A 144,179-nucleotide genomic window follows, 5' to 3' on the forward strand; every position below is an offset into this window, starting at 1 on the left:
GAACCGCAAGACCGCTACGGTCGCAGGTTCGAATCCTGCCTCGGGCATGGATGTTTGTGATGTCCTTAGGTTAGTTAGGTTTAACTAGTTCTAAGTTCTAGGGGACTAATGACCTCAGCAGTTGAGTCCCATAGTGCTCAGAGCCATTTGAACCATAACCTTCTCACCCCGCGCGACCGCTCCGGTCGCAGGTTCGAATCCTGCCTCGGGCATGGATATGTGTGATGTCCCTAGGTTAGTTAGGTTTAAGTAGATCTAAGTTCTAGGGGACTGATGCCCTCAGAAGTTAAGTCCCATATTGCTCAGAGCCATTTGAAGCATTTAAGCTTCTCATCGACATGTTTGGACTTTTTATAACGTCCATGAGAATTCTTACTGTAGGTCGCCGTTACCTCTGCGCATTCTGAACGGACCCTACAGCCCTCCAGATCTTAATAGTGCCGGTCGTGGGGAGTTTTCCATCGGAATATTTCTTTTGGAACACTTCTTTACATTCCTTGAGGAAGCCTGTCATTATGTAACACACAACAACATCAATTCGCTATTCTAATGCAAACTGCCTCATTTCTGTAACAACTCAACAATACACACGTCTCAGAACAACTGACGCACGAACACACAGCTGCACTCAACTTTCTGCCAAAAGGTAACGTAGCCATCTTTCGGGACAGTGTTGCCACTTCACAAACAGTTCCACTAGAGATGACTAACCGGTACGTGGGGGTATCGGTATTATATGGGACAGCCTGTACTATGGGAACGTGATTGATAGTTGTATGGCGACGGTCAAATGCCAATAAAGAGGAAAAAGTATTCCATTCTATTAAACCACTGAATGGATTTCTTGTAAAAAAAACAGAACGTTTCGTATCTCTCATCGGAGCTTCTATGTTGGTTACTACTGACTGAAATAAAATTTTGTTTCCGCGTTAGTTCGCATAGAGGAGTGACGTCATATGTTTTGAAAACTCGAACGCAACTAGCCGTTGTCTGTTGCTGACGTCCACTATTGCTATCATCCCAACGGTGGAATGCTGCTACACGTCTCAGACGTGCAGATGTGAATACTAAGAGATTCGGTAACGCTTTTCGTAGGTTATGAGATTAAGCAGTGCATATAAGAAAAATCCGGATTCTTAATGTTGTAACTTTCTCCAATCTTCCTGTAAGACGTCGTATGTTTTATGAATTTTATTACAAACTGTGGCGTGGGCAGAAGAGTTGTCGTCAAGAAGAGAGTCTAAATATTTCATTCAAATATGCTCATTGCTTTTGAGCTTACTGTGTAACTGATTCAATCACAGGAAATTAGTAAGCGAGCTGGATGGAAACGCCAGCCAGTGACAGCAACTGTGCAAATTTGGAGAGATGTGGCTGCGTATGTTGGCACTGGCATTCTGTATTTGATGTACGAGGCAGGCACACTGAACGGTTCGCGCGGCTCCTGCTGCCGTAGTATGGGCAAACGGTGAAGTCTGCGGTCAGAGGGACCTCTGTGTTATTTGGAGAGTTGACGCACGGTAATATTACGCGGTACGATTGGTTGAAACTGAAGTGTAGAGCTTTCTGGGGTTAGCTCTAGTACTGTCTCGTTTCAAAAGAAAGAAGAAAATGGCGACTAGGAAATGTTAGATCAAGGAGACAGAAAGAATTTGAGTCAGGCGTATTATTGTAAAAGCTTCTTTCCATTCCCTTGGAACGAACAGTTGCATAGTATACTTTAATTTACATATTTAACAAGAAGAGTCCTCGACTGTGAAATATTTCTCTGTTTGAACCTGGTTCGACGACCTCAGTCCATGCCTTTTTTCATTAGAAATTTTTTTCTCATTATGTCCGGTGTCTGATGTGGGTTTCTTTTGACAAGAATGCCATATTTTCCTGTGTTAGTCTGCTCTTTATGTCCTCCTTGCTTCGTCCACAATGAGTTACTTTGCCTCTAAAAATTTCTTAACTTTGCCTACTTCGTAGTCAACAACTATGTTATGTTTATCGCTAATATCCATATTCCTTTTGTCTTTCTTCGGTGTACTGTTAGTCGATATTCTGCACTCGTTAGTCTGTTCATTCTGTTCAACAATCTTCATTGATATCATTTCACTCTTATAATTCCATTTCTGAACCTTCCGTTTATCTCCGTCATTGGTTCTTCGATGTGTAGAGTGTACAGGGGGGGGGGGGGGGGGGTGAAAGTCTGCATCCCTGCCTTACACCTTTTCTGATCCGAGCACTGCAACTACGCTAACGTGCATATTTTGTGATGAAATTGGCGCCTCCGACGTCCGCTTTGGCATCCCACAGGAACGAGACCTCTGCATCTGGTTTATAAGATGTCGTTGGTGCTTAGAAATAACGTTAAGTAAATAAACACAAACAAATCCATGCATGCATGGATGATCTATTACAACTGACAGACTACAATACCTGTTTTAACAATCTCCGAAACTGCCCCAGGGCACTTGTCTTCAAATGGCTCTGAGCACTATGGGACTTAACTGCTGTGGTCATCGCTCCCCTAGAACTTAGAACTACTTAAACCTAACTGACCTAAGGACATCACACACATCCATGCCCGAGGCAGGATTCGAACCTGCGACCGTAGCGGTCGCGCAGTTTCAGACTGTAGCGCCTAGAACAGCTCGGCCACCCCGGCCGGGCACTTTTCTTCCCCTCTGTCCTTAACTACTGCCCATTATGAACATTAATATACTTTTTTGTAGATCAGACCATTCGAATGAGTATTCGCACCAAGACGTAGGTCTGTGGGAAACATCAGAGACCCACATCCCGTGAAGTCTCGATAGCAGCTAAGTGACAGTAGAATATTATGTGATGGTCACAATGGAAATGTGGACGATGAGAGGCCCCATTTGTATTAGGAAAATAGCACCACGTCACAAAGGCAATCAGCACAGTGCAAACCAGCATCGAATCGGAAAACATGAATCACGTGTACCCAACCGGCACTTTTCTTACGTGACATGTTGCAAGTCGTGGATAAAGGCACTCAGGTGGATGCATTATTTCTTGATTTCCGAAAAGCTTTTGACAGTACTGCTTCTATACTTATGATCAAAGGTACGATCTTATGGCGTATCAAAGGAGATTTGTATCTGGACTGAGGATTTATTGGTAGAGAGAGGGCAGCACATTATCTTGGACGAAGAGGCATCAAGAGTAGGAGTAGTAGAAATAACTTTGCGTGTACTACAGGGAAATGTGTTAAGTGACTTGCTGCCATTATTATACACTGCTGGCCACCGTAAATGCAACACCAAGAAAGACAAGAGGTAGCACAACAAGATTTATTTTGTGAATAACATGTTGACCAAGTATCAAATGATTACGTTTACAGACGTCTGTCACATGTGGTTCCTGCCAGAATCAGTAGCCAGAGTAGCCGCCATTGTTGGAGATCACCGCTGCCACACGTCTCGGCATTGAGTCAAAGAGACGTTGGATGTGTTCCTGGGGTACAGCAGCCCAAGCAGCTTCCACACGTTGCCAAAGATCATCTGGCGTGGCAGCTGGGGATGTAATCTGGGTCACTCGTTGAGCAACCATGGACCACATGTTTTCTATCGGCGAAAGATCCGGAGAGCGAGCCGGCCAGGGAAGCAATTCAATCTGGTTATTGACGAAGAACCTTTGGACAACGCGTGCCACGTGTGGTCGCGCATTATCCTGTTGAAATATGGCTGTGGCCGAGCCCTGAATGTAAGGAAGGGCAACTGGCTCCAGCACCTCGGATATGTAGCGCCGGCTATTTAAAGTACCGGCAATGCATACTAGAGGCGTGCGAGAGTAATATCCAATGCCGCCCCATACCATAATACCCGGTGCAAGACCAGTGTGGCGGTGCATAATGCAGCTGTCCAGCATCCTCTCTCCACGGTGTCACCACACTCGAATCCGACCATCGTGGTGCTGCAGACAGAAGCGTGCCTCATCAGTAAAGACAACGTCATTCCATTCTGCCGTCCACATCCGTCTGTCATCACACCATTGGCGACGGAGACGTCTGTGGTTCTGCTTCAATGGTAGACGAAGCAATGGACGTCTTGCGGACAGACCACTCTGCTGTAAACGGCGTCGAATGGTACGCGCAGACACTGGATGATGCGTTACAGACGCATTGTGCTGTGCTATGGTTCGGGATGTCACTGAGCGATCCGTCACTGTCATGCGCACAATTTGCCTATCAGCACGTGCAGTGGTGCACCGAGGTGAATACGATCGACCACGTCGGTCCGTCGTGCCCTCCTGCATCCAACGGTCACATATCCGCATTACAGTTGTTTGGTTTCGTCCAACACGACTAGTGATTTCTCTGTATGATAATCCACAATCTCGGTAAGCCACTATCCTTCCTCTGTCGAACTCGGATACTTGATCAAAAGATGTTCGCTGTTCTCTACGAGGCATAACTGATCGTCTTGTGAAACAACCACAAGGTAAACACACGTGCCGAACGTACACTCGTCGAAATCGCCAAGCCTTAAATGGCGCTATGAGGTGGCGCCACAGGCGCGCGTGATGTGCGTCTGCGCTGAAATTCTAATCAGTTGCATATCTCATCGCTGCAAACCCATGGTGTAAATTTCACTTGATTCGGATGCTTCCTTCAGGGTGTTGCATTTACGGTGACCAGCAGTGTATATTAATGAGTTTCACACATGACATAGGTAACTACACTGAAGTGCCAAAGAAACTGGTTTAGGCATGCGTATTCAAATACAGAGATACAGTATGTAAACAGACATAATAGTGCGCTGCGGTCGGCAACGCCGATGTAAGACAGAAAGCGTCTGGCGCAGTTGTTGATCGGTTACTGCTGCTACAATGGCAGGTTATCAAGATTTAGTTGAGTTTGAACGTGGTGTTATAGACGGCGCACGAGCGATGGTACACATCTCCGAAGTAGCGATGAAGTGGGGATTTTCTCGTACGACCATTTCACGTGTGTACCGTGAATATCAGGAATCCGGTAAAACATCAAATCTTCGACAAAGCTGCAACCGGAAAAATATCCTGCAAGAACGGAACAAAAGACGACTGAAGAGACAATGTGAGAAATGTGAACCCTTCCGCAGATTGCTGCAGGTTTCAATGCTGGGCCATCAACAAATGTCACCGTGAGAACCATTAAACGAATCATTATCGACAAGACCTTTCAAAAAATGGTTCAAATGGCTCTAAACACTATGGGACTTAACATCTGAGGTCATCAGTCCCATACACTTAGAAGTTCTTAACCCTAACTACCCTAAGGACATCATACACATCCATGCCCGAGGCAGGATTCGAACCTGCGACTGCAGCAGCAGCACGGTTCCAGGCTGAAGCGCCTAGAACCGCTCTGTCACAGCGGCCGGCTTTAAGGCCTTTCGGAGCCGAGGGCCCACTGGTGTACCCTTGATGACTGGACGGCACAAAGCTTTACGCCTTGCCTGGGCTCGTCAACACCGACATTGGACTGGTGATGACTGGAAACATTTTGCCTCGTCGGACAAGCCTCGTTTTAAATTGTATCGAGAGGTTGGAAGTTTACGGATATGGAGACAACCTCATGAATCTATAGACCATGCATGTCAACAGGGGCTGTTGAAGCTGGTGGAGGCTCTGTAATGGTGTGGGGAGTGGGCAGTTGGAATGATATAGGTCTACATACGACTCTGACTGGTGACACGTACGTAAGGATCTTGTGTGATCACCTGCATCCACTCAAGTCCATTGTGCATTCCGCCGGCTTGGGCAATTCCATCAGGACAATAAGACACCCCACACGTCCAGAATTGCTACAGAGGGGCTCCAGGAACACTCTTCTGAGTGTACACTCTTCCGCTGGCCACCAAACTCCCCAGACATCAACATTATTGATCATATCTCGGATGCCTTGCAACGTACTGTTGTGGTCAGAAGAGATCTGCACCCACTTGTCATGGACAACCCTGCAGGATTCATGGTGTCAATACCCTCCAGCAGTACTTCAGACATTAGTAAAGTCCACGCTCTTTCGTGTTGCGGCACTTCTGCATGCTCGCGCGAACCCTACACGATGTTAGACAGGTGTATCAGTTTCTTTGGCTTTTCGGTTTATAATGAAGTACTGTTTGAAAACAAGTTGCAAAAACATTCAGTCGGATCCTGATAAGATTTAAAAGTGGTACAGCCGGCCGCTGTGGCCGGGAGGTTCTAGGCGCTTCAGACCGGAACCGCGCTGCTGCTACAGTCGCAGGTTCGAATCCTGCCTTAGGCATGGATGTGTGTGATGTCATTAGGTTGCTTAGGTTTAAGTAGTTCTAAGTATAGGGGACTGATGACCTCAGATGTTAAGTCCCATAGTGCTCAGAGTCATTTGAACCATTTTTTGAAAAGTGGTACAAAGATTAGCAACTTGCTTTAAATGATGAGAAATGTGATACTGTGCAGTTCTGAAAAGCATTTAGCAGGGATATGAACCTCACATAATGACAGTGGCCAGTAAAGAGGGTCGCGAACTTCGGGTCACTGATAGGATAATAGGAACGTTCTATCAGTCTAGAAAGGACATTATGTTGTGCACGACTTCGTAAATAATGGTAAGGAGAGGTGGGCTACAGAGTGGTGAGGCAACTGTCGTCGTAAGAAAAGTCGACAGAAGCAGAAATGGTTAGCGAGCAAGTTAATGTAGCAAACAGAAGATTTTTGTCTGCCAGACCCCGGACAACAGCTGTCGCTGTTTGATGGAAACTTGCAATTCCGTTCCCAACTTCGGGACCTCCTTTGGGTGGTATCGATACGTGACACTACAGATTCCTTACAAGACGCTCTTACGACCAATCCTATAATACTGCTCAGATGTGTGGGACTCGTACCAAATAGAAGGTAACAGTGGATATTAAATGTATACAGAGAAGAGCAGCACGAATTATCATAAATTTGTCTGGTTTACGGGTGTTACGGAGACGCTGAGGAGAAGGGACTGGACTGGCAAGCACTAGCTTTAAATGGCGACTCTAGCTATGTAGTACAACCCCCGACTCATCGCTGTCGCACAGGTCGTGAGGACAATATTAAACTAATTTCATTCTTCCCGCTCCCTACATGAATGGAACAGGAAGAAATACTGCTCTCTGGTATTCTCTGTCACGCACTTCACAGTAGTTTTCAGAGTTCAAAAATGGTTCAAATGGCTCTGAGCACTATGGGACTCAACTGCTGTGGTCATAAGTCCCCTAGAACGTAGAACTACTTAAACCTAACTAACCTAAGGACATCACACACATCCATGCCCGAGGCAGGATTCGAACCTGCGACCGTAGCAGTCGCACGGTTCCGGACTGCGCGCCTAGAACCGCGAGACCACCGCGGCCGGCAGTTTTCAGAGTAGCGATGTAGATGTATATGTAGAACTATACAGCATCACACTAATAAAGGTCGTCTGCAACAGTGACAGAAGGTTGACGTTTTATAAAGTACAGCGCTAGCTCACAAACACGAAGACTTTAATGGAAAAAAAAAATTTGGAAAAATTGTTTCTAATGACACTGTTTACTTATTTCCATCCTTTCACCCACATATTTTCTTGAATAAGGATTATCTAGATATCTTTGAAAGCTTCGAAATCGAGTGCGACAATGTCTAAAAGAAAAAAAAAAGAATAGATTTCAAGAGTTTGAGCAAGGGTGTGAGCAAGTGAGCTCTGCCAATAATACTGATTAACGCCTCAGTGCCCCCCGATACTGAGTTCAAAGCGCTGCTTACCATTCTATCGGGAGTATTTGTTACTTTTTCGTGTCCAGGACATGGAATTATTGCAATACCGGCACAGTATTAACAACACACAGAGATCAATTAGATGCAATGTATGAATTGTAAAATGTAAACTTTCATAGCCGGAAATGTCACAATTAATAAAATGTTCCGGGCTATCATGCCGTGGTCGAATGGATTTCACATTAATACCCGACGTTTCGCTCCCATCTGTGGAGGTCATTTTCAAGGGGATCGTAGCTTTGTTGAATGTCCGATTCGCACCTGCTAGGGCGTGATCAACAAAGCTACGATCCCCCTTGAAAATGTCCTCCGCAGATCGGGGCGAAACGTCGGGTTTGAAGGTGAAATCCATTGAACCACGGCATAATAGCCATGAACATTTTATTAAGTACGAATTACAGAGAAAATTCAACAAAATACAGACAGAAAACTACAGAGATTAACGTGTACAACAATAATTTATTAAATACAGACAGGAACACAAAAAAACAAACAGCTTGATAATTCACTTGATGTTCTGAGGAGGGCCCAGTATTCGGGAGCTTTGAGTGCTGTTTCGTTAGCTGCAGCAACATCACTTGTAGCCCATGTACCCGGCAGGTCCCTGTGGACTAACACGAATTGTTTGTGCTGTAGCTCACCGTATCATCACTGCAGAGGTGCCCCATTTTCTGAGGTTGACTTTGCATCGGGACACACCAGTTTTCAGTCTGTAAGCGCCTTCCATGTCACATAATCCTGGAGATCATCCGTCTCTGACGTTTATTTGAAGTGCCTCTGGCAAAGAGTTCCGCTAGGCTAGTTCCGGTAGATGAATGAGTTGCTGTACTTGTCTTTCTCGTTCTGAGCCTTGGTCTCTAAAGCTCGTATTCAAATAAGGGATGTCCGGGATCAGTGTCCTGTTCGCTCTTCTCCACTTGTGAAGCTGTATTCCGCTGTATCCGTTATTTTCTATAGTAACCGACAGCAGTTGGCCGCGAACAGTCACAATGCGTCCAGTTTCGTTCAAAGCTGGATAAACGTGTCTAACAGAATTTCCTCAGACGGGTGTAGAGGAGCATAGTGGCAAGGCAATCAGTACATATACAATGAGGTTACAAAAGTCATGGATACATCCTGATGTCGTGTAGGACCTGCTTATGGAAGACATAGTGTAACAACTGGATGTTGCATGGACTAAACATGTCTTTGGAAGTCCCCTGCAGAAACATTGACCATGCTGCCTCTATACGCCATGTCACGGATTGCGCGGCCCCTCCCGCCGGAGGTTCGAGTCCTCCCTCGGGCATGGGAAGTATTGCCGGTGCAGGATTTTGCGCACGAACCGACCTCTCTATTACGTCCGATAAATGTTCGATGGGATTCATGTTAGGCGATACGGGTGACCAAATCATTCGCTCGAACTCTGCAAAACGTTCTTCAAACCAATTTCGAATAATTGTGGCTCTGTGACATGACGCGTTGTCATCCATAAAAATTCCTTCTTCAGGCCAAACGCAAACAACTGTGAGCCGGTAACATGACGTTGTTGTTTGGAAATATGAAGTCCATGAATGGCTGCAACTAGTCTCCAGGTAGCCGAATATAGTCATTTCCAGTCAATGATCGGGTCAGTTGGACCAGAGGACCCACTCCAGTCAGTTTAAACACAGCCCACACCATATGGAGCCGCCACCACCACCTTGCAAACTGCTCTGCTCACAACTTTGATCCGTGGCTTCGTAGGGTCTGCGCCACATTCGAACCTTGATTGATTGATTTTAACAGGAGAGCTAAAACAGCTTGGGTTTAACCCGCCGCTATCCACACCGAAACTAGGTTTATTGTGCGGTATCGCTCCCTGTATATCTAGTAAAGCCAACCAGTGCCCTTAAATATTGCAAGGAGTCCCACTAACAGTTTTTTGTTAGACACAATTTCTTCAGGTCTAGTTGAGCCGAAGATTCTGAATCTTTTACTCTGCAGTGCCATGCATTCGAAGATTAGGTGTGATGCAGTTTCTTCACCCTCATCACAGATCCTACATTTAGGGTCGTCTTCTATTATACCCATTGTGTGTAGTTCCCATGGCAAGTCATCAGTCCAGTCATGAGTTTGATCACTTTCCTGTTAAACCCCAGGATTACAGAGCATCTTTTAAAATATGGCTTGGGCATCATTACCTTACCATGTTTTTGTTTATGGACCTTGGTCCAATATCCTACGTGCTGTTTCCTAAGCCAGTTCCGTAGTTCTAATTTGATCATAGCCTTGGTGATTGTCAAGACAGGTTCCGGTCCAACAAATGGAGTTGTTGCCCCCATCCTAGCCAATCTATCGGCTTGTTCATTGCCACAGATCCCTGAGTGGCCAGACATTCGAACCTTACCATTAGCTCCTGAACTGAAGTCGGGACTGAACTGACAAGTTCACGGTTTTCCAGTCGTCTAGGGTCCAGCCGATACGGCCACGAGCCCATGAGAGGCGCTGCACGCGATGTCGTACTGTTAACAAAGGCACTCACGTCGATCGTTTGTTGCCACAGGTCATTAGCGCCAAATTTGGCTGCACTGTCCTAACGAACACGTTCGTCGTACTTCCCACATTGATTGCTGCGGTTATTTTACTTACAAGGGGAGGCCGCCAATTGTGAAATTCAGATTCGATTCATACTGCGCATAATAAAAGCTCATGGCCAGAGGTTCACATGGTTCACATGGCTCTGAGCACTATGGGACTCAACTGCTGTGGTCATCAGTCCCCTAGAACTTATAACTACTTAAACCTAACTAACCTAAGGACATCACACACATCCATGCCCGAGGCAGGATTCGAACCTGCGACCGTAGCAGTCGCACAGTTCCGGACTGCGCGCCTAGAACCGCGAGACCACCGCGGCCGGCCATGGCCAGAGGTGTAATGTGGCAAAGCACCAAGATGCACTTCTCAGCCGTTGTCGAGAAAGTCGACAGTTAAAAGAAACCGTTGCGGTGAAATACTCTCTACGATAATTAGTATTCAACAGCGTCGTGGCGCAGCGGTAAGCGCTCGGGTTCGTAATCCGAAGGTCGACAGTCTGCTTTAGGCAGTGGCGCGGCACGGACCTGCTGTCCCGGCCGCGGGCGCGCGTGAACGAGGAAGTGTTTACACCGCCGGTACTCGCGCGTGTTGTTGTCTGACTCGATCGCCATGGCACACAATTTTCGAAAGACTACGCTCCAATTTACGTTCGACAACGAATATGCCAGACCCAAAGCTTTCGAAATAGAGCGTTTTTTGAGGGACGAAGTTCGTTTACCTGCTGCAGACATAATTGGAATACACCTGTCCATTGTAAGCAGTACAATGTACGTAAAGATGACCGATCTGCGTGTGAAAGAACTCTCTCCGCTGCTCAAAGAGGATTTAAATTTCGACACTCTGATGGCCATATCAGCGATGTAACAGTAGCTCCTTCAGGATTGGGTGTGAGGGTCGTTCGGATCTTTGAATTGCCGTTTGAGGTGCCAGAATCGATGGTTACTGAATCGCTGCGACCACATGGAACGGTACTTAGTCATACGCCTGAACGCTGGGCTAGTTTTAATACCTATCCTGTGCTAAACGGCGTGCGACAGGTGCGGATCGTCCTTACTAAACATATCCCGTCTTATTTATACATTGGCGGATGTCGGGCTATTGTGATCTACGATGGCCAGCCACGCACCTGTTCTGGCTGTGGTGGAGAAGGACATATCCGCTCGGAGTGCATACAACGCCGCGTCGTGCAACTGCCACATGGAGACGCGTCACAGCGAGAAGTTCCCACGCAACTGCCGATGACGTACGTGTCGGTGGCCCGCCGGGAAGTCTTGCCAAGTTCGGAGCGTGACAAGGACGTGTTTATGCAAGAGCAGACCGAGTTACGGGAGCATGGAGGTGACTCGGAGAATGTCCCTACACCCATGTCACGACAGTTGAGGGAGGAACCTTCCGAAAACTCACATGTAGCACGCGACGTGGAAGTGGAGGTCCAGACGGTGGCGCCGGCAACGGACCAACGAACGACCGACGAACACAGTGAGGCAGCAGAGGGCAGGGCACGCAAACAGCGATCGCCGAAGCGTCGCAAAAAGCGTCGCCATAGTTCGGGTGACACGTCCCCCTCTAGCCTAGGGGACACGGAAGGTATCCTAGCGGAAGAACTGTCTGACACAGAACACGTGCCTTTAGAGGACGCTGACAGGATTCCGTCCGATGGTGACCGGATGTCCTGCCCTTCAGATGGTCCCTCTTCATTGACACCGACTGACCCAGCGCTGCCGACGAAGGAGTCAGGGACACCAATGTCCCGGCAGCCACGTCGAAATACATCAGAGGACGTTTCTCGGATGGATGACCACTGCGACTGGGCGGAACCTGTCGAAGACCTACAGGAATTGCCACCCCCAAATGATGTCCACTCACCTACAGGATGCACACCACGGAACGACAACGAAGGAGGGCAGCCCGTTGGCGGGCACCCCTCTGAGCACGAATAGTGGACTAAAGCCCTTGGAGTTCTCAATGACATGACACGAGCATGACAACGACAACGAACCAAGCATATAAGGTGGGCACAGTGAACATTAACACCGCACGTTCGCTTGCAAAGATGCAACTTCTCCGGGACATGATTTACGCCACAGACGTTGATATTCTGCTGATGCAGGAAACCTTCAATGCTGCTTTTCCCGACGTGCATGGATACACCACTTATCTAGCGCCGACTCCAGATGGAGGACGTGGTATAGCGATACTAGTCCGGGAAGGGATTCCGATGTGTGACCTCGATTACCTTCCTTCGGCTCGGGGTTTGGCTATGACCGTGAACGGCATTCGTATCGTCAACATCTATGCACCCTCCGGATCTGACAATCGACAGGCGCGTGCACGATTCTACTCGGAGGAGATTGCCCCCCTATTCCATGGGAGGTATGACCACATCTTGGTAGGGGGGGATTTTAACTGTGTACTCACACCGAAGGATCAAACTCCTAATTTCAGCTCCTGCCACGCATTGAACACGATCTGCCGGGACATGGCCCTTATGGACACGTGGGAAAAGATCCATGGGCAGCGAGAGGGCTACACGTATTTTACTAGCCACTCGGCGAGCAGGCTGGATCGGATTTATGTTTCTGACGGATTAAGAGATCACGTGTTGGCTGCTGAACGTTGGCCCACAGCTTTTACGGATCACCTTGCGTATTTATGCACGTTAACCCTCCCACGGCAGCGGGTCTGGCGGAGTCGTAGTTCCTGGAAACTTAATTCCTCCTTATTGGTGGATCTCGAATGTCGCCAGCGGATCGAAGAAACATGGCAGACTTGCATTCGCCGTCTGCCGCTGCACCGTACGGTTCTTTCGTGGTGGCTGCAGTGTGCAAAACCAGCGATACGAAGAGCTCTCATAACGTATGGCAAGGAAAAAGCGAAATGGCTCCGAGATACACTTGACTATTACTACATGGTGCTCCGCGACCTGTCCTCCAGGGCCCCATCGCCCGAACGTCAAGCGGAAGTCCATCGCATTCAGGCCTGCATTTTATCGATCACGAGACGTCGACTGGAGGGACTTTCGATCCGTGCTCGGTGCTTGGACAACGTCGATGGAGAACGTATTGGCATGCATCATGTGTCCAAGGGACATGCGCGTAATCGCCGATCCCTAATCACAGTGCTCCATGATGACGATGGTCGGCCCTTGACGTCACAACAGGCCATTGCTGCTGAGTTTCTGGAGCATTACCGCCTCCTTTTCACTGGGACGCCGACGGACAATCGGACAGAAGAAGAAATTTTGCGACAGATGCAAACGGAGCTGGATGGTCCGGATGCAGAGGCGCTATTGGAACCCCTAACGGAAGATGACATCCGGGGCGCACTCGCGAAGGGTGCGGTGCATAAATCCCCTGGGCCAGATGGGTTGACACTCGAATTTTACCGCGCATTTGCGGATTTAATGATGTCCCAGTTGGTATTGATGTATAACGAGTTATTGAGCCCTGACACGGACGTTCCGTCGCAGTTTATGGCGGGACTGCTTATACCAATACCGAAATCGACAGCGAGTGACAGCGCCCATCAATTTAGACCGCTCACGATGCTCAATACTGACTATAAGATCTTTGCGCGAATGTTGGCGGCAAGGCTCAAGATTGTAATATCCAAGACCATACCACCAGACCAGGCTTGTCTAGGGGTTCGGAGCAACATACATTCTATCCTCGGCGAATACCGTGACGTAATTTCCCTGACGGAAGCTTGTCGCATGCGAGCGGCGTTCGTATCGGTGGATTTTGATCGTGCCTTTGACAGGATCAACCATGATTTCCTTGACTCGACCATGAGACGCATGGCGATACCACAGGATTTTATTACCGTCCTCATGCGCCTCCTTCGCGGCGCTTCTTCGACGGTGAGAGTCAATGGCAGGGAGGTTGGAACGATTCCTGTTCGCAGCTCAGTTAGGCAAGGATGTCCCTTGTCGATGATACTGTTTACAATAGCGCTCGAACCATTGATGCAGACTCTTAGACGGACTCTAACAGGCGTCCGACTCCGTGCGAGCTCCTTCACGTGTCGTGCATATGCCGACGACTTGATGATACTCGTCCGGTCGGAGAACGAAGTCAGTCAGGTGGTTACCCTTCTTACTACGTACGGGGTAGCTGCGGGAAGCAGGGTCAACACGAATAAAACCAAAATCATGCACATCGGTCGAGGGCTGGACGCTCTGCGAAGTCCGTTTACGACGGTGGACATCTTGCGATGTTTAGGTGTCTTGTTCACCCGATCGCTACGGCAATCAGCGGCGGCGAGCTATCGACGTCTCCTCCAGAACGTCCGACTGCACATACGCAACAATTCACTCCGAACGCATGACCTGCTCCAAAGGGTGGACTACACTAATGTTCACCTGGCCTCGCGACTGCCGCACTTGGCACAGGTACTGCCAATGCCACATGGTATCGCTGACAGATTAATGGCGGCCTTTGGATACTATGTCAGCCAAGGAATGTTGTTTAAGATCAAATACGAGACTTTAACTCTCCCACACCATTCTGGAGGACTTAACCTCACGGATGCGCGGAACAAGGCTCTAGCTCTATACCTGCGAGCGACGCTACGAACTTGGAACGAGCGGCAACACGCCATCACGTCGGCCATCCTGGATGTGCTTCTTCCAACGTCCTTTGAACCACCGGTAGCAGTAGGCCCTCGTTTTCTCACGTCGCGCGATTTTTTGTTGATTTTAGTTATGTTCAGTTACAGATACCTTCTACCAGAATCCCCACTACCCGTGAGATATATCGATACTTGCGGCGTCATCATGGCAGCAATGTTGTCGAACTTAAATACCCAACACGAAACTGGCGACAGATTTGGCGAGCTGTCCACACACCACTCCTCACCACAGCAGCGCGATCGTCATGGTATACATTAATCAACCGAAAGACGGTCAACCGCCAACGATTGTACGACATTCGCATGGTGGATTCCCCGCTCTGCCTTAGATGTGGCATGCAGGACACCGACGAACACACTCTGCAGTGCGGTGAGGCAAAGGATGTTTGGCGGCTGACGCAACGCATCATGGCCCTCCTCCGACACACCGACGAATCAACGATCACGACGGACGCTTTATTTTTCCATGACCCTATCTTTTTCCCCTCACAAAAAACATCGGCAATCCGATGGATTGGAGGACACGCATCGCACTACGTGCTCTCGCGGACCTTGATATCGGTCATGGACTATTGGCATTATCTACTAGAACAACACGAAATCATCAGGCGCCACTCTAAATATAAAACGCATTTTGCGAACTTTCTAGGCAGCATGTTTCATAACCCCCCGAAGCGGTGGGGAGTCCCAGGTTTACGTTGTTTCGAGGGATAGGATTTACTCCCAGTGAAGTGACGAGGATGTCACTTCGGCCCTATATTTATTTCCCTTCTTTTTTATATATGATTTTTCTTTTGGGACATTAAAATTAAATGAATAAATAAAATATTATTGTTACTAAAAAGAAATACAATATCAATGTTTCCTTCCTGCTGCCTCTCCCTTATCCTGTCAGGAGACGGGGACACCGTGGCCAGGCCTCCAAGTACACGACCCCTGCCCACCCTGCCCCCTGAAAAAAAAAAAAAAAAAAAAAAAAAAAAAAAAAAAAAAAAAAAAAAGAGAGAGAGAAGTCGCCGGATCGAATCTCGCGCCATGCAACTTTTTTTATTATTTGTTTTTTTGTAATTCAAATATATATATATATATATATATATATATATATATATATATATATATATATAATTCCCGGCAATCAGTTGCAACAATTATGCATATAATAAGTTGTTGAAAGTCGTTTGTCGTGGAAAAATAAAACTTGAAATAAAACACAATTTCACAAATAATATTCAAGTGGATACAATTTGTTGAAAAGTTCGGTATACACTCGCACATAATTAACGATTAGTGAGCAGAAGTAGCTGGAGTATCGCACGAACCAGAGTGATAGTTATCATAGAAACATGGAAAGCAGAAAACAGTACGACATCGAGCACATCTGATAAACGATGCGTTTTTACAAGAACAACTGTTTTTTAAATTATCTGTTGGGAAACACACCTGACTGACATTCTGAAAAATTGTTCTATCGTTCGTCAGGTTTGATGCATACCACGCGTATCGTATCATACCGGCAAAAATCGGAGAAGACAATTGGTGGTGGACGATGGATTGGATTTACTTCAAGTATATATATATATGAATTACAAAAAAACACATAATAAAAAATGTTGCACGGTGGGAGATTCGATCCGGCGCCCTTCGGATTACGAACTCGAGCGCTTACCGCTGCGCCGCAACGGTTTCTTTTAACTGTCGATTTTCTCGACAACGGCTGAGAAGTGCATCTTGGTGCTTTGCCACATTACACCTCTGGCCATGAGCTTTTATGATGCACAGTATGAATCGAATCTGAATTTCACAATTGGCGGCCTCCCCTTGTTAGTGTTGCTTGTCTGTTAGCACTGACAACTCTACGCAAACGCCGCTGCTCTCAAGTCTTTCAGTGAAAGCCGTTGGCCACTATGTTGTCCGTCGTGAGAGATAATGCCTGAAATGTGGTATCCTAGGCACAATTCCGTAACAATTTCTGAAATGCGTCTAGCTTCAACTACTATTCCGCATTCGAAGTCTGCTTTCGTCGTGCGGCCATGGTTACGTCGGAAACCTTTTCACGTGAATTAGCTGAGTAGAAATGGCAGCTCTTTCAATGCACTGCCTTTCTATACCTTGAGTACGCGGTACTACTACTACGTGCATATCGCTACTCCAAGACTTTTGTTTACTCAATGTGTGGTAGATGCACTGTGCAATTTGTTTGTAACGTGTGCATTCGTTACCTCTCACCATGGACAGCGTGTACTGGCTATGCAAATGCGTCAGCGAATGAAGCGGATGGAAGCCGCTCTGTGTATTCGCACTGAGGTGGTCCGTGGGCGAGAAGTGACTTCGGGGCCCGGCCAGATATCGAGACCGCAGCCGTGTCGCCGGCAGTGAAAGTGAGTGGGGCGGTCGATACGGCGGAGGCGGCGGCGGCGTCGTGTCCGGCCGGGGCGGCGTCCCTCCACCCCCACCCCGTACTCCGCCCCGCAGCCGCCGCTCTAATTGGGAGGCGGCCGACGGGAACGGCCTGCGGCGGTCACTCCGCCCCCGCATGCGGCCCCCAGCTGCCGCCTGCACTGCCCGTTACCTCAGCCAACCAACACTCTCTTACACACCTGCTAGGAGGATACGAAAGTGTCACATCTGCGAGCGATACGCAGGGTGTAGGCTGTAAGTAGGTTGTTTAGGTTTTTATGTTGGTAACACCATGTAGCGCTCTATATGAAAATCACTGACTTGTGCTGTGTGCAGTCTGTGGCTGGTTTGCATTGTTGCAATAGTTGCTATTGTAGCGTTGGGCAGTTGGCTGTTCACAGCGCGTAGCGTTGCGCAGTTGGAGGGACGTGTGTCCATCAGAGACAGTAAATTTGTAAGACTGGATGTCATGAACTGATTATATATATATATGACTTTTGAACACTATTAAGGTAAATACATTGTTTGTTCTTTATCAAAATCTTTCATTTGCTAACTGTGCCTATCAGTAGTTAGTCCCTTCAGTAGTTAGAATCTTTTATTTAGCTGGCAGTAGTGGCTCTCGCTGTATTGCAGTTAGATCGAGTAACGAAGATTTTTGTGAGGTAAGTGATTCATGAAAGGTATAGATTATTGTTAGTCAGGGCCATTCTTTTGTAGGGATTTTTCAAAGTCAGATTGCATTGCGCTAAAAATATTGTGTGTCATCTTAAGCACAGTCATTTATACACTCCTGGAAATGGAAAAAAGAACACATTGACACCGGTGTGTCAGACCCACCATACTTGCTCCGGACACTGCGAGAGGGCTGTACAAGCAATGATCACACGCACGGCACAGCGGACACACCAGGAACCGCGGTGTTGGCCGTCGAATGGCGCTAGCTGCGCAGTATTTGTGCACCGCCGCCGTCAGTGTCAGCCAGTTTGCCGTGGCATACGGAGCTCCATCGCAGTCTTTAACACTGGTAGCATGCCGCGACAGCGTGGACGTGAACCGTATGTGCAGTTGACGGACTTTGAGCGAGGGCGTATAGTGGGCATGCGGGAGGCCGGGTGGACGTACCGCCGAATTGCTCAACACGTGGGGCGTGAGGTCTCCACAGTACATCGATGTTGTCGCCAGTGGTCGGCGGAAGGTGCACGTGCCCGTCGACCTGGGACCGGACCGCAGCGACGCACGGATGCACGCCAAGACCGTAGGATCCTACGCAGTGCCGTAGGGGACCGCACCGCCACTTCCCATCAAATTATGGACACTGTTGCTCCTGGGGTATCGGCGAGGACCATTCGCAACCGTCTCCATGAAGCTGGGCTACGGTCCCGCACACCGTTAGGCCGTCTTCCGCTCACGCCCCAACATCGTGCAGCCCGCCTCCAGTGGTGTCGCGACAGGCGTGAATGGAGGGACGAATGGAGACGTGTCGTCTTCAGCGATGAGAGTCGCTTCTGCCTTGGTGCCAATGATGGTCGTATGCGTGTTTGGCGCCGTGCAGGTGAGCGCCACAATCAGGACTGCATACGACCGAGGCACACAGGGCCAACACTCGGCATCATGGTGTGGGGAGCGATCTCCTACACTGGCCGTACACCACTGGTGATCGTCGAGGGGACACTGAATAGTGCACGGTACATCCAAACCGTCATCGAACCCGTCGTTCTACCATTCCTAGACCGGCAAGGGAACTTGCTGTTCGTCTCACGCGGTCTGCACGTCCAGCACGAACGCTGGTCCAACTGAGGCGGCAGGTGGAAATGGCATGGCAAGCCGTTCCACAGGACTACATCCAGCATCTCTACGATCGTCTCCATGGGAGAATAGCAGCCTGCATTGCTGCGAAAGGTGGATATACACTGTACTAGTGCCGACATTGTGCATGCTCTGTTGCCTGTGTCTATGTGCCTGTGGTTCTGTCAGTGTGATCATGTGATGTATCTGACCCCAGGAATGTGTCAATAAAGTTTCCCCTTCCTGGGACAATGAATTCATGGTGTTCTTATTTCAATTTCCAGGAGTGTAATTTTTCTAAGGGGGCGTTTCAAGGCTAACGATTCAATTCACGGGAATGTTCAAGCAGTCTTCGGTCAAGCTGACAGCAGGGGCGTCAACGTACAGAATGCAAGAGGATCCATTGCTAAACGCACAGCAGAGAGCGGATAGGTGTAAGGAATTCACTGAGGTTCTCTACGAAGGGAAGGAATTTTCAGACGACGTGATAGGTAAGAAGACATTGGGAGATCAATTATTAGTCAGAGTTCAACACTTTTGATGAAAATAAAGGTGAAAAGTGTAGATGACAGCTGGCCGGCCGAAGTGGCCGCGCGGTTCTGGCGCTGCAGTCTGGAACCGCGAGACCGCTACGGTCGCAGGTTCGAATCCTGCCTCGGGCATGGATGTGTGTGATGTCCTTAGGTTAGTTAGGTTTAACTAGTTCTAAGTTCTAGGGGACTAATGACCTCAGCAGTTGAGTCCCATAGTGCTCAGAGCCATTTGAACCATTTTTTTGTAGATGACAGCCGATCGAAGTTTCTAAAAATGTTGACAAGGTATCAACCAGTAGCTCTTCAAGTCTGATTTCTAGAATCTGTGAGAATGGACACATACCATCGGCCTCGGAAGAACAGCATCCAAGAATTCTTGAGAATATCATACATACACTGATGGCAAATAGGTCGCAGCACCAAGAAGGAGCTGTCCGCAATAAACGACAGTTTGTAGTCTTGTTTCTACATCTGAAAGATCATGTCTGTTCAAAATTCGCACTGGTCACGTAAGAGTGGCGCTGCTGTGGCGCTAGTAACGCCACTGTCAGGATGCAAATCAGGTTTGTTTTAAATACACGTTGTAACGACCGTGAGCGGGTGAGTTGATGTTAGTCAAGAATGCCTTTAAGGCGGCAAAGACACCATTACCAGCACCTGACAGTTTGAACAAGTTCGTTTAAGGGGCTCCGGAAAGGCTCAAAATCATGAAAAGTTCAATTTTTACTTTTTTGCGTTTTCTGAATCTGCAGACTATTACCTTTTAATAGATATACAATTTATTCAATTCCGAAGACTACAACTATTTTTAAATTTTTTTTGAAATGTGTTCTACATGGGCGTGACCCACTGTGGCGCTGTTAAACTGCTGTCAAATGGTGTTATTATTAACGTCCGTGTTCATCAGGTACATTTTAGTGATGTGAGATAAAGTATGTGTTGTGGCTAACCTGTGATGGTTCAATATATATCGCTGGTGTGATTGTCGATTGTTTCATGTTTATTTACTCTGTCGTTATCTCGAAAATATTCGTAATTAATTCTGTTTCTTGAGTCTCTGTTTTGTTGAAGTATAATAATGAGTAAAAGTAAAGTTATTAGAAATCCTCTGAAGGCTTTTAAGAAAAGGAGAAATGTTGGAAAGCCAAAGGTATGTGTTATTACTGTAAACAATAAAGACGATGAAAATCCCCAACATAGCTTGTGTCCCAAAGAAGAAGACAGTTGGTGTAAATATAACAAACGATTGCTAACTGGTGAAGTGTACACTCATAAGCATAGTCTGCCTCATGTAATAATAGAGGTGATAAAACCTATTTTCAGAGACTTAGCAGCACCTGAACTGTTGAAAAAGTGTATTCACGGAAAAACTCAAAACCCCAATGAAAGTGTAAATAGTGTTATATGGTCGAGAATCCCTAAGACTGTATTTGTTGGAATAGAAACACTTCACTTTGGTGTATATGATGCTGTTGCGACTTTCAATGATGGCAACATTGTAAGGTGCAAGGTATTTAGAAATATGGGAATGAAGGTAGGTTCTAACATGGTACGAGCGATGCTTGCTTTAGACAAGGAACGCCTTCGGGTTGCAGACAGGGCTGGAAAGAGTCTAGAAATACAAGCAAGAGTAAACAGGAGGAGGAACAAGAGGAAGCTGGAGGAGGAGTTTGCAGAGGATGAAGGTAATCCATCCTATGGACCTGAAATGCACTAAAAAGTTAATCCAATCTTTGTCGCTCGATTCCCAAAACTTTTATTTTCTCATACTAATTACATGTTTTCTAAGGATCTTCCAAACATATTTGTTTCAAACTTTCAGTAAATGTTACACAGTACCTTCTGCATAATTTAACACAGCCTTTTTCCAAAAAAAAAACTGTATATTTTTGAATATATAAATAAAAAATTGCAAAAAATGTTGTGAATTTTCGTTACAATTGAAAAAAAAATCATCTTTAATAACTGAACTAAAATTTTGTAAAATCCCTGTGTTAAGTTGTAGCCCATATTCCAATAAATAATCTGTAAAAAGTTCAACTTCCTACCTCAAATACTTTGTGAGGAAAGATGTAATTTATAAGCGTTATTTTAACATTGCAAGTATAGGGCGGTCCGGAGCCCCTTAATAGGACTTTAAGAAGCTTTATGTTCCGTCTGCGAAATTGCAGAAAGGCTCGGTAGCAATGTAGCCACAGCACATTATTGCCGGCAGCGGTGGACACGAGAATGTACGGTCGAAAGAAGACCGGGCTCAGAACGATCACATGGCATTACCGAGAGGGAAGACCATCGTGTTCTGCGTATGGCCCTGGTGTATCGTACTTCACCTGCAACAGTAAAAGCAATCTGAGCAGCAGTTGGCACCACAGTGAGACAACGAACTCCTACGAATCGGTCACTTTAAGGACAGCTCCGACCAGACGCAATGTAGAGTGCATTCCACTGATCCCAAACCACCGCCTTTTGCTCTCAAGCGAGAGCTCACTGGAGGGCAGCGTGGAGATCTGTTGTGTTATCTCATGGAAGCTGGTTCTGCCTCGGTGCCAGTGATGGCTGTGTGTTGGTTACAAGGAGGCCAGTTGAGGGCCTCCAATCAGCTTGTCTGTGTGCAGCACATACTGGACCTGCACCTTGAGTAATGGTCTGGAGGGCGATTTTGCGTGACAGCAGAAGCGATCACACGCGTCTTGCCTGTAAAACTGCACGTCAGTTTGGTGATTCCGCGTGTCTGCCATTCATGAACATCATTATAGAGGGTATTTTCCAACAGGATAACGCTTGCCCACATACTGCTATTATAACTAAACATGGGCTACAGAGTGTCGACATGTTGCCTCGGCCTTTACGATCACCAGATCTGTCTCCAATCGAACAAATGTGGGACATCATCGACGACAGCTCCAGCGTCATCCACAAACAGCTTTAACGGTCCCTGAATTGGCCGACCGAGTGCAATAGGCATGGAACTCGATCCCACAAACGGACATCAGGCACCTGTACAACCCAATACATGCACGTTTGTATGCTTTTATTCAACATTTTGCAGGTTACATCGGTTATTAATGTACCATTTTCAATGGCTTATCTCGAGCTTAGATTAACCTATGATTTTACAATGTTAATCGCGTAAGTATGTAACATAGAACAAACGTACTATCGTAATTTCATTGCTCTACATTAATTACTTTTTGATGTTGCGACTTTTTACGTCAGTTTCTACACGGTAGATCAAACTCACGTAGACACACTTTAAAACTGGCTATGCAAACCAGACGCTGTGAGATCACAGTGGGTGTGGAATGAATGTATAGTACAACGGTTGAGCAACAAATGGCAGTAGTGTTACGACGAACTGGTGTCGGTGTACAAACTGAGGCCATGGCATAAGCCCGACTGACTTTCGAGCAGTGAAAGAGCATTCTCAAATGGTACTGGAAGTTCGAGTATATCAGTGAAGTGCAACGACATTGGACGCAGGAATATGGAACTGAACCACCAACACGTGTGAGCATCTCTGGCCTTCGCGTTAAGTTCGAAGCTGCTGCGACAATTATGTATATGCATAAGGGAAGTTTGGGACGATGACGAGTCCTCTGCTCAGGTGTTGGATGCATTCACATGTTCACCACAGAAATCAACACGACAATGTGCACGTGAAGCAGGCGTGAGTGGGGAAGGCGTAAGTCGTATTTTGCGCAGAGTAAAATGTAAAGTTTACATTCCGCAATTGTTACACTCATTGAATGAAAGCGACCAAGACAGAAGAAGTCAGTTTAGTGAAAGGTTCCTCGCCCAGGTTGAATGTGATGCTAATTTTGTTTCCATGTGGTGCAGTATGATGCTGCATTGTTTTAAACTACATGGCACGGTAAACAGGCATAGCTATGTATACTGGGCCCCCAGAAATTCTTATATTCTCATATATTTACATAGAGCGAGCGGTCAATGCTCCGGGGCTTTGATGTCCGGTGCACGTTACCATCAAAGAGACTGATATGAACTTTCTTTTTCGAAGGTACGATTACTGTCACGAACTACCTGCAGATGCTGGACTCATTAATTTTACCATCCACTCGTGCTTCGTTTTGTGAGGACGTTTTTCTTCCAAAAACACTGTGCTCCACCCCATTTGCATAAGGATGTGAGCGCCTATTTGAACACCAAAGCATCAGGTCACTGGACTGGACGAATGGGTCCCAGTGAGTATGCAGCACGTTTCCGTGATTTGACCCCCACATGATTTTTTACTTGTGGGATACAAGGTAGTGAGAAGGTAGTGTATAGCATGAAGCCATGCGCATTAGCAGATCTGCGCACAAAACTGAAAGATGTGACCTGGAATGTACGGCAACGCGCTCAGAAGTACAGGTAGTAATGCTGTGGAACGAGTTATTTTACATTCACAACGAAAAATAATTTGGACATACGGTTACGTTCTGAACATTTCTAAGTTTTTTTTTATTTTTGTTTTTATTATTGTTTACTATTTTGCATTACTGTTCTAATAAAATAGCGCTATCCTTTAGAACTATTCTTTATGTTTGGGGGTGTATTTAGGGCATAAATAATTATTCTAAACTGGTATGGATATTCTAGTGCTAATTTGACACTTGAAATTTTCCCGGAGTAAAGAATATGCCTTGAGGTTTCGGCATTGGAGCCAGGTGACGTCGATTTGTTGCCACGATATTTCGGTCAACAACCATTCATCCATCTTCAGGTGAGTGTCTGGCTAAACGCTCAGCTGAAAATGACTGAAACAGAAGAGATTTCTGGCGTTCCCCAAGGTACTGTTATAGGCTCTTTGCTGTTCCTTATGTGTATAAACGATTTGGGAGACAATATTAGCAGCCGTCTTAGGTTTTTTGCAGTTGACGCTGTCGTTTATCGACTGATAAACTCATCAGAAGATCAAAACAAACCGCAAAACGATTTAGAAAAGATATCTGAATGGTGCGAAAATTCCCAGTTGACCCTAAATAACGAAAAGTGTGAAGTCATTCACATGAGTGCTAAAAGGAATTCCTTAAATTTCGGTTACGTGATAAAACAGTAAAATATAAAGGCCGTAAACTCAACCAAATACCTAGGAATTACAATTACGAACAACTTAAATTGGAAGGAACACATGGAAAATGTTGGGGGGAAGGTTAACCAAAGACTGTGTTTTATTTGCAGGACACTTAGAAATTGTAACAGATCTATTAAGGAGACTGCCTACACTACGCTTGTCCGTCCTCTTTTAGAATACTGATGCGCGGTGTGGGATCCTTACCAAATAGGACTGACGGAGTACATCTAAAAAGTTCAAGGAAGGGCAGCACGTTTTGTATTCGCGAAATATGGGAGACAGTGTCACTCAAATGATACAGGATTTGGGTTGGACTTCATTAAAAGAAAGGCGTTTTTCGTTGCAACGGAATCTTCCCACGAAATTCTAGTCACCAACTTTCTTCTCCGAATGGGAAAACATTTTTTTGACACCAACCTACATAGGGAGAAACGATTACCACTATAAAATAAGGGAAATCAGAGCTCGTAAGGAAAGATATAGGTATTCGTTCTTACCGTGCGCTATACGAGATTGGAATAATAGAGAATTGTGAATGTGCTTCGATGAACCCTCTGCCAGGCACTTAAATGTGATTTGAAGAGCATTCATGTAGATGTAGATGTAGATGTAGAATGGTTTGTCAGCCGAAATATCGTGGCAAAGGGCGCAGCTCACAAAGTAATAAATTATAGAACTGGAGTTGTCAAAATGCTCTAGTAAATTTAAAAAAAAACTAGTTCTTTCTGTGATCGTCATTCTCCTCCGGTAACTTCCGTGATCTAGTCATACAAACGTTACATCCTGTACTTTCGTCGCCTAGCACATGTACTGCCACCGGACTTTCAGCACGCTACTTCTGATATTTGACTGTCCAATTCAATTTCTTTACCGTTTCACTTCCACCTTACGCTTCTCATTCTCTACAGATTCGATTTAGCAGCGGCTCTGAACTCGATTCGTCGAACACATTTTTGCCATCAGACCTCTCAGCCCGACGTTTCGAGGCGCTTTTGCGCCATGCGTCTTCTGTTCCGTGACCCAGTATTGGTGTAATCCCATCACCGCCAGCGGTGCCAGTTGAAGCTGATCCCTTCGGGAACACCTGCCGTGGTCGCCGAATCGTCGCCTTGTGTCTGAGGCAGCAGATATCGTCCAAAGTGGCCTTCCGAGCGGGTGAACCGCAACGTCGTCTTTAGGACTGAGGATATAGGACGGGGCGCAGAACCCTACTGGGGAGCGAAAGACAAGAGAGAGAGAGAGAGAGAGAGAGAGAGAGAGAGCTGCGGCAGTTCCAGCAGAGCCATTCGGCTGGAGAAACCGTGAAGACGGCCCAGCACCTCATAAAACACGAGCCGTATCTGCCTCGTCGCCTCGGGACAGAATATTCCGAGCAAATACGGCTCCTTGTCGCCGGAGAAACGGGGAGAGCCGAAACGGCCTAAGGCGTTCTTCCCGCTGAAACGTATTCGAATTGTGTTGGTTATGTTGAATGAGAGATTTTCAGTAACCTTTAACATTAATTTTCAAGTTCGATTTCAACCATCGACAGGAATAGATGATATTACTATGTTTATCTGTAGATTATGTAATTGTTGTTGTCGTCTTCAGTCCGAAGACTGTGCGAGCCTCTTTATCTCCGAATAACTATTTCAAACTACATGCTTGTGAATTTACTTACTGTATTCATTTCTTGGTCTCACTGTATAAGTTTACTCCCCACACATCCTTCCAATACTAGACTGCGGATCCATTGATGTCTCAGAATGTGTCCTATAACCGATACCTTCTTTTCGTCAAGTTGTGCCACAAATTTCTTCTCTCCCCAGTTCTATTCAGCATCTCTTCATTAGTTACGTGATCGACCCATCCACATTTCGAAAGCTTCTATTCTCTTCTTGTCTACACTAATTATCGTCCATTTTTCACTTCCACATATGGCTACACTCCAGACAAAGACCTCTTCAGAAATGCGTTTCCTGCTTTTGCCAGTCTACGTTTTATATCCTCTCTATTTCTGCCATCATCAGTTATTCTGCTGCCCAAATAGCAAAACTCGTCTACTTCTTAAAGAGTCTTTTTTCCTAATCTGTTTTCCTTAGCGAAATCTGACTTAATTCGATTACATTCCATTATCCTTGTTTAACTTTAGTTGATGTTCATCTTGCATCCTTCTTTCAAGACGCTGTCCATTCCGTTGAACTGCTCTTCCAAGGCTTTTTTTTTGTCTGACAGAATTACAATGTCATCGGAAAACCTCGAAGTTTTTACTTCTTCTCCTTGAACTTTAACTCCTATACCAAATTTTTCTTTGGTTATCTTTACTGCTTGTTCAATGTGCGGATGTAATTAGACATTTATGTTTTGTTTCTACCTGCTTCATAACTGTTCAGTCGTTGATGTAGACATCAAATCTAGTGTAACTACTCATTACCAGAGTCTCGGTTTTTGTTAGACTCGCTCTGTCATATTTCTGAGGTAAACGTCGTATCATGAACACGAAATCGTATTCATTTTGTGCTAGAATGGTGTGATCATCAACAAAACTTAACGGTAACACCTGTACGCCACTATCAATGGTTCCTGTTGCACCACAGCTGTTCTTCCATCTTCGGAGAGACATTTCTACCTATAAACTGAACAAAATAGATGAAAGTGGACTGGGTAGTACAGAAGTAAAATACAGAATGCAACAAAGCAGGAAAGTAATTAGGCGCATTAATTCTCTTTGGTGGAACGAGAAGGTTTCTTACAACAAGAAAAGAGTGACTCGGCTGATGCTATGGATCATAACTATGGATTTTAAAAGATGAGCTCAGAAGGAAACTAATAGCTGTGGAAGTGGATTATTTACAAAGCAACTACCAAGAAAGAAACTAACCTTTTTTTTAAAATCTTATGGGACTTAACTGCTAAGGTCATCCGTCCCTAAGCTTACACACTACTTAACCTAAATTATGCTAAGGACAAACACACACACACATGCCCGAGAGAGGACTCGTACCTCCGCCGGGACCACCCGCACAAAACTAATCATCACGTAAGACTTAGAATGAGAGGAAATGAAAGACTGATGGACGGAATTTACTCAAAATCGTTCTAGTGGTATGTGAATATTGTTGAGAATGCCAGGACATCTGTGACTAAAAGAAATTTTCTGTTGGAAACCACCTGACAACGTAAATACGGCAGACATCAACCACATCGCGGTTTGCACAAGGAGGATGCCCTAAATAGAGTTGGTAGAACGTAACAGGAATGCAGCAAAATGTTGTTATGAATTAATATTTGTATTAATTATCCCTGCAATCATATTAATTATTAGATAGCTAAAAATGTTGTTTAAACAGTAAGTTACGTTGTACAACACGTAGAGGAAGGTTACCTAGGACGTGGAACGTTGTACGATGAGACACAAATAGTTGCTACAGCGCCTCGCTATTAGGAACGTGCGTTCAGTTAATCAATGGAAATTACACTAGCATACAGTATCATAAACAGAGATGTGACATTAAAAGAAGAAAGTCGTTCCCTCTAAAAGTAGAATGTATTGACAGTGGCACTCGACAGCGATTCACCTCTATGACACGGTACTTGATTTGCGCAAGGGGACAGCATCGACGATTTGCAGCGCACGAGCTGTTGTCCTTCCCTGGCGCATAGAAGGAGCGCGCTCCAAAAATCTCAACGATGACTCGAAATCCACCTCAGTCTGTCTACATCGTGGTGTAACCAATGGCATCTTAAGATTAACCGCTTCAAACTATAATGCCGCGGTGTGTGGTAAGGTGTCGAAGTTGAGTGACTGTAGGAAGATACAGGGTGATAATTATTGAACTATATGAAATAAAATCGTCATAACTTCTGAACGGTTTGCGTTAGGACGTTCAAACTGCATGGCTGGCTGGGGGAGGGGGGGGGGTAATGATAGGAATTAGTATGTGCACTTATGGTTTGGTTTAGGGACGAAGCCCACTTTCATTTGGATGGGTTCGTCAATAAGCATAATTGGCGAATTCGGGAGACTGTGAACCGGCATTTTGCTATTGGGTGAATGTCTAGTGTTCAATGTCCAGTCACGGAATAACCGCTGTGATATTGCTTGATGGCACGATGACTACCGAACCATGTTGAAAGATGATTTAATCCCACGGCACGTGGTCAGAGGAGCTGCGATCTATCGTGGCAACGATGATTTCCGGACACATGTTCATGGGACATTCTTTCCTCATTTCCAGTCGGGAATCCGCCCCTGAAGACTGTCGGTTTTATTAATGTTTACCCTGTTGTTGGGTAGGCTAAACTGTGCAGTTTTGGAGAATCTAAAATAAAGAAACATTTTCAATCCAGATAACAACAGCCATTCACAATATTGGGATATAGTAAGAAAGGTGTATTATCTTACTGAACTTATACAAGGGCATACTGAAAAGTAATTCCTGTTAATTTTTTATGGGGTAACTTAACGCTTCGTTATTAAAACAAACGTTATTAACGTTATACATCTTTATTCAATATCTCCACGTGTTTGCAGCCTCTTGCCGTTAGGGGCTCCGAATTTTAACGTGTAACATGGCGGTGTGTAACATAACTATATCGGTGCATGAGAAGCAGCGTGCTGTAATCAGGTTTCGAATTGCAGGAATTCGTCTGCTTCAGCATGACAATGCCAGACCACGCGCCAGCGCTGCGACATTGGAATCAATTCGCCACCTTCGGTTCACTGTCATCGATCTTCGTCCATACAGTCCCGACTTGGTCCCATCCGATTTTCGTCTGTTTCCAAAAGTTAAAGAAGGCTTTAGTGGGCTTCTCTTTGATAGCGATGGAGCGCTATAAACACAGGTATCCTTGTGACTCCGTCAACAAAGTCAAACATTGTATAGTGCTGGAATCAACAAACTGGTCTGCTACTGGGAGATAAACGTTCGTCATCAGGGTGACTATGCAGAGAAATAAATATGTAGACATGAAGAATAAAGATGTACAATGTTAACAAAGTTGTTTTTGTTTAGAAAGCTTATAAAAAATTCGAAGGAATTACTTTTCAGCACACCTTCGTAGCTCCGATGCAGGGTGTTAGATAACCTACGCGTTGCGAGAAGTCAAAGGAAAAATAGAAGATTAACTACTCCAGCAAGAAACACATCCTGTATTATAATCATTGGAGCTCTTTACTTGTCTTCAATCCTCCTTACTCTCACTGAAGTGACTGATTTGGGAGAAAGTTGTTCCAGTAGAACGCAACACACACGGTTCTAAGTTCACTTACGGAAAATGCCTTCCGCATGATGTTACTGTCAAGTAACACACCTCGATGAAACTTGGAGCTTACGAAGAAATAAGTGCTACAGTATAGTTCAGAATGTAACTTGAAACTATGTCTTTAATTACTTGTATCATTTACACCCTGACCTACAGAATTTTCCCTGACAAAGACAACTCAAACTTCCCCTATTCATTTATTAACCACGTTACACAAGCATAACTGAATCTGACTGCTCTACTGTGAGAACATGACTTCCAATAATTAATACAAAAGAATGGCCCTGAATTGCAAGATATCCTAACAATAATAAACAAAAAATACGAAATTAAAGAAATATGAAACTACCTCCAACTCTATTAATTGTCTAAACCCATTTCAATCACGAAACCCATTTTTTTATAAGTCACTTACCTCACAGAAAATCTTCGTAACACGAATTACAGCAATTACAGCAAGCAGCAACTACAGCCAGCTAAATAAAAAGACTCTAACTACTATTGATTCTAACTACTAGGAGGCATATGGTTAGCAAAAGAAAGATTTTGTTGAAGAGCAAGCAATCTATTCAGAAAATTTTACCTTATTCTTGTGACGTCGAGTTCCAAAAATTATATAGTTGTCAATAAATCCACAACCCAAACATTACCAACAACATCCACCCTCATTTTACATTTCCTTGCGTCTCACTTTAGATTGCGTGTCCTGTCAACACAGCGTTCAAAAATGGTTCAAATAGCTCTAAGCACTATGGGAGTTAACATCTGTGGTCATCAGTCCCCTAGACTTAGAACTACGTAAACCTAACTAACCTAAGGACATCACACATATCCATGCCCGAGGCAGGATTCGAACCTGCGACCGTAACAGCTTCGTGGTTCCGGACTGAAGCGCGTAGAACGGCTCGGCCACAGCGGCCGGCGCCAACACAGTGTCTCCACTAAGAAAAAAATGTCGATACACTTCTTTATCCTCTCGCCAACTGCTAGTCCGTCCAACCACAGACACTCTTGTCGAGAGCGCAGAGCGCTTTCAGAGATATTAACACAGTCTATAGCGCTGCCAACATACAAACAGGCTACTTACAAACTGTAAGAAATATGCACAGAGACGAAAAAGAATAACACTTCTACTGAAAGAGAATAATTACATCGAAGACACCCCTTAGACATTACAAATGATGGGACTCGGTTTTTTCATAGAGTGTGTGATCGCCACAGTCGATGGCACTCATGCTGGTAAGAAGTTCCACTGCTCCACCAGCGTGATTCTGACAACTGCTGGGCGGTCATTGGTGCACGTGGACGTGCTACAATACGTCTCCCGACCCCAAACAACACGTACTCTACAATGATCCTGGCTACGTTACGAGTTCTCACCGCTCGCCATATGATGGTACGTAATGCACTCACAAAAGTCGTCGAATGCGATCGTTTTGGTGGTCCAGGTTTATGGTGTGGGAAGGCATAATGTTGCATGGCGGTGCTGAGCTCTAAATGTTTGAAAGCAAACGTTAATGTGACACTGTTCTTTTTGCCCATGTGCCTCTTTTCAGGAGTGCATTCGGCCCTGACTTCATTGACAATGTGCGAGCGAACAGGTGGAGGTGCTCTGGAAACGAGTCAATATTTAGCTAATGGACTGGACTGCACGTTCCCCGACTTGAACCCCATCGAGCAGGTGTTGGATGGGTTGTGAAGACACATACTGCAGCACGTCCACACGCACCCATGACTATCCGGCAGTTGACAGTCAAGCCGGTGGAAGAATAAAACACACTACGGCAAGAACTCCTTTCCAACGTTGTGACCAGCATGGGAACACATTTCCGAGTATCACTGCCGACGGTGGTGATCACACACGTAATTGGGAGCAATGCCCCGCCGTTTACAATGTTCAGGGGTCTGTCTTAAATCTTCTGTTCGTTTCATTGGGTGTTTCTTTCAGCTGCAGTCTGTATCATACTATGGCAGTTATTCCTATGTAAACTCCAAGTTTCACCGAGCTATGTTACTCGGCAGTTCCTTCTAGGGATCGGTCGTTCGCGAACTAACGGGTCCAAAGGAACCGTTCACCAAAATGAACGGAAGAAGCGAGGAACGAACTCTAAGGAACGATCTTCCATAGTTCACTTCTGTCTCGTCTTCTACTGATAGTTCCCTGGAACGGTCGGTCTCGTTTCCGCAACGGCACTTCGGCCGGTATCGTTCCAGCCAAAGTCCCTTTCCCCTCTGTCTCGGTCTACTTCGGCCGGACTTGGTCCTCCGCGTGGCCACCCGTCGCAGTTCCACTGCCGACTGCGCCCATGCGCACGCCCATTCTAAATCTGTTTCAAATATTTCTTGAACTCTGGACTTCTGGTTCTTTTCGTATTCTATTCAGCGTCTACGACCGGTAGTAAAAATGTATTTTATAACTACGCAAATTACGTAGTTCCGATCGGTTGCGAAATGGAAACCAGTGGGAAAGTCCGGTAAAGCTTTGCACAGATGTGTTGGGCAGTGTCTCTAGTGCGCCCATCGATCTGGTCGCGTCGCTCTTTTTAGTTTTGAGTGAACAGTGAGCACGTAAAGATGCGTAGGGAATAGCGTCTCCCGCCAAGTATAAGGGCCTGGTTAGAGATTTCGCCTGTGTCATGCAGCCCACATAACACAACTGTCGAGCAGTTCCTTCATCATGCCAATTCTCGGCCGCACACCGCAGGGGCAATGACGCTCCTGCAGCGTTTCCGATGAGAAGTGTTTAATCACCCACAATACAGTCCGTAACTGGCTCCCCCTGAGTCTCATCTCCGTTCACAAGAACCGCTGGCTATGAAGACACAGACAACGAGCTGCAGACCACTGCAGATAACTGGCCGAAAGCACAGGCGGCTGCTTTCTATGACGTGGACATTGGAAAGTTGATACAACACTAGGACAAAACTCGAAGTTGGAGCGGCGACTATGTAGGGAATTAGGTGGAAGGTGTATGTACCTAACTGTTGCAAATAAAACGTTTCTGATTTTCACTGTGGTTTCCATTTCACGACCGATTGGGACTTACTTTCTGGACAACCCTCGTACATACATCTTTTCAGGTAACAAAAGGGCGTATCAGCTTACTTCATTATTTCGATAAACAACAGAAGATACACTCATAAAAAGCCAAGTTTCTTGTTATTACAGATGCAAAGGAAGTCGTCACGGCACACACAGTGGCCATTTACGGTCTTTCTTGATGCAGGATAAAGCAGCATGTTCGTTGTTATGGAAGGCAGACTGACTTACTACAGAATGAAGCACGCGCTCCATAATAGACTGTCTGGTCTCATATTCTGTAAAGAGAAAATGATAACTTCTACAATATTATTTCAGTGGTACAGGGTGCCGCACGAAAAATGGGGCCGAGTACGAGACTGCTCATTGTCGCCCACCAATAGTCATCTATTGTTTCGAAGTTGTTGTTTGCATTAGCTTATTTGTTATTTATTTACTGCCTGATTATTACACGTTTATCTATTCTGCGAGTAGCGGTCAACAAATCGTGCGTAACTGCCGAGCTGTCTGTAATCGGGGCCGGTTTTTCGTGTGCCTCCTTACGTTATTTCACTGCGATCAGCCACTATCGCTATAGTTGGCTAAACGAGAGGTTCTGCAGAATCACGGAAATTACTTCTACAAGTGTGTGAGAATTCTTTAATGAATAAAAACTCTGTGCTCCAGGGGGAAGGCAAGTGTCCCCTCTTGACGCCTTCCATCCTTCAGTCACCTATGCTACTAATTTTCAGTTTTTCGTAAGAACCGTATACCACGCACAAATGAACGGTGAACGAGTAAAAATGAACGGTTCCCTAAAAAGAGCGATCACCAGTGAACTAGTTCTCAAGGATGAACGAGTTTGCCCATGTCTAGTTCCTTCGCTCTAAGTTTTGTACTCGCGTCATGTGAAAATCATTAAATACAAAGAATAAATTGTTCGAAGAACTTTCGAGAGCAAAATTATTTTCAAGTATTATTTATTTTTGTTGTGAACTTTGTGATTAACGCTAAATTACTGCAACAATCATAGCTAACCTCGTATTCAGTTGTGTACTTTATTTATTCTTTTCTTCGCTGAAACGCTTGCCGCCAACAGTATTCTTTAAATATTTGTTTGCGGCTTTTTTAACAAGGAACACAAAACTTAACTGTTAAAACATGAGTGATCTTTTCCATAATTGGTCTCATCTGTATACCAGAGTCAAACGTGAAAACCAGATGGCGTCATTAAATATACAGGAGTATAGGAATATGTTTTCCAACAACAATGAACTACAGTAAGAGACGAATCATGAAGTATTAAACACGTGGGCTCGCCGTCTCAGCATAGTATCTACTGTGTATACGACACGGCTGTCGTATGAACTAAAAGGAGTTGAGCAGAAACACTGAAGAATTTTAGCGTGTTGGAAGATGTGCGAAAATTGAAACAACTCGTAAATTCCTATGTCGACCGTGTCACTAGAAACCACTACGAAAGTAAGAAGTTGGAACTGCAGCGCCGAATACTGCTATTAATACAGCGAAACTGCCTCGTCCATGCTGAAGCAAGCACACTTTAAATAAGTTATACGCTTGCAACTAACGTCGATATGTGGTTTCATGTCTTTCTGATACAATTTTAGCTACCGAACATATTACCATGCAACAGAAAAAAGTATAATAATGTGACTACATCTATATATTTTTAAAGATCAATGGAAAAGTTAGGAAGAACTATTATTTTCTACAAGAAATCGTGAAAAATGACTTAGTCTGTTGTTCACAACGCAGGTGCAAGTGTAAGAAAGGCGAGGATGAGAACGGGCCAAATCCGCTTTAATGAACCGGCCTCGCACTGACTACGTCTGACAACGAGACAAAAGACGCCTTAAGGAGTCACCTGGCACGCGGGCAGTCTTTTGTTTCTCGGCCGTTGCAGCCCGTCGCTGTTTGCGAGGAAGGCGGCGGCTGTTGCTTTGTGATACATGCTACCCAAGCTTGCTACCGCATGCTGTCACTCGCAACAACTACAGTGAAATACGTGCACAAAAGTGTCCGATAAAATGATAGGGAAAGCTTTCAGAGTTTTGTAGATTAATAAAAGAATATAAATATCATTCGGAGGTTACTTTAATAGTGGTTCGAAAAACCTGTGGGTATCACTAAACGAACATGGTACTGGTATGTATATTACGAGTACTAAAGGACAGAACACAGTACAAACATTTTATTTTCAGTATTTCACATCAGTATTAACCGAATTTAAACGTGTAAAGAGCTGTCATAATCTCCTCGTCAAGAAGTATAATCACATGTTAACATTTGATGGTTCAAATGGTTCAAATGGCTCTGAGCACTATGGGACTTAACTTCTGCGGTCATCAGTCCCCTAGAACTTAGAACTACTTAAACCTAACTAACCTAAGGACATCACACACATCCATGCCCGAGGCAGGATTCGAACCTGCGACCGTAGCAGTCCCACGGTTCCGGACTGCGCGCCTAGAACCGCGAGACCACCGCGGCCGGCTTAACATTTGAACGCAGTGAGACAACTATTACAGTTAGAAACAACGTGTTTGAATTAGGCAGGTTATCTGATGGCGCACAAACACACGACTTCATTCTTCTAGTATTTGTGAATGAGAACACTTGGCTGCTTGCAACAAACTTTACTCACAATTTCGAAACTTTACGAAGCTTTATAACGTTGAAATTTCCCAAAAAATAGTGAAAGGAAAAAAAAAGTTTATCGCTTATTACTGTTTCACTGTTCACGCAACAAAACTTCAGCATCAGACACGACTTTTTAATTTATTATTTCTTTATTATTAACTTTAATCGCAACACGGTTTACAGACGGTATCCGCATGTGTGACTGAATGTGCCTACAAAATTACATCATTTTGCGACACATAGTTCGACAGGTATGACGTCATTCATATTTAATTGCATCAAAAAGTAGCTTCTACTTATAATTGCGCCCTGTAAAACTTCAACATCGGGCATGACGTTGTAATTTATTACTTGAATATTCGCTTCACACTTAGCAGACAGTATCTACATATATCACTGAACGTAGTTGCAAAATTATATCATCGTAAAGCACGTAGCTTAGGGGATACGATGTCATCAACATTGAGTTGTGTGCGAAACTTGCTCCAACTAACAGTGGAGCGCGAAGTACCCAGACTATATACATCCACTGTTTCATAGTGTGCGAACTTAACGACTTTCAACGTTTAAGCATAATTTCAAACGTTTTCTAAAATTTTTCTGGCATACAAGCGTAAGTTAAATGTGTAAAATTTTGCTTATTTTTTTAAACTAATAAGACTTTTGAAGCTGATTTATACATGGTAGTTTGATTCCTTAAAAAATCGCGGGCCTACTGGGCATTTAAAATAAATATTTATGAACTACAATTTTGTAAACCTTTCTTTTAGCACAGTATTAAAATTTTTGAGAAAAGAGCATTATTTTAATGTTTCTTTTCCGAAAATTGCCTCATTGTCAGTGTAAATGTGTATATAAATTTACTTCTATTTATAAGAAAGAAACCTAAAATGTCCCATATAAGCAATTAAGTGATTCAAGTGTCTAAAATATTACATTATTTGTATGTATATTGGATGATGGGACAATAGTTCCAATTTAAATGTGCTAAAAACGTTAAGTGCTCGTAAAATGGATGCTGTAAACCTGTGTCACTTGACATAAACATTGTCAGTCATAGAGTTAATTGAGAGAGCATAACTTGTATGAGGTTTGTACTTATTATTTTTCTGTCCGTCAGCTAACGTTGAGATGTATACTATAATTTCTGTATTCAAAATTTATCAGTGATTTTACTTTGATAGGCAACATGAAAATAAAAACCACCGCGAATTGAAGATACAAGAGTACTGCTCACATTTAGGAACTAGAGCCGCTTGGTCATGAGAATGGTGAAATATTTTTGAGACCATTTGTTACTAATCAATACCCACAAAATATTCGGATTTTATTCAAACTGATACTGAACTGACATGTCTGTGCGGAGAACTAAACTGTGAGTTCGTTCTGTGGGGAGCACACTATTTTTATGGCGAAAGAGAGGAGCGGGGTGGCGTGATACCCTGTCACTCTCGGTAGATATGCCCATGCAGTGAGAGTGGTTTTCCTCTGCTCACCGCCAACTCCAGCACCTACTTATTCAACTAACATACAAGAAGACTATTCCATTTCCCCTTCTATCATCAAGCCCAAACTGCAATTTCTCATTCCCTGAGGTTGTGGATTTAACTGCCCGAAAAAAGTAAAGAGTTCAGAAGAGGACGAGGAAACGAAATGAATCTTCACGTGTTGACAGAGTACGTGATTTGTTTCAGTGATTACAATATCGAGTCAAATTTATATACGTAGAACTCGGCATTGTGAGCCTAGTCACCAGTGTGATGTTTCACCATATCTGGTCTGCATGCATGCACTGATTTCTTGGGAGGCTGTCAAAAAGCCCTAGTTTCCTCTCCTGGGTCACGCCGGCCCACAGCTGTAGCAACTGGTCCCTTGTATCCTGGATACTGGGCACTGGGGACAGAGTTTACGTTCAGACTGGTCACACACACATTCTACCGGAGACACATGTGAAGATCTTGCTGGCCAGGGGAATGCTTCGACATCACGCAGACAGTTCATATACCCAAATCGCATGTGTGATGGGGGAGCATTGTCCTATTGAAAAATCGCACACTGATGATGTACCGCTGTCATCAGAGCTGCCTCAGTCACTACCAGCTGCAATATGAAGTCATACCTGATAGCAGCCCACACCATGTCATCAGGAATAACACCGCTCTGCTTGTAGAAAGAATGGAAGAGTACGACCCCTCCCCAGCTCCCCCGCATATTTGCCGACTATAGTCATCTGGGGTAGTTCAGAATCACGATTTATCGCTAAACACATTGCGCTGCCATTCACCAGCAGGACATGCTTTCTTGTCACGGTACTAGTCCACACGCAGCCGCTTCTCCCTTGCAGGGAGTCTATTACTTGTGAAGTGGTTAAGATGTGCTTGTTGCACAATATGCGGATCCTCCTTTCTGATGATCAGACGTCTTCGACCACAAATTTGGCGACGAGTATGGCTGCCCTCACTGTCCTACGCAATCCAACGTAGGGGAACTGTCACACCGAATGACCCATATATCTGGATCCTGCAGGATTCGACAACCTGCCCAAATGAAGAGGCCCCTTTCCAAATCTGTCAGGTGTTCATAAAGCTGTCCTCTCTCGCGAATACGTGGCACCCCGGCATCTACGTCTATATACACACTCCGCAAACCATCTTAAGGTGCATGGCGGAGGGTACCTTGTACCACAACTAGTCATTTCCTTTCCTATTCCACTACCAAATGGTGAGAGGGAAAAAACGACAGTCTAAAAGCCTCTGTATGAGCCCAAATTTTTCAGATTTTAACTTCGTGGCCTTTACGCGAAATGTACATTGGCGGGAGTAGAATCGTTCTGCAGTCTGCCTCAAATATCGGTTCTCTAAATTTGTGCAATAGTGGCTTGCGAAAAGAGCATCGTCTTTCCACCAGGGATTCCAGTTTCAGTTCATGAAGCATCGCCGTAATACACTGAAGAGCCAACGAAACTGGTACATCTACCTAATATCGTGTAGGGTCCCAGCGTGCACGCAGAAGTGCTGCAACAGGATATGGCGTGAACTCGACTGATGTCTGAAGTAGTGCTTGGGGGGAACCGACTCCACGAATCCTCCAGGCCTGTCCATAAATCCGTCAAGTTACGACGGGGTGCAAATCTCTTCTGAACAGTACGTTGCAAGGCATCCCAAATTTGCTAGATAATCGTCATGTCTGGGGAGTTTGGCTGCTGCGAAAGTGCTTAAACTCAGAAGAGTGTTCCTGGGGCCACTCTGTAGCAATTCTGGACGTGTGGGGTGTCGCACTGTCCTGCAGCAAATGGCAAAGTCCATCGGAATGCACAATGGACATGAATGGAAACAGATAATCAGATAGCATGCTTACGTACGTGTCACACGTCAGAGTCGTATCTAGACGTATCAGGGGTCTCATATCATTCCAAATCCACACTCCCCACACCATTACAGAGCCTCCACCAGCTTGATCAGTTCCGTGCTGACATGCAGAATCCATGTATTCATGAGGTGTCTTCATACACATACACGCCCATCCGCTCTATACAATTTGAAACAAGACTCGTCCGACGGGGCAACATGTTTCCAGGCACCAACAGTCAAATGTCGGTGCTGACGGGCCCAGGCGGGGCGCAAAGCTTTGTGTCGCGCCGTCATCGTGTGTATACGAGTGGGCCTTCGTCTCTGAAAGCCCATATCGATGAAGTTTCGTTGAATGGTTCGCACGCTGACGCTGGCTGACGGTCCAGCATTGAAATCTGCAGCAATTTGCGGAAGAGTTGCCCTTCTATCGCGCTGAACGATTCTCTTCAGTCGTCGTCTGTCTCATTGTTGCAGGATCTTTCTCCGGCCGCAACGATATCAGAGATCTGATGTTTTACCGGATTCCCGATATTCACGGAACACTCGTGAAATGGTCCTACTAAAAATCCCCACTTCATCGCTACCTCGGAGATGCTATGCCCCATCGCTCGCGCCAAGTATAACGTCACGTTCAAACTCACAGAAGTCTTGATAACCTGCCATTGTAGCAGCAGTGACCGATCTAAAAAGTGCTCCAGACAATTGTTGTCTTATATAGGCGTTGCTGACCGCAACGCCGTATTCTGCCTGTAAGCATATCTCTGTATTTGAATATGCATACCAATACCAGTTTCTTTGGCGCTTCAATCTACTTGCGTGCTGATCGAGCCTACCGGTAACAAGTCAAGCTGCACAGTTCTGAATAGCTTCGATTTTCTTTAAACCGACATGCTGCAGATCCAAACACTTAAAGAGTACCCTAGAATGGGTCGCAATGTCGTTCTGTACAGCGTTTCCTTTATGGAAGAGCTACACTTTCCCAAAATTCTCCCAATAGAACGAGGTCGAGCATTCGCCTTTCTCTGTACCAATCTGACATGCTCATTCCATTTCGTATCGTTTTGCAACGCTTGCCTAGAAATTTAATCGAAGTGACTTGTCAAGCTGCACCCTGCTAACGCTTCATTCGAACGTTGCAGTTCTTTCCCACTCATCCGCAATAACATTTTTCTACATTTACAAGTTGCCGCTAATCACACTAACTAGAAATTTTGTCTAATTCATCTTGTACATTCCTACAGTCACTCAACGGTGACACCTTCCCGTACAGCACAGCGTCATTAGTAAACAGCCGTAAATTGCTGATCATTCTGTCAGGTAGGTCATTTATGTATACAGTGGGTGAAGGCGATTCTACCACACTTCCGAGGGGCACCCCTGACGATACCTTTGTCTCTGAAGCACACTGGCCGTCGTGGATGCTTGGATTCTGTTACTTAAAAAACTTTCGAATTATTCATATATCTGGGAACCGAAACTGTATGCTAGGTCCTTTGTCTGCAATAGAGCTCCGTGTCAAATGCATTCCGGAAATTTAGGAATATGGAATCTGCCTGTTGCTCTCCATCCGGGGTTGGTAGGATATCATGATGATAAAAGGGCAGACTGAGTTTGCAACGAGCGACACGTTCTGAACCCGTGCATATTTATGGACTGAACCTTCTCTGTCTCAAAGAAGTTTATTACATTCGAGCTCAGAATGTGTTCAAGAATTATAGAGCAGGCCGATGTTAAGGATATTGTTCTGTAATTTTGGGGTTTTATCCTTCTTATATACAGGGGTAACCAGCGCTTTTTCCACTTGCTTGGGACTATTCACAGGTGGTTTCGCGATCAATGCAAGCTAAGTAAGCCAATGGCACAGAGTACTTTCTGTAGAACCGAACTGGGATTCCATGTGGACCTTGCAACCTATACCTTTTCAGCTCTTTCAGTTGCTTCTCTGCGCTACGGATGCGAATTTCTATGTCCTCCAGGCGGTAGTCTGTACGACAGTCAAACGACGGTATGTTTGTGCGATCCTTGTGCGTGAATGATTTCTTAAACGTGAAATTTAAATCTTCAACTTTGCTTTCGCGTCTTCTATTGCAACCCCAGATTGGTTGACGAGTGACTCAACGGAGGGGTTCGACCCGTGATTTTACGTATGACCAGAATACTCTCTGATTCTCGGCAAGAGCTTTCGCTAAGGTACGACGGTGGAGTTGTTGTTCGCGCGTTGATCGTCAATATTCTTCCATATCCTTCCCAGTGATCACACGGCATCTGACACTGCCCACGCCTCTCATCTACCCTACAAGACTTTGTAACAACACTAAACACCACTAATGCCCTCTGGTGCATAGTCTGTCACAGAGAATCGCAGTTCTAATAATTTAGATATCTACCAGTTGAATGTATGTGTACGGCCATGTCTTCTGGGCGCTTTAACTTTTTTTGTCAGGCAGTGTACATTACTAAATTACAAAAACAGTCAGTTGGTCCCAGTTGAAAATTGCCTACTAACAGCGGCGCCAAGAAGTTGCTTTTCGTATTTCCGTATAATTATTGACCGAATTTGACAATTTAAAATGCTGTCATAATTTGCTCCCAAGAGGTACTGTAAAGTAATATTACAAACTAAGTAGGCCTGTAGGGCTTGAGACAATTCATCGAAACTGTATTAATCTACTTTTTCAGAATAAGTGTACTTAGCAACTTCCAACAAACTTTGCACATAATTTCCAACCTTTTCAAAGCTTTTCCTCGCTGACTGAAAGTATAAAATTTTATCACTTGCTAAATTTTATCTGTTCATGAAGTAAAATTTCAGCATCAAGTCTGACTTCTTTCGTACTAGCTCTATTTGCACAACATTTTACACACAGGATCTATATATACCAATGCATACCAGCATAACATGACACATAATTTAGGGGATCACGACATAAACCGTGAGATTCGTGGAAAACTGACTTTCCTAAAAACTGAATTTTTTATACGTGGCAGTTCAAAACTTCAAGGAATCGATGGTGGAGAAAGGGCGAGACGTTAATGGCTGTTGTATAAATGAGAATTGTAATAGAAATGTAACAGTAATCACATATCAACACAGATCTGTCCAAGTTATACAACGTGTACGCGGCAGTTCAAAACTTCAAGGAATCGGTGGTGTAGAAAGGGCGAGACGTTACTGGTTATTGTATAAATGAGAATTGTAATAGAAATGTAACAGTAATCACATATCAACACCGATCTGTCCAAGTTGTACAACGTGCATCAGTAAGTCTACCTTTGCAAGTTTGTGACAGCAACGATGTTACAAACATGTTCATTTCAAAGAGGATGCTGCCCATAATTTATAATATGACCTCTGCCATAGAATGAAACGCATGCAGTTCGCATGCCCTGAGAAAACGAATACGTGCCATGACTCATGGAAACTAGTCGTCAATAAAGTGCTGTCTCTAAAAGCAGCCTGTGGTGGTAAATAATTTCTTCACACCTTCTGTCTGATACACGTATCATGAAGTTTGTGAGAGTTTTTTGTTTTCATTGAAAATATTGTCATGCTGCTTCCTTTATTTCCAGCTTAGGTCAGGGGTTTCCAAGCGTTTCCTCTGACGAAGCACTTTGACAATAGTGGCACTTTTGACTTTATTATTAAGGTTAATAAAATTTTAAAAATGAAAAAAATATTTGCATTTAATTGATTACTTCAATTTTAAATCAAAACTAATAACATAGAAACCATAATAAAATTGTAAAAAAAATTAGTTTCATCAGAATGTCGAAAAAAGTCATGTTATTAATAGTTTTCCACGTAGCACTTCCCAAGGAACATTAGTGTTCCGCGGAAAACAGGTGGGGATACCCTGCCTTAGATTAATAATAAACGGCAGTTGCAGTAAGGACACATAGTCAACACGAATTACACGTTGTGGTTCCCGGACGCACACAACAAAATATTTTCACTAACATGCTGCTAAATAACAGCACTTGCAAAGTCGGTAGGGCAGACTTAAAACTTTCTTGCTCAGGCTGTCAAAAATAACTATAACTATGATGAACAAGACGAATATCACAGAGTTGTAGGATGGACTGTTGTGTTCAACGGTGGCTTCAGATGAGTGCTGGAGGTTGCTGACGCGTCGGAGCATCGATCGTTTCTTTTTCCTTTCAGTTACATTAATGTCAGCATCTGAGAGGCAGTAGCCACGTCTTCCGAAGTTTGTTTTGTCCTCGGTCCCGCAGAAACAGCGTCATTTGAAATGACGTTCGAGCGAAATCGACAATAGTGTTCCCCGCGCGACAGTCAGGCGCTATTCAACTGTCTGGCCCAGCTCTAGCAAAGACCTTGCGACTGGAAGAGATATCGCCCTCGTAGCTGACGTATCCACGTGGCAGCGTCTCATCCCTTCGCCGCGTCTCGCCCCACTTCCCCCTCCCTCCACCCAACCGTTCGCTCTAAAGATACGCCACAGAATAATGAGGTCGCCGTAACGCCACTGGGGGCGAAATTCCGCAGAGGGAAACAGTCGCTCTAGCTAAGAATAATGCCAGAATGCCCGCTCCCTCTCCTTTTTCTCTGCGACACAAAACCAGGCACGCTGCCTCTACAACGAAAGATTATTTTCCACGACGCCATCTGGCTACACCACGATGAGAACAAAAAAATCACATTACTAATCCTTAATGTCACAGGTGCTGTCTCACAACCAGTTAGCGTTTTTAGTTGCTCTGCCGCTTATGCGTGGCGATGGGGAAAGAGCTTGCAACGTTGTCTCGTAGTTCTTCGTGGATTCTGCCGTGGTTTCCTTTGTCAGTGGCCACTTAAATGTGATATGGACTATCACTGTTATTGCTTGTTTCGTGCTAGAGGTCTGTAAGATCGCACTTAGGACTTTGTGTTACGCAGTCAGCAGCCAGGTCTTAGGTCTGCTCTTTGTGTTACAGACCCTGGCTTTGAGGATACTGTTTTAAAACGGTTTGAGAACTGTTTAGGAACTGATTTGTATTAGATAGTGACAAATAAATTGAAAGTGAACATAATTCAGAATCGGAACGGTGTGACAATGAAGACAAGTTTGTTTTACCATCAGTGGATTTCCTGAATGAAACAATTGATCAAAGTGATGAAGACAGGAGTGTAGAGACTGAATCTTTAGCTAAAGTTTCTGCTAGAAATATATTTGGTCGAATCAAATATCGCTTGTCATCGAAGCCTCTTTTCAAGCGGATACATGTTCGGGAGCATAACATCATTCGTTTGGCCGGCCGCTGTGGCCGAGCGGTTCTAGGCGCTTCAGTCCGGAACCACGCTGCTGCTACTACCGCAGGTTCGAATTCTGCCTCGGGCATGGATGTGTGTGATGTCCTTAAGTTAGTAAGGTTTAAATAGTTCTAAGTCTAGGGGAATGATGGCTTCAGATAAAGTCCCATAGTGCTTAGAGCCACTTGAACTTGAATTTATTCGTTTGGCAACAGTGCAACCACCTGCTCAAGTAGGTAATAATCCCGACCCTCCTAGTATTAAGATTTTGCTTATGATTGACGATATTTTGATTATCATATTGGAATGGACTGATGTAAAAATAAAGAAAGGGCAAAAAATGATGAAGATGTTTGGTGTGAAGCTGATTTATGTGAACTAAAAGCATTTTAGGTATACTATTTTATTCAGCAATTTTCAAATCAGCGAGAACATTACTAATCATTTTACGCCACAGATGGTGCAGGATGTTATGATTTACATGCGTTATACCCAAAAATCGGTTTGACATACGTCCAACATACTAGAGATTCGATGACCCTGTAATATATTTTGAAACGATTCTCTAGCTCAAGTTTCAGAAATTTCTACAAAATTTTTTGACAACTGTCAGATGTTGTATAGCATTGGACAATGTGCATGTATCGATGAAATGCTGGTATCGTTCCGTGGTAAGTGTAGATTCGAAATGTACATTCTTAACAAACAACATAAGTAAGGCTTAAAAGTCATGTGCCTTGCTGATTCTTGCATTGGTTATCTGTTTAATGCATATGTTTACGCAAGAAGGGATTCAGCTGGACAAAATCTAAGTTCAGTAGACAAACAGCTGCAAAAACCTACTCTGGTAGCGATTAGACTAACTAAACCTGTTGAACAGACCAACCGCAGTTAATACTGCAGACAATTGGTTTAGCTCAATCTAGGTAGCAACATGTCTCAAATCAAGAGGACTAACAAACATGGGAACGCTGAACAAATATAACAGAGAAATACTAACAGAATTCTTATCTGTAAGAAGTAAGCAAGTTTATTCTGCTATGTATGAATTTATGCGTGCTCTAAGACTAGTTGTGATTCTATTTTTGTCAGTACCCCATGATGAATGTAAAGGTGGAGATGCAGGTAAACTAGAAATAATTTCTTGCTATGATCACTCTAAGATTGGTGTTGATACCCTAGTTGAGAAGTGTGGCAAGTTTTCAATTGTGCGATATATCCAACGATGGCCAATGGCAGTGCTTTTCCTAATGTTGAACATAACGTGGGTGAATGCGTTTGTCCTTTACAACTCCTACAAACAGTATTGAAGTCAGCAGCTTTAATTTTTTGAACAACCTCACAAAATCGTTGGTGACATCACAGATGGAGAAGCGAGTCAACAATTCTCACATATCCCACGAGCTTCGTGCATCCATACGCCATGTTTTGATGTAGTGGAACGAATAGCAGAAGTCGCTGCAGAACGCTTGGAAACATTCAAAACATGATCCAAGTATGACCCAAAAAAGAAGATGAAGACGCATTATGTTTGCCATTGTTGAAAGATGCCAATCTGTCTTGAATACTCTACAAATATTTGCAAGGAGTGCAAAGATTACTTCTGAGAAGGAAACTAGAAATCTAAAAAGTACTAGAGTAATTTTTATTGTTTGAATGTTTTATGGAAGTTTCTTATGATTTTACTATTATATGTATAATAAACAATAAAAATACAGCATACAATAAAATTTAGAGTTTTTATAGCATTAACATTATCTTATAATGTTACGTTCATTTTGTACCGTTTTCCGTTTAAATGTGTGTTTTTGGTAAAAAACTTTAAAATTTATATGATAATATTTCTGTGTGATGGGAATGTATCATTTTGCATAAAAACTGAACTGCTTCACTGAAATTGGTGAATGAAATTTATAGCAATTTAAAAATAGTGGTCTGTCAAACCGCACCTAGGACAGTGTGACAAAAAATCACCTGGGAAGCTAAGGGTTAACAAAACATTATTAATAAAAATGTTGTTCTTTATTGAACAGAATATTAAAGATAAAAGGTTCAACTTAGGTGCAGATGTCGTTTGCAGGGACTAAGGGTAAGAGATACTGCAAGTGGAGAAATGCAGTACCCTGTTATTCGATTAAAATAACTTTGGGCATTTGACAATTCGACCCAGTGGAGGGCACATGACACACATGCCCAGGGAATACCAATGACTAACCTATTTATTCTCCCAGGCCAACGAAAGGTTGGCAGGTATTGTGCTGACAATTTAACAGAACAGTCCCAAAGAATCGATGGCAATCGGCGTGTGAACATCTTTCGCAAAAGCACAGGCCGTGGGTTTGGGCTGACATCCCTGCGAGAGCGGGGGATGGGTCGAGTACCCTCACACTACCCCTTTCTCTATGAAAGTCTACAAGTCTTTCCTAGTGTGAAATTGCTGACACAAGGAAACAAAAGTACAAGCATAAAAATAGGTAGAACGAATGCATGTACGCATCCGCGTTCTCGTGTTTTCCTAAGAGTATTGTACTGAGAATTGGATAGCGCAAGAAAGGAAGGAAAGTCATTCTTTCATGGAAATACCAAGCAGGACAACCGATGGATAATCAAGATAAGATTCCCTAGTTACGTTTGCAGTGAAGCGCCAAAGAAATTTGTATAGGCATGCGTATTCAAATATAGACACATGTAAACAGGCAGAATACGGCGCTACGGTCGGCAATGCCTATATAAGATAAGAAGTGTCTGGGGCAGTTCTTCGATCTGTTACTGCTACTACAGTGGCAAGTTTGAACGTGGTGTTACAGTCGGCGCACGAGCGATGGAACACAGCATCTCCGAAGTAGCGATGAAGTGGAAGATTTTCCGGTACGCCCATTTCATGAGTGCACCATGAATATCAGGAATCCGGTAAAACATCAAATCTCTGACATCGCCGCGGCCGGAAAAAAGTCCAGAAAGAACGGGGCCAAAGACGACTGAAGAGAATCGTTCAAGGTGACAGAAGTGCAACCCTTCTGCAGATTGCTGCAGATTTCAATGCTTGGCCATCAACAAGTGTCAGCGTACGAACCATTCAACGAAACATGATCGATATGGGCGTTCGGAGCCAAAGGTCCACCCTTGTACCTTTGCTCGACACAAGGCGTTACGCTTCGCCTGGGCCCATCGACACCGACGTTGGATTGTTGATGACTGGAAACACGTTTCCTGATCGGACGAGTCTCGTTTCAAATTGTATCGAGCAGATGCACGTGTACGGGTATGGAGGAAATCTCATGAATCCATGGACCCTACATGTCAGCAGGGAACTGTTCAAGCTGGTGGAGGCTCTGTAATGGTGTGGGGAATGTGCCGTTGGAGTGGTATATGACCCCTGATACGTCTACGTACGACTCTGACGGGTGAGACGTACGTAAGCATTCTGTCTGATACCCTGCATCCATTCATGTCCATTGTGCATTCCGACGGACTTGGGCAGTTCCACAGGACAATGCGACTCTCACAGATCCAGAATTGCTACAGAGTGGCTCCAGGAATACTCTTCTGAGTTTAAGCACTTTCGCGGCAGCCAAACTACCCAGACATGAATATTATCAAGCATATCTGGGATCCCATGCAAGGTGCTATTCAGAAGAGATCTGCACCCCATCGTAATTTTACGGATTTATGGACAGTCCTGCAGGATTCATGGAGTCAGTTCCCTCCAGCATTACGTCAGACATTAGTCGAATCCTTGCCAAGTCATGTTGTGGTACTTCTGCGTGCTCGCGGGAGCCCTGCTCACGGGTGCCCTACACGATATTAGGCAGGTGTATCAGTTTCTTTGGCTCGTCATTGTATAATCTACACAAGGAGTGCCGCAAGTTAAAGAAAGTCCTTTTTTAGCCTCAAACAATCATTTAAAGTGGTGTGTCGTCTGTTCGAAACTGTCTGTGCGACTATTGGTTTCCGACGCGAACACTTTTTGTTTCGGAGGTTCAAGATCAAGAGGAGTCAGAGGCCGGGAGATGATTGACTCTCCGTGAGTAACATTTCGTTCGACATCGTGTGGGTTGACGAGACGTGAGTTAATGCGCGTCACACGTTGACAAAATAAAGGACAGCCGAAGGCGACGAAATCACCGACATGCAAGAGAAGGGCTGGATCCGCTCGTGGATTCACTCTAAACAGTTTCCTACTGTTTAGTTCCGGAAAGGAAGGTGACTATCATGAGGAAACGAACGACATATTCTTCACAGAATGGTTTCCCTCCTCACTGCTGCAAAATATTTTCCAGAATTCAATGACAGAAATGGACAATGCGCCATACCAGTTCTTTTCGTCAGCCAAAGCTCTGTCAGTGAAGTGGAGAAAAGCCGATAGTTTTTTCGGGTATGGAAGAGAAAAATGGACCTCGGATGAATATGGCGGAATTAGAGTTGAACTTGTAAAGGTGTAGAACTCAAAAAGTCCGAGCTAACAGGTCGACAAACTTGCTACGTCGGAAGACCACAGCATAACCGGACTTCCTCTATACCATGCTCGCTCCAGTCTTATGTAGCTTATACAGAGTGGACAAATTAAATCAGGCCCCGAAAATGTTTCATGCATTTTAAGACAGTGAATCGAAAATAATGCCATACGACCTGGATGCAGATTACGTAAGATGGGTTGCCTATTTTGAGACGCATAAAATATTTTCCGGGTGAGATTTATCCTGGCCACGCTGTATAAAATCTTACGTGACAGAAAACAATAAAAAGATCAGTTACGATGGGGTGAAAAGCTATTGCGAACGTTACTCCGCACAGTTGGTGTTCAGTTGTAGAACACACCAATAACTTAGTCGAAGGAACTGGATTCTCGGAGGAACAAATAGAAGAGATGGTGGTTTCTGTCAGCTCCAGCATCGGTTCATGCTCTGAGGAAGTAGTTAATTCTTTGCGGTCCGCACGTTTCGTACAAATTTATTCATTTGGCGCCGGTAACGCTAGTTCGGATTACTTGGCTTTCCGCCGGCCGCTTGTCACCTTTCCGTTGATGACAAGCTTCAGACACATTGACTTTGCGCGCTTTAATTTTTCCGGAACTCCTCTATTTTGCCATATCGTCCCACAGACTCGGATTTTCTTTTCAAGTAACTTCTCTGCAAGTTCTACACTGTTATAATAATTTTCCATGCAGAGGTGATGCCACTTTCCATAAGAAGGTGTCAATAGTTCCATCATTGTTTTTGCTAAAGGCTGTCCAGCGCCGGAATACATCTTGAATGAGGAAATGTATCCTGAACACTAATCACACAGCATCCGAATGAGTATGCCATATTTGGTAATTTTCGACGGATTGTAAAATTTACAATTTAACTGGCCGCGCCACGATTTCATTCTTTCATCAACTGAGATGTTTTGACTTAGATTAAACGTTTCTTTCAACTTTTTGGAAAAATAATCTATTACGAATTTCACTTTCAAAAGCCTGGCGGCATTATCCGGTTTATTGCTGTTGTCGGAAAAATGTAAAAATGATAATATTTGTCTGAATCGGTTGCGGGACATCGTTTTGCGAAATCTATCAACGGATTCGTTGACCAGTAATCATTGATCCTTGCTTTTTTTACAGTTCCCATAAGGATAGCAAGCCGAAATCATTTTCTAAGTTCGGATCCTGTAACGTCGACCAATTTGGCATATTTTTGTATCCAGTTTCCTTCTATTGCGATTTTGACTGCAATACTTGTTGGTTTCGTTGCTAATATATTCAAATAGATCGTTCCCAGTATATAATTCTACGATATCCACGACGCTCTATGTATATGTGGGAAATATGTGTGGACCCGGAGATTCTTCAAATTAATTATTGGTCCTCAGTAATTCATAGTCTGTCTTCTTCGTCTGATTCATCCGAATCAGATGGCAACTGTAGCGTTCGCCGAATTTTTCTTGGACGTATTTCACTATCTTCCGATGATTCTGCTTCACTTTCATTTTTTTGATATCCAATGTATTCTTCACAATCCCATTCGTCCGGAACATCAGACAAGACGTCCTCGCGTTCATCGTAAATAATCATATCGTCTCTTTCGTCTGCCATGATGAAACTGCACAAGTACTTACAAAAACAAAAAACTTGTTGACTTGTGTAACTTACTTTTATCTAAGCAAAACACCGACAGAATGAAAAAGATACTAAAGTGCTGTCACCGGCCGCTATGCACACGACACCACTGTGGTGTCGCCGGCCGTTGACGCTATTTAGCGGACGACACCACTGTCGTGTCGCCGGCCGTTGACGCTATTTAGCGGATGACACCACTGTGGTGTCGCCGGCCGTTGACGCTATTTAGCCGGACGACACCACTGTGGCGTCGCCGGCCGTTGACGCTATTTAGCGGACGACACCACTGCGGTGTCGCCGGCCGTTGACGCTATTTAGCCGGACGACACCACTGTGGCGTCGCCGGCCGTTGACGCTATTTAGCCGGACGACACCACTGTGGGGTCGCTGGCCGTTGACGCTATTTAGCGGACGACACCACTGTGGTGTCGCCGGCCGTTGACGCTATTTAGCGGATGACACCACTGTGGCGTCGCCGGCCGTTGACGCTATTTAGCGGACGACACCACTGTGGCGTCGCCGGCTGTTGACGCTATTTAGCGGACGACACCACTGTGGCGTCGCCGGCTGTTGACGCTATTTAGCAGACGATACCACTGTGGTGTCGCCGGCCGTTGACGCTATTTAGCGGATGACACCACTGCGGTGTCGCCGGCCGTTGACGCTATTTAGCAGACGACACCACTGCGGTGTCGCCGGCCGTTGACGCTATTTAGCCGGACGACACCACTGTGGCGTCGCCGGCCGTTGACGCTATTTAGCCGGACGACACCACTGTGGGGTCGCTGGCCGTTGACGCTATTTAGCGGACAACACCACTGTGGTGTCGCCGGCCGTTGACACTATTTAGCCGGACGACACCACTGTGGCGTCGCCGGCCGTTGACGCTATTTAGCGGACGACACCACTGCGGTGTCGCCGGCTGTTGACGCTATTTAGCGGACGACACCACTGCGGTGTCGCCGGCTGTTGACGCTATTTAGCGGACGACACCACTGCTGTGTCGCCGGCCGTTGACGCTATTTAGCGGACGACACCACTGCGGTGTCGCCGGCTGTTGACGCTATTTAGCGGACGACACCACTGCTGTGTCGCCGGCCGTTGACGCTATTTAGCGGACGACACCACTGCGGTGTCGCCGGCTGTTGACGCTATTTAGTGGACGACACCACTGCGGTGTCGCCGGCTGTTGACGCTATTTAGCGGACGACACCACTGTGGCGTCGCCGGCTGTTGACGCTATTTAGCGGACGACACCACTGTGGCGTCGCCGGCTGTTGACGCTATTTAGCGGACGACACCACTGCGGTGTCGCCGACTGTTGACGCTATTTAGCGGACGACACCACTGTGGCGTCGCCGGCTGTTGACGCTAATTAGCGGACGACACCACTGTGGCGTCGCCGGCTGTTGACGCTATTTAGCGGACGACACCACTGTGGCGTCGCCGGCTGTTGACGCTATTTAGCGGACGACACCACTGCTGTGTCGCCGGCTGTTGACGCTATTTAGCGGACGACACCACTGTGGCGTCGCCGGCCGTTGACGCTATTTAGCGGACGACACCACTGTGGCGTCGCCGGCTGTTGACACTATTTAGCGGACGACACCACTGTGGCGTCGCCGGCTGTTGACGCTATTTAGCGGACGACACCACTGTGGCGTCGCCGGCTGTTGACGCTATTTAGCGGATGACACCACTGTGGTGTCGCCGGCCGTTGACGCTATTTAGCGGACGACACCACTGCGGTGTCGCCGGCCGTTGACGCTATTTAGCCGGACGACACCACTGTGGCGTCGCCGGCCGTTGACGCTATTTAGCCGGACGACACCACTGTGGGGTCGCTGGCCGTTGACGCTATTTAGCGGACGACACCACTGTGGTGTCGCCGGCCGTTGACGCTATTTAGCGGACGACACCACTGTGGCGTCGCCGGCCGTTGACGCTATTTAGCGGACGACACCACTGCGGTGTCGCCGGCTGTTGACGCTATTTAGCGGACGACACCACTGCGGTGTCGCCGGCTGTTGACGCTATTTAGCGGACGACACCACTGCTGTGTCGCCGGCCGTTGACGCTATTTAGCGGACGACACCACTGCGGTGTCGCCGGCTGTTGACGCTATTTAGCGGACGACACCACTGCTGTGTCGCCGGCCGTTGACGCTATTTAGCGGACGACACCACTGCGGTGTCGCCGGCTGTTGACGCTATTTAGTGGACGACACCACTGCGGTGTCGCCGGCTGTTGACGCTATTTAGCGGACGACACCACTGTGGCGTTGCCGGCTGTTGACGCTATTTAGCGGACGACACCACTGTGGCGTCGCCGGCTGTTGACGCTATTTAGCGGACGACACCACTGCGGTGTCGCCGACTGTTGACGCTATTTAGCGGACGACACCACTGTGGCGTCGCCGGCTGTTGACACTATTTAGCGGACGACACCACTGTGGCGTCGCCGGCTGTTGACGCTATTTTGCGGACGACACCACTGTGGCGTCGCCGGCTGTTGACGCTATTTAGCGGACGACACCACTGCTGTGTCGCCGGCTGTTGACGCTATTTAGCGGACGACACCACTGTGGTGTCGCCGGCCGTTGACGCTATTTAGCGGACGACACCACTGTGGCGTCGCCGGCTGTTGACGCTATTTAGCGGACGACACCACTGTGGCGTCGCCGGCTGTTGACGCTATTTAGCGGACGACACCACTGTGGCGTCGCCGGCTGTTGACGCTATTTAGCGGATGACACCACTGCGGTGTCGCCGGCCGTTGACGCTATTTAGCGGACGACACCACTGCGGTGTCGCCGGCCGTTGACGCTATTTAGCCGGACGACACCACTGTGGCGTCGCCGGCCGTTGACGCTATTTAGCCGGACGACACCACTGTGGGGTCGCTGGCCGTTGACACTATTTAGCGGACGACACCACTGTGGTGTCGCCGGCCGTTGACGCTATTTAGCGGACGACACCACTGTGGCGTCGCCGGCCGTTGACGCTATTTAGCGGACGACACCACTGCGGTGTCGCCGGCTGTTGACGCTATTTAGCGGACGACACCACTGCGGTGTCGCCGGCTGATGACGCTATTTAGCGGACGACACCACTGCGGTGTCGCCGGCTGTTGACGCTATTTAGCAGACGATACCACTGCGGTGTCGCCGACCGTTGACGCTATTTAGCGGACGACACCACTGCGGTGTCGCCGGCTGTTGACGCTATTTAGCGGACGACACCACTGCGGTGTCGCCGGCCGTTGACGCTATTTAGCCGGACGACACCACTGTGGCGTCGCCGGCTGTTGACGCTATTTAGCGGATGACACCACTGTGGTGTCGCCGGCCGTTGACGCTATTTAGCGGACGACACCACTGCGGTGTTGCCGGCCGTTGACGCTATTTAGCCGGACGACACCACTGTGGCGTCGCCGGCCGTTGACGCTATTTAGCGGACGACACCACTGCGGTGTCGCCGGCTGTTGACGCTATTTAGCGGACGACACCACTGCGGTGTCGCCGGCTGTTGACGCTATTTAGCGGACGACACCACTGCGGTGTCGCCGGCTGTTGACGCTATTTAGCAGACGACACCACTGCGGTGTCGCCGACCGTTGACGCTATTTAGCGGACGACACCACTGCGGTGTCGCCGGCTGTTGACGCTATTTAGCGGACGACACCACTGCGGTGTCGCCAGCCGTTGACGCTATTTAGCGGATGACACCACTGTGGCGTCGCCAGCCGTTGACGCTATTTAGCGGACGACACCACTGCGGTGTCGCCGGCCGTTGACGCTATTTAGCCGGACGACACCACTGTGGGGTCGCTGGCCGTTGACGCTATTTAGCGGACGACACCACTGTGGTGTCGCCGGCCGTTGACGCTATTTAGCGGACGACACCACTGTGGCGTCGCCGGCCGTTGACGCTATTTAGCGGACGACACCACTGCGGTGTCGCCGGCTGTTGACGCTATTTAGCGGACGACACCACTGCTGTGTCGCCGGCTGTTGACGCTATTTAGCGGACGACACCACTGCTGTGTCGCCGGCCGTTGACGCTATTTAGCGGACGACACCACTGCGGTGTCGCCGGCCGTTGACGCTATTTAGTGGACGACACCACTGCGGTGTCGCCGGCTGTTGACGCTATTTAGCGGACGACACCACTGCGGTGTCGCCGGCCGTTGACGCTATTTAGCGGACGACACCACTGCGGTGTCGCCGGCTGTTGACGCTATTTAGCGGCCGACACCACTGCGGTGTCGCCGGCTGTTGACGCTATTTAGCGGACGACACCACTGTGGCGTCGCCGGCTGTTGACGCTATTTAGCGGATGACACCACTGTGGTGTCACCGGCCGTTGACGCTATTTAGCGGACGACACCACTGCGGTGTCGCCGGCCGTTGACGCTATTTAGTGGACGACACCACTGCGGTGTCGCCGGCTGTTGACGCTATTTAGCGGACGACACCACTGCGGTGTCGCCGGCTGTTGACGCTATTTAGCAGACGATACCACTGCGGTGTCGCCGACCGTTGACGCTATTTAGCGGACGACACCACTGTGGTGTCGCCGGCTGTTGACGCTATTTAGCGGACGACACCACTGTGGCGTCGCCGGCTGTTGACGCTATTTAGCGGACGACACCACTGTGGCATCGCCGGCTGTTGACGCTATTTAGCGGATGACACCACTGTGGTGTCGCCGGCCGTTGACGCTATTTAGCGGACGACACCACTGCGGTGTCGCCGGCCGTTGACGCTATTTAGCCGGACGACACCACTGTGGCGTCGCCGGCCGTTGACGCTATTTAGCCGGACGACACCACTGTGGCGTCGCCGGCCGTTGACGCTATTTAGCCGGACGACACCACTGTGGGGTCGCTGGCCGTTGACGCTATTTAGCGGACGACACCACTGTGGTGTCGCCGGCCGTTGACGCTATTTAGCGGACGACACCACTGCGGCGTCGCCGGCCGTTGACGCTATTTAGCGGACGACACCACTGCGGTGTCGCTGGCTGTTGACGCTATTTAGCGGACGACACCACTGCGGTGTCGCCGGCTGTTGACGCTATTTAGCGGACGACACCACTGTGGTGTCGCCGGCTGTTGACGCTATTTAGCGGACGACACCACTGTGGCGTCGCCGGCCGTTGACGCTATTTAGCAGACGATACCACTGCGGTGTCGCCGACCGTTGACGCTATTTAGCGGACGACACCACTCTGGTGTCGCCGGCTGTTGACGCTATTTAGCGGACGACACCACTGTGGCGTCGCCGGCTGTTGACGCTATTTAGCGGACGACACCACTGTGGGGTCGCTGGCCGTTGACGCTATTTAGCGGACGACACCACTGCGGTGTCGCCGGCCGTTGACGCTATTTAGCGGACGACACCACTGCGGTGTCGCCGGCCGTTGACGCTATTTAGCCGGACGACACCACTGTGGGGTCGCTGGCCGTTGACGCTATTTAGCGGACGACACCACTGTGGTGTCGCCGGCCGTTGACGCTATTTAGCGGACGACACCACTGTGGCGTCGCCGGCCGTTGACGCTATTTAGCGGACGACACCACTGCGGTGTCGCCGGCTGTTGACGCTATTTAGCGGGCGACACCACTGCGGTGTCGCCGGCTGTTGACGCTATTTAGCGGACGACACCACTGCTGTGTCGCCGGCCGTTGACGCTATTTAGCGGACGACACTACTGCGGTGTCGCCGGCCGTTGACGCTATTTAGTGGACGACACCACTGCGGTGTCGCCGGCTGTTGACGCTATTTAGCGGACGACACCACTGCGGTGTCGCCGGCCGTTGACGCTATTTAGCGGACGACACCACTGCGGTGTCGCCGGCTGTTGACGCTATTTAGCGGCCGACACCACTGCGGTGTCGCCGGCTGTTGACGCTATTTAGCGGCCGACACCACTGCGGTGTCGCCGGCTGTTGACGCTATTTAGCGGACAACACCACTGCGGTGTCGCCGGCTGTTGACGCTATTTAGCGGACGACACCACTGCGGTGTCGCCGGCTGTTGACGCTATTTAGCAGACGATACCACTGCGGTGTCGCCGACCGTTGACGCTATTTAGCGGACGACACCACTGCTGCGTCGCCGGCCGTTGACGCTATTTAGCGGACGACACCACTGCTGTGTCGCCAGCCGTTGACGCTATTTAGCGGACGACACCACTGCGGTGTCGCCGGCCGTTGACGCTATTTAGCGGACGACACCACTGCGGTGTCGCCGGCTGTTGACGCTATTTAGCGGACGACACCACTGCGGTGTCGCCGGCCGTTGACGCTATTTAGCGGATGACACCACTGTGGCGTCGCCAGCCGTTGACGCTATTTAGCGGACGACACCACTGCGGTGTCGCCGGCCGTTGACGCTATTTAGCGGACGACACCACTGCGGTGTCGCCAGCCGTTGACGCTATTTAGCGGACTACACCACTGCGGTGTCGCCAGCCGTTGACGCTATTTAGCGGACGACACCACTGCGGTGTCGCCGGCCGTTGACGCTATTTAGCGGATGACACCACTGTGGCGTCGCCAGCCGTTGACGCTATTTAGCGGACGACACCACTGCGGTGTCGCCGGCCGTTGACGCTATTTAGCGGACGACACCACTGCGGTGTCGCCAGCCGTTGACGCTATTTAGCGGACGACACCACTGCGGTGTCGCCAGCCGTTGACGCTATTTAGCGGACGACACTACTGCGGTGTCGCCGGCCGTTGACGCTATTTAGTGGACGACACCACTGCGGTGTCGCCAGCCGTTGACGCTATTTAGCGGACGACACTACTGCGGTGTCGCCGGCCGTTGACGCTATTTAGTGGACGACACCACTGCGGTGTCGCCGGCTGTTGACGCTATTTAGCGGACGACACCACTGCGGTGTCGCCGGCCGTTGACGCTATTTAGCGGACGACACCACTGCGGTGTCGCCGGCTGTTGACGCTATTTAGCGGACGACACCACTGCGGTGTCGCCGGCTGTTGACGCTATTTAGCGGCCGACACCACTGCGGTGTCGCCGGCTGTTGACGCTATTTAGCGGCCGACACCACTGCGGTGTCGCCGGCTGTTGACGCTATTTAGCGGACGACACCACTGCGGTGTCGCCGGCTGTTGACGCTATTTAGCGGACGACACCACTGCGGTGTCGCCGGCTGTTGACGCTATTTAGCGGACGACACCACTGCGGTGTCGCCGGCTGTTGACGCTATTTAGCAGACGATACCACTGCGGTGTCGCCGACCGTTGACGCTATTTAGCGGACGACACCACTGCTGTGTCGCCGGCCGTTGACGCTATTTAGCGGACGACACCACTGCTGTGTCGCCAGCCGTTGACGCTATTTAGCGGACGACACCACTGCGGTGTCGCCGGCCGTTGACGCTATTTAGCGGACGACACCACTGCGGTGTCGCCGGCTGTTGACGCTATTTAGCGGACGACACCACTGCGGCGTCGCCGGCCGTTGACGCTATTTAGCGGACGACACCACTGCGGCGTCGCCAGCCGTTGACGCTATTTAGCGGACGACACCACTGCGGTGTCGCCGGCCGTTGACGCTATTTAGCGGACGACACCACTGCGGTGTCGCCAGCCGTTGACGCTATTTAGCGGACGACACCACTGCGGTGTCGCCAGCCGTTGACGCTATTTAGCGGACGACACCACTGCGGCGTCGCCGGCCGTTGACGCTATTTAGCGGACGACACCACTGCGGCGTCGCCAGCCGTTGACGCTATTTAGCGGACGACACCACTGCGGTGTCGCCGGCCGTTGACGCTATTTAGCGGACGACACCACTGCGGTGTCGCCAGCCGTTGACGCTATTTAGCGGACGACACCACTGCGGTGTCGCCAGCCGTTGACGCTATTTAGCGGACGACACCACTGCGGTGTCGCCGGCTGTTGACGCTATTTAGCGGACGACACCACTGCGGTGTCGCCGGCTGTTGACGCTATTTAGCGGACGACACCACTGTGGCGTCGCCGGCCGTTGACGCTATTTAGCAGACGATACCACTGCGGTGTCGCCGGCTGTTGACGCTATTTAGCGGACGACACCACTGCGGTGTCGCCGGCCGTTGACGCTATTTAGCGGACGACACCACTGTGGCGTCGCCGGCCGTTGACGCTATTTAGCGGAAGACACCACTGTGGCGTCGCCAGCCGTTGACGCTATTTAGCGGACGACACCACTGCGGTGTCGCCGGCTGTTGACGCTATTTAGCGGACGACACCACTGCGGTGTCGCCGGCTGATGACGCTATTTAGCGGACGACACCACTGCGGTGTCGCCGGCCGTTGACGCTATTTAGCGGATGACACCACTGTGGCGTCGCCAGCCGTTGACGCTATTTAGCGGACGACACCACTGTGGTGTCGCCGGCTGTTGACGCTATTTAGCGGACGACACCACTGCGGTGTCGCCGGCTGTTGACGCTATTTAGCGGACGACACCACTGCGGTGTCGCCGGCTGTTGACGCTATTTAGCGGACGACACCACTGCGGTGTCGCCGGCTGTTGACGCTATTTAGCGGACGACACCACAGCGGTGTCGCCGACCGTTGACGCTATTTAGCGGACGACACCACTGCGGTGTCGCCGGCTGATGACGCTATTTAGCGGACGACACCACTGCGGTGTCGCCGGCCGTTGACGCTATTTAGCGGATGACACCACTGTGGCGTCGCCAGCCGTTGACGCTATTTAGCGGACGACACCACTGCGGTGTCGCCGGCTGTTGACGCTATTTAGCGGACGACACCACTGCGGTGTCGCCGGCTGTTGACGCTATTTAGCGGACGACACCACTGCGGTGTCGCCGGCTGTTGACGCTATTTATCAGACGACACCACTGCGGTGTCGCCGGCTGTTGACGCTATTTAGCGGACGACACCACAGCGGTGTCGCCGGCTGTTAACGCTATTTAGCGGACGACACCACTGCGGTGTCGCCGGCTGTTGACGCTATTTAGCGGACGACACCACTGTGGCGTCGCCGGTCAGCAAAGTGTTAATGATGATCCTTCCCCTGCATTAGCAGTGATGGCAGCATAACTGAATGTTCTATTATTTATAAAACATCCATTGACGTAAGTGTCCTGCTTGGTGTTGTTTCACTACTTTACACTGAGTCACTGCCGGTCGCTTAAACAACCATACCGACAGCAGCTGTGGCATTCTCGGTTTTCTCTGCCACCATCGATGCCGTCATTTCGCTCCGTGCAGAACTGTTAAATATAGCAAGTTGGCTTAATCGCACTACCGTCTCCTGTTTGATTAAGATATTTACCCTGTCTCACTGCATCGGGGGAGGGTGAATTTCTACAGGTGCACAAATGCTTTACACTTAAGTGTATGAAACTACTTCTGCAACTACACCTACATAGATACCCCACAAGTCACCGAAGGTACCCTGTACCACTACTAGTCATTTGCTTTCCTGTTCCAGTCGCAAATAGAGCGAGGGAAAAACGACTGTCTGTATGCACCCGTATCAGCACTAATTACTCAGATCGTATCTTCGTGGTCCTTACGCGCGATGTATGTTGGGGGCAGTAGAGTCATTCGGCAGTCAGCTTCAAATGCCAGTTCTCTAAATTTTTCCAATACTGTTCCTCGAAAAGAACGTCGCCTTCCCTCCAGGGATTCCCATTTGAGTTACCGAAGCATATCCGTAACACATATATACTGTTAGAACCTACTGGTTACAAATGTAGCAGCCCGCCTCTCAATTGCTTCAATGTCTTCCTTCAATCCGACCTGGTATGGATCCTAGCACTCGAGCAGTACTCAAGAGTAGGTCGCACCAGCATCCTGTATGAGGTCTGCTTTACAGGTGAAGCACACATTCCCAAAATTCTCCCAATAAACCGAAGTCGACTACTCTCGCCTTCCCTGCCACAGTTCTCACATGCTCGCTCCACCCCATATCGCTTTGCAACGTTACGCACAGATATTTAAATGACTCGACTGTGTCAAGCTGGACACTAGTAATAATGCATCCGAACATTACAGGTTTGGTCTTCCTACTCATCCGCATTAACTTACATTTTTCGACATTTAGGGCTAGCTGCCATTCATTGCACCATCTGGAGATTTTGTCGTAAGTCGTATCTTCATACAGTCACTCAAATTCAGCACCTTACCGTACACCACGGCATCATCAGGAAACAACCGCACAATGCTGCCCACCCTGTCCGCCAAATAATTTATGTATACAGAGAACAACAGCCGCCATGTCGCAATTCCCTAGTCACTCCTGACGCCACCCTTGTCTCTGACGAGCACTCGCCGTCGAGGACAACAAACTGGGTTCTATTATTTAAGAAGTCTTCGAGCCGCTCGCATATCTGTGAATTTATTCTGTATGCTCGTACCTTAGTTAACAGCCTGCAATGGGGCACCGTGTCAAATGCTTCCCGGAAATCTAGAAACACGGAATCTGCCTGCTGCCGTTCATCCATAGTCCTCAGTATATGTTGTGAGAAAAGGGCAAGCTGAGTTTCGCATTCTAAAACCATGGTGATTCGTGGACATAAGCTTCTCTGTCTCAAGGAAGCTTATACAGGGTGTTTCAAAAATGACCGGTATATTTGAAACGGCAATACAAACTAAACGAGCAGCGATAGAAATACACCGTTTGTTGCAATATGCTTGGGACAACAGTACATTTTCAGGCAGACACACTTTCGAAATTACAGTAGTTACAATTGTCAACAACAGATGGCGCTGCGGTCTGGGAAAATCTATAGTACGATATTTTCCACATATCCACCATGCGTAGCAATAATATGGCGTAGTCTCTGAATGAAATTACCCGAAACCTTTGACAACGTGTCTGGTGGAATGGCTTCACATGCAGATGAGATGTACTGCTTCAGCTGTTCAATTGTTTCTGGATTCTGGCGGTACACCTGGTCTTTCACGTGTCCCCACAGAAAGAAGTCACAGGGGTTCATGTCTGGCGAATAGGGAGGCCAATACACGCCGCCTCCTGTATGTTTCGGATAGCCCAAAGCAATCACACGATCATCGAAATATTCATTCAGGAAATTAAAGACGTCGGCCGTGCGATGTGGTCGGGCACCATCTTGCATAAACCACGAGGTGTTCGCAGTGTCGTCTAAGGCAGTTTGTACCGCCACAAATTCACGAAGAATGTCCAGATAGCGTGATGCAGTAATCGTTTCGGATCTGAAAAATGGGCCAATGATTCCTTTGGAAGAAATGGCGGCCCAGACCAGTACTTTTTGAGGATGCAGGGACGATGGGACTGCAACATGGGGCTTTTCGGTTCCCCATATGCGTCAGTTCTGTTTATTGACGAAGCCGTCCAGGTAAAAATAAGCTTCGTCAGTAAACCAAATGCTGCCCACATGCATATCGCCGTCATCAATCCTGTGCACTATATCGTTAGCGAATGTCTCTCGTGCAGCAATGGTAGCGGCGCTGAGGGGTTGCCGCGTTTGAATTTTGTATGGATAGAGGTGTAAACTCTGGCGCATGGGACGATACGTGGACGTTGGCGTCATTTGGACCGCAGCTGCAACACGGCGAACGGAAACCCGAGGCCGCTGTTGGATCACCTGCTGCACTAGCTGCGCGTTGCCCTCTGTGGTTGCCGTACGCGGTCGCCCTACCTTTCCAGCACGTTCATCCGTCACGTTCCCAGTCCGTTGAAATTTTTCAAACAGATCCTTTATTGTATCGCTTTTCGGTCCTTTGGTTACATTAAACCTCCGTTGAAAACTTCGTCTTGTTGCAACAACACTGTGTTCTAGGCGGCGGAATTCCAACACCAGAAAAATCCTTTGTTCTAAGGAATAAACCATGTTGTCCACAGCACACTTGCACGTTGTGAACAGCACACGCTTACAGCAGAAAGACGACGTACAGAATGGCGCACCCACAGACTGCGTTGTCGTCTATATCTTTCACATCACTTGCAGCGCCATCTGTTGTTGAAAATTGTAACTACTGTAATTTCGAAAGTTTGTCCGCCTGAAAATGTACTGTTGTCCCTAGCATATTGCAACAAACGGTGTATTTCTATCGCTGCTCGTTTAGTTTTTATTGCCGTTTCAAATATACCGGTCATTTTTTAAACACCCTGTATATTCGAACTAAGTATATGTTCACGGATTCTGCAGCAAACCGAAGTTAGGGATATTGGTCAGTAATTTTGCCGGTCCGTTCTTTTACCTTTCGTATGTACTGCAGTCGCCTGCGCTTTTCCCAAGTCGCTTGGGACTTTGTGCTGGGTGAGAGATGCACAAGAAGTGCAAGCTAGGTAAGGGGCCACTGCCGTAGAGCACTCTTTGTAAAAACGAACTGGCATTCCATCCGGACCTGGTGGTTTATTTGCTTTCAAATCTTTCAGTTGTTTCTCTACGGCAGGGATGCTTATTTCTAAGTCGTCCATACGGGAATCCGTCCGATGGTCAAATGACGGCATGTTTGTACGCTTCTCCGATGTGGACGATTTTTTGATCGTGAAATTTAAAACTTCGGCTTCCGTTTTGCTGTGATCAACTGCCACACCTGACTGGTCAACAAGGGACTGAATGGAAGCCTGAGAACCGCTTAGCGATTTTACATACGACCAGGATTTTCTCGGGTTCTCTACCAGACCTTTTGCTAAGATGTGGCGGTGGCGGTTGTTGTATGCTTCGCGCATCGATATTTTCACAGACGCACAAATCTGTACTAACTTTCGCTTGTCGTCATCTGTACGTCTCCTTTCCAAACTAGAGTGCAACAGCCTCTGATTGCTCAGCATGCGCAGAATTTCGTTATTAAACCATGGTGGGTCTTTTCCATACTTTATCCTCTTTCTAGGCCCGTAACTCTCCAGACTAAGTTTTACAATCTGCTTAAACTTTGCCCATAATTCCTTTACATCCATTTTGCTGGAACTAAGTGATGCCAGTTCACCAAGTGAGATGTTAGTAACTGCTTAACTGCTCTGTCTAGGAGAAACACTCTCCTAGCCTTCTTGGTTGATTCATTAACTCTCATGATCGTAATTGTTATAATACGAGTAACATCATGGTCGCTAACCCCGGTTTGCCGGCCGTTGTGGCCGAGCGGTTCTAGGCGCTTCAGTCGGGAACCACGCGTCTGCTACGGTCGCAGGTTCGAATCCTGCCTCGCGCATGGGTGTGTGTGATGTCCTTAGGTTAGTTAGATTTAAGTAGTTCTAAGTCTAGGGGCTCATGACCTGAGATATTAAGTCCCATAATTGCTTAGAGTCATTTTAACCCCAGTTTCTATACTGACATGCAACTAAAAAGGATCTTTTCATGTGTGATGAAAGCGTAATGTATCTTAACTTCTCTTTATGCGAAAAGTTCAGGCGGAGGAAATAAACCTTAGCGGTTTGCCGATGACACTGCAGTTCTATTAGGAACGGGAAAAGACTCGGAAGAGGAGTTGAATAGAATGCCTAGTGGCTTGAAAAGGCGTTATAAGATCATCAACAGAAGTAAAATAAGATTTATGGAATATAGCTGAATGAAATCAAACGATTCTGATAGATTTGGAATAAGAAATGAGATAATAAAAAGTACTCTATAATCAGTACTATTTGGGCAGCAAAATAACTGACAATTGCCGAAGTGCAGGGGTTATAAAATGCAGACAGCGATGTCAAAGTGGCCTAAGAAAGAGACATTTATTGACATCGAATGTAAATTTAAGTGTTAGGAAGATTTTATGATGTTTCTTGTCTGCTGTGTAACCTTGTACAGAGATGAAACGAGGACGACAAGGAGGTCAAACAATAAGAGCTTATCTGCTCTGTCTGGGAGAAACACTCTCCTAGCCTTCTTGACTGTTTTATTAACTCTCATAATCGTAGTTTCTATAATCACATTACGATCACTAACCCCGGTTTCTATACTGACATCATACAGATGTGGTGCTACGTAAGGCTGATGAAAAGTAGATGGGCAGATCGAAGAGGCAAGCAGGAGGTACTGATCGCAACGGGGAAAAAAGGTTTTTGACCAAACAGCAGTAGAAAAAATAAATATTTGTGCCACAACTTGTATAAAATTAGGTGTCGGTTTGATAATAGAAGGGAATGTGGTTGAAACAGTTAATCCACCCAGTCATCAGACTGAATGCAACAACAACAAACAAAATTTTACAGTTACACTATTCTGTCACATTAATGTGAACACCTGTCAAAAGCCGGCCGGGGTGGCCGAGCGGTTCTAGGCGCTACAGTCTGGAACCGCGCGACCTCTACGGTCGCAGGTTCGAATCCTGCCTCGGGCATGGATGTGTGTGGTGTCCTTAGTTAGGTTTAAGTAGTTCTAAGTTCTAGGGGACTGATGACCTCAGAAGTTAGGTGCCATAGTGCTCAGAGCCATTTTTGAACCAGTCAAAAGCCTGAATAACCACCTGTTGCAGTGCTGTGGCCAGCTGCGCTACGCTTCTTGGTAATTTTGTGGCCAGGGGAGCATGGCACATTCGTCCTGGTGCTCTTCGAAGCACGCACGTACACTGCGAGCTGTGTGACACGTTGCATTGTCCTGATGGAAGATGGCCTCGTGCTGAGGAAGAACCAACTGCACGTAGATGAGGACGTGGTCTCCAAGGATAGATGCTTTATTGCGTTGATCCACTATGCCTTCCAGAATAACGGGATCACCCAGGGAATGCCACGAATACTTTCCTCGGACCATGACGCGCCCTCCTCCGGCCTGGACACTTCCGATAATTGTTACAGAGTTTTGTTTAAGACGTTTGATGCCGATGGAGCAAAAAAATGATGATTTGAAAAGGCCGCCTATCGCAGCTTAGTATTGGCGTGTAAATGCCAGCCTTCATCGTCGATGAAGACCAATCAGCGTGAATGCGTGAAACAAGCGGCTACTGCGGAGGCCCTTACGCAGCAGCGTTGGCTGAACGGTCGTTTAGGAGACGCTGTTGGTAGCCCCTTGGTTCGTCAACAACTCAACAGTTCCACGTTTGGTTAAAAACTGCCTATAGCCAAGCTCGCATAAACGCTTCTTGATTTTCTACAACCGGTCAAAAATTTTAGGTTGCAAATGTTTATTTTCTGGCAAACCTTTGTATAATGTGCTACATATTATCCACTAATATGACACCTTGGCACGAGGTTCCAACTCACAATGAATACCTTATGTAACAAAAATTTTTTAGGACCAGAAAATGAGGGCAAATGCTAGCGAAAACGGTTGCCGAAAATAAATAAATATTTATGCGAACTTGGCTATAGAAAGTTTTTTACCAAGTGAAACAGATCGCTCCTCCTCATTTCTCACCATGACAAAATTCAGCCGAAGTTTCACGTCTATTCGCCTTTACGCATCTCCGCAGCCGTCGTTCGCCACTGTCGTATGTGGCCCGTGGTGCTTCACAGTTCACTCGGCGCAGGGTTTGGGTAGCGCCAATTTGCCACCCACCGTACACTTTAACCACAGCGGTGCGCGGACAATTAAAATCTTAGAAGTTTCAGAAATGCTTCCATCTTTGGCCGAAAGCCAATGATCATGACCTCTGGACGTCAGATCCACTGCTCTGTTTCTGCATTACGACAACAACTGCATTGTTTCCGTGAACCCTCCCCCTCCCCTCTCCCAACGACACGCTTTATATACCATCCACTTCTAGCGCTGCAATCTTCCGTCTGCGAGTGGTTATAGCACAATGACTTCGAATATAGACATACGGTGGACCGTGTATTTACGCTGAGCCTCAGCTGTTGTCTCTGCAGCTTTTCCTGCGCTTGGCGAGACTCTTCTGGTGTTGCAGCTTTTCCGTGTTGAACACCTTCAATCAGTCTCGACGGAATTTCGACCGTCAGCGTGAAACGGTACAACCTGAGGAGTACATTTTAATCTGGTGTAAAAGTGGAGGTAGCTTAGCAGAGATCACTGCTATTAGAGACGTTATATTCTGAAGAGCGAAAGAAACTGGTACACCTGCCTAATATCTTGTAGGCCCCCCGCGAGCATGCCGAAGTGCCGCAACACGATGTGGCATGGACTCGACTAATGTCTGGAGTAGTGCTGGAGGCAATTGACACCATGAATCCTGTAGCGCTGTCAAAGAGTAAGAGGGGGTGGAGATCTCTTCTGAACAGCAGGTTGCAAGGCATCCTACATATGATTAATAATGTTCATGTGTGGGGAGTTTGGTGGCCACCAGAAATGTTTAAACTCAGAGGAGTGTTCCTGGAGCCACTCTGTAGCAATTATGGACGTGTGGGGTGTCATATTGTCCTGCTGGAACTGCCAAACTCCGTCGGAAGTCACACTGGACTTGAATGGATGTAAGTGATCAGACAGGATGTTTACGTACGTGTCAGCTGTCAGAGTCGTATCTAGACGTAACAGGGGTCCCATATCACTCCAAATGCACACGCCCCACACCGTTTCAGAGCCTCCACCAGCGTGAACAGTCCTCTGCTGACATGCAGGGTTAAGCGATTCATGAGGTTTTCTCCATACCCGTACACATCCATCTACTCGATGCAGTTTGAAAAAACGAGACTCCTCCGCCCAGGCAACATGTTTCCAGTCACCAACAGTACAATGTCCGTGTTGACGTACCCAGGAGAGATGTAAAGCTTTGTGTTGTGCAGCCATCAAGGGTACACGAGTGGGCCTTCGACTCCGATAGCCCGTAACGTTGACGTTTCGTTGGATGGTTCGCACGCTGACACTTGTTCATGGCCCAGCTCTGAAATCTGTACCAATCTGCAGAATGGTTGCACTTCTCTCACGCCGAACGATTCTCTTTGGTCGCCTTGGTCCCGTTATTGCAAGATGTTTCTCCGGTCGCAGCAATGTCGGAGATTGGATGTTTCACTGAATTCCTGATACTCGCGGTACACTCGTGAAATGGTCGTACTCGAAAATCCGCACCTTATTGCTACCACCGCTCGTGCGCCGCCTATTACACCACGTTCAAACTCACTTAAATCTTGATAACCTGTCATTGTCGCAGGAATAACCGACCTAACAACTGCGCCAGACACTTGTCTTGAATAGGCGCTGCCGACCATAGCGCCGTATTCTGCCTCTTTACGTATCTCTACCAGTTTCTTTGTGGCTTCACTTAGTATTCTGTCCATCACAACGACCGGGAGTGCGGTGTGCTGACCCCACGCCCCTCCTATCCGCATCCTCCACTGAGAATGACACGGCGGTCGGATAGTCCCGGTAGGCCAGTAATGGCCTGAAGACGGAGTGCTTTTTTTCACTTAGTATTCTGTGGTTGGCTATCTATTGCAATGTCTTGAAAACCGCGTAGCCACAAAAAACCTTCATTATCATCCAAATTTAGATATAGTGTGGCCACGAACTCCGACTTAGGAACAGCTTTCTTTGCACTGCAACAGAGGCTGTTTCACTGCTCTAGTTCTAGGCAGCCGCTTCGAGAGGTGTTCCAGTAGAGATAGCGGAGAAAGTGCCCCTACTGAACTGGAAGGCGGTCGTTAAGACGTGAGTGCCGCAGCGAGGAGATTCTCCGTAGCGTGTCGCTCCGCTGCGGCTCTGTCTAGCCGGCAAATACGTGACAGGTTTTACGTCTTCCACCGGCCGCGAGCTACAACTATGGAGTGAGGTCACCAGGGACCTGCCGCCAGAGCATCGTAACATCTCTCAAAAAGATGCATGAATACTATACTAATTAATCCTAAAATTCCTGAAAAAGATGGATGGGTGTTAGAATGTAAATACTACAATGCTGTTCCTGGGGCTAAACAAATGATTGCATTTTGCTCTATTTCATGGGGTCGTCTTAAAACAATTACTTTTTTGCTACAGATCACAGAACAATTGAACAGTTCCCACATTTTACAGTCGAATACCCTTGAGGACAATGCCTGTATCTTCCATTTTAGCCCATACTTTGGCCAGTGACCAGAAATGTAATGCCGCACATAATTCGCTGCCAAAAGAAGTGCTGTTTCTTCTAGATTTCATGACCATCCAGAAGTCGAAGTCAGTCTTCCTCTTCCCAGAAAAGTTAAGTCCATTTTCAATATCCCAGGTAAGAATACGCCATAGCAACTCACCTTCAAGACTTCCTCTTTGATTTTATAAACAGTTCTCGTTGCAAAAGAAAAAACATCACCACAAAAACGAAAGAAACTGCTACACTGGTAACTGGTGCTCGCACAACCTTGCACAGTGCCTCCTAAAGATGCACACAATTCAGAAAGCTTTCCACCAGAGACAGCAGAATATCGTTGTGTATGAAAACTTGCTGCAGGCACTCTCGCCCTTCCAAGGACGAAACTCACAACATGTTGCAGAAAACATTTCGCAAGTTTGATGTTGCTTGAGAGTAACATTGACCAACAAAGAGTTAAAATGCAATTAGCGTAACAAAAGAAAGACCGTGTTACCGTAACGCTAATCTGCGTCAAAGATTTAAAAGTTTTGAGCTGTTTCCAGTAGTTGTCTGTCGGAAATTTCATTTGTTGTGACACACGTGTGTATATTTCTTACCCAGAAATTTAATTATTTAATGTAATCAAACTATTCTCTGGACTGGTTGTGGCCCTGACTTTAACCCTCACTTAATCACACAATAAGACACGAACAAAATGGCATAAAATTATCCTCTACAACATATAAATACAAAGCAAACAAATTTTGTAAAGCATTTTCATTAAAAATATAGTTTAAGTGAGAAGAAGTCTCTGCAACGACAATTATTTACAACCGAGAAGTATCACAGAAAATTAAACGTATCAGTAAGAAAAAAAAAAAACAGTCTTATATTCGTGCCAGCACAATCGAACCACATTCACATGTGGGCAACCATACTATACTGATAAATAAATTAGTAGCGCAAAGTAAATAGAAGAACGCCCTCTGCGTAAGTGCAGCGTAGTGACAAAAATACATGGTAGTTCTTGTGAACAAGCTGCCGGGTACAAAACAACGTAACTATTCAGCAAGTAATTTTGTGACCGTAAAACTGTAAATTGATTTTACCTAATTACTGAGGTGATTAAATACTGAATTAATAATGGCTCACAATTCAGATTAAAATTCAGGGAAGGTGAAAGGTTGTCGTTCGGGACAAAATATTCCATACCAGCAATAAACAACGCTAAAGTTCATTTTCAGCACTACATTCTCAAGTGTAATATGCATGAATGTAAGAAGTGGTCAGTATACAAAACTGACTGTGGCCTGATAGTGATGTTGTAGTTCTTCAGCATGCTGCTGTAGCTGTTGACACGCAGAAATATGTTGCCAGCGCCTCCAGCTCCTTAATGAACAATTCTACACTTCCTTCATCGTATTACTCCTCTTCCAGTAACGGTGTGGGGGCAACGGCCTTGCCGCAGTGGTAACACCAGTTCCCGTCAGAACACCGACGTTAAAAGTGAAACTTACACTATGAATGTAAATAATGACAGTGCTGGAAAAACTTTTACGTTGTTAGATTTTCATACAGCTGAGCAAAACTCGACGAATTCAGACAGTTTTCTCTTTACCTATTCTGATCATCACTAAACTGACACACAATATTTTCAGCGCAACGCAATCTGACTTTCAATAATCCCTAAAAAAGAATGGTCCTGACTAACAATAACTTATACCTTTCATGACTCACTTACCTCACAAAAATCTTCGTCACTCGAACTACTGCAATACAGCGAGCACCAACACTACCAGCTAAATAAAAGATTCTAACTACCGAAGGCACTAACTACCGATAGGCATCGTTAGCAAATGAAAGATTTTAATAGAGAACAAACAATGTATTTACCTTAATAACATTCAAAAGTCCTCATATATACAGGGTGAGTCACCTAACGTTACCGCTGGATATATTTCGTAAACCACATCAAATACTGACGAACCGATTCCACAGACCGAACGTGAGGAGAGGGGCTAGTGTAATTGTTTAATACTAACCATACAAAAATGCACGGAAGTATGTTTTTTAACACAAACCTACGTTTTTTTAAATGGAACCACGTTAGTTTTGTCAGCACATCTGAACATATAAACAAATACGTAATCAGTGCCGTTTGTTACATTGTACAATGTTAATTACATCCGGAGATATTGTAACCTAAAGTTGACGCTTGAAACCTCCGACGTTCAGTTGCGTGTTGTAACAAACACGGGCCACGGTCGGCGAGCAGCATCTGCAGGGACATGTCCCACTGGAAACGCGTCGACGTATGTGGTATCAGAATGATGGTGCACCTGCACATTCCGCAATTAACACTAGGTTGACCCTTGACAGGATGTTCGACGGGCGTTTCATAGGACGTGGAGGACGCATAAATTGGCCATCCCGTTCTCCTGATCTTGCACCTCTGGACTTCTTTCTGTGGGGTACGTTAAAGGAGAATGTGTACCGTGATGTGCCTACAACCCCAGAGGATATGAAACAACGTATTGTACCAGGCTGCGGCGACATTACACCAGATGTACTGCGGCGTGTACGACATTCATTACGCCAGATATTGCAATTGTGTGCAGCAAATGATGGCCACCACATTGAACATCTATTGGCCTGACATGTCGGGACACACTCTATTCCACTCCGTAATTGAAAACGGAAACCACGTGTGTACGTTTACCTCACCCCTCATGGTTATGTACATGTGCGTCAGTGAAAAAGACCAATAAAAAGGTATTAGCATGTGGACGTAATGTGCTGTTCCAGTCTCTTCTGTACCTAAGGTCCATCACCGTTCCCTTTGGATCCCTACGTAATTCGGTGCTCTCCGATACACACGATCGAACAGCGGAGGAGTGGTACTCAAGCGTCAACTTTAGGTTACAATATCTCCGGATGTAATTAACATTTTACAATGCAACAAACGGCACTGATTACGTATTTGTTTATATGTTCAGATGTGCTAACAAAACTAACGGGGTTCCATTTAAAAAAACGTAGGTTTGTGTTAAAAAAACATACTTCCGTGCATTTTTTTATGGTTTGTATTAACCAATTACACTAGCCCCTCTCCTCACGTTCGGTCTGTGGAATCGGTTAGTCAGTATTTGATGTGGTTTACGAAATATATCCAGCGGTAACGTTAGGTGACTCACCCTGTATATCTATCAATTCGTAACATCCATCTTTACAAAATTCCTTTTTCTGGCGGACGCACGTCCAGATTGTCCGTTCTCAAAACTTTCGCATCTCTCTCTCCACATCCACCACTGCTGGCGGCTCACCTCCAACTGCGCAACGCGCTGTTCACATCCAACTGCCCAACACTACAACGGCGAATATTCCGACAATGCCAACCAGCCACAGATTGTACACAGCACAGTCAGTGATTTTCATACAGAGCGCTACGTGGCGTTACCAACATAAAAACCTAAACAGCCTACTTACAAGCGCTGTCGGGCTGGTCTAGCACTTGGATGGGTGACTATCCGGTCTGCCGAGCGCTGTTGGCAAGCGGGGTGCACTCAGCCTTTGTGAGGCAAACTGAGGAGCTACTTGAGTGAGAAGTAGCGGCTCCAGTCTCGTAAACTGACATACGGCCGGGAGAGCGGTGTGCTGACCACATGCCCCTCCATATCCGCATCCAGTGACGCTTTTGAGCTAGAGATGATACAGAGGCCGGTCGGTACTGTTGGGCCTTCATGGCCTGTTCGGGTGGAGTTTAGTTTTAGTAATGGTGTGGCTATTTTCTGTACACAGATAACCCTCTTCACACGCCCATTTACGGATTTTGAGCTCTCCCTCATATGTCCGTTTGTATACATAGCTAGTCTTGCTGCAGCCTGTCCTCCACACAACTAACATTTATTCCAAAAGCGACCATTCGCAAAATGAGTGTTGTTGTTTACAAAGACTTTCCATTGTAAAAGCCTTAATTGCGTTACTATACTTTCAAGACAAATGATTCCACATATAGAAACATTCAAGTATTAGGCGAATTGCCTGTTACAGTACCCATCTCTTGCATGATCTTCCAGTACTGGGAATCTTTCTCCACCAATCCGGTCTATATGTTCCTTCAATTTTCGCCTATTTTGCTTCATATTTCTCGTTTAGGTTATATATTCCTAAATGTTTCCTTACATCATCATTTCTTTTGTGATCTTTCCTTGCACATCCTTCCAATGTTCTTAGAAATCTCATTTCTTGAGCCTGTAGTCTACTTTCTTTGTGTCTTTTTGTTGTCAATGCTTCACTTCCATAAGTAAGGGTTGGTACTGCTATTATTTTATAAAAGTTCAGCTGGATTTCTTTCCTGGCTTTATTTTGCAAACGTTTTAGAATGGTTCCATGTATGGAAGTAAATTTATTTAATTTTTGGTCCACATCGCGATTATTTTCGTAAGTGATGTCTCATCCTAGATATATAAAATGTTTTACTTGCTCCATTATTTTATTATGCAACACTCTTTTAGATCACAGTGGTTGTTTGCCTTGAAATACCTTCACTTTAGTTTTATCCGCCGACAGTGTTAGGTTGCAATTTGAGGCCATCTGCTGCAACTTATAGACACCAATTTGAATGTCATCTTCATCCTCTGTAATCAGAGTTAGTTCAACCACATATAAAATTACGTCTAGTCAAGGGTCACGATCTAAAAGAACTCCATTTATGTTCAACATTGTCTATTCACAACTTCATCTATTATATATATATATATATATATACTGAAGAGTGTTGTAGGAATACAGAATCATTGTCACACTCCTTTGTTTGTTGTAATTGGTTTTGTTGTTAAATTTCCCATTTCTATAACAATTTCAGAGTTTGTATATAGACTCTTAATTGCATTTATGTGGTGAGATGTATAGAGGTGAGTTTAAAGTTGACTGGGCGGCAATGAGAATTTGCATCGAGGAGGGAGGCGTGCCAAGGTATCCGTGTAGCTGTGTGAACCATTGCGCCAAGGTGGCTTAGGGGCTAACATACCTGCCTAGTAAGCAAGAGACCGAGTTCGATTCCCGTCCTTGGTACAAATTTTCACTCGCCGTTCCAGTATATATACACAAAATGAGATGGAAAACCTGGTTCAGCCGTGATATTCCATTGTATTTCTCTGTTCATATTGTCGAAAGCTTTCTCAAAATCCACAAAATCAAAATGGGTTTCCCTATTGAACTTTCGTCTGTTTCGTATAATTTGTTGCAATGTAAAAACATTGTCAATAGTTAATAATTCTTTTACAAAACCTGATTGTTCTTTAGATATTTTTTCCATGATATTTTTAAGTCTTACATTCAGGATTATGGCATAAGGTTTATAAATTGACTCCAGGGCGCTTATACCTCGGTAGTTACTACATTTATTTTCATCGCTCTTTCTAAAGCTAGATATTACTTAGGATCTCAGCCAGTCTTTTGGTACCTTCTTATTTCTCCAGCACTGATTAAATATGTGAAGAACTCTTAGCTGCAGGAACAACTCGCCATACTTCCACAGTTCCTTATTAATATCGTTTAGCCATTATAGCTTTTATAGTTTCCGCCAGTTCTCTCATATCAATATTGTCCAAGCCTTTTTTGTAATTTAGTTCAGGTAATGTCTGAATTAAAGTACCATCATTAAATGTTTCAACTAGTTACATAAACAGCCAACAAATGACACCACAGGCTTTTCAAGAAGCCTACAAGCACAGTCACTGTAGAAAATATAGTTCAGAGAAAAATATTATCTATGTGTGTAGCTTTAATATTAGCCGGCCGCGGTGGTCTCGCGGTTCTAGGCGCTCAGTCCGGAACCGCGCGACTGCTACGGTCGCAGGTTCGAATCCTGCCTCGGGCATGGATGTGTGTGATGTCCTTAGGTTAGTTAGGTTTAAGTAGTTCTAAGTTCTAGGGGACTGATGACCACAGATGTTAAGTCCCATAGTGCTCAGAGCCACTTTAACCATTTGAACCTTTAATATTACAGTAGCTTTTTACAGGTAACGCCAGTTGTAATAAGATAAAATTCTCATAAGGTTGGGTCTAAAGTACACACACAAATTTGTATTTATTCACTTACTTACGTGTTCCATAGATGTTTTGAACGATTACTATCGAAATTATGTGGAGAAACTCAGTTTACAGGATAGGTACACTTGATTAGTTTCAGTCGATGGCGACATGCTGCCCATTTACAAGATTCTAAATGGAGGGCTGGCCTAAATTTAACGTTAATGAACATATTATTTTTGAGTCTTACTCTCGCAGCTACACTTAAAATTCCGTTAAACGCTACAAGACTTTACATAAAAATAGGAGTAGCCCAGAAGAAATGATTTTACTCTAAGTTTAAACTTGCTTAGTTACCTGTCAGCGCCGGCCGGGGTGGCCGAGCGGTTCTAAGCGCTACAGTCTGGAACCGCGCGACCGCTACGGTCGCAGGTTCGAATTCTGCCTCGGGCATGGATGTGTGTGATGTCCTTAGGTTAGTTAGGTTTAAGTAGTTCAAAGTTCTAGGGGACTGATGACCTCAGAAGTTAAGTCCCATAGTGCTCAGAGCCATTTGAACCATTTTACCTTAAAAAAAATGGTTCAAATGGGTCTGAGCACTATGGGACTTAACCTCTGAGGTCATCAGTCCCCTAGAACTTAGAACTACTTAAACCTAACTAACCTAAGGACATCACACAACACCCAGCCATCACGAGGCAGAGAAAATCCCTGACCCCGCCGGGAATCGAACCCGGGAACCCGGGCGTGGGAAGCGAGAACGCTACCGCACGACCACGAGATGCGGGCGAACCATTTTACCTGTCACATATTTTATGTTACTGGGTGCATGAGCAAAATTTTTTGTCAATCCATCCTGAACTCTTTCCTGAGCCACTGATAATTTTAATGATGAGGAATAAAGGTCACTATTTCCTTCTGGTGTTGTACGTGGGGCATCGTTATTCTTCTCAAATTGTCATGGATTATTTATGACGAATTTCATCAGGGAATATATATATATATTGTGAAGGTGCATTTAAAATGACTAACTCGTTGAAGATAGTCGCCGGTGCACACCGCGCATTACTATTATTGCTGACGTTTGCGCAATCAACACGTTCTTTCTAAATGATGAACTACCCCATAATTTTATTCCCTAACTCATTGTTGATTGGAAATATGCAGAATATGTTAGGATGTTGAGAGTAGTTTGGCCGGCCGCGGTGGCCGAGCGGTTCTAGGCCCTTCATTCCGGAACCACGTGGCTGCTACGGTCGCAGGTTCGAATCCTGTCTCCGGCATGGATGTGTGTGATGTCCCTAGGTTAGTTAGGTTTAAGTAGTTCTAAGTTTAGGGGACTGATGACCTAAGCTGTTAAGTCCCATAGTACTTAGAGCCATTTGAACAATTTTTTTAGATTAGTTTGTTTCCCTGACTGGCGATTACACAAACAGCAAAAGTAGCTGAACTTAAATGTTCGAGCATCGCAGTAATATGTTTCTCTCAGTTAAAGTTTCCATCAGTATGTACAGTAAAAAAGTTGGAAAAATCTGTCCTGTTTACTCACTGCTGTTCATGTGCATCGATTGCCAATAAATTTTTGTTGTCCAGAGTTGAAAGTGGTGAGTTTTCGCAGAACTGCTGGGATGCCTGTTTCGGAACACAAGACGATTTTCAGAGAAATATTTAATAATTCCTTGGAACACATATTTAGTGATTTATTTCGTTGCTTTCTCTATCATGGGATTTATTATAAGACTGCAGTCCAGTTAAGGCAGTAGTGCGGCGCCTGCGATCGAGCAACCAGCCACGCACCCGCCCGGCCACTTGTTGCCGGCCGCCCGGACGCCCTGACCCAGCCGCTGACGTCATTGCGAGCCGCGCCTGGCCCCGCGGCAGCCGCAGGAGCAGACCCGTAGCACGGTCGGCCTGCCCCAACCCGCACAGGCGCTGGGCACTGCACGTGCCGCGCGGCGCTGAAGCTCCCGGCTAACCTCGCTCAGCAGCGTTTCTTGTGACACAGTGACCGCACGACAGTAGCAGGTTGGCTGGGGCTTGTTGTTGTTGTTGTTGTTGTGGTCATCAGTCCTGAGACTGGTTTGATGCAGCTCTCCATGCTACTCTATCCTGTGCAAGCTTCTTCATCTCCCAGTACCTACTGCGACCTACATCCCTCTAAATCTGCTTAGTGTATTCATCTCTTGGTCTCCCTCTACGATTTTTACCCTCCACGCTGCCCTCCAATACTAAATTGGTGATCCCTTGATGCCCCAGAATCCAGAATATGTTCTACCAACCGATCCCATCTTCTAGTCAAGTTGTGCCACAAACTCCTCTTCTCCCCAATTCTATTCAATACCTCCTCATTAGTTATGTGATCTACCCATCTAATCTTCAGCATTCTTCTGTAACACCACATTTCGAAAGCTTCTATTCTCTTCTTGTCCAAGCTATTTATCGTCCATGTTTGACTTCCATACATGGCTACACTCCATACATATACTTTCAGAAACGACTTCCTGACACTTAAATCTATACTCGACGTTAGCAAATTTCTCTTTTTTAGAAACGCTTTCCTTGCCATTGCCAGTCTACATTTTATATCCTCTCTACTTCGACCATCATCAGTTATTTTGCTCCCCAAATAGCAAAACTCCTTTACTTCTTTAAGTGTCTCATTTGCTAATCTAATTCCCTCAGCATCCCCCGACTTAATTCGACTACATTCCATTATCTTCGCTTTGCTTTTGTTGATGTTCATCTTATATCCTCTTTCCAAGACACAATCCATTCAGCTCAACTGCTCTTCAAAGTCCTTTGCTGTCTCTGACAGAATTACAATGTCATCGGCGAACCTCAAAGGTTTTATTTACTCTCCATGGATTTTTTCTTTTGTTTCCTTCACTGCTTGCTCAATATACAGATTGAATAACATTGGGGAGAAGCTACAACCCTGTCTCACCCCCTTCCCAACCACTGCTACCCTTTCCTGTCCCTCGACTCTTATAACTGCCATCTGGTTTCTGTACAAATTGTAAATAGCCTTTCGCTCCCTGCTACCTTCAGAATTTGAAAGAGAGTATTCAAGTCAACATTGTCGAAAGCTTTCTCTAAGTCTACAAATGCTAGAAACGTAGTTTTGCCTTTCCGTAAGCTATTTTCTAAGATAAGTCGTAGGGTCAGTATTGCCTCACGTATTCCAATATTTCTACGGAATCCAAACTGATCTTCCCCGAGGTCGGCTTCTACTAGTTTTTCCATTCGTGGCTTATCACCCTTCAGACTGGATCATCCACCCACCATGAATTCCTCTCTCGTGCCAACCTCTCGGTCTCAGAGTAGCACTTTCACGCTAAGTCCTCGTTTATGAGATGAGTGTATTGTAAGAGGGCAAGATTATTTCCACCGTTAAACGCAGGTGAGAGAGCGATTGATTGGATAATGTACGTTGAACTCTTCTGCGAATGGGAGGAAATGTATAATGGTGAAACAGTGGAAGAAATGGGAATCAATGGAAGACATAGCTGATCAAAATGGTTCAAATGGCTCTGAGTACTATGGGACTCAACTGCTGTGGTCATCAGTCCCCTAGAACTTAGAACTACTTAAACCTAACTAACCTAAGGACATCACACACATCCATGCCCGAGGCAGGATTCGAACCTGCGACCGTAGCAGTCGCACGGTTCCGGACTGCGCGCCTAGAACCGCGAGACCACCGCGGCCGGCCATAGCGGATCCAAAGTTCAAAAAGTGTAACGGGGAAGCACAGATACTCCTTCGAAATTCCTAAAATCTACATCTACATGGATACACTGCAAATCACATTTAAGTGCATGGAAGAGGGTTCATCGAACCACCTTTTCAAGTCTCTATTATTCCCATCTCGTATAGCGCGCGGAAAGAATGAAGACCTATATCTTTCCGTACGAGCTCTGATTTCCATTATTTTATCGTGGTGATCGTTCCTCCCTATCTAGGTCGGTGTCAACAAGATATTTTCGCATTCGGAGAAGAAAGTTGGTGATCGTAATTTCGTGAGAAGATTCCGTCGCAACGAAAAACACAGTTCTTTTAATGATTTCCAACCCAAATCCTGCATCATTTCTGTGACACTCTCTCCCATATTTCGCGATAATACAAAACGTGCTGCCTTTCCTTGAACTTTTTCGATGTACTCCGTCAGTCCTATCTAGTAAGGATCCCACACCACGCAGCAGTATTCTAAAGAAGACGGACAACCGTAGTGTGGGCAGTCTCCTTAGTAAGTCTATTACATTTTTAAGTGTCCTGCCAATAAACCGTAGTCTTTGGTTAGCCGTGCCCATAACATTTACTATGTGTTCCTTCCAATTTAAGTTGTTCGTAATTGTAATACCTAGGTATTTAGTTGAATTTACGGCTTTTAGATTAGACTGATTTATTGTGTAACCGAAGTTTAACGAGTTCCTTTTAGCACTCATGTGGATGACCTCAAACGTTTCGTTATTTAGGGTCAACTGTCACTTTTCGCACCATTCAGATATTTTTTCTAAATCATTTTGCAGTTTGTTTTGATCTTCTGATGGCTTTATTAGTCGGTAAACGACAGCGTTATCTGCAAACAACGTAAGACGTCTGCTCAGATTGTCTCCCAAATCGTTTATATTGAGAAGTAACAGCAAAGAGCCTATAATACTACGTTGGGCAACGTCAGAAATCACTTCTGTTTCACTCGATGACTTTCCGTCAGTTACTACGAACTGTGACCTCTCTGACAGGAAATCGCAAATCCAGTCACATAACTGAGACGATATTCCATAAGCACGCAATTTCACTACGTGCCACTTCTGTGGTACAGTGTCAAAAGCCTTCCGGAAATCCAGGAATACGAAATCGATCTGAAATCCCTTGTCAATAGCACTCAGCACATAACTGGTGGGAATGGAAATCTATAGAATTTCTATATTGCTTTTTAGAACCTGTGAAACATCCACTCAGACTTTCCAAAAACTATAATCTACATTTAGATTGTACATAATCTCAAACACAACAAGAATAAATATGTGCGAGAGCTATCTATATTGCAGACAAGAGTAGTACGGGTATATACAGGAATGGAACAGAAAATTAAGAATACCTTATGTGGCGATCAGGTAAAGACATGAGAGGAACAGTTCCTACGTTGCTCTTGACAATGGCAGCAAAATTAAAAAAAAAAATCAATACAATTCGTACTAACTCTTGTCTTATAAAGCGTTATCGAAAATGTAAAATGGTGCAAAATATATGAAATTCTCAGGAGATGAATTGTTTGCAACCTAATACACGATACGTACAAGAACTAGGAGTAAACGACAAGAATGGAGGTCCATGAACGAAGTGCTCGGATTAAAAAGAGTGTAAGACAAAGATGTAGTCTTTCACCTCTGCTGCTCTGTCTATACACTGAAGAAGCTCTGATGGAAATAAAAGGAAGGTACAATAGTGGAACTTGCTCATGAGTTTGCTATCTTCATTCAAAGTCTGGAAGAACTGTAGGACCCTTCAAATAGGATTCAATGTGTAAAGACCACAGACTCTGAACTAAGAGTAAACTGAAGAAGGACGGAAACAATGAGAAGTGACAGAAAGAGATTGGCGATACACTTAACATGAAGATTGGAGACCACGAATTAGACGAAGTGAAGAAATGCTGCAACTTAGGGAGGAAAATAACTTATGACATATGAAGGAAGGAGTACGTGAAATGCGAGCTAGGACAGACTAAGAGGGCATTCCTGACCAACAGAAGTCTGCTAGTATCAAACATCGGTCTTAATTTGAGGAAGAAATTTCTGAGAATGTACATTTGGGGCAAATATGTGTATGGAAGTAAGGATTGTGGAGAAAACAGAAAAGAAGAGAATCGCCGCCTCTGGGATATAGTGCTGTATAAGAGTGTTGAAAATTAGGTGGTCTGACAAGATAAGGACTGAGAGGAACACGTGAGAAAAAGAGAGAGCGTGATAGGATATGCGGTAAGACGTCACTAAATAACTATCGTCGCAATAGAGGGAGGTCTAAGAGGGTAAAAACTACAGTTGTTTTGTCCTCTATAGGTTCCTCTAATACAATGGAAGCCAATCCATGGTGTCTATTCGAAAATATCTTAATTGCATTTTATGAATCTGACATTTAACTGGTATCGACCCTAAGAACTCATCGTCGGACCAGTATCTGGCGGGCCGCGGTGGTCTAGCGGTTCTAGGCGCTCAGTCCGGAGCCGCGCGACTGCTACGGTCGCAGGTTCGAATCCTGCCTCGGGCATGGATGTGTGTGATGTCCTTAGGTTAGTTAGGTTTAAATACTTCTAAGCTCTAGGGGACTGATGACCATAGATGTTAAGTCCCATAGTGCTCAGAGCCATTTGAACCAGTATCTGGTTACGAAAGCAGCACGTAACGTAGCCCTCTAGCGACCATTCGTGTAACTTAAAATCAACGGCAGTGTAGTTCATTTGAAGGAACTACGATGATCGTTAGCTGATGACCTGCTGTGTCATTTTTGGAACAAATTTCGGTTTCTGATGATGCGTCTTTAGAGTCTAAATAGGTTATCACTCAAATGTACCAAATGCGATGAAAACATTTGTGTGCGAAAAATTATTTTTGGAAATGAATCGCGTGCTGTAATTCGATAGCCTTAAATTTCATTAAACATGTCCTATCATCTTGCCCCTTCTTCTGGTCAATGTTTTCGATATATTTTCGTTGTCGATTAGACAAACAACCCGTTCTTTCTTGTCAGACCACCTTATTTCAACATTCATCAGTAGCACCGCATCTCAGTCACTTCGGTTCTTTTCCGGTTTCCCCATTGTCCATACAATGCTCTGCTCCAGCCGTACATTCTTAGAAATCTCTTTCTGCCAATTAATGCCAACGTTTGACAGTAGTAGAATTCATTCAGCGACATACACTCCTGGAAATTGAAATAAGAACACCGTGAATTCATTGTCCCAAAAAAGGGGAAACTTTATTGACACATTCCTGGGGTCAGATACATCACATGATCACACTGACAGAACCACAGGCACATAGACACAGGCAACAGAGCATGCACAATGTCGGCACTAGTACAGTGTATATCCACCTTTCGCTGCAATGCAGGCTGCTATTCTCCCATGGAGACGATCGTAGAGATGCTGGATGTAGTCCTGTGGAACGGCTTGCCATGCCATTTCCACCTGGCGCCTCAGTTGGACCAGCGTTCGTGCTGGACGTGCAGACCGCGTGAGACGACGCTTCATCCAGTCCCAAACATGCTCAATGGGGGACAGATCCGGAGATCTTGCTGGCCAGGGTAGTTGACTTACACCTTCTAGAGCACGTTGGGTGGCACGGGATACATGCGGACGTGCATTGTCCTGTTGGAACAGCAAGTTCCCTTGCCGGTCTAGGAATGGTAGAACGATGGGTTCGATGACGGTTTGGATGTACCGTGCACTATTCAGTGTCCCCTCGACGATCACCAGTGGTGTACGGCCAGTGTAGGAGATCGCTCCCCACACCATGATGCCGGGTGTTGGCCCTGTGTGCCTCGGTCGTATGCAGTCCTGATTGTGGCGCTCACCTGCACGGCGCCAAACACGCATACGACCATCATTGGCACCAAGGCAGAAGCGACTCTCATCGCTGAAGACGACACGTCTCCATTCGTCCCTCCATTCACGCCTGTCGCGACACCACTGGAGGCGGGTTGCACGATGTTGGGGCGTGAGCGGAAGACGGCCTAACGGTGTGCGGGACCGTAGCCCAGCTTCATGGAGACGGTTGCGAATGGTCCTCGCCGATACCCCAGGAGCAACAGTGTCCCTAATTTGCTGGGAAGTGGCGGTGCGGTCCCCTACGGCACTGCGTAGGATCCTACGGTCTTGGCGTGCATCCGTGCGTCGCTGCGGTCAGGTCCCAGGTCGACGGGCACGTGCATCTTCCGCCGACCACTGGCGACAACATCGATGTACTGTGGAGACCTCACGCCCCACGTGTTGAGCAATTCGGCGGTACGTCCACCCGGCCTCCCGCATGCCCACTATACGCCCTCGCTCAAAGTCCGTCAACTGCACATACGGTTCACGTCCACGCTGTCGCGGCATGCTACCAGTGTTAAAGACTGCGATGGAGCTCCGTATGCCACGGCAAACTGGCTGACACTGACGGCGGCGGTGCACAAATGCTGCGCAGCTAGCGCCATTCGACGGCCAACACCGCTGTTCCTGGTGTGTCCGCTGTGCCGTGCGTGTGATCATTGCTTGTACAGCCCTCTCGCAGTGTCCGGAGCAAGTATGGTGGGTCTGACACACCGGTGTCAATGTGTTCTTTTTTCCATTTCCAGGAGTGTATACAATCTCTGCCTTTGCTAGTGTGCCTCTCGCATCGTCCGTAGTGCGTTATTTTTCCTTCATTTCGTCTATGACATGGCCCCAATTATTATGTTGAGTTTGTCGCTAATCCCATTTGTACTCCTCCTCATTGCTTTCGTCTTTTTTTGATTTATCCTGTGTGTGTTTATTAGTCTGCATACAACAGGAGCTGTAATTCTTCCTCGCTTTCACTAAAGATAGAAATGTTATTAACGAATTTTATCATTGATATCATTTAAGGAGATGGAGACTAGTGTTTAACGTCCCGCTAACAACGAGTTCATTAGAGAAGGAGATCAAGCAAGGATTAGGGAGGGAAATCGGCCGTGCCCTTTCAAATGAACCCTCTCGGAATCTGCCTGAAGCACGCGAGTTTGAACCGTCGTCCTCCCGAATGCGAGTCCACTGTACTAATCACTGCTCTGTCACTCGGTTTGATATCATTTGAACATGAAATTTAATGTCAGTCTTGAACTTGTATTTTATTTCCGTCAATTCTTGTTGAATGTGTAGTTGGAGCAGCTTCTCCTTTATTGTTATTTTATTCCCGTCTGGTACAGGGCGAGGATAAGCTGGCAGAGTTACAGTGCCCCTCGGCGGGTGAGAAAATAAATTATAAAAAATATTCCAAAACAGCTTCTAAACTAATTTAGAAATATAAAACATGTTCATACTTTTAGAATTATTGAAACGGATGTTAGTATAGTGAATATTTTAAGCAAAATATTCTTCTATTCTTTAAAATATTTACTCGACAATATTCGTCTTAATTTCACTGTTGGGCTGGTTGTGAGCGGTTGTCGAGGGGAGTTCAAATGGTTCAAATGGGTCTGAGCACTATGGGACTTAACATCTATGGTCATCAGTCCCCTAGAACTTAGAACTACTTAAACCTAACTAACCTAAGGACATCACACAACACCCAGCCATCACGAGGCAGAGAAAATCCCTGACCCCGCCGGGAATCGAACCCGGGAACCCGTGCGTGGGAAGCGAGAACGCTACCGCACGACCGGAATCGAGGGGAGTTGTTGGAGGATTAATGTTTTGGAATATACAGTATGTCACGTCAGTTTTATGGCGCAATCAACGAATAATGTGTCGAAATCAATAAAGTTACCATAGAAGAATTGTGGAGGGGGATTTCGAATTGAGCATGATAAAGGGAATGTGGATAGTCAGGTAGTGAGAATGCGGACAGTGGTGTAAGGGATGAAGAGGAGTCCTGACATACAAAGGAAAGACAGTATTCTGTTAAAGCAAGAAGGCCAGGGAGTATTCTGGGCTGGTTTTGTGATCAGATAGATGGGACGCGGTTGATGTTTCGTTGGGACAGCACATAGAGTTTGAAACGTCAAATGGTTCAAATGGATCTGAGCACTATGGGACTTAACATCTGTGGTCATCAGTCCCCTAGAACTTAGAACTACTTAAACCTAACTAACCTAAGGACATCACACCCATCCATGCCCGAGGCAGGATTCGAACCTGCGACCGTAGCGGTCACGCGGTTACAGACTGAAGCGCCTAGAACCGCACGGCCACACCAGCCGGCTGAAACGTCCACTTTTGAAAATTATAAATGACTGTGCTGATAAACCTCTTACGTTATTGCCGGCCGCGGTGGTCTAGCGGTTCTAGACGCTCAGTCCGGAACAGCGCGACTGCTACGGTCGCAGGTTCGAATCCTGCCTCGGGCATGGATGTGTGTGATGTCCTTAGGTTAGTTAGGTTCAAGTAGTTCTAAGTTCTAGGGGACTGATGACCACAGATGTTAAGTCCCATAGTGCTCAGAGCCATTTTTTCTTACGTTATTCGATTTTCAAACAGCTGAGCAGAACTGAACGTACTCACGACATTTCTCTCTTTACTTATTCTGATCAACAGTTAACTGACACACAGTATTTTTTTTATCTGACTTTCAATAATCCCTACAAAAGAATGGCCCTGACTAACAATAACCTATACCTTTCATGAATCACTTACCTCACAAAAATCTTCGTTACTCGAACTACTACAATACAGCGAGCGCCAATACTGCCAGCTAAATAAAAGATTCTAACTACTGAAGGCACTAACTACTGATAGGCATAGTTAGCTAATGAAAGATTTTGATGGAGAACAAACAATGTAATTACCTTAATAGTGTTCAAAACTCATAATATCTCAATTCATGACATCCAGTCTTACAAATTTCCTTTTTCTGCCGGACACACGTCCAGATCGTCTGCTCTCAAAATTCTGCCATCTCTCTCGCCACATCCACCACTGCTGGCAGCTCACCCCCAACTGCGCAATGCTACGCAATGTTCACATCCAACTGCCCAACACTACAATAGAGAATATTCCAACAATGCAAACCAGCCACAGGCTGCACACAGCACAGTCACTGATTTTCATACAGAGCGCTAAGTGGCGTTACCAACATAAAAACCTGAACAGCCTACTTACAAGTTCTAGTTGTATTGGAGGTGGGGTGCGCTGGAGAGATTGGAGGAAGTGTTGGTACAAATGCGACGGAGTACGTGTGTTAATAATCAGGGATGAAGCAGCAGGGTCGTTCTTGTATGAGTATGGCAGAAAGACTGAGTCCCTGCCTTAAGCCCTGTTTAATTCGAAAACCCTGTCACATTGTCTTCCGTTCCCCGCTTGGTTCTTGTACACGTACCCGTCTTTCTCTATAGCTTAAACCTACGTACGTTGCAGATCGTGTTCTGTAGTAGCTTGTTGCGGGCCGACAGCAAGTTATTTCACCATTAGGCCGATGTTAATCGGCTATTCCAGGGAGTCCTCTGTGTCGATTCCAGGAAGCACGGTGAGTGCCGGCTGGAATGCAGGGCAGCCAACCACGCGGTCCCCGGCGGCTGGAGCATGCGGCTGCCGACCTCGCTGGAGGCAAATCTGCCGGTGCCACCTCAGGCACGCCCGGAACTCCAGCTTAGAACGGGCTGGAACGAGCCCGCTCGCTTCATACGCCCCTTAACGCCGCGCTGCTGCTCCTCTGCCGCTGTAGAAGACGCTTCGAACGGAGTCAGTTTTTCGAGAGTACTTAACATGACTACCACAATGTTAGGTCTCACGTTTCTTGGATAGAAATTCCCTTCAGTAACTCTTGGCTGAAAATTTTTTCCCGAGGTGGCGGTACACTAAATGAAAGACACGTTCAAGAATACCAGCAGCTGCTGCATTAACTTTACTGAAATGTGCTACCAGTTTTGGTTTATATGGCACATCCTCACCACTGGAGAAAAAGTCGTTTTAACATTTTGCTTTCTGATATATTAAACATAACTAACTTGACACTTTATCAGATAATCATACATCCGTGTTTTATTGTACACTGTCAGGTAAAGCGTGCAGAAGGAGAGGAGGAAACAAAATTGCGAAATCGAGTTAAATTTACAAAGAACTTGGCAGCATGATTCCACATATTGGCATGACGTCAAACTCGCTTTGTCCTTAATGCATGAACTGGTTGGGTTAGGTAGGCTTTTATAAAGACGTTGTGTCCTCTCCTGAAGAAAGCTGGCCCACAAGTGCTATAACTGGTCCTTTAAATCGATGGATATAGGCACTGGGATGAAGTGACGTCCGACCTGGTACCACGCATGTTCTATCGGGGACATATCTGTGGAACTTGCTGTGTAGACAAGCATTGCCCTTTTGAGAAATGGCACCACGATGCTGTAGCATGAGGACTCAGGATGTCCGTGACGTACCGTTGTCGTGCCAGAGTTCCCTCAATAATCCCAGCCATGACAAGACGTCATACCCGATTGCTCCTCATACTCACACTAGGACTAACACGGCTGTGCTTCTCCAAAACTTTCCAATAATGGGACCTCTCCCAATATCGCCGCCACGCTCGGTGACGATGGCCATCGGGGGCGTTGTAGAACCGCAGTACATCGTCGAACACAGTGTCATGCCATTCTACAGTAATCAGTGCTCCCCAGTCACAGCATCAATCCAAATACAACCGTTTGTCTTATGGCGTTAACGGCGGACTGGACATGGGACGGTAATGAACTGTTCCAGCTGACGCCAGTCTCCGAGCCAACTGTGTGGATTGACACAGACTGTTGCACGGGGTCCGTTATTTGTTCTCCGATGGTACGTGCAGACGCTCAGCATATGGAAAACTCAAAACAACCTTCGGTCAAATTAAAAACTGGGATGATAACATTAAGAGTGTAACCGGTTTTTCATTGTCAAATGCAGAGGAGAGAGCAGATAGGTGGAAAGAGTACATAGAAGGCCTCTACAAGAGGGAAGGGTTGTCTGATGTGATAAAAGAAGAAACACGAGTCGACTTAGAAGAGATAGGGAATCCAGTATTAGAAACACAATTTAAAAGAGCTTTGGAAGACTTAATATCAAATAAGGCAGAAGGGATAGGTAACATTTCATCAGAATTTCTAAAATCGTTTGGGGAAGTGGCAACAAAACGGCTATTCACGTTGGTGTGTGGAATGTATGAGTCTGCCGACATACCATCTGGCTTTCGCAAAAGCATCATCCACGCAAATTCGGCAAGAGCTGACAAGTGAGATTATCGCACAATCAGCTTAACAGCTCATGCATCCAAGTTTCTGACAATTATTATGTACAGAAGAATCAAAAAGAAAACAGAGGATGTGCTAGATGACGATCAGTTTGGCTTTAGAAAAGGTAAAGGCACTAGAGAAGCAATTCTCACGTTGCGGTTGAGAATGGAAGCAAGACTTAAGAACAATCAAGACACGTTCAAAGGATTTGTCGACCTAGAAAAAGCGGTCGGCAACGTAAAATGGTGCAAGGTGTTCGAAATTCTCAGAAAAATATGGGTAGGCTGTAGCGAGAGACGGATGATATACAATATGTACAAGAACCAAGAGGGAAATATAAGAGTGGACGACCAAGAACGAAATGCTCGAATTAAAAAGGGTGTAGGACAGGAATGTAGTCTTTCGCCCCTACTGTTCAATTTGTACATCGCAGAAGCAATAATGGAAATAAAAGAAAAGTTCAGAAATGGAATTAAAATTCAAGGTCAAAGGGTATCAATGATATGAGTCGCTGATGACATTGCGATCCTGAGTGAAAGTGAAGAAGAATTACACTGTTTGCTGCAAGGAATGGACAGTCTAATGACCACAGAAAATGGATTGACCGTAAATCGAAGAAAGACGAAAGTATAGAGAAGTATCAGAAATGAGAACAGCGAGAAACTTAACATCAACATTGATGGTCACTAAGTAGATGAAGTTAAGGAATTCTGTTACCTAGGCAGCAAATAACCAATGACGGTCGGAGCAAGGAGGACATCAAAAGTGGATTAGCACTGGTAAAAAGGGCATTCCTGGCCAAGAGAAATCTACTAGTATCAAATAGGAAGAAATGGTTCAAATGGCTCTGAGCACTATGGGACTTAACTTATGAGGTCATCAGTCCCCTAGAACTTAGAACTACTTAAATCTAACTAACCTAAGGACATCACGCACATCCATGCCCGAGGCAGGATTCGAACCTGCGACCGTAGCGTTCGCGCGGCTCCAGACTGAAGCGCCTAGAACTGCTCGGCCACACCGGCCGCCAAACATAGGAAGAACTTTCTGAGAATATACGTTTGGAGCACAGCATTGTATGGTAGTGAAACGTGGAATGTGGGAAAACTAGAACAGAAGAGAATCGAAGCATTTTAGATGTGGTGCTACAGAGAAATGTTGAATATTAGTTGGGCTGATAAGGTAAGGAATGAGAAAGTTCAGCACAAAAACGGAGAGGAAAAGAACGTGTGAAAAACGCTGACAAGGAGAAGTGACAGGATGATAGGACATTTGTTAAGACATCAGAGACTGACTTCCATGGTACTGCAGAGAGCTGTAGAGGGCAAAAACTGTAGAGAAAGACAGAGGTTGGGTTACATCCAGCAGATAATTGAGGATGTAGTTTGCAAGTGCTACTCTGGGATGAAGAAGTTGGCACAGGACAGAAATTCGTGTCGTGCCGCATCAAATCAGTCAGAAGACTGATGACTCAAAAAAATAAAAATAAAAAAAAGGCGGGGAGGGGGGGGGGGTGCACGTTTTACAGCCAACTACAAATATTTTCCCACGAAGTCACTGACCGCCTTGTCTCTCACTGGGATGAATGTATTAACAGCTATGGCGATTACTTTTGAAATAATAGACAGTTCACTTACTTTCTTTCCATCGGTCACGTCTTCATTTGACTGCCCTTATACAGTGTGATTCAGTTGCCCACTACCTACGGGCTTAATGCAACCCGCAATGCCTTCAAAAAGCACTTGCTACATTTTAATAATCTCATGCTCGCTATGTGCAAACTATTTGTCCTACAGAAAAAAATGAGCAGGATCTTTTCGTTGCAGATTTAATGCAGTTAAATTTTGTACTGGGATACGTTTTCGTTGGTGGTAACAATTTTCGAATCATTCAAGAAAAACGTATAAAACTGACCTTCAAACACTTTTGCTTTGAATAAAACGGAAACCGTCATCTCCAGCGAAAACTTATACCTGTACAAAATGCAACTGCATTAAATTTCCTTCAAAATGGCGGTGTTCATTTTTTCTGTAGCGCAAAGAATACGAAAATCTTGCACGGTTTTTGAACTTCTTGTGAGTTGCATAAACTCATAATCATCCTGTATGTGTGAAATGTATGTGACGTATGGATCCGCGAGTAAAGTTGCAGGTATAAGGCGCGTGTCTGTACGAGAAATCATCAGAATGTCCATAATCCAATTTACAGATGAAGTCCTTGTATATAGGTAAGTTGGTTGGTTGGTTGGTTTGGGGAAGGAGACCAGACAGCGTGGTCATCGGTCTCACCAGATTAGGGAAGGATTGGGAAGGAAGTCGGCCGTGCCCTTTCAGAGGAACCATCCCGGCATTTGCCTGGAGTGATTTAGGGAAATCACGGAAAACCTAAATCAGGATGGCCGGACGCGGGATTGAACCGTCGTCCTCCCGAATGCGAGTCCAGTGTCTAACCACTGCGCCACCCCGCTCGGTTATAGGTAAGTCAAAATGCTTAAAAATTGCAGAGAGATGGAAGAACACGTTACTATTTACTTCACAATTGATGAATAATCATTTTAAACAGCGATCTATTACTATCCGGTAGTCACAATACTTGCAAAAAAAAAAAAAAAAAAAAAGAAAAAAGAAAAAAAAGAAAAAAATGGAGAGAGAGACAGAGAGAGAGAGAGAGAGAGAGAGAGAGAGTGAGAGAGACTTGTTGCATAAAATGTATCATGTGTGACTGAGTCTCTAAACATATGTCGGCGATATCTTGGAATAAGCTGCATCAACTACATCATTAGCTGGTATCTTCTTCTTCTTCTTCTGAAATAGAATGTGTGTGAAATCTTATGGGACTTAACTGCTAAGGTCGTCAGTCACACACTACACACTACTTGAGCTAAATTATCCTAAGGACAAAGACACACACCCATGCCTGAGGGAGGACTCGAACCTCCGCCGGGACCAGCGGCACAGTCCATGACTGCAGCGCCTTAGCTGGTATCGTTTATTCTGTCTCGACTCCGGGCAACCTGTCTGTAGTGCGTGTCTGCTTGTACAGGTTTACCACGAGAGCAAGCCGGAAAATAGTGCCTCAGAATTTTTTCTTACAACTTTATAGATAAAACAAAATTTATTAACTTTCTACGTCCTTATTCTTCGTGTTTACATATTTATTGCTCAACATAGTTACCCCTCACCCCCAAATGTGAGTTATATATAGTATACATTCTTATAGAGGCTTTCCCCTCGGGGCGCACAGTACATGATTACTGCGTCTCTGTAAGTGTCTTTCCATCTAGCATAATGCGATCTGTTCCACCTGACAAGACGGTAAGAGAAATTAAGGCTCTTAGGGAGGGATATGGACAATCGTTTCTCCCTCGCTCTATTTGCGAGTTGTACAGGAAAGAAAATGACTAGTAGTGGTATAATGTGCCCACCCCCAAGCTCTGTTCGGTGGTTCGTGGAGTATTTATGTAGATGTAGGTGTAGCTGTTCAAGCAGCATGTGCTTTCAAATGAGGGGACTGAAACACGCGCCGATAGAGCACGTAATGCGGATTAAGCCCAGTCGCGCAGAAAGTTGCATTCAGCAACAGTACACATAGACAGGTGACTTCATTTACCTCACACTTTTCTTGTTTGCTCGTGCGGAAGGGATTTGGGAGCACGCTGCATTGAAACGGAATCCTTGTATCGTATAAACACACGGGGCTCCCCCCACTAACAAACAAGCAAATGAGCTGGGGTAACGGACCGTTTTTCTGCTGCCTGGAGCTTCATCTGTGTGTGTGTGTGTGTGTGTTTGTGTTTGTGTTTGCCAGAGAAATACCAACTTTTAATTAAACGCTGGACTTCAAACCAACCATTTGGAGGTAGGGAGGGGGGGGAGGGAGAGGGGAGAAATTCTACCGGCTGATGGTGCGTGGGTTGAGCGAGGGGGGCAGTCGGAGGGGGAGGGGGAGGGGGGAGGAGAGTGGTCGATGACAGACGGGTAGTGCGGAAGGCTGCTCGGCGCGGGTGGCTACCGCACTTTCATTTCGCAACATCAAACAGACCGTAGGAGGGAAGCCGCCGGAGGCAACAATCGCAGCAGTAATTCTCTTTTGGTCTCCAGAGAAAAAAAAAAAATGCTGTTCTTCGAGTTTTTAGCGTGTTTCCTTTGCGTTCTTTCTTCCAAGACCGCAGGTGCAGGCAAACTCGCAGCTTTCTCGAGCCGACTGCTTCTTCCACTTTGTGGATGTCGGATCTCAATTTCCTTCCCGTAAGTCGTATTTCCCGACCATCTGATAAGTATCCTTCATTTAAGCACACGCTACTCTGAAGCTGTCAAGTATCTATCGAGCATCATCATTATTAAACTTCGACATGTGCTGCATAGGACTTATTTTTAAAACTCTGACGCCGTTCGTGTTGTGTTTTGGCAATGTTTGTTTTTAATTATGTGAGGCACATACTAACCCAAAGGGGAAAATTATTCAAACTGACAAACTCTCCGTGTTTGCACGGGACACCAAAACAAGTATTCCTCTCCAATAACATATTTTCCTGTTGGCATTTTTTAAGCCGGTAATTTTTTCTGAATGAAAATTAATTACATCAGCAAACTCTGGGAGGTCACATAGGACAATGAAACAGTTTTTCTAATGTGTTTTCTTGCGACATAAAAAGTAAGACAAACGAGTTTTTGTTCTGTATTACCAAAAGACAACAACATTAGCACAATACAACTACTCTAATTACATCGAGTCGATTGACTTGTGAACAGTCATGTTCTGTCTAACACGGTCAAAGACTGCAGGAGTGTCCTAAGTTCCTGCTGCTGCTGCTGCTACTGTCCGAGCAACCAGGTCCTCTTCCGATTCGCCGGCCAGTGTGGCCGAGCGGTTCTAGGCGCTTCAGTCTGGAAGCGTACGACCACTACGTTCGCAGGTTCGAATCCTGCTTCGGGCTTGGATGTGTGTGCTGCCCTTAGGTTAGTTAGGTTGAAGTAGTTCTAAGTTCTGGGGGGGGGGGGGGGCTTTGACCTCAGATGTTAAGTCCCATAGTGCTCAGAGCCATAGCCTCTTCCGATTCAACATGAAATTTGTAAACAAGATTGCACCCCTGTCGTCACACAAAAATAGTCTTCAAGAATGAAACAGGATATCGAGCAGGGCGTGCTACAGAGTCACCTCTGCCAAATCACTTTACTGGAATCTGTCGCTTCAAAATCGACGCACAGGACGAGTGACATGTGCCGGCTACCGGTCATACTGGAGCCAAATGCCCTCTCTTGTAGCGAGTGGCACATCATCCAGCAACTGTGGCAAGGTTGTGGCGAGAAAACTGTGATATAATGCGTGTCATTTAATGGCCTAGTTAGGAGATATGGCGGATTTAAACAGTCACCAATAACATATGCCAAAACATTCATGTAGAACTGCCACTGAAGTGCGCGAGTAAATGTGGTATGTAGATTAACCTACGGCAAAACAAGTGAATTGTGGAACCCATTATGCACGAACGTTGCTTTACCTGCAAACAGGATAGAGGATGGAAGTGCGGGAAGTATTTGACACTGTTCCAGGTACCACTGCGGAAACTGTGCTCTGAGTGGATAGTAGTCTGGTTCCAGGTTGTGTTGACGCTGCAAGTGAAATGGGTGTGACAATTGCTAATGAAGGACGCTTCTTGCGTTCAGATGAATCCCCATTTTGTGCACAATTACACGAGTGCTGAGAGTGATTACGCCCTTTTCCGGATTAAAAATTACTCACAGCTGATTATGACATTAGAGAGAAATATTTATTTCGGCGTCCAGTGCAATCTCAGAGGGTTTGTCGGTTTAAATAACTTTCACCCAGTACATATACAGTGGATTATTTTTAGAAAATATCTTACAGATTGTTCAGATCACCTTGAGTATATGGCCGTTACCGGTCCGCCATGAAAATTTTAAAAATAAGTTATATGATTAATGTGATAAGTATTCGGCTCAGTCACAGCATATACGCAGTATGTTCACATAATTTTCAGTATCACTCGTGGCCGCGCGGGGTAGCCGCGCGGTCTGGGCGCCTTGACATGGTCCGTGCGGCTCCCCCCAGTCGGAGGTTCGAGTCCTCCCTCGGGCGTGGGTGTGTGTGTTGTCCATAGCGTTAAGTTAGTTTAAGTTAGATTAAGTAGTGTGTAGGCTTAGGGACCGATGACCTCAGCAGTTTGGTACTATAAGACCTTACCACAAATTTCCAATTTGCAATATCACTCCTAAAAATCAAGTTTAGTACTTAATTTATTGTTTAATTGAGGATGTTTGTTTGGAATCCCGGTTCAAATGGCTCTGAGTACTATGGGACTCAACTTCTATGGTCATCAGTCCCCTAGAACTTAGAACTACTTAAACCTAACTAACCTAAGGACATCACACACATCCATGCCCGAGGCAGGATTCGCACCTGCGACCGTAGCGGTCGCGTGGTTCCAGACTGTAGCGCCTAGAACCAGTTGGCCACCCCGCCGGCGGAATCCTGGTTCTCACTTAAATCTCCGCACCACAGTACGCTATAATAGCAAGCTGCTAGGGAATCCGAAACGAACTGAAGTATCCGACGGTATGTCTTCTGCACCTGATGCGAAACACTGAGATGATGGAAGTGTACGACAGCGACACAACATCGTATTACACAATGATAGGGAGCGGCAGACGCTTCCACTCTGCTCAAAAAAGACTGAACGACGAAGTGGCCACTGTGGCCGAGCGGTTCTAGGCGCTTCAGTCCGGAACCGCGCTGCTGCTACGGTCGCAGGTTCTAATCCTGCCTCGGGCATGGATGTGTGTGATGTCCTTAGGTTGGTTAGGTTTAAGTAGTTCTAAGTCTAGGGGACTGATGACCTCAGATGTTAAGTCCCATAGTGCTCAGAGCCATTTGAACCATTTTTTGAAGTGGCAGAGGACCTACAGGGTGAACAAAAATATGGAAACGCAACATGTGGCAGTGCTTAATAAGGAGTAGGAAAGCCGTTGGCATTCAAAATTGCTTCCAGTAGTCTCAGAATGGATAAATACAGGCCCTCTATGGTGTTCAAGGGAATCTTATACCATTCTTCCTGCAGAATACTGGCAAGTAAAGGGGAACGGTGATGGAGGTGGATGACGATAACGCACCCTTCTCTCCAAAGCAGACCACAAAGGCTTTCTAATACTAAGATCTGGTAACTGGTGGACCAGGAGATATGCGACTGTTCATTTTCGTGCTCACAAAACAAGTCCTGGACGATACGAGCTGTGTCAATAGGGACCCTGTCGTCTCGGAACACAGCATCACTATTAGCTGACAGACACTGTAGAATACCATGGACCTAATCAACCAAAATGCTCACATAATCCTTGGCAGTAATGCGACCTTGTACAGTAATCATAGGGTCCATGGAATCCCACGATATGGCTGTCCTCACCACGGTTTCCTGTTACGGGCATTTGTATCACTGATGAATCGTTTTCGAATTTCAACTCGACCTGCAATTCCCTCCTTGTTTTGGTGCTGACGTAGTTTGCGAGTGCGACATTCAGTTCTGCAGCGACTTTTGCAACTGTCGTCCCCTTGTTTATCCTCACGGTCCTCTTCAATGACCGTCCATCACAGTCGCTCAACACGCACTTTCCTCTGTGTCTTGACCTAGCGGACGGTATTTCTTCGGTTTCGCCTGTATGCGGTTTAAATCTTCGACACTGTGCCTCTTGGAACGCGAAACGAAACACTTTGGCTACCTTGCTTACGGGAGCACACGCAATATGAGCGCCAACAATTTCCCCCCGTTCGGATTCAATTAGCTTCGACATATGCGTTCATAACTACACAGAGCGCTGCTCTGCCCACGAATGACACTTGAATCGTACTGCGGACACTGGCCAGCTACCGTTCGTGGTCAAGTACGACAGCGCAGTCTGCAGGCTAACATCTACATTTACGTTCAAGCACGTATTTCTCGAAGTGTTCCCGTAATTTTGCCCAACCACTGTATCTGTCAAGAGTCGGGAATTCGAAGAGGCTCTGGTGTTCGAAGGCCAGCGTATCACAATCGAGGCGATATTGGAGTAAGTGAAAATCAGCTGCGGAACAGTTTCCAGCATCTTGTTCAATATTTTGAACACGATGAAAGTCGGCGGCCTCTGGGTTCTACCACTGCTGACACCCATTGGACCATGCTGGGCTAATCGTTGCCATGGAAGGCAAGAGATCCAGTGAATTTTGGCCCGCTGCTTACTACTCTGTTCATCGCACATGAAAACGTTTGTGGACGACAAGTTACGTTCGGGCCCTGAAGATGACACCAGGTGGTGCCGAAACTGGTAGCATGTATTAAGAAGAATAAACGACGGTAGCTTCAATTACAGCGGCTGATTTTGTTATCATTATTCAAGTACTCAGCCAAAAAGTCCATCAAGTCGAGGCAGCAGCTGCAATGTTCCAGCTATGTCAGGTCAACTCACGTGTTTCCTATAGCCAACTAGGCACAACGGACAAATATTGGGTTCAAATGCTTAAAATGGCTCTGAGCACTATGGGACATAAAAGCTGAGGTCATCAGTCCCTAGGGGATGGTTCACAGTAAAAAGTGGTGTACGAAAAAGTAGGCTCTGTAAAACGTAAAAAGAATAAATTGTTCTACTTAAACATAAGTAACCTAAGGACATCACACACATCCATGCCCGAGGCAGGATTCGAACCTGCGTCCGTAGTGGTCGCGCGGTTCCAGACAGGAGCGCCTAGAACCGCTTGGCCACTCCGACCGGCACAAATATTGGGTTTGCCGCTATTAGCCCGAGACAAAGGAACAAAGGTAACAAAGGAAAAACGGCGAAGACCTGTCCATCATCTGTTAAGGGGATGGTTCACAGTAAAAAGTGGTGTACGAAAAAGTAGGCTCTGTAAAACGTAAAAAGAATAAATTGTTCTGCAAAGCAGTGAAAAATTAGACCACGAGGTATCAGTGTCTAGCGAAGAAAGAAACCAAAGACGTGCTAGCAGACGGTATTTCCTGATATAGGCGAAAAACGAAGCAGAAATTACCACCAATGATGATGCTTTACTTCAATAAAGCGAAACGTGGCGTGTGAAAAAAAATAAACACGCATTTTCTTGTAGTTTTAACGACGGAACAAAAATACTCTCAGTAATAGTTAATGTATTTCTTATGAAACCTTTCTGCTACACCAACCGTCGGTGAAGCAGTGGTTAGCACACTCGACTCGCATTCGGAAGGACGATGGTTCAAAACCCGCAACCGGCCATCCAGATCTAGGTTTTCCGTGATTTCCCTAAATAACTCCAGGGAAATGCCGGGATGTTTTGTTTTAAAGGGCACGGCCGATTTCCTTCGCTATACGTGACACAATCCGAGCTTGTGATCCGTCTCTAATGACGTCGATGTCGACGGGATAAAATCAGTCTTCTTTCCTTCCTTCGATACATTATTAATCAGTATGAATATTCGTAATTGTGTTTCGGAATCTCCATCTGAGCTGTATAGCTTGAGCGCTTCATTTACGATGGATAATTGTGTAGTTGGTAGAATGTGTCGTTGATGTCCGTTACAACAGTAGAAATTGATTTCTATACTCAGTTGTCTTTCCAACACACGTTTGTCCTCTTTCTATGTATTAGTCGCACTAGTAATTGGAATCATTGTTTTCCCGACTTAGTAAACTCTCGTCCATGTTGTTGGTGTTCTAGTATGTCGCCAATGATATGACGTCATAGTCGCCATGTTGTTTATGTAGTATGCCGCATGGTAACCAAGTCACTGGTCAATGCCTCCGGCAAGTATCGTAATTTGCTCTTTTATCCGAATGTCTCGTCAATAGCACCCTGGTCACTTATTGGTGGACGTTACTACGGGGCGCGTTCACCCTTCCCCTTTATGACGCCTAGAACTCTGCTGGGGACTGAAGTGGTTTCTTCCTTACAGCTCATTTGGTTTCCGTGGCGATGGTATTTTTAAAAGCACACACCGAAAGGTTCCACTTCAACGGCAGTGGAACAAAAAATGCTATACTTTCCAAATCTAATCACCAATTCTAATTTTGACTACTTTTCTTAAATTTCCTCTTTAACTATTTGTATATTTCCTTTCATTTAATAAAGTGAAGTCGGTGTTGGTTATCGGTATGCTTGGTGACGCATGACCGCGTAAGTTAATTAATGTTCTCGCACAGGAAAATGTTTTTAGAAAAGATTACCGGACTTCATATTAAAATTCAGGCTTGACTTCCAGTAATAAAATGGCTATCGACAGAGCATTAATGGCGCTCAATCGTTCGCCGCCAGACGGACCCCCTCCAACTTAATAAAAAGGTCCAAAAGTTATTTTCATCCGTCAGTTAACGAAAAGAATTTAATTAGCTCACCGAAATAGTACAGTCTGGAATTAAACACAATTTTATTATTCATGAAAATGATACAGTGCGGTGAACTTATAGTTGTAGTATTCAGCGATCGGGAAGAGGGAATAACTAAAACAATCTTCAACGTATTTCGCGTACTTTGCTTTCTTACCTCTGGTTGAAATAACTAGCTTTACAATGCTTTCAATAAAAATGAGATTACATTATGAATATTTTGAATAATAATCACTACACAGCAGCACATAAATAGGAATTTGTTTAGAAGTACTGTTTCGTAAGGCACAAACGTCCGCCGGTGGATCCATAAAAGATACGCTAAAGGACACTTTCAATAAGGTGTCTGAACATCTGTAATATATATGGAGAAATGGTAGCCCATTCTTCCTCAAGAGAGGAAATTAGAGAAGGCAGTTATGTTAAATGCTGGGGTTTGGAGCAAAGTAACAGTCTAATTCGCCCCAGAGGTGTTCCACTGGTTGGGACCCTGGGCCGGCCAGTCCATTTCAGGAGTGTTGTCGACCACAAACCACTGCCTCACAGACGCTGCTTTATCTCGCGGTGCATTGTCATGTTGGTATAAGCAGTCCTCGTCTCAGAATTGTTTCTCTACTGATCTCAATACAGAATGCTGTAAAATGTGTTGTACTCTTTCACGCTTATCGCTTTCTGGAGCACACTAAGGCTACCACACCCTAACCACAAAAAGCACTCCCGCACTTTAACACCAGCTTCTCTGTACTTCTATTGGCAGTACACGTTATGTCGGTTATGTCGGGTAACGTTCTCCAATCATTCGACACGCGCAAATCCTTCCATTGGATTGGAATAGGATACAGCGTGATTCATCACTACAGATCATTCGTTCCCAGTCATCCAATGTCCAATGGTGTCGCTGTTTACATAACCCCAAGCGTGACTTACCATTAACTACAGAAATGTGTGGTCTATGAGGAGATGCTGGACCATTGTAACCCATCCCTTTGAACTCTCTGCGCACAGTTTGTGCTAGCTGGACTACTAACAGCATTTTGGAAATCCCGAATTATTACTTCCACCGTTTTCATGCAGTTTTTAGATCAACTTTGCTCAATGTCCGACGGTCCATGCAGTACCTGAGGTCGTCCTGTTCTTGGTTTAGCTGTTCCTTCACGTTTCCACTTCACAATCACGTCACTGATAGACGGCTCAAGTAGCTTTAGTAACGGCTGGAATGTCCCTGACGGATCTGTTACTCAGTTGACACCCAATGGCTAGTCGACATTCGAAGTCACTGAGCTCCTCTGACTAAGCCCTTCTGCGGTTATTGGTTCTCCACTGACATCACATTACTCCCGGACCCCTTTCACACGGACTGGTCCGTCTCTCGCGACATCTAGCGGTAGAACCGCTTTACATAGCGTTGATCCAATACTGTTGACTAGACAGTTTTATGGATCTCTGCTTGAGGTTTTGGAGATGACAGTTAAAGCTTTAAACTGAACAGCCAGAACATCATGACCGCTGCTCACCGCTACGTTGGATGTCGCCTGTTGGCGCTGCGGGCACGTGAGCGGTAAGGAAAACATGTCAGCAGAGAAGAGACGGATGGCGGATCACCCTAGCAAAGATGTGGGCTGCAAATGGGGAAATCCTTTGAGATAAGCGACTCTGACAAAGGGCAGATTACTACTGAGCAGAGACTATAGACGAGTATCTTGAAAGCAGCGAAGCTGGTGGAATGTTCACGTGCTACTGTCTTGAGCGTCTACGGAAAGAGGTAGACTGACTGTGAAACTACCACTAGGCGTTAAATGGTTGGACATCTACGACTCTTCAGAGAACGTGGGGGTCGGAGCCTTCTCTGCTCTGTATAGATGGTGATCTCTGCCCAAAGAGCACAATGGTGGTGCACGTGCAAGTGTTTCGGAAGACACCCTTCGTGGTACATTATTGAAAATGGAACTCTCCAGCAGAAGACCCCTACGTCTTCCCATGTTGATCACCGATATCAACAATTATGACTGCAGTGGGCACGGGACCACCCAAGTTGCTGACAAGGATGACTGGAAAAGAATTTTGAGGATCTGGTAGATGACCAGTTTTGGATTTGTGAACGGTAAAGGCACTAAAGAAGCAGTTCCACGTTGCGAATCGTAATGGAAGTAACAGTTAAGAAAAATCAAGACTCACTCATACGGGCCGGCCGGAGTGGCCGAGCGGTTCTAGGCGCTACAGTCTGGAACCGCGCTACCGTTACGGTCGCAGGTTCGAATCCTACCTCGGGCATGGATATGTGTGATGTCCTTAGGTTAGTTAGGTTTAAGTACTTTTGAGTTCTAGGGGACTGATGACCTCAGATGTTGAGTCCCATAGTGCTCAGAGTCACTCATACGATTTGTCGACCTAGAAAAAGAGTTCCACGGCGCAAAATGCTGCAGGATGTTTGAAATTCTGAGTAAATCAGGTGTAAGATATAGGGAAAGAGTAATATACCACACATACGAGAGCAGAAAAGGAACAACTAGGATGAAACATCAAGAACGAAGTGCTGAATTGAAAAGAGTGTAAGACGAGGATGTAGTCTTTGGCGGCTACTGTTCAATCTATACATCTAAGAAGCACTGGGCACGGAACCTTCGGCATTCGACCGTCTATCACTGGAAACGTGTCATCTCTTCGGATGAAACATTTTTCTTGCTACACCAGGTCGGTGGTCGTCTCCACAAAAGCCATCGTCGATGCGAACGGCCGCTGTAAACACGCACCGCACCACGGACGCAGGCTGGTAGGAGCAGCATTATGCTATGGAAAATATTCTCCTGCGCTTTCACGGTACATGTGTTGGTAATCGAGGACACAATTTCAGCTGCGGGCTACCTGCATCTCTTCATGCTTGATGTCTTCCATGACGGCGATGACACCTATCAGCAATGTAGCTGTCCCTGTCTCGAAGCCAGAAACGTGCTGCAGTGGCTTGAAGAGCATCACAATGTGAAATCAAGTTGATGTTTTAGCCACCAAAAGGGCCTGATGTGAATCTGACGGAACCCTTCTGGGTCGCTATCGGGGGGCGATATCTCCACGTATACATATCAGCGGCCCGTTATTCACGGGACTTACATGACTTGTGTGCGGGCATCTGATGCCCATACCTCCACATACCTACCAACAAATTATAGACTCGATGGTACGCAAAATAGGGGCTGTATAGATACTGCCTACAGGAAAATTAAAGAGACCTTTGGAGAAAAGAGAACCACTTGCATGAATATCAAGAGCTCAGATGGAAACCCAATTCTAAACTAAGAAGGGAAAGCAGAAAGATGGAAGGAGTATATAGAGCGTCTATACAAGGGCGATGTTGTTGAGGACAATATTATAGAAGTGGAAGAGAATGTAGATGAAGATGAAATAGGAGATGTGATAATACATGAAGAGTATGACAGAGCACTGAAAGATCTAAGTCGAAACAAGGCCCCGGGAGTAGACAACATTCCATTAGAACTACTGACAGCCTTGGGAGAGCCAGGCCTAACAAAACTCTACCATCTGCTGAGCAAGATATATGAGACAGGCGAAATACCCTCAGACTTCAAGAAGAATATAATGATTCCAATCCCAAAGAAAGCAGGTGTTGACAGGTGTGAAAATAACCGAACTATCAGTTTAATAAGCCACTGCTGCAAAATACTAACACGAATTCTTTACAGACGAATGGAAAAACTGGTCGAAGCCGACATCGGGGAAGATCAGTTTGGATTCCGTAGAAATGTTGGAACACGTGAGGCAATACTGATCCTACGACTTATCTTAGAAAATAGATTAAGGAAAGGCAAACCTATGTTTCTAGCATTTGTAGACTTAGAGAAAGCTTTGACATTGTTGACTGGAATACTGTCTTTCAAATTCTGAAGGTGGCACGGGTAAAATACAGAGAGCGAAAGGCTATTTACAATTTGTACAAAAACCAGATGGCAGTTATAAGAGTCGAGGGGCATGAAAGGGAAGCAGTGGTTGGGAATGGACTGAGACAGTGTTGTAGCCTATCCCCGATGTTATTCAATCGGTACATTGAGCAAGGAGTGAAGGAAACAAAAGAAAAATTCGGTGTAGGTATTGAAATCCATGGAGAAGAAATAAAAACTTTGAGGTTCGCCGATGACATTGTAATTCTGTCAGAGACAGCAAAAGACTTGGAAGAGCAGCTGAACGGAATGGACAGGGTCTTGAAAGGAGGACATAAGATGAACTTCAACATAACCGAAACGAGGATAATGGAATGTAGTCGAATTAAGTCGGGTGATGCTGAGGGAATTAGATCAGGAAATGAGACATTTAAAGAAGTAAAGGAGTTTTGCTATTTGGGGAGCAAAATAACTGATGATGGTCGAAGTAGAGAGGATATAAAATGTAGACTGGCAATGGTAAGGAAAGCATTTCTGAAGGACAGAAATTTGTTAACATAGAGTATAGATTTAAGTGTCAGGAAGTCGTTTCTGATAGTATTTGTGTGGAGTGTAGCCATGTATGGAAGTGAAATGTGGACGAAAAATAGTTTAGACAAGAAGAGAATAGAAGCTTTCCAAATATGGTGCTACAGAAGAATGCTGAAGATTAGATGGGTAGATCACATAACTGATGAGGAGGTATTGAACAGAATTGGGGAGAAGAGGAGTTTGTGGCACAACTTGACTAGAAGAAGGGATCGGTTGGTAGGGCATATTCTGAGGCATCAAGGGATGCCAAATTTAGCATTGGAGGGCAGTGGGGAGAGTAAAAATCGTAGAGGGAGACCAAGAGATGAATACACTAAGCAGATTCAGAAGGATGTAGGTTGCAGTAAGTACTGGGAGATGAAGAAGCTTGCACAGGATAGAGTAGCATGGAGAGCTGCATCAAACCAGTCTCTGGAGTGAAGACCACAACAACAACAATGGCGTTCGAAAGATGGACCAACAACCTATTAAGCAGGTGGTCATGTCTAGCTCATCAGAGTATATCTGCTCCTGGTTGGCGTGCATCCAGGTTAACATGCGAGATCAGTAACGGTTATACCTGTCGGCCGTGCAGATGCGGAATCGATGCTGGTGACGTCAGCGGGTCGGCCGTGCATCGCGCATCGCGCCTGCAGGTGCCAGGCGGGGTCGACGGCCGGCCACGCGGCTCGCTTTCAGCAGCGCCCACTCCAGGACTCCAGGGGCCCCTTCCAACGTGGCCCAGGCCGGGTAGCGGTGCCTAGCGGGACCCGGAGCGCAGCGGCGGGTGCCTCCGGGCGCTGCCGGCGGGAGCCCACCCGAAGCCACGTTTCTGCCTCGTAGTGTTCACGTCTGGCAGCTTAAGAGGGCGGCCCAAAGGAAAGCCTTAATTCTTCAGTATCACGCATACGACTCACTGCACTAACAGAGTTTAACTGAGTGTTGGAATACTTGCGATTAAATAAGGAACAAGGCATAGATAACATTGTTTCAGAATTCCTAAAGTCGTTGCGTGATGTGAAAATCAAACGAATTTTTAAGTCCGTCTGTAGAGATCAAGTCATCCACAGAATCTGGAATGTAGCGAAGGTAGCTAAGTATCAAAAACGATGCAAATCTATTTCCAGGAGGTGGCGGCCCACAGCTCGTATAATACATTGATGAAAACAAAAAAAAAAAACAATAAAAAATCAGAAGCAATGAATGTAGAGTAATGAAATTTCGGGAATAAATTTCTCTAGCTAATATATTTAAGTGATTAGCATTGCAACTAGCTCTTTATTCAAATGAAGTGTTGAGTGATATTGACAAGAGATTTCAGATCGATTCCGTTATTTCTGGATTTCCGGAAGGCTTTTGACGCTGTACCACTCAAGCGGCTTGTAGTGAAATTGCGTGCTTATGGAATATCGTCTCAGTTATGTGACTGAATTTGTGATTTCCTGTCAGAGAGGTCACAGTTCGTAGTAATTGACGGAAAGTCATAGAGTAAAACAGAAGTGATATCTGGTGTTCCCCAAGGTAGTGTTATAGGCCCTTTGCTGTTCCTTGCCTATATAAACGATTTGGGAGACAATCTGAGCAGTCGTCTTAGACTGTTTGCAGACGACGCTGTCGTTTATCGATCAGTAAAGTCATCAGAAGATCAAAAAACTGCAAAACGATTTAGAAAAGGCATGTCAATGGTGCGAAAATTGCCAGTTGACCCTAAATACCGAAATGTGTGAGGTCATCCACATGAGGGCTAAAAGGAATTCGTTAAACTTCGGTTACAGGATAAATCAGTCTAATCTAAAAGCCGTAAATTCAACTAAATACCTAGCTATCACAATTACGAACAACTTAAATTGGAAAGAACACATAGAAAATGTTGTGGGGAAGGCTAACCAAAGACTGCGTTTTATTGGCAGGACACTTGGAAAATGTAACAGATCTACTAAAGAGACTACCTACACTACGCTTGTCCGTCCTCTTTCAGAATACTGCTGCGCGGTGTGAAATCCTTACCAGACAGGACTGACGGAGTACATCGAAAAAGTTCAAAGAAGGGCATCACGTATTGTATTATCGCGAAATATGCGAGAGAGTGTCACAGAAATGATACAGGATTTGGGCCGGACATCATTAAAAGAAAAGCGTTGTTCTTGCAACGTAATATTCTCACGAAATTCCAATCACCAACTTTCTCCTCTGAATGCGAGTATATTTTGTTGACACCGACCTACTTAAGGAGAAACGATAACCACGATAAAATAATGTAAATCAGAGCTCGTACGGAAGGATATAGGTGTTCATTCTTTCCTCGCACTGTACGACATTGGAATAATAGAGAATTGTGAATGTGGTTCAAAGATGGTTAGACTTCATCTTTTAGATGTAGAAACACGCTTACCAACTTTCGTTTACATCGCACAACTCCCTCTTGGTGTTGCAATTCTTTTTCCATCAGTGTATTTGAAAATTGTTGTATTTCGGCCTTGAGCTGCTGGTAAATTATTTTATTTACGGAATCAGTTACGGTCGACTGACCATCATCTGGTTCATAAAAGTAATTATAGCTTTATATAACGATATGATTACAGTGTCTACTCACCGATTTGTTGTTTGATGATAACGGTTTTATATTTCGCCTAACTGATGCTGTGGATAATTCTATGAACGTGATGATGGTCAGTCGATCTAAGCTGGTTATGGAGGTAAAGAATTTTACCAGCAGGTCAAGGCGGTAACTTTCAAATACCCCGTTGTCAGCTTAAGAGCGCATGCATCCAAGTTGCTCACAAGAAAGAATGGGAAAGAATGACGATAAATTTGGGTTTCGGTGAGGTAAAGGAACCAGAGAGGCAGTTCTACGTTGCGGTTCAGAAGTAACACTTAAGAAAAATCAAGGCACACTCATAAGAGTGGTCGACCTGGGAAAAGCGTTTCACAATGTAAAACAATGCAAGATGTTTGAAATTCCTAGCAAAAGATATGTAAGCTGTAGGGAAAGGATGATAATCCACTGTATGTTAAAGAAGCATTAGGGAACGATAAGAATGAAAGACAGAGGACGAAGTGTTCGCGTTAGAAAGAGAGTAAGACAGGGATGTAGTCTGTCGCCGCTACAATTCATTCTCTGCTTTGAAGAAGCAATGACGGCAATGAAAGGACAAGCTAACGGTGGGATAAAAATTCAGGGTGAAAGGCTATCAATGATAGATTTGGCGAAGACGTCTCTATCTCCAGTTAAAGCAAGGGAGAATTGTAGGACCTGGTGAATGGAACGAGCAGTTCAGTGTGTACAGAATATGGATTGAAAATAAACGGAAGAGAGACGAAAGTATTGAGGAGTATCAGAAATGAGATTAAAACCCGTAGCGAGCACGAAGTAGAAGAATTCTGTTACCTCAGAAGCAAAATAACCCAAGATCTTCAAAGAAGGAATGCGTCATACGCAGACTGTCACAGTCAAACAAAGCATTCCTGGCCAAAATAAGGCTGTTGGTATCAAACATAGGTCTTTATATGGAGAAGAAATTTCTGAGAATGTAAGTTTGGAGCTCACCATTGTATGTTAGTGAATTATGGACTGTAGGAAAAATGGCGAAGAAACGAATCGAAACGTTTGAGATGGGTGCTATTGAGAAATGCCGAAAATTAGATGGCCTGATAAGGAATGAGGAGGTTCCCTATAGAATGGGTGCAGAAACGAACATATGGAAAACACTGATTAGAAGTTGAGACAGGATGATGCGATCTGTGTTGACACATCAGGGCATAACGCTTCCCCAGGGAAGCGTCCAAGGACCTCTGCTGTTCCTGATCTATATAAATGACCTGGATGGCAATCTGAGCAGTTCTCTTAGGTTGTTCGCAGATGATGCTGTAATTTACCGTCTAGTAAGGTCATCCGAAGACCAGTATCAGTTGCAAAGCGATGTAGAAAAGATTGCTGTATGGTGTGGCAGGTGGCAGTTCACGCTAAATAACGAAAAGTGTGAGGTGATCCACATGAGTTCCAAAAGAAATACGTTGGAATTCGATTACTCGATAAATAGTACAATTCTCAAGGCTGTCAGTTCAACTAAGTACCTGGGTGTTAAAATTACGAACAACTTCAGTTGGAAAGACCACAGAGATAATATTGTGGGGAAGGCGAGCCAAAGTTTGCGTTTCATTGGCAGGACACTTAGAAGATGCAACAAGTCCACTAAAGAGACAGCTTACACTACACTCGTTCGTCCTCTGTTAGAATATTGCTGCGCGTTGTGGGATCCTTACCAGGTGGGATTGACGGAGGACTTCGAAAGGGTGCAAAAAAGGGCCGTTTTGTATTATCACGTAGTAGGGGACAGAGTGTGGCAGATATGATACGCGAGTTGGGATGAAAGTCATTAAAGCAAAGACGTTTTTTGTCGCGGCGAGATCTATTTACGAAATTTCAGTCACCAACTTTCTCTTCCGAATGCGCCGGCCGCGGTGGTCTTGCGGTTCTAGGCGCTGCAGTCCGGAACCGTGAGACTGCTACGGTCGCAGGTTCGAATCCTGCCTCGGGCATGGATGTGTGTGATGTCCTTGGGTTGGTTAGGTTTAAGTAGTTCTAAGTTCTAGGGGACTGATGACCTCAGATGTTGAGTCCCATAGTGCTCAGAGCCATTTGAACCATTTCTTCCGAATGCGAAAATATTTTGTTGAGCCCAACCTACATAGGTAGGAATGATCATCAAAATAAAATAAGAGAGATCAGAGCTCGAACAGAAATGTTTAGGTGTTCGTTTTTCCCGCGCGCTGTTCTGGAGTGGAATGGTAGAGAGATAGTATGACTGTGGTTCGATGAACGCTCTGCCAAGCACTTAAATGTGAATTGCAGAGTAATCATGTAGTTGTAGAGGGCTCCGTAGAGGGTAAAATCTGTAGGGAAAGGTAGAGCCTGGAATACATCGAACAAATGGGACGTGGGGTGCAAGAGCTACAGCGAGATGAAGAGGCTGGCACAAGAGAAGGATTCGTGGCGGGCAGCATCAAACCAGTCACACATTCTGCTGCTTCGAAGTGCATGGACAACACACGAGAAAAATTCTTTTAATTGTGGATGCGGCCTCTTATGCACCTTAGTTTTCAGCTCTTCATCGTTTCTGAAATGCTTGCCTGCCAGCTGTTCTCTGAATCGTCCGAAGTCATTCGGGACGAAGTGTAGTAAGATCGGTGTTCGATGCAATGAAATTTCATAATTGTATTTACGTTTATATTCCACAAACCACATCCCGGTGTGCAGTGGAGGGTAATTCTGGCATGAATATCTTTTCTTCTTGGTTCTGTTTCATTCACGAAACATACATGGGAGAAAGGATTGTAGATAAGGCTCCGTGTGATAACTTCTCTATTGAATGTTCTCATGTTGAGAAACCAGAAGGAGCGATCTGTTTTACTTGGTAAAACATTTCTAAAGCCAAGATCGCATGAATTTTTTTATTTACAACAAACTATTTCGACAGATATTGCTGTCTTCTTCAGGTCTTCAAAAGTTGTTGTTGTTGTAAAACGTGTTCATTTAGAGCTGCAGCCTCACGCCAAGTTGGCATGTTAGTGCATAAACTGTAGCACATTATACCTTGTTCCTTGTACGCAGTCTAAGGTGGATCTTCAGTGATAGAATATGTTCAGCTAACGTAAACAGATGTGGTGCTACGCATTTTATTGTGTACTAATATTTTTCCGACGTAACAATCATCTGCGAGCGCTACAGATATGGAAATGACCATGTGCAGAAGGTACTTTTTGATTTTAAGTGTTTTATTTAAATCTCTGTGTAAATATGCTACACTTTATCCGATAACATGACAACTTGGTGTGAGGTACCAACTCGATATGAATGTGTTTTAGAACAAAAATTTTTGAAGACCTGAAGATGACAGCAAAAACTGCCGAAACCGTTTCTTGTAAACAAGGAACTATTCAAGCGAGCTTGGTCTTAGAGAGTTCTACCAAATTTCTCAATTTTTTCCGTAGTGATCATAACGCGAGATATATTTGTGGGCAGTAATGAGTCATTTCTCTGGAGGTACCTTCTCGAAATTTCAACAGTTAGCCTCACCGTGATGCTCGATGCCTCTCTTGTAGTGTCTGACACTGTGGTTAGCTGGGAATCTCTGCAGTGTTCTCCCGCCGAATACAGGGTCTGATGTATTTTATGGCAGTTGCTGTTCCCAGAACTTTATCGCCTACAGTGTAGCCGGCCGCCGGCCGGAGTGGCCGAGCGGCTTTAGTCGCTACAGTTTGGAACCGCGCGACCGCTACGGTCGCAGGTTCGAATTCTGCCTCGGGCATGGATGTCTGTGATGTCCTTAGGTTAGTTAGGTTTACGTAGTTCTAAGTTCTAGGGGACTGATGACCTCAGAAGTTAAGTCCCATAGTGCTCAGAGCCATTTGAACAATTTTTGTAGGCAGCCGGTGTGGCCGTGCGGTTCTACGCGCTTTAGTCTGGAACCGCGCGACCGCTACGGTCGCAGGTTCGAATCCTGCCTCGGGCATGGATGTGTGTGATCTCCTTAGGTTAGTTAGGTTTACGTAGTTCTAAGTTCTAGGGGACTGATGATCTCAGATGTTAAGTCCCATAGTGCTCAGAGCCATTTGAGCCTACAGTGTAATTGACCAATAGTAAATATCTTCTGCTACTTAATGCGCACTGCGTTACATTTTGGTTACTCTCAGGGCAAACTGTCTTTCTCTGGACCAACTGCCGATTCTCTGCTGACCTTCCTGCATGGCAATCTTCTTCAACAACATCGTCCGTGAATAAGTTCACGGCGCCTCCAGTGTTATGGTTAAGTGCCGAATTTTCGTGTTTCTGTGAAAAGCTATGGAGCGATTACGTGCTAGAAATTTCCGTTTCAGGTTGGTGATAATGCACTGCACATGGTGGCAGCCACTGAAGGAATATTTTAGGGAGTTGATTTAAAAATTTATTTCAGAAGCCCAGTCTAATCTTCATAAGTTTACCCCTAGAGCAACTTCCGCTGTGCCTACGTTCCACAAGTTGCTTTTCTTTCAAAACCGAGGCAGTTCTGTCCAGTTAAAGCTGCTGACAAGAGACGGCCTGAGGCCCCTGCTGAAACTGCTAGCGAATTCACGCCATTGGTTTTAGCCAATAGGGTGCGTGGGATACAGGTCACGTGTGTGGACGCTGGCGTGTTCTGCGGTGTGGAACGCAGTTGCCTCTCTCTCTCTCGTAATCCAGACCTCGAGCAGAACAGACGTCTTTTCGAAAAGCAGAGCCAGAGGCAGCCATGTTTCATCTCCTGTGGTAACTCCGTCCAGAAATCCACTACTTTCCCCCTTCAGACTACGCAAAACTTCTTCACACGCTGCGGCGCAATGATCTGTCCCTTGCATCAGTCAATTGACGCGGCACACTTATCGGAGAAATTTCACTGAATTGTAGTACATCATGGACAATATTGTATGCTGAACCAACATCCAAAATATAGTGAGGTGACAAAAAGTCGTCGTACAGCGATATACGCATATATAGATGGTGGTACTTTGGCGTACGCAAGGTATTACAAGGGCAGTGCAATGCTGGAGCTGTTATTTGCATTCAGGTGATTCGTGTGGAACGGTTCCGACGTGACGGGAATTAACAGACTTTGAACGTGGAACAGTAGTTGGAGCTAGACGCGTGGGGCCTTCCATCTCGTAAATCTTTATGGTATCCAGTGTGCCGAGAGTACCACATTTCAGATATTAACTCTCAGCGCGGACAGCGCAGTGGCCGACGGTCTTCTCTTAACGACCGACAGCAACGGCTTTTGCGTGAAGTCCTCAGTGCTGACAGACAAGCAATACTGCGTTGAAAAACAGAAGAAATCAATGTCGGGCGTACGACTAGCGTATGCGTTAGGAGAGTGAGACGAAATTTGGCGTTGATGGGCTATGGGAGCAGACGACCGACGCGACTGCCTTTGCTAACAGCACGACATCGACCGCAGATCCTCTCCTGGGCTCCTGACCGTATCGGTTGGACCTTATATGACTGGGAAGCCGTGGCATGGTCAGATAAGTTCCAGTTTCAGTTGGTAAGAGCTGACGGTGGAGTTCAAGTGTTGCGCAGACCACATGAAGTCATGTACACAAGTTGTCAACGAGGCCCTGAGCAAGCTGTGAGAGGTGGCATGAGCCCCTTCTCATATTTCTATCTTACGATTCTCCTCTCTAATTGCATTCGGTGGAAAGTTGCTATTCCTTCACACTCGGACTTCCCACACAGCGTCTCTCGTCACCCAGGTGGTCCGGTGACAGGCGGGCTCCGCTGATCTCGAGAGGGTTAAGCCGACGGGTGTGAGGCAGTCGAGTGAATGCTTTCCAGACGCCGACATTGTCAAGAGACACGCCCGCCGGGGCCTGAAGTAGCGGCTGGGCTAGAGGTTCCGTTACTTCGCAGAAACTTAGCGAAAACACTTTCTGGCGGGCTACCAGCGAGGCGTGGGAATGACTTGTGTACCCAGGCAGTTGTGGCGGGAAAATTCCCGCGCTTTCTGCAAAATAGTAACTGTGATTGGCTTGCTCAGGGCATAGCTCCGTGACGTCGCAAAATCAGCGCAGAAATTGGCGCCAAGAAACTCCATTGGTGGAATGGTAGTGCTCCGGCAATAGAGTGGAATTTTCCGCCGGTTTTCGAGTTGCTGATTGGAACGTTTAACCACGGCCACTGTCGTGGGGGCGGGAATGTTCTGTGTTCGGCCTGTACGGGTGCTCTAGGGTAGTCGGCTCTCGCCTTTCGGTCGAGGACGTCGAAGCCACCAGCCATCGCCTCCGGTACGCCAAATCGTGTTCTTGCAGTTAAGAAGACAGTTTGGTAATGTATGTCCGCAGCACCGGTAGACAGGGATTTTCCTAGGTGATAATCAGAGCTCAGCAGAGCGCGCGTGTTCGTCTTTTTCTTTGTTCTGTCTTGGGTAGCAGCAATTAATGTTGGGTTGGCTATGTGTTTTCTCTAAAGATTTGAGTTGCAAGGAATTGGCTCCACATACCACTTCGTCAAAATCCTCACAATCTAGTTTAGGGACAACTTCACATTCACAGCGTTTGTTTGAGTATCCAATTTGAGCCAATTTGATGTATTGTAAATGTTTCATGTGTTTTTGTTTATTATTTTGTGTTTAGTCTTAATAAATCATATTGTTATTTTGGACAGAACTTTCATTCTGTTAATCGCTAGAGCAACCCTATCATTCCTCACTATGTTAATGAAACCTTCCTTTATTTAACTTATTTATCAAATTAAATTATTGCAGGTGCCAAACTCTTTTCTACTCCACTTGCAGGGTGGATTACAGTCAGTTCGCGTATATTTTTTTAATCCATGTGCAACAGTAAAAGTCGGAGTTAGAATAGTGGGGCTTAGAGCATCATTTACATATGTAGATTCTAGAATTTAGTGTTAAATACACTGCTTGCCCCAGCACCTCGCAGCTGGTGGTGACTCCATAACGGTATGGGCTGCGTTTACGTGGAATGGAACCGGTGCTCTGCTCAACTGAACCGATCATTGACTGAAAATGGTTATGTTCGGTTACTTGGAGGCTATTTGCAGCCATTCGTGGACTTTATGTTCTCACAACAATGCGCCGTGTCACCGGGCTACAGCTGTTTGCGATTGATTTGAAGAATATTCTGGACAGTTCGAACGAATGACCTGGCCAACCAGATCGCCCGACATAAACCCCGTCTAACATTAATGGAACATAATCTGAAGGGCAGTTCACTCACAAAATCCCGCACCGGAAACACTTCCGCAATTATAGACGGCTACAGACGCAACACGGTTCAGCTTTTCCGCAGGAGACTGTCAACGAGTTGTTAAGTAAATGCCACGTCGAATTGCTGCATTACGATGTAACAGATTCCAGTACGGATCTTTCGACGAGTCAGCGGTTGTATATGATTGCGAAGTGTGGAGCTATTATATCAGTGTACTCTGAGAGGAAGCTGACTGGTATACAGTCTGGACATGCCTTTACGAATTATTTTAGCTTCTTTGCTACAACGAGGATATCTGCTCCTACGTTACTCCTGTTGGCAGCTGTTAAATAGATTCGAATGATGCAGTTATCTGTAAGTATGACCTGTTCACGAGAAATTAACAACTGTGACACTGATTTTCGGAAGTTATTTAGTTTCGATAACATACAGCTCAAATGTCAGTAAACTTACTGAAAATCAAAAGAAAGCTTGAATTATAAATGTTTCTAAAATTTTGGAGTAAGAATTTATATATTTCATCAGTAGAACAATTGAATTATAATTCCAGAATGAGATTTTCACTCTGCGGCGGAGTGTGCGCTGATATGAAACTTCCTGGCAGATTAAAACTGTGTGCCCGACCGAGACTCGAACTCGGGACCTTTGCCTTTCGCGGAGTGCTATTTCTGCATGGTTCGCAGGAGAACTTCTGTAAAGTTTGGATGGTAGGAGACGAGATACTGGCAGAAGTAAAGCTGTGAGTACCGGGCGTGTCGTGCTTCGGTAGCTCCGATGGTAGAGCACTTGCCCGCGAAAGGAAAAGGTCCCGAGTTCGAGTCTCGGTCGGGCACACAGTTTTAATCTGCCAGGAAGTTTCATATCAGCGCACACTCCGCTGCAGAGTGAAAATCTCATTCTGGAAACATCCCCCAGGCTGTGGCTAAGCCATGTCTCCGCAATATCCTTTCTTTCAGGAGTGCTAGTTCTGCTTGGTTCGCAGGAGAACTTTTGTAAAGTTTGGAAGGTAGGAGACGAGATACTGGCAGAAGTAAAGCTGTGAGTACCGGGCGTGAGTCGTGCTTCGGTAGCTCAGATGCTAGAGCACTTGCCCGCGAAAGGGAAAGGTCCCGAGTTCGAGTCTCGGTCGGGCACACAGTTTTAATCTGACAGGAAGTTTCATATCAGCGCACACTCCGCTGCAGAGTGAAAATCTCATTCTGGAAACATCCCCCAGGCTGTGGCTAAGCCATGTCTCCGCAATATCCTTTCTTTCAGGAGTGCTAGTTCTGCATGGTTCGCAGGAGAACTTCTGTAATGTTTGGAAGGTAGGAGACGAGATACTGGCAGAAGTAAAGCTGTGAGTACCGGGCGTGAGTCGTGCTTCGGTAGCTCAGATGGTAGAGCACTTGCCCGCGAAATGCAAAGGTCCCGAGTTCGAGTCTCGGTCGGGCACACAGTTTTAATCTGCCAGGAAGTTTTGAATTATATTTTCTTATGCAAATACTGTCAAAGAAGTACACATTTAACATGAGACCCACCTTACGTACAACGTACTGCGGAGAAAAATGACTGATAATGCAATGAAAATAAATTCGAGGTACAATTTTTCAACATATCTACCAAAACAGATATTTACTTTAAATTGTTCATTCTCTGGGGGCAGATAACAACTGCAAGTTTCTCACTCCTCTGAGGAGTCTCGACCAACGCTGGCAATTACATGTTCAATGATTGGAGTACATATACTTAGGAAGGAAAACGCGCTTCCAGTAAGATATTCACTGCAAGTAAGTATAGAACAGACAGATTACGATCGATCACTGTTATATACCACACCGCAATGGGAAAGGAATCAAGAGCGGCAAAACTACTGTGAAGTTGAGAATTAGCAGTTTAACAGAGTGGATATCCCTCTGGAGAGAGTAAACTGCCTGCAGTTTGTCGTTTAATAGTCAGTTTCGCACTCCCGCGCTTATGGCATTCAATAACACCACAGAAACGATTTACTGAGAATTCGTAAACACGGGGAACAAGTCGATGTTTGCATTTGAAGTGTCGAAGGTTATGACATCCACGTAAGAGCTGCACTGGAAAAGTTAGTAGCCTCTATTAAATCCACTGGCCTTTAACTCTCGAAAGAGAAAGATAGAAATTATTTTTACAAACAGTCCCGGATACTGTTTTTCAATGTAAACTTACGACACTCCGGTACGCCTCCTAAGTACGAGGAAACTTAATTATTCACTAGCAGTTTTTCCTAACTTGTTTTGAAGCTAGGATGAGCGGAACAGGAAATCATTTCCATCCGTAATTTCGTCTTTCGCGTTACGTTTCGTGCACTATCTACGAACTTGTAAATACCGGCAAAGAGGAAGATTTTCGGATGGTCGTATATTGCGCTTAAAATGTTTAGTAAGATGTTTCTGTGACTGCTAAAATATAAATAAAAACATGGACCAACCTGTCACTAAACTTAGTTTTAATTTAGGACACGTTTCGGAACTCGTATGCTACAATCGATGGCAGCTCCGCGTTCAAATAATGAGTCTAAATACAACACTAGAATTACCATCTGGTGAATAAGAAAGGCCTATGAAAGGCGACGTAAATAAAAACTTAATGTTTAGTGCGTGGTTACCTTCTGTTCTTTCATATTTTATATTTATTGTATAGCGTCGTATTCACGACGACTACATAAGGAGCATCAGTAGCACGAAGAGAATACCGTCGGTAGAGATTAGACCTGAATTAAAGGCCGACTGATCCAGCATTGAACACAATTAACCAGTTACTTTATATTCTGCTTTATAGATGACCGTCCCCTTCAGCTTTCCTTTTAGAGAGCTCGGATTAAAAAGGGTGTAAAACTGGGATGCAGACTCGCTGCCCTACTCTTCAGTCTGTACATCGAAGAATCAATGACGGAGACAGAGGGACATATCACGACTGGGACTCAAATTGTACAGAAATGAACGGTATACTGAGATGGAGGAGTGACAGGATGATAGGACATTTCTAAGATACCAGGGAATAAGTTGCTTGCTGTGATTCTTGAAATTTTCACGGTAAAAAGAGTATTCAGTGAAGTTCCGGGATTTTAGCCGGATGACGTCGACTTCTTGACGAGATGTTTCGACTGACAACCATTCATCCATCTTCACGTGAGTGTTTTGCGCTGGAGATTGCTTGTTCACGTTGCTAACTTTATATCAAAACATGGCGCGGAGTCGCATGCGCAAAGGCTTTCTGAGCGACTTCTGTTGAGTTTCGCGCCCTCTTCGAATATTACTCCTCCATGGCGCTCAGTTATTAAGGAATCGGTGGAAATACGTTTGGTGGATTATCTTATTAATCGAGACGGTGGCTTTCAATTGGATTAGATGTGGGACTAGATGATTCATGTAACATCTGCAGAAGGGAAACATTTTACGATTAGAGAGACATGTAGCAACAGCTAATTTCATTAATTCGACATCTGATTTTTAACTCCGCAAGCTCGCATTACGACAGATAGATGGAGCAATATTCTAAGAGGGCGGGAAACTCTACAGAGGTCGCTCATGTAGCGGCTGCCTATGCGCATGCGTCTCCGCATCATCTTTTGGAGCAAAGTTAGCGATGTGAAAAAGCAATCTCCAGTGCTACACAATCACCTGAAGATGGTTGAACGGTAATCAGCCGAAACATCATACCCAGAAGTCGCTGCCATTCGGCTGCAATCCAGAAACTTCACAGAGTAACTTACGAGCTAATAGAGGGAAGCGTAAAGTTTGAAAACTGTACGGAATGACAGTGATTAGAAAATAGCGAAGTGCTACTATTCGGTGCCCGCATCTCGTGGTCGTGCGGTAGCGTTCTCGCTTCCCACGCCCGGGTTCCCGGGTTCGATTCCCGGCGGGGTCAGGGATTTTCTCTGCCTCGTGATGGCTGGGTGTTGTGTGCTGTCCTTAGGTTAGTTAGGTTTAAGTAGTTCTAAGTTCTAGGGGACTGATGACCATAGCTGTTAAGTCCCATAGTGCTCAGAGCCATTTTTGCTACTATTAGGTGAAGTCCACCTCCGTAGCTGAGTGGTTAGGCGGCTGTCATGCGGAAGACCCGGGTTCGATTCTCGCTGCTGTTAGCGATTTTTGCTTGGTAGGAGGAATGGACCGAAGTGCAGTTAGCCTCTGGAGACCAGCTGAAGAGCTGTTCAACTGATTGGCAGCGATTCCAAGACTAAGAAACCCGATGGGGGTTGGGCCCCATTTGTGTAACGAAAACAGTCTGTTTCTCATTGGGAGGTTTTTCATGGCACTATTGAGCAACGTGGTGGAACGTTCTCTTGTTCTGATGCAGGCTTGAATTCGTCGTTAACTATCACCGATGAGACTATAACGCCAGCCCTGATCCAGATTGTCTTACTCTTCAATAGAAATTGTGCGTAAGTCACGCAGGATAGGCTGTCGTCCTCGAGGTCCCAACATAGTTCGTATCAATCGGTCCCGCACATGTTCGATTAGATTCGTGTCCACGGAACAGGCAGGCGACTCGAATCTGGTATTCTAGCATGCTGAAGGAACGTGTTCGCGAGAACAACACGCGAGTTGCATCCACCGAGACAAATCATCAAAATGTTGGCTATGGAGTCGCACTAAGGGTTGCAGAATCTCGTCCCTCTACCGTAGAGCAGTGAGACTGATCTCAACAACACGCTAATGTTGAACAATGATAATCGCAGAGAACGTGTTTGGAGACAACTCGATAATGTTTAACACCTCCAACATTGTTGTGTAACAGTGCTGTTGTGGAGTGATGTTCTGGGAGTGGTCCCATGTAGAGTTGAGGCGAGGCGCCTTATATCGCTACTTTCTAGAGCCTGTGTATCGGGAGAATGACTCTTGCGTGCACAGTGATAGATGGTCTGAAATGGGTTCAGTCGAGTACGTATTTCTAATCTTCATCTGCTAGAGAACAGTAGCGGACAAGACTAAACAGAAAGAATTATAATGTAATTAAGAATTTTGACCATCAGAGTCCAGTAGTGCACAGAGACATTCAAGAAACAGGTTAAGAGAATGTTTTTGTGAAGTGTTCTGTTTATTTCTTGAAGGCTTTTATGTTTATTTGTGTTTGTACAATTTTGTATATGCTTTTAGTAGTGTGAATGATGCATGAATGTGGTCTAAAGTAAATATGTAGATCATCGTTCTACTAATGAACGCTGTACGAACGAGTGTGAGAAAGTTTTAAAACAGTGTGAATGCAGACGACGGCGAATTTTGTATTATAATATGTAAAGTAAGTTTATGGTGAAAGGAAAGCTAATTCGAGTGCAAATGAAAATAGTTAATAACGAAAAGTATAATCAAAGTACCAGAATGTTAAATATTTATTTCGGGAAAAAGTACAGTTCGAAATTGTGTTATTTGTTGATTGGTTAGTCATGAAAAGCGCGGAATAACGCGGGAGAATAATGTTTTTCTATTGGCCTTGGAGAAAACTGATCGATCAGAACGGAGTACTCTTCACGCGTCTTTTCTCTTGGAGATAAAGAATGCTTACAGCAGTCTAAAGTAGTCGGAGGCCAGCCTTTCAATGGTACGGTCGTGTGTAGTATGAGCTCCGAAGGAAGTTATATGGTTCAAATGGTTCTGAGCACTATGGGACTTAACATCTGAGGTCATCAGTCCCCTAGACTTAGAACTACTTAAACCTAACTAACCCAAGGACATCACACACATCCATGCCCGAGGCAGGATTCGAACCTGCGACCGTAGCGGTCGCGCGGTTCCAGACTGAAGCGCCTAGAACCGAAGGAAGTTATAGTTTGACGGTTTTAGTTGTGCTACATGTTTCAAAAGTGTTTTAAAGTGAAGGCATATTAATTGCGTTTTTTTTAAAGTACGGATCTTTTAAGTAATTTTGTGTATGAGAAAAGACAGTAATTCCGAGTGGTATATTGAGCAGATCGGTGACTAAAACCTTGAGTGCATTAGACACCAATTAACTTAATAGTATAACGAGCATTTTCGTTTAAGAACAACCCCTTGCTTAGTAGCTGTTCAGATTTCGGGAAATACGTTACCATAAACTTGCTATCGTCAATGAAAGGGTTTGTACAGGACTGAGTTAGGATTAGCACGGGCTTGGCAGTGAACACGTACATCTTAAGGTTCAGAATATACCGAAGTTTTTCCACTATTTCCACGTTTCATTTAAAATTAAGACCTTTTCCCGATTATTATAACAGATACGTTCTATGCAGCCTGGTCCGAGTTGCAGTGCGGTAGATTTCTGCTCGGCTTTCCTACCGGCGGTCTGCTCCAACGAGTTCGCAGGTAGGTGCAGGTAAGAGGACGAAAAGGAACCGCGCCGCTCAAGTGTCTCTCCAGAACATCACTCTAGCACAGCCTTGTTGCACAAGTGGGACAGAGCTGCTGGAGGTGTTCGATATTATCGGATTACCTCCAAACACGTCGTCTGCTATTATCATTGTTGAACATTAGCTGGTTGCCCCCAAACACGTTGTCTGTGATTATCAGGGTACAAACAAAGGAGGAGATCAGTGTTTAAGTTTTTGTGTGTCCATTCATCTGATTGGAGGTTTAGGAGACGTCGGCCGTTCGCTAATGTAATAAAATGGGACACCTACAGCCGTCCTTACGATGTTATTTATCATGTGGCTACCAGTTTCGGTGCTTCACCACCATCATCAATTCTTAACTGACGATGAGAGGGTTAAATAGAATCGTATACAAGATTTATCAGTGACCAACATCTATCTACATCTACATCTACATGGATACTCTGCAAATTCGATTTAAGCGCCTGGCAGAGGGTTATCGAACCATCTTCACAATTCTCTATTATTCCAATCTCGTATAGCGCCTGGAAGGAATGAACACCTATATCTTTCCGTACGAGCTCTGATTTCCCTGATTTTATCGTGGTGATCGTTCCTCCCCATGTAGGTCGGTGTCAACAAAATATTTTCGCATTATGAGGAGAAATTTCGTGATTGGAATTTCGAGAGAAGATTGCGTCGCAACGAAAAACGCCTTTCGTTTAGTGATGTCCAGCCAGAATCCTGTACCATTTCTGTGACACTCTCTCCCATATTGCGCGATAATAGAAAACATGCTGCCTTTCTCTGAATTTTTTCGATGTACTCCGTCAGTCCTATCTGGTAAAGATCCCACACCACGCAGCAGTATTCTAAAAGAGGACGGACAAGCGTAGTATAGGCAGTCTCCTTAGTACGTCTGTTACATATTCCAAGTGTCCTGCCAATAAAATGCAGTCTTTGGTGAGCCTTCCCCACAACATTTTCTGTATGGTCCTTCCAATTTAAATTGTTCGTAATTGTAATAGCTAGGTATTTAGTTGAATGTACGGCTTTTAGATTAGACTGATTTATCGTGTAAGCGAAGTTTAACGAGTTCCTTTTAGCACTCATGTGGATGACCTCACACTTTTTGTTATTTAGGGTCAACTGCCACTTTTCGCACCATTCAGATATTTTTTCTAAATCTTTTTGCAGTTTCTTTTGATCTTCTGATGACTTTATTAGTCGATAAACGACAGCGTCATTTCCAAACAAACGAAGACGGCTGCTCAGATTGTCTCCCAAATCGTTTATATAGATAAGGAACAGCAAAGGGCCTATAACACTACCTTGGGGAACGCCAGAAATCACTTCAATTTTACTCGATGACTTTCCGTCAGTTACTACGACCTGTCACCTCTCTGACAGGAAATCACAAATCCAGTCACATAACTGAGACGATATTCCATAAGCACGCAATTTCACTACGAGCCGCATGTGTGGTACAGTGTCAAAAGCCTTCCGAAAATCCAGAAATACGGAATCGATCTGAAATCCCTTGCCAATAGCACTCAACACTTCATGTGAATAAAGAGCTATGAATTGGTTTTTACAGATTACCTGTAACAACGATGTTGTGTCTCCAACCACCAACTGCATTGATCATGAAAATGAAAATTGGTTAAGTGTTAATTAACACGTATTTGATCACTTTTATATTTAAATGATTTAGGTATTCGATCTGAACGGAAGGGAAACGAAACAAAGAATGACAAAAATCAGACTTCAACCAACGATTCAGCGATTACGTCTGGAGCACTACCGATGTTTTCCATCATTTTGCGCTTCGTGGGAATGTTCGTAGAACATGCACATTTGGTTAAAAATTTACATCACTCGGAAATCGAACCCAGGCTGGTCCCTTGGTAGGCAAGAATTCTACCAGAGAGCTACACTGCCTGCGGAAAACTCGACTATACTTTACGACGTTAAAGATGCTCGGAGAATTTCGAAGTCGATCTTCTCCAGAATATTTGAGAGTTTTACCACTGATATTTGAGTACTTATCTTCACATACCATACACACAAAAAAATTATAAAAATCCTGCTGCTGTGTAGTCTCCTTCTTAGTGTTATTCCTGGACACTTGCATGATGTGAAATGCCGAAGATGTTCACCATATACCTTGTAATCAGATTTTAACGGGTCTTTCTTTTTGTTGTAGACATTACCTAGAATTTCTACATGGTGTCTCAATATATGTCTTGAAATTTATGTAATGAGTGTCTAACCTACGAGGACTATTCAGGAAGTACGGAACGTTTTGGCATTAAAAAAGCTAAATACAAGAAATACATTTTATTATATACATCTGCTAGAGCGACTGACGTACTCCTTTTCCACATAGTCACCAAACACATTGAGGCACTTATCATAGCGGTAGACAAGCACTGAAAGACCTTCGTCGTAACATTCTGCCGCCTGAGACTTCAGCTAGTGAGTCACGCCCGCCTGTTCCGCGTCGTCATCAAAGCGCTACGTTGCAAGCCAGTTCTTCATCTTGGAAGTCGCTTGGTGCAAGATTGAGGCTGTAGGGCGGATGAGGGAAAATTTCCCATTTGAATGAATTAAGGAGTTCTTTAGTGCGGTTTGCCGTGTGAGTTCGGGATTGTCGTGCAAAAACAAAATTTTGGACGTCAGCTTTCCTCGGCGTTTGTTTTGAACTGCTCTTCTTAGGCTGTGCAGAATTTCTGGTTTCTCCACATTCGAGAAAATCAATAAGAAGCACACCTTGCCTATCCCAAAACACTGTCGCCATCAGCTTCCTCGCTGACAAGGTTTGCAAACATTTTCTTGGTTTTGGGGGGGACCTTGTGTGGCCCCACCCCAAGTCTGTCACCGGTTACGATTCGATCCAGTAATGAATCACCATGTTTGTGGCAGGCCTCAAGAAATGTCAACGTTGTCCCCATTCGCTGTTCTTTATGGTGCTCTGTAAGCATTTTGGGCACCCATCGTGCACAAAATTTGTGTTAGCCTAGCTTTTGAGTGAGAATTTCAAACAACAAAGTCCATGAAACTTGCGGAAAATAACGCGAAAGCTCCGTTATTGTGAAGCGACGGTTTTCACGATCGTTTCATCAACTTTAGCGACAGGATCGTTAGTCACAATGCTCTTGAGTCCACTCTTCTCTTCATCATGAACTTTGCTTCGGACATTTTTAAACCGAATGCACCATTTCCGGACGGAACATTCACTCATTACGTTGTTTCCGTACACTTCGCACAGTTCACGATAAATTTCTATAGGTTTTAGGCTTTTTGCCAACAAAAACCGTATCACAGACCGCACCCCACAACTGGCGGGATTTTAAATTTCAGCGCACATTTCAAATTCGAATATCGTAAAAACCAGACGCACAGAGCCGTTGCCGTTGTCACGGATGGATACCAATATATACGCTATCGGCGCGCACATAGCGGCGTATTATGGAAACGTTCCCTACTTTCTGAATAGCCCTCGTATATTGTGCCTGAGATATGAACGCTTTCCAGAAAATGCTAGGGTAGCACTGTCCATGGATGACACATGTCCATCAACACAGCACACGAGTGTAAAAAAAAAGATCAAAGTTCGTCTACTCGTCGAGTTCTCTTGTGGTCGAAGCTTTTTTCATCATCAGTTTCTAACAGATTTGTTGCGCACCGGCACAAATTCCTCTCTTGTGCCAACCCGTAATTCTTGCACTTACCGCCTTTCATTTATCGTTGGATGTATTCTAATCACTGTCTTCTTCTATGATTCTTCCTTTCTACAGCAACCTTAAGCACTTTGTAACTTATTCTTTGATGTCATAACACATATACTATTATGCTGTCCCTTCTTCTTGTCAGTGTTTACAATACATTCCTTACCTCATTGGTTCAACACAACACTACCTCTTCTCCTCACCTTATCAGTCCACCTAATATTCAACATGTTCTGTAGCACCCCTTCTGAAACGCTTCGACTCTCTTCTTTTCTGGTTTTCTCACAGACCATGATTCAGTACCACAAAATGCTGTGCTCCAAACGTAAATTCTCAGAAATTTTTTCATCAAATTATGTTCCATATTTGGTACTAGTAGACTTCTCTCGGCCATGGATGCCCTCTTACCCTGTTGTAGTCTACTTTTTATGTCCTCCTTGCTCCGTCCGTCTCGGTTATTTTGCTGCCTAGATTGCAGAATTCCTTAGCTTCATCTCTTGATCTACTTCGTGATGACCAATTTTGATGTTAAGTTTCTCGCTGTTCTAATTTCTGCCACTACTTATTACTTTCTTCTTTCTTCGATTTACTCTCAACCATATTCTGTACTGATTAGACCTTTCATGCCATTCAGCAAGTCCCATAATTCTTTTTCACTTTCACTGAGTAGTGTCATCAGGGAATCTTATCATCGATATGTTTTCTCCTTGAATTTTAATTCCTCTCTTGAATCTTTCTTTCGATTCCGTCGTTATTTTTTCGATGTATAGATTAAACGGTAGGAGCGAAGGACCGCACCCTTGTCTTACAGCCTGTTTAGTTCGAGCACTTCTTTCTTGCTCTTCTTTGTTACTACTCGTTCTTGCTTCCTGCACATACTACTTATTACCCATGTTTCCCTGTAGCAAACTCCTATTTTTCTCAGAATTTCGAACATTTTGCTCTATTTTACATTTTAGAAGGCTTCTTCCAGGTAGACAAATCCTAGGAACATGTCTTACTTTTTCTTCGGGCTTGCATCCGTATTCAGTGCAATCTCAGAACTGCCTCTCTTGTGTGGCTTTGCCTTTCCTAAAGCCAGACTGATCAACGTGTAACAGTTCCTCAATTTCCGTTTCCATTATTCTCTATATTATTCTTGTCAGTATCTTGTTAGCCGTGAGGCTGTGAGCTCTTAAGCTGATTGTGCTATAGTTATCGCTCGAATCTGCTCTTGGTATTTCCGGATTTGAATGAATGCTATTTTTTCCGAAAGTCTGATGGTATGTCTTCAGTATCATAGTTTGTACATACCAACCGAAATAGTCGTTTGGTTACCCCACTTCCTACAATGATTGTAGGAAGTCCTAACGAAAATCGTCCACCCCTTCAGCCTTATTTGATTGCTTGTCTTCTAAAGCTTTGTTAAAGGTTCACCCTATAATTCGGTCCCCTCTGTCTTCTACATCGACTATAATTTCTTCTACTGTTACCTTATCACACAAGTCCATCTCGTAGAGGCCTTCGTGTAGTCGTTCCATCCGTCATCTGACTCGTTTACGTTTAACACGTTAGATTAGATTCAGTTTTCGTTCTATAAGCCCAAAAATGAGATGATCCTCGTGAGTATGGAACATGTGAGAAAGTATAACATATAAAAAATAAAACATTTCAATATACTTTCTACCCTGATCATTTGTCAGGAGATCGTCAAAATAGGTGAATAAATATACAGTAAACTGGAACAGCTAACATTTACAGAAGTAGTACGCTGCCAGAATGAAACATTGTTATACACTATTAATAAATTCATCATACACAATCTTGACTGTTGTGACCAAGTGCTGTCAAAACTGAAATCTAACAGACATTTTTACTTAAGCTGGCCTAACAGTCTCTGTTAAGAGTAGAAGGACTTGCCAATCAAAACGTCTTTCAATCTCTGTTTAATCCGTGCTTTATCTGAAACCAAGTTTTTATTGGTTGCTGGCAATTTATTGGAAATATGTGTTCTTGAATATTGGACCCTTTTGGACCAAGGTAAGTGAATTTAGGTCTTTATGTAGATTGTTCTTATTCCTAGTACTGATACTATGAATTGAGCTACTGTTTAGAAATAGAGATATATTACTTGCAACAAATTTCATTAAGGAGTAAATGTACTGAGATGCAGTGGTTAGAATACAAAGTTCCTTGGACAAGTTTCTACATGATGTTCCTGAATTTACACCACAAACAATGCAATTCCCATTGTACTCCTAAAGCTGGTCAAAGGTAACGAGGCTGTACTCGTAACCACCTTTACAAGTTCTAAATCAGGTTATCAGAGGTGATGTAACTTAGAAAGTGAGCTGTTACTACGTTAATGCCTTATACTATCGCCACGTTCGTTTCGCTTCCCGTCCAGCAGCTCGGACGCGGAAGCTACTGCGGCGGCAGAGGTATTAATTATTCGTCCCAGGCGGCGGAAGTGGCGAACCCTAATTAACACGGCTAATGACTATTAATGAGGAGTAATTTGGCGCCCCCGTGGCGTGCCCTCCGAGCCCAATTCCAAGAGCTCGCAGAGTGAACGCGATCGTTCGGAAGCAGTGATGGCCAAATGGCCGAAGCGGAGCGTAACGTATTAGCGCTGTTGCTGCGCGTGAAGCGAAACAGTGAAGGCCTGAGTAAACGTTGATGATAATGCGGAAGCTAATTTTAAGTAACAGTGAGGTTTCCAGAATGAAATTTTCACTCTGTAGAGGAGTGTGCGATGATATGAAGCCTCCTGGCAGATTAAAACTATGTGCCGGACCGAGACTCGAACTCGGGACCATTTTCTTGTGCGGCCGAGCGCTCTACCAACTTAGCTCTTCAAGCGCGGCTCACAACCCGCTTTTATGGCTTCTCTTCCCCCAGTGTGTCTCCTACCTTTCACACTTCACACAGAATTTCCCCTGCGGAACTTGTGGGAGAGGCAAATTCTCTTTTTCAGGCCTCAGTGCAGGCAGCCTTACATTAAAGGCTTCAAAGATCGGTACACGCGTATTGTCACTGTTGCTATTTCAGTTTGCGACAAAGTGCTAATCAGCGCTTGTGTTTGGTGCACGGAAAGCAGGAGACAAGAGACCGCCCTTGTCGCATCTCCTGGCACCTCTGTGGGCACGCCATTACTGTTCTTGTTGATTGCGAACCGGCTGCGACAATGACCGACCTTTTGCAATGCAAATAAGACGCGCTGTGTAAACGGTCACAGAGACAGCTATAGTCAGAGCATAATGTTTGCGCAGCCGCTAACGTGGAAACGAAATTACTGAATGCCAGTGGTGGCTGTAATCTGTCGAACAATTTCTGAGCCACCACTATTTGAGCTGAGAAACGTGGATGCAAGCTATGACGTAGTGACATCTGCTAGAGAGATTGTTTGTTTTTTCTGCACACCCTATATAAGAACTCCTTACCACCAACAGCCAATCTTTGAATTTGGCAATTGGCTCCTCTCCTACCTATGTTATGTCATTCTGTTTCGCACCTGCCTAATTTTCGCACCCAATACGCTCAAGTGTTCGTGAGGGATATACAAATCTTCCACATTTTTGCTCTCACTTTTTTTTTCCTTTCCACTTCTCATTCCATTGCTAAGTTAACTACTAATTGACGCCTTAGTTAATATCCTACTCTCTCCTTTTGATAAGTGTTCTCCGTGGATTGCTTTTCCGCCTATTCTTTTCTAATACCACTTCGTTTGTTTGTTTACCTGCTCACGTTTCCAACATCTGCAGTTATAATGATTTCACTTTCTTACTGTCCGATTTGTCTACGGGCCGTCATTCTCTTTACCGTACCGTGTCTGGTGGTGCATGTGACCTGTCGAAGAATAGTTTCTTAGACCGTCACCCTTTCAGATTGCAAGGAGAGTCCTGACGGAGAAATATGTGCATATTGGCTAAAATCTCGTTGTGAAGTCTGCTACAGAGTTTCTTTTCTGTACGGCCTGTATAAGATGTTCCTACAGCCCAGTCTATGAATTTTGCAAGAGGCTCCGCTTCAACCTAGGTTATGCAGTGTTTCGCATTTGTCTTTCATATCCAACGTCCTCAGAAGCTAGTGAAACAGATACAGATATTTTAATTTTCTCTCACAATTGTTTTCCTATCCACCGCTCGTTGTATTGCTACAGCAACTACTCACAGACGTCTTAGTTAATGTCCTGGTAACCTGCTCCCTCTCTTGACTACTTTCCGCGCCAGTTTTTAGTGCTCTGTACCGTAAGCGTTAAAAACTGAATCCTCATTGGATCACTTCGTTGTCTGTCTGTCCGTATGACTATTAAGAGCCCTTTTTCTCAGGAACGGGTAGCCTTATAAGGTGAAAATCTATGTCGTATACTATGATCTGCGGTTCCTTGGCTGCGTAAAAACTTTAAGCTTCTAAGTAAATGCAGTCAAAAATACGGCTATTTAAATCAAACAGTTTGACGCTCGCAAACTCGCATATTAAAACCTATGGGGTACTTCACGTTATGGCAAGCAGCAAGGTTTGACAGTACAAGTAAAATCCGAGAATTGCTAATCTGTAATTATATCACACGAGAAAAATATTTTTGACGTATGCTATCCGACTGTCGGTCTGTCCGTGTGTTATAGCCTCTTTTTCACAGGAACTATAATAGCAAATGCAAATGTACACCTAAAGTTTAAACTTAAAACTCAAAATCAAGATACTGTCTAATGTCTTCGAATTTCTGGGACCTATGTCTTGCCAGTGTCAGTAATGATAACAGGGAATTATTGACTACATATATAATCAAGTTAGTGAGGAACTCTCATAGTGCGAGTCACCATTCACGTGGCCAATTTTGTTTTTCGACCGCCCCTTTGAAAAAAAAAAAAAAAATAACAACCCTAGTAAAAATCCCGTCAATGGAATCTGAACGGTGTCATCCGACATCCTAATAGAACCACTGAAGAAAAATCGACAAAGAAACAGACCGCAAGAAGGACGGGAAAAAAGGGCTGGCGTCGTTGCCTTCGGTGCAGAAGCACCTGTGTTCGGTTCCTGGGACCTCCTCACTTTGTTTCTGACGTAGGGAGGTCTGGTAAAGGGTCCACTCAGCCTTTGTGAGTTGCTTGAATAAAGAAGCAGCGACATCATCAGGATTCATCCACTGGCAATAACAGCGGGAAGGATTGGCAGACATGCCGATAACGTGTCCCACAGTCACGTATCGCTTCTCTTACTGCCTTGCAGGCAGCAGTCTGTATGTTGGAACATGCATATGGCCTAATCCGTGAATGGTTTTTATGTTTTACAATTTCATTCGCTAGTTTACCTGTTCAATGTTTAACGTCGACAACTGAAATGTTTTCACTTTATTACTGTCCGATTTGCCTACTGGCCGTCATTACCTTACAACTTCGTACACATGGGTTAATTTTTCAAAAAGTCTTCTCGGCTTGTACAAGGGTTGCCCAGAAGGTAATGCACCGCATTTTTTTCTCAGCCGAAGACAACGTTACGAATGCGAAACGTTACGTATGTATTTTTGTTATTTGAAGTCTCCCGAGAGAGCGCGCGAGGTTTCCGTCGGTTCCGACAGCGCAGCTGTAGGACAGTTTCAAAATGGCGTCTGTAGCTGATGTGCGCTACAAGCAAGTGCCGTCATTGAATTTCTCACTGCAGAGAAAGAAACTGTGGGGAATATTCACAAACGCTTGTGCAAAGTCTATGGAGCATCTCCTGTCGACAGAAGTACAGTTAGTTGCTGGGCACGGAGGGTGAGGTCATCAGAAGGCGGTTCGGCGGAGCTCCATGGTTTCCAGAGGTCGGGGAGACCATCCACGGCTGTCACACCCGACATGTTACAGCGAGCTGATGCTGTCACTTGTTGGGGCCATTAAAGGGTACCATTCGTATAAGACACTTTGAGGACCATGAGGAGGTGATTCACACACTGAAGCACTGGCTCCGCAACCAGGACAAACATTGGTACAGACAGGGCATACACGCCCTTGATCGCGCTGCAGGAAGGCCATAGAACGGGATGGAGATTACATGGAAAAATAGGGTGTGTAGATAAAACACCTTTCGTGTGTATAAATCTCATTATGCATTACTTTCTGGCCAACTCTCGTAGATCAAAGTTTGACAACCCAGTAGATTTGTTTACATAATGAAATCTGCTTTCGCTGTATCAAACGTCTCACCATTCTTCCAGGCTCATGCTGATCATAATCTTGCTTCGCTCGTAATATTTGAAAGTTCATCACAAAAAAAAAAAAAAAAAAAAAATACTATCTTCCGGCATACTGGAGTAATTGTGTTGTTGAAATTTGTAGACTACTGTAACAAATAATGTTTCCTGTTTCCTGATAAGCACTCCCTTCCCGAGGTTTTCCGGTCGCTGTGGCCGAACGGTTCTAGGCGCTTCAGTCCGGAACCGCGCTGCTGCTTCGGTCGCAGGTTCGAATCCTACCTCCTACATGGATGTGTGTGATGTCCTTAGGTTAGTTAGGTTTAAGTAGTTCTAAGCCTAGGGGACTGATGACCTTAGATGTTAACTCCCATAGTGCTCAGAGCCATTTGAACCATTTTGAACCCTCCCGGGGTTTCCTTACGACAGCGAGAGCAGTAGACAGCCAATTACCTGTATGCTCTGTAGTGGTCGTTTGCACTTCGTTATACGTGTGTGTCTGACATGTTGACACGGTTTTTACATTTTGGAAAATACTATGGGGACGATCTGGGCACTTAATAATTTGGTAACAATTAATGTACATGACTGTAATTTTGGTTTTCTGTTCTGTAGGATGATTTAGAAATGGGTCCCGACCCGAAACTAATTATCAAATCAATGAAATTGAAATGTGCAAAATGGTTCAAATGGGTCTGAGCACTATGTGACTTAACTTCTGAGGCCATCAGTCCCCTAGAACTTAGAACTACTTAAACCTAACTAACCTAAGGACATCACACACATCCATGCCCCAGGCAGGATTCGAACCTGCGACCGTAGAGGTCACGCGGTTCCAGACTGTAGCGCCTAGAACCGCCCGGCCACTTCGGCCCGCTGAAATTTGCAACTTTGGCTATTTTTCCGTTCTACTGACAAAAAAATAGCATGCAGGAAATAAAGTGCAGACATTTGGTGGGGTTACTGAAAATGTATGGTTGGGGTTCTCATCCGACTAAATTATTAAACCTGCCGTGAATGGACTTCGTTTACTCCTGTTGTCTATTTGGAAAACGACAATGCACTAGCCTCTTTCATTTGCTGCCCTAGCCCATTAGCGGCAAATTTCGCCGCACTGTCCCAACGGATGCGTTCGTTGTACGTCCCACACTGATTTCTGCGGTTACGTCACGCAGTGTTGCTTGTCTGTTAGCACTGACAACGCAAACGCCGCCGCTCTCGGTCGTTAAGTGAAGGCCGTCGGCCACTGCGTTGTCCGTGGTGGGACATAATGCCTGAAATTTGGCATTTTCTGCACGCTCGTGACACTCTGGATCCCGGAATACTGATGTTGTTCAACTACTATATTAGGAATAGCTCTGTGGAATTTAAAGATGATATGGAAGAGAGAAAATTTAATGAAGTGGAAATCAAAATGATGAGGTTTGCTGATGAAACAGCTGACGTTAGGAGAAACGATGGTAAACTGCAAAATACTTTATGAAAAATGAAGAAGATCTTGAAAGAAACGTATGACACGAAAATGAAAACAAATACGTCCTAAATTATTGATATGCAACTGCTGACATTTCACGGAAGACTTTAGAGACAATGATACACCATCTTGACTCCTACTTACTTTAGAAAGTAAAATCATCTCAGATGACAAAAATTCAACCCAAAGAACGAGCAAGATCGCACAGGCAAAGGCAGCCTACCGAAAGGGAAAGATGCTGCCTACACCGAGGAACGTAAATGTGGAAAAAAAGGAGATTTGTTACACCTTTCGGTGGAGCGTGGCCTTGTGTGGCACAGAAACGTGGGCTAATGGCCCATGTGAGAAGAGTCAATCTAGACCACGCTTTCCGAAACTGTTCGTCTGACGGAATGCTTTGAATATCCTGCTACTTTGATAAAACACGCTGTTTATTTTCAATGTTAAAAAAATGAGAAAAAACTTGTTTTATTCAATGACTTCTTTATTTTTAAATGATAACTAATAATACAGAAACTATTGCTATCGTCAAAATGTCCAAAGAAAAAACACACCATGATATTAACAGCCTTTTGCTGAGCACTTACTCACTTCTCGCGGAACACCAACGATCCGCGAAACCCTCGTATAGAGGTACTTGAAATGTGTTGCTGGAGGATGGTGGAAAATATATCGCAGACGGCAAAGTTCACAAATTCTCAGAAGGATAAGTGAAAAGAGATCTCTGCTGCCAACAGAATTGAAAAGAAGAGCTCAATTAATTAGGAACTTCTTATCAGCGCTGTAGCTCTCTAATTACGGCGTTGTAATGGTTCAAGGCAAGGCAGGAAAAGGCAAAACAAGACTGAAGTAATCCAGGCAGATCAGAGATGATGTACGAACAAGTTCATACGAAGAAATGAAGAGACTGACAGGGAACAGAGAAGTGTGCAGAAGAAGGTGTGCTACCAGACAATCTTAAGACTGACACTTGAGAAGAAGATAAAAGTGCTCCAACTCTGCTCGTTGAGCCGTATTTTGCAAGTGACGTAGATTTAATAATTATTTAGTGCTGCGAAACGTTAGTTCCCTGTGATCAGATTTGGAAGATCACACTTCTAGATCAGATGACTAATGAAAAAGTAATAAATAGAATTAATGAAAAAAGAAAATTATGGCTTGACTAACAGAAGTAGACCCTAAGGCATCAAAGAATAGTTGTTAATGAGTGAAATAGTTAGGAGGACGGGACGCGAAGCGTAAAAATTGTGGAGGGATAGCAAGGATTGAGTACAGTTCAAAATGGTGTAGGTTGGAGTAGTATTAGTGTTCATCACAGACAAGCCTATCGTCAGGAGTGCACTAGGAAAGAGCGAAAGGACTGCTATTATTCTCTGTATATATCAATAATCTGACGGGCAGGGCGAGCAGTAATCTACAGTTGCTTGCTGATGATACTGTGGTGTACGGAAAACTGTCTCCGTTGAATGACTGTAGAAGGATACCAAATGACCTACACATTATTTCTAGTTGAAATTACAATTAAATCTATACCATTAGCTGCTGACGGGCGTTGATATAGATCAACGGGGACGGTTGAAAATGTGTGCCCGACCGGGATTCGAACCCGCGATCTATTGCTTACATGGCAGACACTCTATCCATCTGAGCCACCGACGACACAGAGGACTGCAGGGATTTATCTCCGTCATGCTCCCCGTGAGACCCAAATTCTCAACTTATAGTCCACACACTACATTCGTAGTGCCCCTGTCATTATACCCATTGCTCGCGGCAGAAAATCCACCGAGTGCCGTAAGAGTTCAGGCAAATCGTGTCCGAAAGAACAGACGTCATCTTCATATTATTTCTAGTTGGTGTGATGAAGGGCAGTTTGCTTTAAAAGCAGATGAGTAGGAAAAACAATCCCATAATTTTCGAATACAGCTTTAGTAGCGTGTTGCTTGACACAATAATGTCAATTAAATATTTGGGCGTAACGTTGCAACGCTATTCGAAATGCAACGAGCACCTAAGGATTGTATTACGAAAGGCGAATGGTCAACTTTGATTTACTGGGAGAATTTTAGGAAAATGAGGGTCATCTGTAAAAGAGACCACCTTCTTGAGCACTGTACGACTGTTTGGTATCCCCACCAGGGAAGCAACTGAGAGTGAGCTGCTAGATTTGTTACCGATAAGTTAAAAGAACACCCAAGTATCACACAGATGCTTCGGAACTCAAATGGGAATTCCTGGAGGGAAGACGACGTTCTTTTCGATGAACACTATGGAGAATATTTGGAGAACCAGCATTTGAAGCTGACTGTAGAACGATTCTGCTGCTACTGGCGCAAGTTTCGCCTAAGAACCACGAAGATAGGCTCAGACAGAGGCATATAGATAGCCGTTTTCCTTCGCTCATTTTGGCAGTGGAACTGGAAAGGAAATGACTAGTAGTGGTACAAGGTACCCTCCGCCACGCACCATACGGTGGATTGCGGGGTATCTATGGAGATGTAGTAATGCAGAGATTTAGGGCCTTGCAGGGATGGGTTCGTGTGGAGAGCTGCAACATAGAAGTCTTCGAACTGTCGACCAAAACAACTAGAAATGCTTTGTTAGAGATCACATTTCGGTCTACATTAGTTGTTTGAAATATTGCAGATTTTATTTTACTACTTTATTCCAAAATTAGCGTGAAGTGGCACCGTGCGAGAATATCGAGAAACGAATATTCTGGTTTGGAAAAGAAGTCTCCCATATATAATTTTATACTGCTGAAGGTTTGCAATCTTTTTTGACCTTATGTGTCTGTGGTGAATACGTTATGCGTTCTTCTTATTGTGTGGCTGGAACTAACTCTGCAACGGAAATTCTTGTTTTTTATGTTATCTTAAAAAGAAAAAAATATAAACGTCGTTTTACGACTTCGAGTGGTGGCGTGTACGTCAGCTCCTCTACGTTTGTTCGGTGGCGGCATTCCACATCGCGTCTGCCACTGTAGCGAGAGCGGCTCCAGAGACTGGAAAAAGCCTTTCAATAGCGGTCGGTCCTCGCCTCCAGCGCCTTTTACGTCTGCCTGCCTGTGAGTGAAACGGGCGTAAGGGTGCCCAGGTCACGTTACGTAAACACTGCTTTCCTTTCTCCTCTGCCTCGAGAGAACAACAACAAATGCTTTCCTTACAAGACGTTCCCGATTCCGTGCACCCTTGCTGTACACTCTTACGAAGCAATTCCTCGTATACATATAATATTTGATCTGTTGCTTCTTCAATGTCATAACAGTGGAAACAGTTCGATTACTTATACATACAATAAATTAAAGTCCCCTGCTCCGTTTTGCTGTCTGTATTTCAAGGCTGATCTCAGAAACTAATGTGGGAATTCTGACACGGTTTTAATTAATAGATGGACTAACTCACGAGGCATGTTTGCGTTTATAATTTACTGCATGTCGTCCGGCTGCTGTAAATGTTAAATACGAGTATCAGACGAGATTTGTGATTGGAGTCAGGACTTCCTTGCAGATAGACCCCTGTTATAAAACGAAAATGAAAATGCGATTTCTGATTTCTGCGCAGTATTTCCTTAGATAAAAAGCTTAGATGATGGTTGCTTGATATATTTTGCGCGCTTGTGCTGGAATACTAATGAGATACACATCCGCATTCAGTACATTTTATGCCTGTATTGCGCTCGTTGAAGGCCCTCCTCATGCTGCTATAGTTGTAATGTTTTGAACACTAAGGAGCAGCTGACGAAGCGTCGTTACAAACATTTGGGTAGCATACTGGAGGAGTGACGTTCAAAAGCCATGCATATTTAAACTTTCTGTTATCCGTATAACGATGAAGCTGAATTTTTCTATGGGTCCATTGGAAAGGAGGCTGCCCATTGCCTTCCACATCTTAGCCGTTTCCTTCACTAATAAATTCGTTGGTGTCTCGCAGTTAAACCATAATCTTTCTTAATCGACGGCGTGACATAAAATTAGTAAAACAGTAACATAGTACTAGTAAAACAGATCAGATATTACGTAGCGTAGAGTGGCCAGAAATGAAGATATCTTCAATCTCCTGCTCTTCAAAAACGAATAGAAAGAACAGGGGCTCACGTTTCCTCTGTTTCCTAGGGGAATTTGTCTTTAGCCGCGCCGTATTATTTCAGCACAAAAGCGGGAGTCCTTAACAGCAGAATGCAATTCCAGAAACGGTATACAATGAAACCAAGAACTGCGCCGAACGGAAAGTTCTCTAGTTTCAAGCCCACTGAGCTCCTCGTGAAGACGCGGCATTTCAAAGAGATTCATCTTCTCTCGAAGTAAGTGTCGAAGCTACTAGGCTGGAAACCGGACAAGTTTGCTATCATTTCAACTCTCCAGTGGTCAACAGAATTGCGAAAGTTGTCTGCCATTATTAATGAGATTTTCACTCTGCAGCGGAGTGTGCGCTTATACGAAACTTAACAGAAGCTCTCCTGCGAACCTTGCAGAACTAGCACTCCTGAAAGAAAGGATATTGTGGAGACACGGTTTAGCCACAGCCTGGGGGATGTTTCCACAATGAGATTTTCACTCTGCAGCGGAGTATGCGCCGATATGAAACTTCCTGGCAGATTAAAACTGTGTGCCAGTCCGAGACTCGAACTCGGAACCTTTCCCTTTCGCGGGCAAGTGCTCTACCAACTGAGCTACCCAAGCACGACTCTCGGCAATATCCTTTCTTTCAGGAGTGCCAGTTCTGCAAGGTTCGCAGGAGAGCTTCTGTTAAGTTTGGAAGTCTAGGAGACGAGGTACTGGCAGAAGTAAAGGTGTGAGGACGGGGCGTGAGTCGTGCTTGGGTAGCTCAGTTGGTAGAGCACTTGTCCGCAAAATGCAAAGGTCCCGAGTTCGAGTCTCGGTCCGGCACACAGTTTTAATCTGCCATGAATTTTCTTGTCTGCCATTGCATGTCATTGTGGATCGCGTATGTCTTCAATGAAGTATTAATCACTTCTAGTTTTGGACCATTCTCTTTAAATACATGTCAGCTCAAAGATTACATTTTAGTGCTCCACGAATGCTCAGCCTAAGGTCTCGTAGTACAATATAGGCTAACTGTATCGTCAGCGACACTAAATTTCGTTTCTCTTCGTGATCCCAGTACAGAAACAGTAATTTAAATATAAATAACATGTAACGAAACAGAACTGGTCGCATGAGAAAACGATTTCAACATTCCACAATGAGATTTTCACTCTGCAGTGGAGTGTGCGCTGATATGAAGCTTCCTGTCAGGTTAAAACTGTGTGCCGGGCGGAGACTGTGGCAAAGCCATGTCACCGCAATATCCTTTCTTCCAGGAGTGCTCGTTCTGCGAGGTTCGCAGGAGAGATTTTGTGAAGTTTGGAAGGTAGGAGACGAGGAACTGCTGCTGTGAAGACGGGTCGTGAGTCACGCTTGGATCGCTCAGATGGTAGAGCACTTGCCTGCAAAAGGCAAAGGTCCCGAGTTCGAGTCTCGGTCCGTGACACAGTTTTAATCTGGCAGGAAGTTTCGATTTCAACATTAGTTCCGCATTCTCTGGGGAAGCACATCATTATATCAAAGACCCGCCCGGGATAAAAGTATTACCGCATGTGCGGAATCACAAGCTCTTGTAGGCAAATGCTGGATTTCTCTTCAAATTCCACCTCACAGAATACGATACACATACAGCTGAAATACGATAACACATAGAACCAAAGCTTAACGATATACACACAGATGGTGCATATGCTTCCCTCCCTTCGGCTGCCTTGACGACTGTGGCCTCAGGAAGACCACGGAGTTAAATAATAAAACGAAATTTGACAAACCTGAAAAATCGGATCCCATACAAGACAGGAGAAACGTTAGGGAAAAATGAAGCAGACTGAAAAATATGGTATTGTCAGAGTCCTTCCTGGATTTTGCATATCGCTCGGTAGTTGTTTATACACTCATAAAATAGAGCTATGCATATTTCCAAAATTACTCACCGATAGTCACTATGGACGTTCCTTTTGTGTTTATGTAGGAAGGTGGTTGTGTACACAGTGCGAACTGGTTCGTGGTTGCCACTTTGCCTCATCAGGGGCAGTGCAATCACGACTTGTAAACAAACGCAGTACACCACAGCTGAGTTCTTGTCATGGTTGGTTGATTGGTTGATTCGGGGGAGCAAACAGACAGCGAGGTCATTGGTCCCATCGGATTAGGGAAGGATCGGGAAGGAAGTCGGCATTTACGTGAAGCGATTTAGGGAAATTACGAAAAACCTAAATCAGGGTGGCCGGACGCGCGTTTGAACCGTCGTCCTTCCGAAGGAGAATCCAGTGTGCTAACTATTGCGCCACCTTGCTCGGTCTTGTGAATGCGCAGTTGTCCGTGTGCCTCGCACTGCAGCACAATGTCTCGTGAAGGAATCTCCATGGCAGACCATATAGAAATCATCACATTGATAGTACGAAACAAGAGACAAGTTGACGTTGCGAATATTGTTCTCATTAATCAAAGTGTTGTCTCTAGACGGTGGGAAAAGTTCCAGAAAACGCATTAACTAGCGGATGGAGACAATCAAAACTACAGCAGCTCAGGACCGGTATGTAATAATATCTGTACGGAGACAACCTACAAAGACAGCGACTACTCTGCGCTGCAGAACTTCGAGAAGCCACAAGGGTTACCATAAGTACCCAAACTGTCGGCAGCAGACTTCAAGATGGGGCGTCGTACAGCCGGAGACCTCTCGAGACTCCACCACTCCGTCCACATTGCAGGGGTGCTCATGTACGAGGTGCGGCTAGAAAAAAACCGGACTGATGCTGGAAAAAACATTTATTTACAATTATTTACAATTTCATGTTATCTCCTTCAATGTACTCTCCTCCTCGGTCTCTACACCGCTCCATACGAATTTTCCACTGTTCATAGCAATGCTGCAGATCATTTTCGGTAAGTCCATACTTTACTTCCGTCGCTTTTTCTTTTACTGCTTCAACAGTCTCAAATCTAGTTCCTTTCAAAGCTGACTTGACTTTAGGGAAAAGAAAAATGTCACAGGGGGCCAAATCAGGTGAGTAGGGTGGATGATCTAAGATGGGAATGTTGTGTTTTGCCAAAAACGTCTTCACTGACAACGCACTGTGAGCTGGGGCATTGTCTTGGTGAAGCATCCATGACTTTTTTCTCCACAAATCGTTCCGTTTTCTCCGTACTCGCTCACGTAGGGTAGCCAGGACGCTAATGTAGTAATGCTGATTCACTGTTTGTCCCTCTGGTACCCAATCAATGTGCACAATCCCTTTGATGTCAAAAAAAAAAAAAAAAAAAAAAAACAAACAATCATCATTGCCTTGAATTTCGATTTTGACATTCGTGCTTTTTTTGTCGTGGAGAACCAGGAGTTTTCCAATGCATCGACTGGCGTTTAGTTTCGGGATCGTAAGTAAAAAACCACGATTCATCGCAAGTAATAACATTTTGTAAGAAGGTGGGATCACTTTCAATGTTTTCCAGGATGTCAGAACAAATCATTCTTCGGCGTTCCTTCTGTTCAATTGTGAGACACTTTGGAACCATTTTTGAACACACTTTGTTCATGTTGAAACTTTCATGAAGAATCTGCCTAACACTTTCCTTGTCAACTCCTGTTAACTCAGACACTGCTCTGATTGTTAAACGGCGATCTTGTCGAACACGTTTACCGATTTTTTCAATGTTTGCATCAGTTTTTGCTGACAATGGTCTGCCAGTGCGAGTGTCATCACTGGTGTCTTCGCGGCCATCTTTAAATCGTTTAAACCACTCAAACACTTGTGTTCGTGATAAACAATCATCGCCGTACACTTGTTGTAACATTACAAACGTTTCACTTGCAGATTTTCCTAGTTTGAAACAAAATTTGATGTTAACACGCTGTTCTTTCTGTACACTCAACATTTTCCGACGCACAGACAAAAGTCAACTACTTAAAACAGACGCCACGGGCAGACTGAGTGCAGGAGGCAGATGAAACTCGAGCAGTAGGCGGAGCGAGAGTCACGTGACAGGCCACGCGACTTTCAGCCTTGTTGTATTCGTTTTATTGTTTCACCAGTACTAGTCCGGTTTTTTTCTAGCCACACCTCGTAAGATCAGTTAGTGCATATGAACATTGCACACGAGACCAATGGACCAAAACGCTGTTTACAAACGAAGTGCGAATAGACTGGCACCCTGACAACAACTCAGCTCTCGTATGGAGGCGAACAGGAGAACGCAGTCATCCCTCAATGGCCGTGGAACGTCATCAACAATCCAGCGGTTCAGTCGCCTTCTGGGCAGGTATCATGTGTGACCGCCGCACACGACTCGTTCAAATTGAAGGCAGCATGACTGCTGCAGTGTATGAAAACAACATTCTCCGACCCATGTCAGCGGCTTTTCAGAGATCGTAGGCGAAGGGTTCACTCTAAAGGACGATAACGCCCGACCTCATTGCACTCGCTCTGTGTGTCGATATCTGACAGCACTTGGGATACGAAGAATGGATTGACCAGCACGTTCACCGGATACGAATTGCATAGAGCATGCTTGGAGCTTGCTCAAAAGAGCGATTTCTAGTCGTCAATTAACGATTGAAGCTCTCAGGAATGCTGCCATTGAGGACTGGGATAATATGTCTCAAAATGCCTGCAACGAGTTGGTACTGAGCATGGCCCGTTACATTCAAGAGTGCCTGAGAGTTCGTGGAGGACCTACACATTATTAAACAGTGAACTGAACCAAGCATTTTATAGTTTTGTTTTTTCAAATAATGTTCCTTTTTCATTTCACAGTCGGTTGAAAGAGAACATATAGCGTAGTTTTCCTTTGCGTAATATTCTGTCTTATCAAAATATACGGTATAAGATATCTATCTCATTTCAAGATAAGAGAACCATTTATATGCTTAACTTCGTTTGATGGGTGTATGTCATAATTACGTGTTTCCCAGATCGAGCAACACCTAAAGGAATATCACAATGAAATCCAAAATGCGTATTATAAAGAAAGTGTTGACGTTTCGCGTTATGGAATCGCATCATTGACACAGCAAAACAGGAAAGTTAGTGTAGTCGTTACTTTTTCTTAAAAAAAAACTGTTTATTTTATCAGTAGTATTCTCGTATAGACTCTTGAAATGCCGGCAGCCAGAGTCGTTAAACTTCATAAATAACGGAAGTAAAATGAACTGCAAGACAGCTGTAATTGGTGATTTCTTTTATTGTCACAACCGGTTTCGCTGCATTGGAACAGCATCCTCATCCTAACGTGACACTGTTTTAACCTGAGGATGCTGCTTTAATGCTGACAACCGGTTGTGACAATGACGAAATCACAAATTACATCTGTGTTGTGGTTCATTTTACTTACATTAATTAGTACTCTGTTGCATACAGAATGCTATCACAAGTACTGGGTGAGTATTACTGCTCAATTAACGTGCCCTGGAAGATACTTGGCGAAACTACTGACAAAACTATTCAATCTGCTACGCAAAATGTATGGGGCAGGCGAAATAAACTCAGGCTTTAAAAACACTGCAACAGATTGTATTCCAAAGAAGGCATATGCTGACTAATGTGTACATTATAGTGCAGAGTGATGAAATGCAAATTTACATTTATAGCATTTGTAGATTTAGAGAAAGCTTTGAACAATATGAACTGGAACATACTATTTGAAATTATGGAAGTAGCAGGTTAAAATAGATGAATGAAAGGCTATCTACAGCTAGTGCAGAAACAAGACGGCAGTTATCAGAGTCCAGGGGCATGAAAGGGAAGCAGTAGTTGAGAAGGGAGTGAGACAGGATTGTAGCCTATCTCCGATATCATACAATCTGGATAGAGAGTTTGGAAAACAGAATCATAAAAGGCAAAAGGGTTTATCATTTTAACGTAACGGATAGGTTATACGAAGAACATCAACAATAAGTAGAAAAACGTAAGCGAAATAAATCAGGTGATGCCGAAGGAATTGGATTAGGAAATGAGGCACTAAACGTCACACATTAGTTTTTCTGTTTTGGCAGCAAAATACCTGATGGTGGTCGAAGTATGGTGAGAGTAAAATATAGACTGCAAATAACAGGAAAAGCGTTTCTAAAAAAGAGAAACTGGCATGTAATGTAGATTTAAATGTTAGGAAGTCTTTTCTGAAGGTATATGTGGGGATTGTATCGTTGTATGGTAGTGAAACGTTTATTAAAACAGTTCAGAAAAGAATAGAAGCTTCTGAACTGTGGTGTCGCAGTAAATGCTGAAGTTTAGATGCGTTGTTCGAATGACTCATGAGGAAAGACTGAATCTAACTCGAGAAAAACAAATTTCTGGCACAACTAGACTAAAGGAAGGGATCGGTTGGTAGGACATTACCTGAACTATCAAGTTCTGATTAGTTTTATAATGGAAGGGAGCGTGGGAGTTAAAAATTGTCGAGGGACACCAGCCTGGAATACAGTAAACAGATTTAGGTAGTCGTAAGTTTCAGCCGTTACGCAGAGACGAAGAGACTTGAGCAGGACACACAGTACCATGGAGAGAGCTGAGTTAAACCAGGAATCCCATCGAGTAAAAAATAATAATAATAATAATAATAATACCGGAAGATATGTAGCGCAAGCAGAACAGAGATGATGCTCACTTCAGCTGATTTAGTTGACAGCGGGACAAATGCTTTATGTGCTTATTGAGTGCGAATCATTACCAATACGTGGTCGTAGATATTAAAGTCGAGTAAAAATTTCGGCTATGTCAAAAATTCTACCTATATGTACATCAGGATGGAAAATATGACTAGAAACCACACTCATTTGAAAAAATAAGCCGGTAATTTCTCATTCTTATGAATACATACCATATAGCATCCATGTCTTATATCCTTTCTAATGCGAGCACTTCGTTCTTGGTCTTCCATTGTTACTTTTCGCTCTGGGGTTTTGTACATATTGTATGTTATACGTTTTTCGCTACGGCTTAACCTAGTTCGCTAAGAATTTCGAATATCTTTCCCCATTTTATATTGTTGACGGCTTTTTTTAGGTCGACCAATCTTATGAAAGAGCCGTAATTTTTTTTCAAGTGTTGATTTTGTTCTTCATTTGTGTGGCCATAATGTCCATAATTCCATTACAATTCCTGAGGGTATTTTATTTCCATCGTTACAACTACAAGAAAATGCTTGTTTTCTCCACCAGACGCGTTTCTTTTTGTGAAGGTAAAGCCCCATCATGGTTTGTAATTAAAGATATTTACAATTTGATTTGTTTTTAATATCGAAAATCAATTCGTTGACAATTTGTTGGTTTTTACTTACGGTGATTTCTGATTGGTTTCTCACCTGCATCACGAAATGCCTTCTGTTAGCCCGTCCTTGATGTCTTTCTTCATTAGACACTGATAATTGTAGTCTAATTTTTTGTTACTCTGCAGAAATAGGCATTTATTACGTTTTTCTCAGCACACTTTTTCGTAAACCACTGTTTACCATTTATTTTTATACTTAGAAGTGCGTATTTTGTTTTGTAGTGTTGTTAATATAATATTGCCACTAGTTTGACTTTGACCTGTACTTTTTTTAGTTAATTATGCGTGTGTTATTCTACGTAATTATGACGCTGTGTATTTACATACTATGTAACTGTAGTGAAGGAACAGTGATGGAATGTTCCTTTTTTGTGAATAGGTTCGGAGGGCGAAGGAAAGATGAGTTGATTTAAGTGTATAGTAGTGTGATGGAAAGTGAGCTGGAGGAAAAGGTGAGGTGGAAGAAGTGAAATGAAATTGGTGTGGGTTGGGTGCGGTGAGGGGGGGGGGGGGGGCTCGGTGGGAGAAGTTGAAGGATGGAAAAGGCTTTTTTCTTTTCCATGTGATAATTGAAAAAATCACATGAAAAAGAAAAGAGCCCTCTCCATCCTTCAACCTCTTCCACGTAAGGGCCTCCTCCAACCCAACCGACCCCACCAAACGCCATCCCCATCCGACCGCTAATTTCATTTTTCACTTCTCCCACCTCAGCTTTTCCTGCGACTCATTCTCCATGACGCTCGAATCCACTTATGTTCACTCATCTTTGCTTCTCCCTCCTCAACCTATTCACAAAAAGAGAAACACTCCATCACTATTCCTTCATACTGTTACACAGTATATAAATAAGACAGTATATAAATACACAGCAACATAGTTAAATAGAATAACACACATACAATTAACTAAAAAAAGGTTATGTCAAAGTCAAACTAGCGGCAATGTTGAATTGGCAACACTACAAAACACAATACACACTTAGAAGTAATAAAAGTAAACGGTAAACAGTGGTTACGAAAAAATGTACTGTGGAAAACGTAAGAAATGCATAGTTCTGCAGAGCAGCGAAAAAGTAGACTACAAGTATCAGTGTCTAATGAAGAAAGACATCAAAGACGTACCAGAAGAAGGCATTTCTTGATGTAGGTGAGAAACTAAGCTCAAATCACCGTATGTAAAAACCAATAAACTGTTAACGAATTGTTTTTCGATCTTAAAAACAAATCAAATTGTAAATATCTTTAATTACAGACCACTGATGGTGCTTTACCTCAATAAATCGAAACGCATCTCGTGAGGAAAACTCACATTTTCTTGTAGTTGTAACGAAGGAACGAAAATACCCTCAGGAATTGTTGCTTTTATTATTACGTGCAACATCAGAAATGAGTCTGTGGTGCCCTTACCTTTAATGGGCTTTAATTCGTCTCTGAGTTGCATCTCAGAGTTCGCTATAGGATTCAGAAGTGGGGGCCTTGCTGGAGAGACCTCACGATGGATATCTGCGAAAAATCCATCCTCCAGAGCAGCCGATGTGGACAGGCGTTATCTCTCAGAAAAAGAAAATATGGGCCAAACGCGCTTCTGAAAGTTCAAAAGTAGATGCAATTTCAAAACTCTGTACTTCTTGGCGTTAACACACCGCGGATAATGTGAAGTCCGGTACTGTCACAAAGCACTATGCCTTCACACACACAAACATGGAAACGTCCAGACGTAGGTGATAGAGACGATAAATATGATAATGACAAAGGACTGTTGGTGGCAGAAACTGTACACATAGTGACCCCGCACTCGTATCGATTCGCTAACCGGCACGAGCCACAAATTCGGTTAATCCTGCCTAATCCGGGCGTATTTTGGCCCATAGCTCATGGCGTGACGCGGGCGATAAATCAGCGCACCACTAAAATAGACGGCCTCGGTGCCACCCAAGCCAGCGGGCTGTCCGTCCTCCGCTCTCTCTCTCTCTCTCTCTCTCTCTCTCTCTCTCTCTCTCTCTCTGTGTCTGCACCGAGGTCTGCCGTCGACACGCGGCGGTTCCGTTACCAGTCCGGAGGACGGCCTGCGAGTCGCACCAACACTCTGTGTACACACACTGCTGAGGGCTGAGCCAGGAGCCGTTCAGCACTTCGACATTTTAGTCCCACTGCGTTATGCAGCCGTTGCGCTTTCCGCAGGAAAAGAAGTATCTCACTATACAGGGTGTTAGGGGTTTCAGTACAGATACTACTACTGAGAAACATGACGTCAGTGTTAACGTCATTTTCAAACTAATGGTTATAGTTATTACCATTTTTAGGTTGGTTAGTATCGTTGACAAACCCTTAACGTTTATTTTCCCCCGGGCAGTAGTTCAAGAATTGAAGTGTGCCCACATGGAAGCAAAATGGTTAGTCTATATCGACAAGCGCAGTCCACTTCACGGTGCAATTACGACTGTGCAGAAAACATCATGTGGTGAACTACGTGAGGTGTTTGCCGGAAGCTGTTAGACACAAGGAAAAAACAAATAAGAAGGAAGTGGGAACATACGAGATCACGATATAGAGGAGTCCAAAAAAATGTATCCAATGTTTGAAAGTCCATAATTTGCAAACTAATTGACGGAGTTGTCTCATTTTTGGTGAAAGTGTAGCTTAAGTCCAACTTAAAGATATCACTGTAGGTGTTCGAAATGGTCACCATTAACATCCGCACACAAACGATGCCGCCGAGTGCAGCACGAACTACTGACTGCAACGTGTTCAGTTGGATATTCACACATAAATGTAAGATGGATTCTCGAAGTTCTTCCAGTGTGCGTGGCTTTTGTCGATTAACGACGCCCTTTAGTATTCCCCACAGGCAAAAGTCCAGAGGAGGTAGGTCTGGGGAACGTGGTGGATACTCCACAGCACCTCTACGGCCTATCCATCTTCCTGGTAAAGTTTCGTCGAGATACGCCCTAACACGATTTTGGTAGTGGGCTGGGGCCCTTCTTGTTGAAAGTAAACTCTTCCGTCTCCATACAAGTCTCGGATGGCAGGTGAAATGGATGTCTGAAGCTTCTGAAGGTACACCTCACAGGTAACTGTGCCGTCAAAGAAGAATGGCCCAATCAAGCCCCGGTAAGACAACCCACACCACAAATTCACGGCTTTCACGTTCGGATTTTCAGCGGCCCAGTAGATGCAACTGTGGAGATTTACTGTACCATAGACTTTGAACTGTGGCTCATCAGACCACACAATCATCTCTGCAAACTCTTCATCGTTGCGCACCATGTTAGTAAACCGCTCGCAGTACTCCATTCTACGATCTGGGTCGTCCTCGTTCATTGCGTGTAGCAATCGTGGGATGTAGCACTTCCACTTTGCTGTCTTGAAAATTCGCCGAACGCTTGAGCGACTCACTCCAGTTTCACGGGCACACTGTCTCACAGACTTCAATGGTG

The sequence above is a fragment of the Schistocerca nitens genome, chromosome 1 (assembly GCF_023898315.1).
Source record: "Schistocerca nitens isolate TAMUIC-IGC-003100 chromosome 1, iqSchNite1.1, whole genome shotgun sequence".
NCBI classification, from domain to species: domain Eukaryota; kingdom Metazoa; phylum Arthropoda; class Insecta; order Orthoptera; family Acrididae; genus Schistocerca; species Schistocerca nitens.